Below are 109,516 nucleotides of genomic sequence, written 5' to 3' on the forward strand. Positions count from 1 at the left end.
GTGATCTTGAAGAAGTCAATGGGCTGGCAACGAGCTGACCTTTTGGTTGAGCCAAGCCTGCTTGTTTGCATTTTGAGGGAGGAAGGGGTGTTTTCTGCTGGTTTTTGTTATCGTGGCTATGCTTCCTTTTTAACACTGTCCCTGCCTGTCCTGCTGTGGCACTGCCTGAAGCATGGAGCCAGGGATACCTTGCACCCCTGAGAGGCATTGCTTAGTCTCAGGTGGGCTGCAGAAGAGCCTGAGATATCACCTTTGTGTTTCTTCCCCCTAACACTACCACTGTAGGCCTTTGTCTGTCCAAGCCCGAGGGATGGTTGGAAGACAGGTGAGGGTGCTGTGATCTGGACACGTCAGGCTGAGAGTACCGGGTGAGCTCTGCACCACGTGCACTGGAGGCAGGCATATGTTCCTGCCCAATAAACCACTCGTAGGAGTACAGACACCTCTAACCGCTGCTGAGACTCTCTGGCCTGTGAATTCCTGGTCCAGTTCGCATCGATGGTCTCTCCTGCGGGCCTTGGTACCTAATGGGTTGATTTGGGTTTGTTTGTTTTCAGTTCAAAAATCTGCAAAAATGTTCCTGTTGCAGCTGGATGGATCCCTCCTTCTCCAGAAACCACGCTCTGCTCTGCCAAACAGATTTCTTCTGTTGCTGTTTTGGGAGAATATGACTTAGTTTTAATGCTAGTCCTATCAATAACCCACAAGCTGTTGTACTGTGCTTGCTTTTACCTGGGGGAGGTTGCTGGCAGTTCTGTTTCCTCTCAGCTTTGTGTAGCAGTTTTAGTAACATAAATTAGTGTTAGAGCTGCTATTGGTATGCTCCTTTGCATTTTTTTTCTTTTAATAATGGCAGCAGACAGGAAGCAGTGATGAAATGGAACTAACTACTTGCTGACTTTGCCGTCTAGATTTTGGTGAGGTATTTTGGTCATGATGAACTGAGGGTTCCTCAAGGGCCTAAAACTGAAAATCACATCCATGAACTAACTTTTTTTTGGTTATTGTTATTCTTTCCAAGACAGGAAAAAGAAAACCTGATTAGTTTGCATAGATCTTTCTCTGCGGAGTGCATGAATGCCTATATGCATTAAAGATTTGTATTGAGCAAAAGCTGGCAGCATAAACAAATTTTCATTTGGTTCTGAAAATGGTGAGGTCTGTGGTCATTCTTATCTAGATCCAGTTGCTATGAGATCTTTGTTTCCCACGCTCATGAGTTGCCTCTTATTGATAAACAGTTTAATTACTTAACATTTGATCTCAGATAGCAAAGAGAGGTTTGATGCACCAACTTTGTCATTATGGCCCTGAATTTTGCTTACTTAGTTCCTTGGCAGACACTTTCCACCCTGTCTTGACATCTTTTGACATATGAACCCAGGGTTTTCCTGTCCTCTGAAGTGCTGTGCTTGTTAGCTTCAACCTACCATAACCTGACAGGACTGCCGAATTCATCATTAACAGTATGGCAATGCCCTCAGTCCATGCTATGTCTTAAATTTTTTTTCTTTAATTTTCCCAAATGCACTGACAGCCCAATGCTGGTGGTCCTTGTTTCACTGCTCCATACCTCACTCTCCCTGCTCTCCGTAGTGTCTCCAGCTACCGTCCTTGGAAAAAAAAAAAGAGTTTGAACCAAGGAATATCTGGAAGCAAGCAAAGGGGGAATCCAGATGTTGCTGATGGAGGTGAGTAGCACTTGGAAGCACTCAGTACACCTTGAGAAGACACTGGGCAGTGTGCTCAGATGCTGCTTCGTGGTCGAATACCTTGCAGGTGTTCATTTGCTGCCTTTCCTTGTCTCTGGCTTGACCAATGTCTTCTGTGACGTGACTCGTTGCAGTTCTGCTGCAGCACTGGAAGTGCCTACTACCCCTTAGTAAATGGGGAGCTCAGTCTCTCTTACAAAGGCCCAAATCCACAAACTATTTATGTACACAATTCCAGCTGATTTTTATCTCAGTTGCCTGAATATCTTTGCATATCTGGGCCTAAGTGTTTTGTCTGTGGTCATGCAGGAAGTCTATGGTAAGCAGAGAAGTGAAAACACATCCCAAGTTAAAGCTGTAATTACAGTGCCATCCTTCCCTTCGTTAGGATGTTTTTGGGGGCAGGAGAAGATCTCCACTTGCTTTGAAAATGGCAATATTTTGCTCTGTATTTTGATATTTGGCTTTAAAATAAAAACCTGTAACGCTGATGTAAATGATGCCTATTGATTATCCTCTCATAAAATGGAGAGCTCACTTAAGCTGGCATTGCCATGGCTGAAAGCCAACGCTGCAATTGATCATTTAATTAACCGGAAGAAAATTAAAGGAACTGTAATCTGCTGTGTCTCAGCTCTCTTGTTATCAGGCTGGCAAAGTGCTTATTTCTGCCTAGAGCAACGATCGGTTCCTTGACCCTGTGATTTAGAAACACTGGTTTACGCATTGCCCCTCACCTACCCACCTGGCTTTCTGCAAGGCAGGATGTGGTGCGACCTGAGCCCTCCTTCACCCCCTTGTGGACCCCAGACACTGCGGTACCTGAGCCTGAAAGAGAAATGGATGTTCTCTAAAAGTCATGTTTTAGAGGTCGGGACTAGAACGTGGGAGCTCTTGAGTTTATTTTAATACCAGCATTTCCTTAAAGGGATCATGGTATCGATTTTCATGTAGCTACTTCAAATAAATGAGAGGACAGTGTGTTTGAGACAGAAATGACTGGTCCTGAAGATATGGCTATCTCCTGAAGCTTTGCCTTCAACAAGCAACCTGAGCGGTCTGTGAACACAGAGAAAAGAAAAAAAAAAGAAAAAGAAAAAAGGAAAAAAAAAAAAAAAACAACCAGATGTAAGAAGCCATTGTTTTAATGATTGTGTTGCCATATCAAGCGAAGAGAGACAGCTGCCTCTAACTTGTCTTTGCATGCCTAAGTAATATATTAATTACCTCATTCCCCCATAAATGCCTACAGTCCTGCAAAAGGCATGTTATAACAGACGTAGTCATTAAAGCTTGCGCTGCATTTTTGATGTGTTGCGGGAAAACAAACAAACAAACAAAACCTCAAGTCCTTTGTGTTTCAGCTAGATCCAAGTTGGGGAAATGTGAAGTAGAAACACTTAACAAACTGTATCATTTGAAAGCGGGTTTTAATGCCAAAACAGGAAGAAAACAGAATTTGAAACGGTTCCCAATGTTTGATCGGGTAAAAGAGTTTGTTCCCCTTTGCATTTTAATTACAAGTGAAACCCATTCAATTTCATCTTTGCGTTTATTTCAGCCTTTTTTTGCTTTGTGTGAGAAACTTGTGGTCCAGGCTGCAACATAACAAAGGGCTCGGTAGGAGGGATGAAAAAGATCAAAAAGAGGAAAAAGAAACTTCTTTCAAAACGTCGCTGCTGATCATAAGGAGCTGCAGGAGTCAGATATCTGCATGAAATTGAAACCACTTCACCTTCTGAGATGCGTATTTTCCCTCTGCTCTGGGTTATAACTCACGCACGGACCCTCGCAGGGTTCGTGCTGCCTCTGCCGGCTGCTGCTCTGGCTTCCCCCGGGTGTTCTCAAGGCATTTCACTTGCGTTTGTAGTACCTTCAAAAGGGAAGCTGGGCAAAGAAGAAAGTAAAACTAGCCTGGTAGGTATGAGGTATTATGGGCTGATTGGCAGATTGGGAGTGTCTTGCTGGCTTCTGAGACGTAGGTTAGAAACACTTTGTTGGTCACAGGTAAAAACAGCCGGTGCCCTGCTTGTTTGTGTGATGACAGACGGTGCCGCGCTGGTCACTGTGGCCTCATGAGAAAGTTGTGCTCTGGGTGTGGGAGCAGAGGCGAGGAGGAGGAGGAGGAAGTGTCCCAGTGCCACACAGCAGGACAGACGGCCATGGAGACAGTGCCTGGGGTGTTCAAAGGGACACAGGACCGAGATGAGGAGCACCAAACCTGTGGTTTAGGCAGCTCTGCACCCCCCAAATGCAGAGTGGGGCAAAGCTGTGCCCAAATCCCTGTTCTGACTGATCCGGAGCAAGGATGTAAACCCAGCTCCTCCGCATCCCTGAGTGTCTCTGTAAGCAGGAGTTAAAGGACCAAGGGGAAACAGGTCTCCCCGTGCACTGCATGAGGAGCCAAACTCCATGCCTGGCACACCGTGAACTCCTCCGCTCTGTGTGTGGAGAAGGATTGCAGCAATGAGATCTGAAATCCTTTCTCTGAGTGATTTGTACAGCATCCTGCGGGAAGCCTGTAACCGAAGCATCCAGGGCTTCGACCACAAACCCTTCTTTTCTGTAAGGATAATTTCAAAATTCCATCCTGCTTTTTGTCCACATCAGGAAAACCACCATACAATTTGCAATATCTGCCCAGGAGTGGCCTGGGGTTGGCAGGATGTAGCCAACTGGTGAAACTGCATGGCGTAGCCTGCCGAGCGCATGCTTGCCTCATGCTTTCATCTGGTGAATTCCTTTCATGGGTAGAAAATCCTTCCCTCAAATCTAATTACACTGAATTGGACATAGTGCTTTTATTATGCTGCAGAATTTGTTAGCCACATTGGTGTACTTCTCTGTGCAGAAATCAAAGTCAGGAGAGTATTTCCAAATGTCTGAATGTGCACTGAGTCAAGCAGGCTTTATGAGGTGGTCATAGCTCAAAACAAATGTATTGTGCAAATGTGAACAGAAGAATAAATAAGATCCTGGCACAAGAAGGAGAGGAACTAAAGTTAGAAAAGACCAGTGGAAATAACAGATGCCAAGCAGAGACTCTGACTCCCCTTGTGTGCTCCCGTTTCAGACAATATTCTGAATAACAGCAGCATTAGCCTTTCACTATCAATGTTTTGATTTGAATTTAATTCAAATTTCACTTCACTTTTCTATTGTGAAAGGAGCTGGCGATCAGACATCTCAGATTCTTGCATTGTTAAGCACGGTGAGTCATAGTAACGAGCCTTAGATCGCTGATAGCGAGTGTGCAGAGGAGCCAAGAGGCTGCGCAGCCTTAGAGACCTTCTGGCACTTCCCTTTCAAGTAGATGCTCCCACAAGAGCTCTGTGGGCACGGCATGTTTTGTTGCCAAATATTGATAGATTGGTATGTTCCCTTCACTGTATCACGGTGCTTATTTATTGAATCGATGAACATTAATTCCCTAAATGTAATGAGCTGTGCTGCCAAGCAAAGGCCCAGGAAAGGCAGAGCTGCTGGTGGGTTGTCACAGTGGCACCCCATGCGATGTGCGTCACCGGCTCGAGTGACGTAAATGGAGGGAGCCTTTGTTGCTCTTTAACACCCCCCATCAGGAAGTCCATACTCAGAAAATCTAAGTGCTCTTTGGGAGAAAGATGCCTGAGAAAATTAAAGCCCTGGACTTCTTCCCACTGGAGTCAGCAGAAGTTTTGCCAGTCAATATTGATGAGAGCGTGATAGGGTCCCGAGAGTTAATGCATGCAGTGCCCATCGTGGTGATATTCGGCCCATCAGCAGATAGATCTAAAGCCACAGACGGGAGCATATCTCACATCTTTGCATTGATTTGTTCTGCTGCTGAATCCCTGCCACTGTCCTCACCGAGCCACCTGCTGACTCATCAGCTCGCCTTCTCTGCATTTGCCCTAATTAGTCATATGCAAACAGTCTTTTATTCAGGAAGTTCTTTTAACGTAAGTTGGAGTATGAACTTAGCACAGCAATAAAGATCAGGAAAAGTGAGTGTGCTATACACTAATAAGGCTCTGTTATCGGCCACTGGCAAAGCGGAAAAGAAAATGTATATGCAGAGTTTTAGTGACTCAAAAGTTTAATAAAGGGGAGGATGGTGGGGAGAATATTTGCTTAACGTCCCTCTAGAGATGCTGTAGCATGAAATGTTTAACTGCTGAACAAGTTTCCACTAACATCATCCTGAAACACAATTGGGTTTTGATGCAGTGTTCTTTATTATGGGCTTGGGGAAAGCATGTTTGGCATGAGAGAAATGTGTCTAGTAAGGAGACCACAACACTTATTCACAGCTCCTCAGCCAGTTCATGCTGGGAAGTCCGACATCTTTGAACAATTAAATTGAGCAATGTTAGTAATTTGTACACCGAGATTTTTCTGCCGTGTCTTCTGCTCAGAGACTGCTAACACATCTAGGGTTTTGGTGACTCAATTATTAAAAATGATCAGAACCTAGCATGAGAGCATTCAACGAGGAACTGTTTCGATGCACTGTACAGTATGTAAATTTGGATAATGGTAATAAAGGTGTACAAGTGAATCCTGAAACATCAATGCTTATGGGCACCAAAATTAATCATCATGCAAAGGAGTGACAGCTAAAGGATTGAAAATAAGAGACTGCTGGGTGGGATCAGGTGAGTTCTGTAGCGTTAGAGCTAGGCAACCCCTGGTCTGGATCACATCGGTGCTACTTGGTCTTTAAAAGGAGCACAATCACCTTTGTGTGAGCACTGAGACCGCAGTTGAAGTGCAAAGCAGGCTTTCACTGCTGTGTGGCAGCTCATCAGGAACCACTTCACCCTCACACCCACATTAGAGAAGCTGAAACAGTTGCTCAGAGTTGCACCAGCCTCCTCTCAGGCATGGGAAGTACCTCTGGTAGAAACACTTCACTACCAAAACTCCCCTGGCGTGTCCCAGTGGCAGGGGCTCTGGTGGAGAAGGTGGCACTGAACTGTTTGACATTTCTGCCCCTGCCAGTGCATCCCCCTGTTTCACCAGGGGAACTCCTCGGTGGCTGTTACGGTGACTCTGAGACTGTATTAAAACAGTGCATGGCTGCTGTGCAGGAGTGCTTTGACTGGCTGTACCTCATTTGGAAAGATGAGGTGTCTGTGAGCTGCTGTTTGGCTTCTTGGTACTTATGCAAGACCCGAGTTTGAGTCTTGTTCTGATTATTTCTCTTCTTGAGGCACCAGTGAGCACAGAACAATAAATATAGCAGTAGTCCACAGCCACACTGCCATGGGCTATCGTGTTGTCACATCTCATAAGCTAAGTAAAGCCGGGCTTTGTCAGTATGCGGATGAGAAACCTTAAAGGAATAAAAGGAGTCGATAGCACCTGTGTCTCTTCTGCGTCTCAGACCGGTGCAGGGAGAGGCATCTTGTTTCATAGAGACGCTTCCTGTGATTTCTATTAAATGTCACGGTCACTGCTTTTTCTTCAAAAGAAATTAAAAACAAGCCATGTCTGTATGCAAAAATGACTGCTCATCACATGGAAGCTCAGAGACCACTGCAGAAATGTTAGGAAGATGCAGTATTGTAACGACATCGTTTTGCCCTGCAGGTGTTTCCTACAACATGCCATGGGCATACAGCAGGGCAAGGATGTTACATATGCCTGTCAGAGCTTCTTTTTAAAAGGTATCATTACCGCAGAACTGAGAAGTGAGAAGTGTCATATGGAGACTGAGCAGTGTCATATAGCTCAGCTCCGTATGATCACTTATAGTTCCTGCTGGAGGAAACCAACAAGATCATACAACACCCGGTGTTGGAAGAGACCCACACACGGATCATTGGGTCCAACTGCTAGCTCCGCGCAGGATCACGCAAAATTAATACCGTGTGTCTGAGAGCGGTGTCCAAGTGCTTCTTGAGCTGTGACAGGCTCGGTGCCGTGCCCACTGCCCTGGGCAGCCTGTCCCAGTGCCCGACCACCTCTGGGTGCAGACCCTTTCCCTCATACCCAGCCTGACCCGCCCCTGTCCCAGCTCCATGCCGTCCCCTCGGGTCCTGTCGCTGTCCCCAGAGAGCAGAGCTCAGCGCCTGCCCCTCCGCTCCCCTGTGAGGCAGCTGCAGGCCGCCATGAGGCCTCCCCTCAGCCCCCTCGGAGTCTCCCTGCAGCCCCTTCATCCCCTTCCCACCTCCCACGGAACCGACAACACCCATGACAGAACCCTCGGACCCGGAGGCGACCGCGGTGCCCTCAGCCCCCAGCCCTCAGGACCCCCGGGGTCAGCCTGGAGCCGGCTGTGGGGGTACCGTGGGCTGCCCCCCGCCCCCCCGGGCACCCTTGGGCGCCCCCCGGCGGGCACGGAGCGGGGACACGGACACGCGTGGGCGGGTGTGGGGGGCAGGCAGCACCCCCACGACCACCCGGCGGCCCGCTTTGGGGGTTTTTGGGGTAAAAATGGGGTGTTTTATTCAGCGGTAAAGGCTTGCTTCGGCTGTGATCCATTGTTAGTGTCTCTCCCTTCTGGCCCGCCTGGCTCTCTTTAATTGCCGTGGCTTTTTAAGCTCGTTTATGACTTCGGGGAAAAGGAGCTAAGAATTGACGAGAGGCTTAAAAACATTTAATTTGAAGAAGCGACGCACGCTGTGGGGGGGACGGGGGACATTTTGGCTCCCACTGGCCGTGCGGGGGCAGAGCCGCGGCCGCGCTGGGTGGGCGGCGGGGCGCATCGTCGCGCCATATCGTGAGATGTCGCGACATGTCGCGTGTCGTGCCGCCTCCCGCCCCGCACACGGCCCTCCACGTGAAGCGCCGGCCCCCCTCCTCCTCCCAGCTGTTTGCTCAGCTGACCCCGGCGGCCGAGGGGCCGGGCTCCGCCGCCGCTCCTCACTGGCGCAGCGCAGGGCCCGGGCCGGCCGAGCCCGCCTCTGCCTCCTCCTCCATCTCCTCCTCCATCTCCTCCTCCTCCTCCTCCTCCGCCGCCTCGCACAGCCCCGGCCGGCCCCTCGCCGCCTCCAGCCTCGGTCCCCGTGCCCGGCTCCTCCCGCACCTCCCCTTCCCGGCGCAGGCCCCGGCGCCTGCCCCGATGCTCTGAGCTCCGAGCGGCCCCAGCGCCGGCCCCTTCCCGGCCGCGCCGCCATCTCCTCGCCCCTCAGCGGCCATTGGAGCCGCCCCGGAGCCAGGCGGCAGCAGCAGCAGCAGCAGCAGCCAGACCGCCGCCATGGACAGCCCCGGCGGCGTCAGCGACAAGAAAAGGTACCGAGGGGAGAGGCTTGGGCTCACCCTCCTCATCCTCAGCGCCCTTCCTCCCTTCCCATAGCCGAGGCCCGCGCTCCCAGCCCGGCTCCCCGCAGCGCGCTGGGCTCTTTCATCCTCCCTCCTCCTCCTCCTCCTCCTCCTGCTCCACGTCGCCATTTTGTCGGCGGGGGGAGCCCGGCTCCCCGCTGCCCGGGGGGCTGCAGCCCCCTCAGTGGGGCTGCTTGGGGAGAGCCTCGGAGTTAAAAAAACCAAAAAGGGGGAGAGTTAGGGATGGGGTGGGGAAAGGGGAAACGTGTGCGGCCGGCCCGGCACCGGGGGGGGGTCTGCTCGGGGTCCCAAATGGTCGCGGTTGTGTGGGGAAGGGGAGGGGGGGGGGGGTTGGGGGTGGTCGCCGAGGTTTTGGTTCGCCGGGTTTGGTTGGGAAAGGGAGGATTTTAGGTTATAGCTCGAGGAAAGCAAATCGAGGGGAGAGGAGGAGGAGGAGGAGGGCTGCCGAACAATGTGAGTTGAGAAGTATGAATAATTCACCGCGGATTGCTCGCTCAAATTAGAAGGGGAGGGGGGGGGGATAAAAGCCTTGAAAGCTTTTGTTAGGCAGCGAAGTTGTGGAGTTGGAGCATTTCGGTCAGCGGCTTTTTTTTTTTTTTTTTTTTCGATGGGATGCTCCCCCCAGCGTGCTTTGTGGAGGGATTAAAATTGCTGTAATTGGCATCCGCAGAAAACAGCGTTTGTATCGGTACCGGGACCTTTGATTTATTTATCTATCTATCTATCTATCTATTTATTTATTTATTTACTTTTATCTCTGCTTTTGTATCAGGAGGGCACCCCAGCAGGCTGCATGAAGCCCTGGAAGGGAGAGGCCGGGGGGCTTTGGGTGGTGAGGGTGGCGCAGGGGGGTTGCAGGAGCTTTCGGTCTAATGAAATATCTCCACTTCTGTAACCTTCCGTGTTGTTTTATTTTTATTTTTATTTCCCTTCTCGAAGCTACTAACTACTGAGAAGCCACAGAGAAAATGTTGCAACAGAAATTATTGTTCCGTCCTGTGCTCTGCTGGCCTAATTTGGTGGCAAGGCTGCCTGGGAAGAGGCTTTGAGACTTTTTTTTCCCCTTCTGTTGCTGTTTGCTTTGTCCTCGAGCATTTGTTATTTTTTACTTACCATTCTGTCCTGCTTGGGTACTTTTTTTTGCAATTTCCTTGTCCTGGATATAATCTGCTTTCTTCTGAATGGAGGAATCAGTATGCATAGCTTATCCTGCCCTTCCTAAAGGAGAGCTTAAGAAAGAGCATTTGTTGCCTTCTGCTTCCTGTAGACCGAGATCAAGGTTGGGAATGTTTCTTATAAAGTAGTGAGGAATATTGAGGTTACCTCTGTTGTAGGGTATGTTTCAAATTAAAACATAAAGCTGTGTCTGTGGTACGCTCATCCTGGGGCTGCGAGTCTGCAGTTGAGCAAAGATGGCTAAGCAAAAAAGGAAGGATGTGAGCTCACCAGAGAACTTATTGAAAATCCCAAGCATTGCTCAAGAACCGGGGGTTGTTTGAGAAGACTTTAGGTTTGCCAGTGTCCCTGATCAGAATACCTGTAGGGGAAATACCTTCCTGTCTGTCCTTCGATGATAAAACTTTGGCTGACTGTAGGTGCAGTGCGCCTCGCTTTCACCATGTGTTGGGCTCGTTTCGCTCCTCATCCCTCTGTGTGCGTGTGTTTGGGTAGCGTTTGGCTCTCGAGAGTTAAAGTGAAGCTTGTTGTTCGCTAATTATGTACTGTGGGATGTAGAAATTATGAAATTTGACCCAGTGTGTCCCTCATTCTTACATAAGTGAAATCTCCTCATCGTAGTAACTGTAAGCGCAGATTCACTTACGGGTTTCTTGAGCCCATTCTGTTAGGCAGTCCCGAACTTCGGGAGATCTCATTTGATTTCTTACGGAATCCTGACCCCCTGTATGTACGGGTAACGCTGTTATGTATTGCCAGCTCTGTGGGTTTTAGCTGTTCTTCAGTAGCTGCGTCATTTTTGTGTGCTCCTGATCTTTTTTTTACATATGTTGCAAGGACTCAGTTTGTTTCTGTGTATAGAGTGAATAAAAGAGCATTGTTGAAAGCTTTGCTTGCTTATTAACTCCAATTTTATTCAAATTTAAGACTTGTGTAAGTCTGACTTTCTTTTCAATTTTCTTTTAACTAACTCTAGTGTACAGATCGCTCGTGCCATGAGAAGTTTTTCTCAGTTCTGTGGTATTACACTTTGCTTTTAGGAGAGCGAATCTTGCAACACTTTAAGTAAATGTACCATTTAGGGTTACTGGTTACTTTGGTAAGGGCCTGAGCTGGTAAATAGATATATTTGAAAAATGAATCTTGGATTGTTTAAAATCCTTACTTGTAGCATAAATAAATATATACTTAATGGTATGAGTGCTAAATAAAAATGACAAGCAGAGAGTTTATAAAAAGTATCTTCTTGAGTGCCCAGTCTGGGACTTTTGAAGGTATAAAGCACGATGATTTAACATCCCGACTCGAGCCTCTTGCAGAAAAACTTCAGCTTTTCAGTTTCTCATAGTTGGGACTTGAACTGTATCGTCTGGTATCTGAGAGGGGGATCTGAAAGACCGGGGTTTTTCTGTTCCAGCTCCAGGATCTGGCCGAGAGGCCCTGGTCCTGTGCCACTTCCTATGAAAGGGGCAATGACTGCCGCTGGCTTTCTTAAACCTATGTGAGGTTTTTAGGATTGTGCGCTGCTTTCTGCCTGTTAATTTCTTTCAGTGCCGGTGGTACTGAGCCACTGCTAACAGGGTTGAAAGCTAATACAAAACCCTTTTGTATATACTATAACTGTACCTTTCTGTGTTGTACGAAGAGGAGAAACCTTTCTAAATGTTGTGCAGAATCTCCTTGCAGGTACGGGGAGGGCAGAGTGGTTTATGGCTTACATAGAAGTGGTTGTTTTTACTGCTTTCTGGATCTTTCTGGGTTGTTTGGCTTGCCTTAGGACTTAAATGGTATTGCCCGAGCTGTCTGCTCTTTGTCATTTCCTCAAACACAAAATGGTTTTGAAGTGTCTTCAGTAAAAGTGATCGGAATCTACTTCTCAGTGCCCGCTAAAGATGAGGGCAGCAGCACGTTGCTGGAGCTCTGCCTCGTGGTTATCGAGGCACAGAAAACCAGGCAGGAATAGCTGGGGAGGGTTTGCCAACTGCAGATATGCTTTCCTTAAAATTTTGAGCTCTCAGTACTTTGGTCTGCTTGTATCAGTGGAGGTTTGAGAACCTGGTAGCACGTTCATGGAAGCAGCAGCAGATTTCTGGGTTTTGCTGAGTGATACTTGCTCTGTCTGGGGGGCTTGGAACAGCCGCAAGTGGTCCATGTGGAAAGGCTTGCTATAGGTGTGTTGGGGGGCTGGGATGATAAAAGGCTTTTATTTTATGTAGTTTAAAGCCTTTTTTGGAAGCTACCTTCTGCATAAATGCTATTTGTTTCTCAGGAGGCTTACCCTGGCATGTTTTCGGCCGCAGGGAGGGCAGATGTAGCTGTGCACTGGTCATGGCACCCGAAGCCTGGCAATTAGCGAGCTATCGATTTAAAGGCAGAGGTGTCAAGTTGATAATCCACCTTATTTCCTCTTCTAATTGCGATCCCTTTTTCAGGTAGGCTTCTCTTTCCCGAGGAATGGCCATTGAGGGCTTCTTTAGGGCCACGTTAGGGTTCTGTAAGCCTTGCGAAGCGGGGTGGACGTGCGGTGCCGTGCCGATCCTGCTACCGAGAGTAAGACTGGGCAGCAATGCAACAGGCAGCGTTTACTTCCTCCTCTGCATGTTGTGAGCACAGCTTGTAGACCTTTGTTCCTCCGTATCCTTGAATTGTATGCCTGGAGTTCATAAAGTTGTTTCCAGGACTCTGATTGCTGATGGCGAAGTGGAAAAGGAACAAAATCAGCTCCTACCAGCGCCAGCGAATGTCAGCAGTGTTGTGGTGTGAGCACGAGCTGTTCTGAGGCTCCTACGATCGTGCCTGTTTTTCGGTGTGCTGATCTGAAAGCCTTGGAGACTCTCCTTGAGCTGATCTAACAAAACGGATTAAATTCTCGTGCGTTTGTTCTGCACGGTAACAAAATTACACTAATGTGTGTTAGAGGGCTGGATTTCAGCTAGGTTCTCATGAGACTTTCCAGAGTTCAGGGCGATGGTGTATCACAGGAACCACTGGGTTTGTGTATTCACTTTTGTGTACTGCAGGGGGAAAAAATCAGCAGTAGTGTCTCCCCTTAGCCGTGAAGAGCTTGGTGTTATGATATGCCAACAACACAATTCTCAGGCATTGTGAAGTGAACCCGGGTGGGAGGTACCGCCTGGTTCAGCAGTGGCAAGGGGACTACCCAGATTTTCCTGGTGATACCACTCTTTCAAGGAGATGCAAATACAGATCAGATTACCGTGTGTGTTCTTCAAAAACAAAGCAACTTCAAAACAAAAACACATCTTGCGAGAACCTTAGCAAGGTGTAGTAACCTGTTTCCCACCTCTTGTGTTGCTAGCTGATGTCCAAAAGGAAGGAACGTTCCAGATTGCGAGTCATCAGCCCAAATGCTGCTTTTATCTCACCATAGGCAGGTGTTTACATGCCTCAAAAAATCCTAGGCAATGCATGGAAAGAACGGAGGCCTTACTCATCTTTTCATGTCATAACAGCCCTTTCTCTTTTGGATTTGAGAAAGTTTGAGCGCTTTGGAGCCTCTCTCAAGAACCCTCTTCTGTATCAGGGCAGGCAGAAGAGCGTGCAGGAGAATTTGTTTTCCACTGAGTATTGCTCCAAAACGGGAGATGCTTGGGGCGTTTATGACATTGGGAACTACAGAAATGGCCCAGGAGAAAAGAGGAGCCTTTGTGTTTTAATTAATGACAGAAAATTCAGGAAAGATACAGATTTCCAAACTAGAGTTGGATGTGAAGGCTGTTAAGTTTTTCCTCGACTGAGATGTTATTTATCTTAAAATAAAACTCTATGAAAATTAAGCTCTGAAATTTAGAAACATGAAGTCAAGTGAATACATGCCAGCATACATGTATGTTTAAATACAGTTTACGTTGGTGACGAATGCTTTAGGCTGCTTTGATGTGGAGCCATAGCCTCAGTTGATGTAAATTAGCACGGGTTCATTGAAGCTGTGCCTGTTCGTACCAGCCTGGGGATTTGATCCAAGATATCAGAACTGATATCTCCAAGTGCATCGATGAGTTTCGTCACATGCAGAATTCGTCATTGCTTTCTGTTGCAGCCTGGTGATACGGTGACTTGTACAAAAATGTGGTGTTTTAAAATGTTGAGGTATTTCTAGCAGGCTATTTCACATGGTGTCTGCGGACGGTGGAGAACTGGTGCTTCAAGTAGATCCATTTGTAGTTCCTTTAAGATATCTAATACATAATAAACGCCATGTGCATTATAGACTCTAGAGAAACTTCAATTCTGTTTAATTTGGGGTGGTATGAATGCATACTTGTTAAGCATTCAGAGGAAAAATGTTACAAGAGATCCTATAACTCGACACGTTAAAATAGAGCCTGAATTTCAAGTGAAGAATTGAGGAAACTGAATCATCGCGTTTGTGTGAAGAAATTTCTGCTATTATATTTACAGCAGCGGAAGGTTTTACCAAACAACTTATTAAATATCCCAAGTACCTTACTAAGTATCCCTTTCAACTCCTTTTGTAATAACCCTGGATGTGTTACCCGAAAAAGCTGCCCCGTGTTGTTTACCAGAACGCGTCGTGATCCCCTCGGTCCTAACTGATAGCGCCCATCTGGTTTTGGTTTGTGGAGGTTATGTTTCAAGAAGGAAAAGAACACCGAGGCCAGGAACCTTGTTTTTGTGGAATTATTTCACGCTGCTCACAACTGCGAGTAATTAATGAACTGCTAGGCCAGGAGGGAGTTCAGAAGCCTGCCTCCTCGTATTTTCCCCATGCTTACACCTGCTGGAAGAGGTGGGAATGTATTCCTTGGAACAGAAGACTTGAAGCAATCATGTCACGTACAAAGGCTGCAAATGGGACTCTCTAAATGGAAGTGATTCAGCTGATAAGAGGAGTATTTGGTGCTCAGTCCTTCAGAAGAGGCTTTTTTTCGTGCAAACCATTGAATCTCCTGGCTGTGGAACTGACACTGCTGCAGGCTCTTTATCCTGGCTATTGATGTAAGCATTTTTCTTGACTGCTCACTGGATCTGTTTGTTCTTTATTCATACAGAGAAATAGAACTTTATATTGCTTATTTCTATTTTTTTTTATTTTGTTCTTAAAACCTTTGACCATGAAATACCCTGCTAGGCGAAAGCAGTTGAGGAATGCAAGGTGAAGAGATGAGGTGAAGAACCTGCGTTGAAGCACTGAGGAAAAACCTTCAGTCTCTGCTCTGGAAAACTCGAGTCTCCAACTGTGTGAGGATAGACTAGGTCCTAACTAAAACAGTGTTAGCTGCGAGGTCAAGTGAAGAACTCATCTTAGGGATATGTTTTTCATCTTTTTTGTGAGCCTGGCTGAAGCAAGAGCTACTAACAGCAGGAGTGTTGGAGGGGGGAGAGCACTTGAAGGTTAGTTCTGTCCGTGTCCAGGCATCATCTTCATGTAGTTTTTTAGTAATAACCATGATTTAACTACCATGCACCCTTCCCCCCGAAGGGTAGAGTACAGCTATTTAAAAGAAAAAAAGCCAAATAACATGGTTGAAAAAAAAAGTCTGGATTTTCTTACAAACAGCCTTTGTATGTCCTATGATTATTTTTACACAGTAAATTACTATGCACAGTGAAAATGTCTGGGGGTTACACTGTATAGTAAGACACAGCAGAATCGCTTCACCACGTTCTTAATTAGAAATACTAAATTTGGAAGCTTTTACCTTCTTATGTTTTCTAAGCAGGGAGAAGGAGGGTTTCCAGGTCAGCACGAGGCCAAGTACAGTTGATAGATAATCTTGGAAGTGTGGCCTTGCACTAGCTTTAGGAGTGCTAGGCTGCTGCTGGCTCTTTTATGCCATCATTTACCTGTTTGTAAGACGTCTGTTTATACAGACCTCATGGTCCTGGTAGTAAAACCTCTCACTGTATTTTGTTCACCGTGTAGCTCTCAAGGAGAGCCAGCCCCTGCTATCACTCCGCAGGTAGGGATGGGTTTCAAAGCACTGCTCATTCAGAAGCTAACTCAGTTTGAACTGTCTGCTTGCTCTTAATTTGTTAGGTTTCTTTGCAGTTAAGAGGTTTTTAGTGGTGTTCAAATTATGTTACATGCCCTTAAATAACCACAGCAATGTAAAGAAAGCAGCTTAAATTGCTTTGTCAGAAGAAAATGTACAAAGGAATGAAGCTTAACCAATAGTTTACATACAGAAGTGTTGTTTCTGTGCCTTAATGTTACTCTAGTTTTTACCGTTAAATTTCTTTTAAAATCTTAGAAATCCTTTAAATACAGTAGCTAATTTTCTGTGTTATGTTACTGGGCTTTTAAGTTCATTAATTCATAACGAGCAAGACTTTCATCTAGAAGATCACATGCTCGCAACTGCGCAGGAGATCAGGGTGTTGGTTATTCTACACAGATTACAAAATAAGGAAAACTGATAAATTGGCCATAATGGCAAAAGCAGTGATACTTAAAATCACATCAAAGCTAGAAGAGATGAAGCCGCAGCCTGGAGTTCATCGTGAGCTGGAAGCTGAGAGCTCGTGCTAATTGCGCGGTGCAGCTGGAGGAGGAAGGAAGGAGCACCCTTCCACACCAACCTGCAAAGAAAAACCTGTGGAAAATGTGCATGGAAGTTCACTGCAGGTCCTGGAGAGCCCGTCCCTCGATGATTCCTTCACCTGGAAGTTCTGATTGCGTTATATGTTGGAGAGCGGCATCTGAAATGCCTTTCCCTGCTCTCAGGAGGCCGGGTGCCAGCAGCAGGCAGTCCTGTGAGGTGGCATATAGGATGAAGGTCCTCTGGCCCTCCTCTTCCTCGCCCCACTGCCTGGCTCTTCTGTTTTTTAAGACAAGCAGGCTTATTCCATGTGTGTGCTGGGCAGAAGGTGGGCAGGGGGTTGTTTTTGTGTTGTTTTAAAAAACACTTCATCATGCACTTGCCGTATGCTTAAAAAAGCGGATTTGAGTGGTGCCCTCTGTTTACATCATAAACCTGGTTTTCTTACGAAGGCCACTTTATGGAAGTTGAATTGTGCTGCGCTAGTTTGCGGTAAGCGCTGGGCTCGGCTGGGTCCTCTTTCTGTGGAAGAAGAATTCGGTAAGCGCTGTGACCAGCAGCCCTGAACGAATCTAACCACAGTGACATCAAACCAGAGCATGTTCAGCGCAGCCTGAAGAGCAGAGCCCTGCTCTAGTGTGTTTTTGGGCAGCCCGTGCCTTTCCAGCAAGCCCATGTCCGTGTGTGTACTGCTGCGTGGTGGCAGGTGAGAGCTGTCGGTGTGAGGTTTTGGTTACAGCAGTGCAGCGATGCCCACGTGGAGGTACCTGCAGACCAGGAGCTGTGCCCCTGTCCCACACAGCGGTGCTGGCAGAAGCTCCCTTTTAGGCTGATGTCCATTTCCTTCGAACTGCAGGAGAAAATTCAACCTGAAGGGCTAAACGCAAGGCCACTTACACGTCTCCTTTCTGAGTTCAAATACCCTCAATTGACATACAGCGTTAATGTATGATTTTATTGCAATAGCTGCATCTTGTCTTCTTTATTGCTTAAAGAAGAAAAACCAAAGCTGTGTTGTAGAAGATGTGGTCGTCCAAGCCTGCTGTTGCTGGCACTACTTTGACCGTCTCGGGAGAGTTGCTTCTGACCTGGGAGCACTGCGTATGAAATCTTGTGTTGGCAAACGAAGGAGATCAGAACTGAAAGCCACTTAAAGATCCATAACGAGAAGTTACAGCGTTTGAGACGCGTTATTCATTTGGATTGTATTCTTTCCACATGGTACACTTCTGTGAAACTGTTTAAATGCAGTATACAAACTCACTCAATTGTGGAAAACAATTCTGAGAAGGGGACTGTGAATCACTAACACGAGATGTTTGTAACTTTTTTTTTAAAGAATGTTCTCAGGCCTGAGTCAGGAAAGATGAGGCCGGATTAATTCCCGTGTGCACAATAGCTGTTTTACATGGGAATTGAAAACACCTACAAAGGAGTAATCTGAGTAGAGGAAGGGTAAGGTAGTATGAACAAGTGTGCAGCTAGAAAGGAGAGAAAATAAATAGCAGTACAGCAACATACAGAAGAAAGTAAAACAATGTAATGCTGTGTACACGATGCAGAGTTGTCCTTGACGCTGGGTGATGATTTAAGAAACTAGAACGAGGCAAAGTTCATATGCCACAGCTATAAAAATTGGTCAGTGTGCAGGTCTTAAATCTCATTAGCAATTTTTAATTTCAATGTATTGGTTACTAATGGCATTTTCCAGGGTTCTTCTTGGTCTCTGTTAGTGGTGTTAAGTAAGGAGGAATGGGGCAGCTTTCAGTGTGGCCGTGGATTGGTTTTATACTTGAGGAGAGGAAAACAGGGTTATTTTAAGAAGACTGTGGAGCTGCTTGTAGAAACGTGCCGTGGTGGGGTCTTGGGGATGATTCGGTGAACAATGAATTGTTTAAGAAAGATGCTGTGGCCCCAGTAGCCCATGTGGCTGCAATTACAGGCATTGCATGTCGAGTACGGGGGCTGCCTTGACATCTGCAACCGGTGCACGTGTGGCTGCTGCTGGTGGGCTCTGCCTGAAGGCTGCTGGGCTGGCTCTTGCTTGCTGTGAAAGGCTGCTGTAAGACGTCTGTTTATATTCACCGTTGTTTTAAAGCCCTTCTCGTGTGGGGCAGGAGTGGGAGCCTGGGTAATACCCTTCAGCTGAGCCCTTAGTTTAGCTGCAGTGAATCTTGGTGGTGAAATAGGGCTTTGCTTCGGGTGTCTGACTTGGGTAGCTTTGGGAACTCAGCTGTTTGTTCAGCCATTACATGCGAACATCTCTCACATGTAAGCTGTGCTGAGTATTGGTCTTAATATTGTCAGCAGAGCCCTGTTTTCGGTGAGCTGCAGCGTGTGTCCTGCGTTAGATTGATTTCTGCTTCTGTATTCTGGTGGTGGGAACACAAAATGGAAACGAATGTCTGGCACTGAAATCGGGCAGGAAACATACCTGAAAACGCATGCAATTTCCTGCCTAGAGTGGGCATTTCTGATATTTTCATTGCATGTATAATCTGCTCTTCAATGGAGATCTTTCTTCCGAATCCTTAGGTGGCTTTCTTTTATGCGAAACAGATAGCAGGAGGTTGAAATCGTTCTGAAGTTGCTTTTCTTTTAAATGGGACTTGGATTCCCGTTCCCCTTACAGGGTACGCCTGCTGTGGAGACCGTGATTTTTAAGCATAGGCACTTCTGAAATGGCTCTTCAGTTATGTGACTTATTTAATCTTAGTGCTAGTTCACATCTTAGTGTCTAAAGGCCCCTTCCTTGAGCTCCCTTTTTATGCTTGCTGACGGAGCTCACTTCAGAGATGTGTTTTCTGTATGGGAATTCAACGTCCTTTAATTGACTACAGAGAAATTTGTGGGCAGCTGCACACACCGTGCTTTCTCATTTACTTTGTGCAACTCGAAGCAACAAAGCTCAGATTAGTTACAACAGTAAAGGGATTTTTTTGCTTTTCTTTTTTGTATCTGGTGCCATCCCAGGTTGAGGTAACTCTGACTTCACTTGGTAATTAAACCTCATTTGTGAAAGACCTTTTCCCCATTAATTTGATCCAGTAAAGAAACGCTCTTTGAAGCTGGAGATTAATCTTCCTATTTAAATTGCTGGGTTTTACTCCGATTAGTTACAGCTTAGTTTTCAACAACAGCTAAAAATAGCAAGCTGTTGTGCTGTACAGTTTAACCATCTATCTATAGTAGTAGCCTTTCTCGTAAGGAAATATATAGCAAGGGGGAGACCAGAGCCTGCCTCGTGGACACCAGCTCTTGGTATTAACATTTTGGCTTTGCTGGGACACCAGCACTTGGTGCAAACACTTCGGCTTCACATGAGTTTTGCCCATTGTAACACCGGGCAGAGCTCCAGCAGGCAGCACCCAGTTCTCTTGCTCTGGGATTAATTTTTAACGGCGGTGCTATGAGCTTGATTTGAGCGGTATTTCAGCCGGTAATTAATAATTCAGTGGCCACGAGAAGTTGTGTGCTAAAGTATGCCAAAACCAAACAAAATCTAGAAAGTGGCTGAAATATTTTCAAGAACATGGAGCGTTCACAAAGAAAATACAATCTTAGCTCTTCCTCTTACAACTTGTGAGGTGAGCAGCTATTTCCATTTTTCTTTTTTTTCATTTTTTTACATGACAGTGCTGCCTGCAGTTTAAAGGGAAGCCATAGCAAGGTGCTGGCAGCCAGGCAGATGGAAGTGAATTACTTCAAGTAATTCTCCCTTGTCTTTCTGTAGCAGAGCAAATTTTTCACATGTGAAGGGATCTGGAATGAGTAGCTAACAAGGGTTAAAGCAGAAGGATAAAGGTGAAGCTGTCAAAGGCAGCATAATTACTTGTTTTACCTGTGTCAGAAGTGAGCTCTGTGGTCCGGGAAAAGGACAAAGAATTGGGAAGGGTTTTTCGCCTCCGCCCTTAGTTTTCTTCCAAGAGAAAAGGTACTTGAGGCCTGACTTCAGTAAGAAATACTTAATCAGGTTAAATTACTGAAATCTTTTTTCAGTATTGTACATTCAGTATTCAATTTGTTTCAGCCTGACCATTTCAGGCTGCTAGTAGTGACATTCAGACTACACCTGCACGTTGGGAACCTCAAACTTCTCAGACCCAGATACCAGTTCTGGAGCAGGAATATCTGCCTTCAGGTTGAGACTGAATGGACAGAAATCTGCAATAAGAGAGATCATCAGTTATTTTGTGCTACCTGTTTGGGGAACGCAAGCTATACTCACAGAAACTGATTGATTTACTGTGTATCAGGATTTTTTTAAACTAATATAACCATAAATTAGTTATCCAAAGGCCTCCATTACTATTATTTTGATATATTGTTTCTCATGATAAAGAAGTGCTGGTTTTGTGACCTTGCAACCTGATTCTGCCACAAAGGAGGTAACAATCACACCCTTACCTATTATGAAATATACCTTACCTATTATAAAATGTAGGATTCAGAAAACAAAGCTTTTAATGCTTTCTGCTGTTGGCAGTGCCGAAGGGGTAGAAGACAGGCATGGTGTATCCCATCCGTGCCTTACAGTTTCCCAAAGTTGGCAAAAATTAAGGTAGTCACAGAAGAAATCCTGATGGCTCACTTTGTCTCTAAAACAACCCTTTAAACTTCTTTATTTCAAGGCATTCGTGCTTCCCAGGTCGGTCTTATGTACACCAGTAGTGTGGTCACTTGGGTGCTCGTGCACAAACGAAGCAGGTTTTTTGGCTGTTGCGAGCAGCACATTATTTATGCATGTGTTTAACTGCTTACACTGAACCTGGTCGTTATTGCCCGGGTATTATCAGCCAGTGAATCACTTTCCTCTGTCATCTGTGGTACCTCTCGCAGGACGATGTGCTAATTAAAAAGATTTTTTTGCACAAACTTAGCAGTGAGAAATTGGCAATGCTACTGCTTGCCTTTTAAGTCTATTGAAATTAAAAAAAAAAAATGTATTTCCTAAACTGTTGGTAGCAAATATAACACAGTATAACAAAGGCTTATCTTCCGTCATCTTCAGCTAGTGACGCTTGGTCTCTTTATGGTAACATTCATGTGCTTTGAATTATAAAAGCAGTGTTTGTGGGCATGTTATTTATCTTACAACTTGCATTCAAGTAGATAGGAAAAAGGGGATCCTACAGATCAGTACAGCTGCGTTTTGCATCCTGGTTGTATGTAAGCAGAAGATGGGATGCCTTTGAAAGACACACACATACATATGTGTGTATATATTAAAAAAGAAAGATGCAAAACCATATGGTACTACTTTCCATAGGCCATTTAAAAGTAAAAGCACATTTCAGTGCAGTTATTTTCCACTGATGTGGGCACCTGGAAAAGGGAGGGTTACTGGGATCATGGCTGAGGAGCACAGCTGTGTCTGTGCCTGCTCTTGGCGAGCTGTCACTGACTTGATGTGAGCTGAAGAGGCAGTGCAAGGGGCTGTGCTGGAGGAAGAAGTGGGAAGGGGACTTTTTTGAAGCACTTGCAAAGCAGGACACCTCACACCGTATGGGTAGGCTTGCTTATCTGACCTGTTTGGCAGGCTCCGTAGGGATGAATGACAGCTTTAGCATGTGAGGGATGGGGTGGAAAGAGGAAGAGCGTGGAGAGTAGAAATGATATTACTGGAGCATTAGACTAGAAACTTAAACTGTAGTATTTTGGATGAATTTTAGGTGTTAAGAACCAGGAAGTAGAAAGTTTGGAGGCTGGAGAGGCAGCAGTCAAGGTGTGAGACAAGGACTGCGAGAACTGTAGAGTTTGTAGATGTCTTTGTGAAGAACTGTTTTTTTTCTGCTGGAAGACTTTGTGGTTTTGAATCTAATTCTGTCAGAACCCGATTGCTGCAGAGCTGTATATACAGAATTACATTTAAATATATAAATTGAGGTTTTAAATAATCCAACTTCAATAACTGGTTAATTGGCTCCTGGGCAGCTTAGGCAGCTTCAAATTGAACTTAAGAGAATTTCGTAGTTTTCATATTAACCCCAAACTTTGTTTATACAGGATTAGTTCTGAACGCAGGAAAGAAAAATCAAGAGATGCAGCTCGATGCCGAAGAAGCAAGGAGTCGGAAGTCTTCTACGAACTTGCTCATCAGCTGCCTCTTCCGCACACGGTGAGCGCCCACCTTGACAAGGCCTCCATCATGAGGTTGACCATCAGCTACTTGCGCATGAGGAAGCTGCTGGATGCTGGTAAGCAGATCAATTGTCAGCAGGATCTGGAAAAGGGACTGGAGATATGTTGAGGAATGAGACTTTCAATTTTCAACTGCTAAAATGTTTCAGCAGTTGAAAAACAATTAATAGTTGCATCCTTTATATGGGAAGATAGAAGACCTTTCAGCAAAAAGACGGCCCAAGAAAATATGGCCAGTGTTTAATTTAATCAACTTTGTTTCTCTCTGTTCTGACCCTTCTCCCAGAGTTAGATTCTTTCATTTAACTTTTTTTTTTTTTTTTTTTTTTTAACCCTAGGGAATTAAGGCTTTACTAAACTGTAGAAGGTTGGTGTAGGGCTGACGTAGCTAACTGTATGTGTTTCTCTTTAGTGTAAATTGGAAGAAATTCTTATGATTCGAATTCTACTGAAGGTGAAGTTAACCCAGGGTACATCTGCCACAGATGCTGTACTAGTAACTTGTACTCATCTACACCTACCTATACCATACAGAGGAGTAGCTTTGTTTGTCTCGTAGGAAGCCCCTGAGAAAATTTTGTAAGGTCTCTTTGAGGCAAATGGTAGTATTTTTGCCAACTAGACTTTCCTTAAATTGGGAGGCTTATTGGTGTTTGTATCAAAGCACAGATGTTAAATGTCACTCTGATTTTCTCTGACTCATGGTAGACCTTGAATTTAATTTATCACTTACTTAAGTAAATTATGCTACTTCTGAGCAGCCCTGCAAGATTGGCTCCTTGCAGACTGGTGCCAGAAGTCATTCCTGATAGTAAGCAAAGAATGATTGATGCTTACTTTTAATATAAATGTGTGGGTCCTTATAGGTGAGCTGGAGACAGAAGCCAAAATGGAGAAGGAACTGAACTGTTTCTACCTGAAAGCTCTTGATGGATTTGTCATGGTTCTCTCTGAAGATGGGGACATGATTTACATGTCTGAAAATGTGAACAAGTGTATGGGACTCACTCAGGTGAAATATTGACATTTCCTAAGACTGCTCCAAATCTGTAAAAGTTGTTACACTTTTGTATGTATGAAGTTAGACACCTGTATACCTCTTACTTTTGCAGTTTGAGTTGACGGGGCACAGTGTATTTGATTTCACTCATCCATGTGACCATGAAGAGCTGAGAGAAATGCTTACGCACAGAAATGGTGAGAATGAAAAAACAATCTATTTAATTTACTTATGGATAGCTCCTGTTGGCATTAGTACAGTTGGATATCTGCCAGGTAAAGGAATTGAGAGAACAAACTAGTATGCTTTGCTGCCTAGATCTCAAAGTAAGTCATTTTCAGACATAATAAAAACAGAAATAGCCAGAATGTTTTGGAGATATTCTAATTTAGGACACATAAGACTTTATTCGTACACTTTTAATGTTAAAAAAATAATTAAAAAGATGAACAGAATTACTGAGGGTTGAAAGAATTAGCATGCCTACAGGAATTAAATAAATGTAGAGGTAGGTTGAGTGAGAATGATCGTAAGTGATTGCTATAGAAGTGTATGGAGAAGTAAAGTTGTTATGTTTGTCTTGGTCTCAGCTTGCCTTTGCAGGACAGCTTAAAAGCAAATGGCTTCTTCCAGAAATCTGTGGTGTTACATTTAGTACACAGAAATGATCGTATATTTAGGACGCAGAAAAACTAATTGGGTAGTGGTCCTAGGGATATCGGATACTCTTTGCTTTGTTAAGAATAAAAAAGAACACTTGGAAAGCCCCAAAAAGCGACTGTTAATTCTGGGCTTCGGTGTTTATGCTTCACTGCACCTTTTAACTGGTGCATGAAATTGGTATCTTTTCACAGATTTCAGACTTTTCCTTCCTCCATGGAAGGGAATAGAACACCATATTCACATATGCTGTACGCTTTGGGATTTAACAAATGCCCATCAATTACTGCCTTTAAGTCTTCTAAAGGTTTGTTAATGACTCTAAAGACTTGGCAACATGCATGTCTCCAAACAAATCTGCTTTACTCAGTTGTTATAAATCTAAAATTGGACCTCTCTAATTCCTGTTCCATCAAACAAGAGGGTTATATAGACTCTGAATCTAGGTAGTCATAAATTACCATGTCATTAGGACTGACCTCTGCTTTCTTGTATAGCTGTAATTGTATTTAATTCAGTGGAAGCGACCAGATACAGTATCATTGTGGTAAGGGCCCTGACTTTGACTTTGTAAGCATTTTCTAAAATTCTCTGTCCCTAATACTGAAGTGTTTTTTTAAGGTTAAATTAGACATTTCCCTCTTTCTTCTCCCCTCTTGGAATACACTGATGTATTTGGAGGGGGAAAAAGTCACAAAAGCAGTGTAAAAGCTGGTCTAGTTGCAAAAGCATGTTCTTAAAAACGTAGTGTGAGTGAGTTTCATGCAAACCAACTCTCGCATGTCTAAATTGACCAGACTGGCATACGATGTCTGGAAAACATTATTACTAAATCTGTTTCGCAAATGAAGTTGGCAGACAGAAGTCTAAATTAGAGTAATAATAGTACATTTTTATATTTATTATTATTCCCAGGTTGCAGCTACTGCACCTCTTACATCAGTGGAATTATTGCGATTTGAGTATTAAACACTTCTCTTTGGGATTGTGCAGGTGCAAATGAAAACAGCTGCCATTGGCAGAAACTGAACTGCCTTCTGATTTTAGAAGGTTGTTTTTTTACTTTCAAAGCTGGTGACTTTAAAAATAACATCAGACTTGAGAAAGTTGCTCCCTCTTTTACAGCTGCTGCTTAAAGCAGAGCCTTAAGCATCAGGACTTCATCCCAAAACATTGCATGATTTTCAATTATGAACATCTAGATTGGTTTAGCTCTTTTAAAAACATAATGAAATAAGGCTGTTTCTCTGAACTCTGCATTATTATTACTTTTCCTCCTTTATTGAGGGTTATGATGTGGCAAAGAGTAGGCTTGTCCCCATTAGTCTTTGCGTCTGCTGGAAGTGATAGACAAAGCAGCGTAGTGGCTTTACTGTTTTCTGATGGATTTTATCAAGCTGGTAGTGCAAACCACACCACGAAGAATTTCATCGCAACTGCTGCCTGTGGAGGATGGGCAAACTATTATAGAAGCTTGTATCAGAAGTAAGCTTGCGTGTTCTGAACTTCCACACTGCCACGATTTGGGCCTCAATGTTTAGTAGCCCTCTGCAAGCTCACTGTTTTCCACTGCTCTTTTTCCTAGGTGCTTTGTTGCCTTTGTCCATGCACAGCGAGCTGCTTGCAGCTCTCCTGATAGCATCAGTTTGTGTTTTCTGTGCCCAAAATAGGCTTTGCGTTTTTGAGTAGCCTAGCTAGTAATTGACTTTGAAAGGTTCTCCTCTCTAAAGGCAAAACCTTAATATAGAGCCTGCTGCTAGCGAGTAAGACTGAAAAACGAGTACCACGGATATTAATTTGTATCAGGTTGTCTTGACTTCTTTCAAGAATGCTAATAAGTGTGTTTAAAAACTTGGTCCCTGCTTACTCTAAGAGTATAAATCCCTGTGGAAACACTCGGATGCATTTAAACATTAATTAACACTTAATTCTGAATTTAAAAAAAAAAATTAAAATACTGCAGTCCTGAAGAGGAATGGGCCCAAAACATATGTGGACCTCCCTGCAGTGAATTACTGATCTGTTTTAATTCAAAGCAACTTAAAGTACTTCTCATTCTGTATATGCTTCTCTCGTCCCCTATTGCAACTTCAAAATATATTAAATTCTCAGTCTCTCCCTGCCTTTTTCCTGAAATCTGGGAGTGTGGAGTTGGCTACAAATACAACACTGATCTTAAAACAGTGAAAGTTCATTTTTTTTGCCTACCTCACAGCAAAACTCATTCTGAAAAGCTTTATTAATCAAAAGTGCTTCTAGTTTTATTAGCTGGTTTTTTTCCACAGTTCTATAACACGGGTTTTTGAGTGGTGGGTTTTTTGGTTTATTTTTTTGAATACAGTCAGAAGATGCTCCAAGAGTTTAAGAACTAGTTTACTATTTACTTTTGCTAGGTCCTGTGAAAAAGGGCAAAGAACAAAACACGGAGCGCAGCTTTTTTCTCAGAATGAAGTGCACACTGACCAGCAGGGGAAGAACAGTGAATATAAAGTCTGCTACGTGGAAGGTAATGAATACAAAGGAATACTTGCATAGGTTGGCAGCTTCCTTTTCAGATGTCATAACTTGCATAACTTGCTGTATTTCAACATTTTCCCTTCACGTAACTTGAGCTGGAGTTTCAGTAAGTACTTAACTAATTTAATGATTGTGCTTCAATATGCTGAATTTTAATGCTGAGTGCATCGGGATGCAACTGAAACAATGTTTTTAAAATTTGTTTTTCAAAAGCCTTTAAATTAATTCTCCACTTTAAATTAGAGGTTGTTCACTTATTAGAAATTACAATTACTAAACGTTTGTGTAAAGCCTCCTCTGAGAAAATATACTTGACACCACTTGCACTGATACCTGATTCCTTTTGATTCGGTATTGTAAGTACGACATCGAGGTCTCTGAGAAGGACTTGTATGTTGTTCTTTCTGAAGTTGCTGGCTATCCCTTTTGTAGTAATCAGAATAAAAAGAGCCCAGTCTGGTAACTCTGAAATGAATGCATTTTCTCCTGTGGAAAAAATGTAACCTTTTACTGTATGAAGTGGCATTACAGCTCAAAATATTCTTTTTAATTTGCTCTTGATCAAACAATTTGTTTCTTGTTCCTCTTTGCTGCTGTATGTAAACAATTTTACTTCAATTTTTTAAAAAAAAAAAAAAAAAAAAAAAAAAGAAATGGGGGGAGGACAGAAAATGCAAAGCTGCTCATCTTTTGAAGAACACACTTGATTTCTCCTTTTAACATCTAAAATGGAGGCTGCTCCTATTACCATAGCTTTCAAGTTGGCTTAGTAGGATGCCTTTTGCTGAGGTAATTGCTTACCAGTGTAATTAATGTAACTTTAAAAGAAGAACAACTGACAGAAAAGCAGAAACTTCTAGCATTGCTTCTGCAAACACCAGAGAGGAAGGAGTTGGCAGCCAGCGAACTGACTGCAGCCTGCGCAGCGTGAGGAAGAGAGCTGGCTGTACTTTAACAATCAGATGGAAAGGACTGCTGGGTTCCTGCTGTTGATAGCACAGCGTAGAGAGGTGGGGAGGGGAGAACTCCCTCAGGGGGTGCTGATGGAAGTGCAGTCTGTGTGGTCTGAGAGAAAACAACCTGGTCTCTTCTGAAATGTAACTGTCCCACAGGTCCTGCACTGCACCGGGCACATCCGCGTGTACGACACGTGCAGTAATCAAACTCACTGTGGCTACAAGAAGCCTCCCATGACGTGCTTGGTGTTGATATGTGAACCTATTCCTCACCCATCCAACATTGAGGTCCCGCTGGACAGTAAAACGTTCCTCAGTCGTCACAGTCTCGATATGAAGTTTTCCTATTGTGATGAAAGGTAAACTACATTTTGTGCTTAACAGCTGTGCTCATTTGAAGGATTTGCAGGGGTTGTATGTGTGGTGGCTAATGTAGGACTTAGGGAGTGAGACTATGTAAAAGCATAACTTGATTCTTCTGCAAAATGGAGTTGTTGCTGGGATGCTTTGGGTTTTACTAACCGATCAGGATGTTTTATGTAAAAGCTAAATTCTTAAATTTAAGCAAAATGTAGGGTTATTACTTGAGAATAATACCACTGCCTGTTCACACTGGCCTTCAGTAATGTGGTAACAATTAAATTTAAATGAAAAAATCGTTCTGGACACTGAAAAAGATGGGGAAGGATTTTAAGATCCTTGAAGATGACTGAAAAGAGTACATGTATAATATTTGTCAAGCACATTTCCTTGCAACACCTTCTTCCCCACCCTTTCCTCAGGAGATCAGCATCTGCTGGCTCCAGTCAAGAAAAAAAAGCTCTGTACTTCTAATGCAATAACATCTGCAAAAATAACATTTTCTGTTAGAAATCACAGATGTAGTCTAATAAATACTGCTCTTACTATTATCTGGAAAATTCAGCTTGACAAATTTGAAAAGCAGAAGTGAAAGAAATCATTGGCCTAAGGTTTTCTCAGTTGGGTATTACCTGTTACTGCTTGCTAAGACTTTCCTTTTATTTATACCAGAAATTAATTTCTTAATTAGTTGCTGCAGTTAGATGCAAGGTATGTTAGTGCACATTGTTTTCTGACCTCTGCAATACCTTCACCTTGGTTGGATTTGTGGTATCACATAGAAGGGTACTTATTTGGTCACATTGTGTGTGTAAAATAGGGCAAAGAAAAGGGCCAAAGAAATCCTTTCTTCTAGGTAGCACTGCCCTCTAGGGGCTGAAGAAAATACTGTTTCCTTTGTAGACAGTGGGAAGAACAAATTGGATTCCTAATTTGTCTTAGCAGCATGGTTAAAACTGTTAAAGCATATCTTTATAATTTTATTATGTTCTCACATTTGTGTGAGCTGTATATTCTTATCCATAAGTCGCTTGTCTACCTTTAAGCAAAAAAACAAGGACTAGGAAGCAGGAATATACATAATCCTGTCTATCATGGGACATGATTAATACATATTCAGTGAGAAGTAAAATCCTATGCCTGCTGAAGCTTCTCTTTTAAATAAGCATTAAAAAATAGCACTTCAAAAGGAACTCACACTAAACCACCATTGCTGCTAATGTATATGGGAGAGATTCTTAAGAACTCCGTGTATCTGCAAGCATCCATGTGCTCTAGTATTTTCACTGCTCAGTGTCTGCTTCTACTTAGCAACCTCTCCCTTGTCTTAAAGAATTACAGAGCTGATGGGATATGAACCAGAGGAACTCCTGGGTCGTTCCATCTATGAGTACTACCATGCGCTGGATTCTGATCATCTGACCAAAACGCACCATGACAGTAAGTGGGGAAGATGCAGCACCAGGGGAAAACAAGAGAATAACAAGGGTTTTCTTTTAACTGCAGACAGGAATCTGCAGAGAATACTTATCTTGAAAACTGACTTTCTTTTCCTGCCTGTGGTTAAAGCTGATGTCCTTTCTTTTTTCAGTGTTCACAAAAGGGCAGGTGACAACAGGGCAGTACAGAATGCTTGCTAAACAAGGTGGCTATGTCTGGGTTGAAACTCAAGCAACTGTTATATACAACACTAAGAATTCCCAGCCACAGTGCATAGTATGTGTAAACTATGTGTTGAGGTAAGTTGAGTGGATATTGCCATTTTTGACACGATTTCTTTGAAGGCTCAGATTCTGATGGCCCTGCATCTTTTTTTCCCCCTGTTATGATGTTGCTATGTTGTTTTCTTGCCAATTAGATTTTTACTTAAAATACTGCTAGTCAAAGGATTAGCAGTTGTATTTAAAAACAAATACAAAAGCCACTTCTTTGATCTAGTGATGTCATTTGGAAGACCTCTGCAGGCAAATGAGTATAGGACCAACCTCTTCTGGGTTTTACTATGATGGAAACGTCTGAGAATTTCTGTGCATTCTGTATGTTTATTTAATCTTTGTACACAGTCTGGAGCGATTTATTTTACTAATCATTCTTGCTGATGTAGTCAGAGCAGCAATAATCGTATCTCAATCCTATTTATCTTCCTCGGGATTCTTTTAACTGAAAGCTTCAAGTTAAAGCAGACTTGTTAACTATTTTTCTGCACCTGTAGAGTAGTCCTAAGTTTTTCAAAAATTTAGTGAATGTACTAGTGTCAGTCTGTCACCATATGGTACATTTGTTTAAAACAAAGTTTTTTGTTTTTTTTATGTAAATCTGCAATTTTCTGTTTTTTATTTTTTTTTTGATGCTTTCTGAAAAGTATGTCTATTTACTTATTACCTTTTTATGGCACCAGAATTAGTATTTGCTTTGTCTGTTACATTTGAGGAAATATTTTCGTTAGCTTTTAATCACTTGCAACTTACAAACCATTAAGGCTGAATTTTAGCTGTGCATTAGTTGTTTTTTTAATAATCATCTTCCTTTCTGTCTGGCAGTGGAATTGTTCAGAAGGACTTGATTTTTTCCCTTGGACAAACTGAGTGTATGCTGAAACCAGTGGAGTCTCCAGATATGAAAATGACCAAAATATTCAACAAAGATGACCTGGATGATACCAACAACCTTTTTGAAAAACTTAAACAGGAACCAGATGCTTTAACTGTGCTGGCTCCAGCTGCTGGAGACACAATTATCTCTCTAGATTTCAGCAGTAATGGTGGGTGTGTGTTTAAATTGGAGAGCATGCTAATTAGTAAAGCTAGTGTTTTACAGTGAACTTCAGAAAATAAGCTCTGAGTATCACTGCCTAGTGATATTTCAGCCACTATTGAAATTTAATGAGGTCCGTAGACACGCTCAGTATTGTTACTTAGGTTGATGGTCTCTTTTAATTTTTATAGAGTCTGATGAACAACAATGTGATGAAGTTCCTTTGTATAACGATGTAATGCTCCCCTCATCCAGTGAGAAATTGCAGAATATAAATATGGCAATGTCCCCACTACCTGCCTCTGAAACTACAAAGCCACTTCGTAGCAATGCTGATCCTGCACTCAATAGAGAAGTTGTATCAAAGCTGGAGCCAAACACAGAGACACTCGAACTTTCTTTTACCATGCCTCAGGTGCAAGAGCAGCCAACCAGCCCTTCTGATGCAAGTACCAGCCAAAGTTCACCTGAGGTTAGTTACGTAATTTGGATATGCTGTCATTAAAATGTATGTGCTGTGTTGGGGCTTGTAGAGCAAATCTAGTTAAAGATGCAGCCAAGGCATGAATTTAAAAATTATTTCTAGGTTGTGACTTAGTTAAGCTCTGAGGAAATGGATAAATTTTCATAGGCAGAATTATATCTTCATGGAAGCAAGTCTTGCAAATGCATGCAGTAGTACGTGTCACAGAAAGAAGAAAAGCTTGGGATTGGTCTTTCTAGAAAAGGATGAGTCAGAGTTGACTCCTGTAAACAGCAAATTACTTGCCATAATTTACTTGCAAAGGGTACTTCTGTGCTTCCCAAATGGGGTGAATTTAAATGTATACAGATAAATGTAAATGTCTTCCTTTCCCATTTTAGTTTTTGTGCAACCACAGGTTGGAATTAAGTCTTACATTTGTACACTTTTAAGACCACCTGTAAATACAACATAAAACAAGGTAATGACAGAAATTTAAAACTGCATTCAAAATGTTTTCACAGCCCAGTAGTCCCAATGACTATTGCTTTGATGTGGATAATGATATGGCTAATGAGTTCAAACTGGAATTAGTGGAGAAACTCTTTGCGATAGATACAGAAGCAAAAAATCCATTCTCTACTCAGGTAATGTATATTAACTTGAAATCTGCATCATCTTAACGCTTATTCTCAATGTTCTTCTTGCTTTCTTAGAATGCTTTCAGAGACCTCATTCTTCTTTTATGGAACATGTTACTAAAATAAGCTAAATAATTATTCTAAGGATTTGGTAAAAAGAAGAGCCTTAAAGGAGCCATGAATTCAGAGCTGAGATGTTCTGACCTATGCGTAAGTTTTACGTCTTGTTTTCCAGGAAACTGATTTAGACTTGGAGATGTTGGCTCCTTACATCCCGATGGATGATGACTTCCAGCTACGCTCCTTTGATCAGCTATCTCCACTGGAAAGCAGTTCTTCCAGCTCCCAAAACACAGCCACTATTACCATATTTCAGCAGACTCAGACACCATCAACTACTGCTGATGAAATAAAACCAGTGGCAGAACGTGTGGATGATGTGAAGACGCTAATTGTTCCTTCATCTCCTGTCCACATAATCAATGACACGAGTAGTGCCCCAGCGTCACCTTACGGTGGGAACAGGAGTCGAACTGCATCTCCAATCAGAACAGGAAAAGGAACATTGGATCAGACGGAAAAACCTTGTCCAGGAACACCCAGTTTGCTAACAGTCACTCTGAATAAAAGGTATTTTAAAAGCCAAGCTCACTTTCAAGGAATTTAAGAAATTAGATACAAAGTGCTTTTAAATACTGCAACTGGCATACATTGTATTCAGTGTTCTGCTTCAAAGTAGATACTGATATGTTGAAATCCAGACACTTCATACTATATTTTTGATATGCTGATCTTCCCTAAAGTTAATTTCTCAGCAGCTTTTTTGCAGTAGCTTTTACATCTCATGTAATAGGCAGCTACTGTATGCCAACTGCATTAATAAGTTTATTTTGCTTTTTTATCTGACATGCAACCATTTAAAAAGAATGCAGTAGGCAATTTAGAGGTAGTTATACCCGCACAGTATTTCTGATATTTTTTGTCCACTTCGTTAAGAGGTAAGAGTCATCTATGGTCTCTGTGCTACACGTATTACTTTTAAAATTAGCTATAATTCATAATGACAGACGAAGGTATACGTAGCACATTTTTATGATAGAAAATTCTACAAAATCAGAATGTCAGACCTTTGATACACAGAAGCTTTATCTGTACATAGAAATACTCACTTTCCTCACCCTTCCCTCCCTCCTTCCTGTAGAAAATGAATTGCTGAACTTTTATGCTTTGTTTTTTTTTCCTACAGACTAAATTTTTTTTTGCTAAAACTCATTCTGAGCTTCACAGCAAGATTAAATGCTAACATTTTCTATGCTCATAGACAATAATTGTTGAAATGAGTCAGTTACAAAAGAAAACTAGTATAGTTCATAAATTCAGTTTTGTCATATTGTATATAAGTGTCCACAAAAAAAGAATGGCTTGAGGATAGTAGAAACGTCTTAACAGCCTGAATCAATTTTTCTTAGATCTACTGCAATGGATGAAGAACTAAATCCAAAGATGCTAGCTTTGCATAATGCTCAGAGAAAACGAAAAATGGAACATGATGGTTCACTTTTTCAGGCAGTTGGAATTGTGAGTTTTGTTTTACCATTTTAAAATATTCACTTTTAACCTTGCAATTTCTGAATCGAGGCTTCAGTGCAGACTCCTGAGTTTAGCTGTTGGTATGCAATGGACTCTTGGGATCAGAGATGATTGTTTGGGCATGAAATTCCCTCGCATATGCAGATACTGGTTTTTAGTTCTCTTACTGTCAGTCATTTCAAAAATGCCCTCTGTACCCAAGCACGTTTCTTGATTAGGTAGGAGATGCTCATTTGTGAACATACATGCAAGGAGGCATGCTTCATCTGTAGAATATGCACAAATGTAAGGCAAAATTGTCGTTTATTGTCATTTGTTCCTGGTTTCAAACTCAGTTTTTATATTTGTGAGTTCTGGACAGTGTTCTTACACTTCTTCCTATCATTTCTCCATTGAGACTGAGGTTGCTTTCTTTTCTTAATTTGGTCGGATAACAGCAGTCAGATAACAATACCATCTGATCTATAAGGGAATAGATAGAATTCTTACAATCTGGCAAACTTACATTACTACCACTTCCATTTCATGCGCTGTCTCTCTAGTTTTAGTATGTGATAGCAAGTACCTCATCATAGGCTAAGTAACTCAAAAATAAACTTTTTAGATTTTCTTAGACTTCTGTCACTTAACTTGGGCTATTAAGCTTGTTGCCTTCTGTAAGGGTATTTTGTCTCTGAGATCTTTGACACCTACTGTCATTTCTTAGTATTTTGAAACCTTGGGCTTTGCCACGTACTGCATCTCTCCTCTTGCTTTCATTGCAAATTCCCACTTCTCTCAAGTTTTTAAGTGGTTAGTTCTTAGTTCCTCTACTGCCTTGTAGCCTTTGAGATTCTTTCTTCCTCTGGTGATCCATCTCCTAGATGTCGTCATCCATCACATCTTACAGCGCAGGGTTGTTTTTCCTCTGAATTATGAACTATTCCTGAGTTAGCATTCTGGTTTGGGAATGCAACAAGTCACTGTGTGTTGCCTTACCATTGGCCTCTTCTGTGAGAGCTGAGAAAGCATTCATACATCCATTTTTTTTCTATGAGCCTAGCAGACTTCATTAAAAAGCAAACAACATATTGATGCCATTGTCCTTATTTGTTAAATGCTTTGCAATTTTCATGCATGTTGTTCTGTTGCTGCCAGTAGCTCTTTAAGAATTCACAGCTCTGCTAAAAATTTTATTGCTTTTCATTGCCGCCTTCTCACGCAGTGGTGCTATGGCTGTGATATAGCATTGCTGATAAATATAAAATAGCAGAACACAAGCAGTTTTATATTAACTCCTGTAATGGACATACACTGTTATGTTTAGTGCCTTTTTAATGCTTATAGGTTCAAATTTCATTCTCTGTAAACCCTTTTTTTTTTTCCTGTGTGTGACAAAACTTGTATTTTGAAGGGTTTCTGCACAGTCAGAAGCTGATTTTTTTCCATGTAGCTGGGTCTTACTGACATTACTACAATCAAGTACTTCTGTCATCTGGCTTCTTTCTCCAAAATGGATTTGAGTTTATGAACTAGTCCTTACACATGCATAGTACAAAAATTAGATTAAATCCAGAACTGGGATTGTGCAAAAACTTGCCGTGACTTCCAAGAATGAAAATAAGCAAAGACAGTACCACTTTAGTTTGGTTTTAGAAAGCAGGAGAATTAGACAAAGGCAAAATGTGTTATAATGAGATTATAAATGATGATCCAAATTTCCAAAGGGGAAAAATGTGAGTTATACGTCTTGATACGGAAGGCCGTATTGCATTCATAGTTTAAAAAAAATAAAATAAAAATTTAAACCAGGAACAATGTAGGTGACCTACCTTACTATGAAATGCAGCTTCTGAGTTGTTTAACTTCTATTATACAACTGTCTTTTTGACTTGCATGTGTTTTATAACCTGAAATCATGTCCTTTACTATTTTAAGTGTTCAGGGTAATGGCAGCATTCTGAAATACTTTTTCTTCTTTTGCAAGTCACTACTACTAACAAGACACAGCTTTGCTGATTCAGCCACTGTTGCTAGCAAACTTGTTACTAAAATGGGGCTTCTCCTTCCATCCCATCTTCTGTTTCAGTGGTGGCTTTTTCTTCCTTGCACTAATTATATGGAGCTCTTAAAAAAAAACTTTCTATCTCCCAAACCTGGTATGCTGCTGCCAAAAGACTTATGTCAAGGTGCTGTATCTGCAACAGAAAGGCTTGGGACTGCATTGCCCTCAAAACTTGGATCAGATGGGTTGGTGGCAATAACTGGAGTGCAAGCAGAACTTATACCTTAAATTTAGATAAAATCAACCAACCACGGTTCCTGAATCTCCTGTCCACGCTGTTAATTCCAGTGCAGAAAACCATTAGCGACTTCAGTGAAAACCTGATGCTTACTCACCCAAGAGCAGTGGTAATTAAATGGGTGTGGGTGTGTGTACATGTCCACGCTAACAGCAAGCATGGTAGCTGCTGATAACCAGGATTTTGTAATTGTTTTGTGTAAGGGAGGAGACCTTAAAATCTGATCCTGTTTTCTTTTAAATAAAAATCTGATTCTGTTTTCTTCTAAATAATCTTCAAGGCCAGTGTACTTGGAAACACATTCTCCCTAAATTCTGAATGAAGTCCCCTTTAAATTGTAATAATGCCTGCATTGGTAATTAGTGGCAGAAACTGCTGGTTTGGAAAAGGGATGTGGAAGGCGAGAAGGATGCAGCATTCAATAAAGAAGTTTTGTTTTACTTCTTTCTAGGGGTCTTTATTCCAGCAGACAGGTGACCGTGGAGGAAATGCATCGCTTGCTTGGAAACGTGTAAAGGCATGTAAAACAACTGGTCATAATGGAGTGGAGCAAAAGACAATCATTCTATTATCAACTGGTTAGTATCTTTTTTTAAATATGTAGAGGATGGGAGGGCTGCGTGGAAGAGAACCGAGTGACAAAAACATAACCAACTTGTCTCGTTTGTGAACAGTTTTGGAGGAAAGTGAATAAAGTGCACTTTTTTCCTTCCCCTTCCTCTGTAGACATAGCAAGTAAACTTCTAGGGCAGTCGATGGATGAAAGTGGACTACCCCAACTCACAAGTTATGATTGTGAAGTAAATGCTCCCATACAAGGCAACAGAAACCTGCTACAGGGGGAAGAACTGCTCAGAGCTCTGGATCAAGTTAACTGAGCTTTCACAATACTTGTTCCTTTTTTGGACACTGGTGAATCATCACCTAAAGCAGTCTATTTATATTTTCTATATCTGATTTTAGAAGCCTGGCTACAGTACTGCACTAATTCAGTTAGTTCAGTTTTGATCCCCTTTCTACTTATTTTGACAGTCTTTTTAATACGTTCTTTATGTAACAGTAACTCAAACTATAGTGCATTTTTATAATTCTTTGGTACATACACTCTTAAGTCCATTACATTTAAAACACACTTGCAATAGCAGCTTAGAAATATGCACCTGATTTTAAAAAATATTTATTTTTGGCTGGGGAGTTGGTCACCAAAATTTATCATTAGTAAAATGTCAACACAGGAACAACTGGCAATACTTCCATCCTGCTCTTCATAGGTAGCTGGAAGACTTGTGCTCTCTTACTGTTTATGTTCAAGTGAGTTTTTTTTTATTTTAATAATTTTTATAAGAAACAACAATGCTTTGCAGCAGTGCATTGTAGCCACAATCGCACAATATATTTTCTTAAAAAATACCAGCAGTTCCTCATGCAATATATTCTGCGTTTATAAAAACTAGTTTTTAAGAAGAATCTTTTGTTTGCCTATGAAATCATGTTTAAACCTGGATTACGTCATTATTTTAGTCATGTTGTAATATAAATTGTTCTTAAATGCTGTCTTATGCTTTTGACTTAAATGAGTGTGGTTAGTCAAAGGGAAAGGTTTTTATCTGGGAAGGGCTAGCAGCATTTTATTTGGGTACATTCTCAATTTAGAGAGAGTTTGATGTTCTTAAAGTAGTCACTTTGCCAGCTTAAAAAAAAATAAATCCCTGCCTGTAGTTGTTGAAGTTAATGCTAATATTGTGTATGATCTTAAATCTAAATGTTCAGCTTACCCTGTGTGGTATAGGTGATATTTCAAGCAGATTGTAAAACATCTTGCATTGTTAGCAGAGTTTTATCTAGTACATCATTGAGTTGCTCAATATTTTGATGTTTTGGTTTCACGCACCTTGTTGCTATTAACATCCATATGTTTTCATGTAGATTTCAATAACTTGAATATATTTAGAAGCCTTTTTATTTAGAAATATATAGTTGTCACAGACATCTTATTTTCCTATATGTACTGTACAAAACCTTCATTCACTCATTCTTTTGCTCTTCGTGGTTGGATCTAACACTAACTGTATTGTTTTCTTACATCAATAAACTATATGTGGACCAGGCCCCCTTGGGGAGTGTGTTATCTGAGAAAGATGAGATAATTTATATTTTTGTTAGTGGTTATCGTTCATCCGTGTTCCCTTTTTAACTTAGAGTTCATTGGAAATCACTGCTTCCTTGCTTTGATCGTAACATCTCCGACTTAATTATTTGAGCCTATTCAGTACTAAAGTCTCCTAGACAGTGTTGTACTACTGCCGGCCAAAGACGTAAAATTTTGTAATGTTATCACACCAGTTAGCAAACTTGAAAGTGCAAAGACAGCACGTGCGTTATTTCAGAGCGGAAAGATTCTTCCTCGCAAACAGCTTAAAGGCTTGTCTCTGGAAGCATTATCAAGGTAACACTGGAAAGCAGGAAATGTAAAATTCACAAGAGTGACCGATTAAAGATAACTTGTTTTAAATTGCAAAACTGCACAATGGAAAATGAAGCTGGTACTCCACGATAAAGGTTGTTCTAGTTTCTTGTGCTGTTGACTCAGTAACTTTGACTAGGTGACTTCTTTTGCTGTCATAAAACATGATACTACTGATACAACCTTGTAATGTGTAAATAGGGTCAATATATTCTGTACATTCATACCTACGTAACTATTTTAAGCAGCGTATCTCAGTGTAAGAAATCAAATGTGGAGTGTCACAAAATGTGTTTTTATTTTGGAAACTGGTTTCACTGAACTTGTCTAGAGTATTTTGAAATCGATATAACTGTGCATAAGCTTAACCTGTCTTTTAAAATTACTGTTACAGTTTCACTGAAGCAAAAGCACTTTTCAAACTGACACAGCTGTGCTAATGAAACTACATGGAGACTGCTAGCTACTGACTTAGAGAAAGGTAAAGCACTGGTAGCAGAATGTGGTTGCATACTTAGTTTCAGCAGAAGTTCCATAGAGAAAGGAAAGCACGAAGGTACACTAAGCTAGAGCTCAAGATCTGTGTAGAGAACAATTTGAATATATACGCACCTAATATTTCAGTATTAAAGATTTGTAATAAAGCTTTGGTATGCGAAGCTTACAAAGCTCTTTGGATAAAAGCAGTAGAATACTGCGTGTGTGCTGTGTGAAGCCTTGAAGACAGCACGTTTTCCCCTAGCATTGCTTTCTCTAGTAGCAGAAGTTGTAATAGCCAAGTTAAGCAGCAGCTGGCAGGGGCTACCCATATCCTTAGCTCTGCATAGACTGACAGGAGCTGAGATAGGGAGGAGAGTCTTGTAGACAAGAGAAGTACAAGTGGGTTGTGCTTTTCTTACTTCCCTGTCCTGGGAGGCTATCCTTTTTCATCTCCCACTAGAAATGTTCTGTTGTCCTCTTTGAAGTAGTTCTGTTACTTACTCCTTATCTTGGAGTCCCTCTTTAATGTACGAAAAGAGGGTAGTGAGTTACGAGAGAAAAATCCATATTACAAGGAGAAGGAAAATTTACGTGACCTGCATGATCTGTGGTTATGAGCCAGCAGGAATCATTTCTGTTCTTAATGACAACAGCCAGGGATTTAAATGAGCATCACCTTGTCTAAGAATCTTCCCCACTCACATACGTTTCCTATTATACGTACTACTGAGGCATAGCATTTTGTTTACAGTGCTTGTAAAAGTGAGTGAAATAAATAATCCTTGGAGGAATTGTAGTACCCATAGTGGTTTGCACTTCGGAGGATTAAAAAGAAAAAGCCTCAACCTGAAAACTAGCTTGTAAAGTTACACATAAATGTAACAAGTGTTCCCCTCCTTTGCCTAACTCTCCCATTCACTATTAGAGCATCCCCTGTAGAAGCTCTAGCTTCCAGGATATGGCTAAATTAATTTTATGACTAAGAATGATGTGCTGTAGTTACTGAGAACAATTATTCAGCTCATAGAAATGCTGAAGAAAGCATGGAAGAGTAACAGTAACTGCTCTGGCCTAGTCTCAGCTTTGCTATAAAAACTGCTGCAAGTTTACAGAAGCAGGAAGTAGGCTTTTTAGCTGCTTTAATTTTTTTTTTCCTTAGCATCAGGCTATATAGCCTTAGATTCTACCCCTTCTTTGGAGGAAGAATACACTTCTTTCTAGAGGTTTTCTTAGCAATTTTGAGTAAGTTCCGTGTTGACTTGCTACTTAGAGCACTTGTTCTTCACCAGTAATAACGAAGAAACTGCAGCTGGATGTAGTATTTGCTTTTGCATATGAAACATGCTCAATTATCTTTTCCCCATAAGCTGAGCATAACGAAGCTAGCTTTCAGTAGGTAGTGACTGCAGCAGTAGTCACACTATGTCTTCCTCATGGCATATCAATTATTTTTTGCATATGGATTCCAACTGATGTTTTATCAAGGATGCTGATGGGTTTGTTAAAAGATAAAGGCCTTTTTTTTGGCCAGAATTTATGGTGATGACATTCAGTCCTTTACCTGAAAGTAGTCGCAATTAACCACAGCTGTAGCTCCAAAGAAGCCACTATTACAGCTGAGCTGCTAGACAGCAGATGTTACACTCCATAAGGGTAGCCTGGAGTCCAAAGTGCACACTTAACCACACCTTCCACCCATGTAGTAAGATAGCTTGGACTGTATATTGATCTTGGAAAACAAAATTAAAGCAATTTACTATGTTACTTTGATCAGTTTCCATTCCTGTGTACGCACAAACTCCCTCAGAGTAATTATGAATTACTTTTAAGTCCCAGCCTGAGGCCAGAAAGAACAATTAAAACTTCACATGCTTGCAATGAAATAAAGCTATAGGAATCAAATAGCTGATTATTACAGGTTAAACCAGTGCATATTTAATGGCATTTTTAATTATTTAAATTGTTTTTTAAACAGCTAAACAGATACTAGTGGAACAGCCCACATCACGTATCTGCTGTCAGGCTTTGTCCCTTGTCACAGCGCTGAATGACTCATTTCCTTTGATGACCCTGGGAGCCAGGAGCACCCCAGTGCTGTGCAGCAGGCACTAGAGGCTATGCCTGGGGTCAGTCGTTTATTCCCCATCCCCTTTGATTAGCTGCTACTGAACACCGCACACATCTCACCCAGATGGCACTGCACTCATGCAGATTACTCAAACTGCAACTACCCGGCATGAAAACAAACATTTCACCGGCCAGGAGTACTATGTAGAAAGGCCAGTATTTTCATAGGAACTCATGAGTTGGGTATCCAGCTTTCATTAAAAGTACCATTAGCGATCAGACACTCGACTCCCTGGAAAGCTCCAGTCTGGGGAACTGTGATTTTGATCCAAATTCAAAAAATGCATTGTCGTTTTTCCTTCTGCTTCCCTGTTTACCTTGAGCAAGGCTTGCCAAGTTACCAAAAGGTTAAAGAGTTTGCTACTGGATTTATACAGTATGGTAGATTTTGTGAATAATTGCAGTATTCTCTCATGAAAAAGTGGTATATTTTAATGAGATTCTTTTCTGGAACCAAGTACAACCTATTGCAATTGATATTTCTCTTGAAACATTTTGACATACTTGTGATTGTATTTCTTTTTGATTGTGTAACAGTATAAAATTCAATAAAAGAGAGGGTTTGTTTCTAACTTGTGACGTCTGTGATTTCTGTACATCAGTTATTCCTGTTCTAAAAGATGGAGATGGCAAACACAATAAGAAGAATTAAACACTGTGCAGCACAACTAGACCTCTGTGCACGTTTGGAGGTGTGACCCACCTGCTACTGAAGTCAACAAACTTTGACACTAAGCATACATGTGGTCTGTTGTCCAATGGCATTTATAAATGGTCACAGTGGTTATCCCACCTGAATTACATAGACTAAATCCATGAACAGAAGAGGTTAGGCATACAATTCAACAAGTCGGACACCAGGGATTGCATAGGCTCTCACGGGGGAAGCTACAGAGAAGATGCAGAGCCAGAGGGATGGAAATTTTAAAGGAAACCTCTGGGTAAACAAATCAAGAACACCCTTAGTAACAAAAGAAAAATTAAATTCAAAAGGATTTTTCCAGTTGATTTTTCAGTTGCTCTCACCACATGCAAATAAATTTGACAACATCTTGCGACTCTTACTGTCTCATTAAATGAATGCCATTTCCTATTGCACAAATTCAAAACCTATTGCCCCATTTTTGCTTTGCTGGGAAGAAGCGTGCATGCGTTCTGCTTTCAGAGCTGCTGTCACAGTAGAGTATGATCCCGTTACTTATTAGAAGTGATGGGTTTGCACACATGGAAGCTGGAATGCACTGTTTAATAAAACATATCCATGATTCATTTTCATGAAAATCCATGAAAACATGATTTTCACGTTTTCAATTTGCTTATATGATCTAAATCACATAAGGCATTCAAAAGTGAGTGAGTTCTCTTGTACTGCGTGCAACTGCAGAAACCCGTTATTTCTAGCCATATCTATGCAGGATGAATGGCTTCTTAACTTGCTGCTTATAAGCTAGGAATTAATAGGACAAACAGGACTTCAGCCCTTCATTTAGGAGTTAAATAAGAACATGAGGAGGATACAGTAACCTACAGCCTGCCTTCCAAGGAACAATTAAAATGTACTCAGCACCTGAAGGAGCGCTGAATGAAAACACTGACTAGAGAGTTAAGAAAACGAAGTGGACGATTAATTAACCTAAAAAATTAACACTGTATTTCATTGCAAATGGCACAGAAAAGGAGTTCTGCAAGAATTTGTTGCCTTTTTTCTCCACCGCATTTTCTTTACACCGTTAGCCGAATTTTCTGCAAGACGTATCACGCATTAACACACACGCAACAGCCTTGTCCTCACCATGTCTTACATCCTCTTAGGGAATCAAAGTGTCACGATTTGCAGCCCCACCTGCCTTAGAATAAAGAAAAACAACCCACCTAGCGCTTCTTGATACAGCATCTCTGAGAAATCGCAACGCTCGCTGCACTTTTAATTTCAATCCTCTGAAAACACACTCGAGCTTTACACACCGTCACTGCAATGCCAAGCTCTGTTCCCTTTAAACGAAGTTCCTCCTGAAACTGATGAGGAGCCGGGCTTGGCCCCGAAGGAACGAAGTCACCCCATGATGCGTCAATAAGACGAAAAATGTTTTTTTCAGAAGACAAACAACCAAAACCCCACCAGGTGTAGCTCCCCCCCGGCAGCTGCTGAAACGTGCCCAGACCGCATGCAACAGCTCTGCTAAAGCCTCCCTGCCCCTCTTCAATGAAAGCAGCTATCTGCGACGCTTAACAACAGCTTTTTGGAGCCTTTCTGTGAATATAATTCATACAGAAAGATATATTTGTACCTCAAAAGCTGTGAAGGTTATAAGAGCGGTTGACAGTGCCTAACCCCAAAGAGCAGCCTCGGGATGGGTTAGCTGCTGCTAACGGCGAACCGGTTTGGGGAACGCCGCAGCGGCAGACCAAAACTTATCATTAATTTCCTAATTAACCATTAAGAAAGCAACCCGTGAATCCACCCCCTGTCCACAACGAGGAACTCCCGCAGGTGTACGCAGCCCCCCGGCTGAGGCGCACCGCTCACTCCCTTCCCAATCCCCCTTTTTTCCCCCCACCGGCTCTCCCCAGCCCCCCAGCACCCCTCGGGACCCCCTTTTCCCTCAACCCATCCCCGGCAGGGTGGCCCCGGGGGGCTCCCCCCTCACCACCCACCTGGGCTCCGGCGGGGCACGGGGGGCTCCCTCGGCTGCCTCAGCGGCTGAGGGGCGGGAGAGCCGCCACCGCCGGCACCCGCTCGCTGAAGCCGCGCCCAGGCACCCTACGTGCGGCTCGGCAGCCGCCCAGCCCCGCCGCCTACGTGTGGCCGTGCATGCCGGGCACGGCTCGGTTCAGCCCCGGCTCCCTTCAACCCCCCCCCCTTACCCGGTAGCAGAGCCCCGGCAGCGGGGAAAAGCGCATGAGCGACCGCCCTGAGGGGGCCGCCTGAGCGTGCGCGAAATGGCGGCGGTGGCTGAGGCGGGCTCGGTGCCCGGGCTGCAGGCGGATTGCGAGGAGCTGCTCGGAGCCTTCCAGGAGGCCGACACTGTCCGCTTCGAGCGTTTCGCTGAGCTGTGGAGGGAGCGCCGCTTCCACACCATCTTTCAGTGAGTGGGAGATGGAGGGAGCCGACCCTCCATGCCCCCTGTCCTGCAGTCCCCCCGCCGCCGGGCTCCCCCCCGGGTGCTGAAGGGGGAACCGCGGTTCCCTCAGGGAGGGCTCCCGGGGGGGGTTGGCAGGTAAAGGGCAACGAAAAAAGGATTAATCGGTCATTTCATCGAGTACTAGGCCGGTTTGTTTTGTGTACTAATTGCACACGGAGTTTGAACGCTGATGGTTGGAACGATAGTAATAGTACAGTAGTAGGATCTTGGTGCGCTCCTTAAGAAATGATATTAAAAAACACGACCATGGGGTATCGCGTTTTTCACTGCATATCTCACTACAAGGTGTCAGTATGTGAGGCCTCTCAACACTTCACAGAACTTGAGCCCTGTGGTAATGTGTTTTCAAATCCGTGGTGCTTGCTTCTGCCTTACTGACTTTGTAAAGCCTGCGCCGTTATAGTTACTTGCTTTTAACATGCTTCCTTTTTGTTTACTTTAGTGGTAGAATAAGAGCTCTGGAGAGGAATAAGCTCACGAAGAAGACGTTAGAACTGGCACAGCAGTACTTCTTGCCACCGTATGCTTTCCAGATCAGAGTTGGTGCTCTGTACCTGCTGTATGGGCTCTACAATACGCAGCTATGCCAGCCAAAACAGAAGGTAATTGTTCTTGGGTTTCCTTCTCAGGAGGGACTAGACATAAGATGTTTCGTGTACCTTTGTCTGCTTTGTCATCAGAAATGGGTGGGGTATTCCCTTTCACTTTCTTAATGTAAAAATATTTAGAATTTAAAAGGTCTTTTTGGAAAAGGTAACCTTTCAGACACTGTTGGGTTTGAGAACTTACATGGTCGTGACTACAATAGTGTTTATGCCTTTTAAATCATGGCCGTGTTCATAGAAATCTTGTTTGCAAGACTGAAGGAATGAACGAGGCTAGTTTTCAAAATGGGACCTGAGAATGTACTCATCAAATGCAGAGACAACTCCATTGCAGCCCCAGTCCTTCCTTAGAATTTCAAGAGAATGAAGGCAGGTGAAATTATTTCCAGTTTCTGTTAACTAGAAGTGGAATACGTAAAGATGTTGAAAGTTTGAATGCCTGAATGACGTGCCTGCTTGCTGCTTTTAGGGGAGGAGATCAGTATATAAAGGAGTTGGAAAATCAGTGTAAGAAGTGGTTTATTCAGGAACTGTCATGTATGTTGTATGCATTATTAACATTTGAGTCCAAATTTTTTACATAGGAAACAAACCTAAACGTCCCGCAATGATGCCATTACCTCTCATATCTCAACTTCAGAGAAGTCACTGCCTTTTACAGAGATGAATTTAGGCAAATTTAAAACAGCTGCTATATAGCAAATGTTAGAGAGTCCAGGAATCATCAAGGAAGGTACCTCAGGTAGAACAAACTTTAAGAGGACAGTGTAGATGGGAGAGGAGGAAAAGCAAGAAATGAAAGAGAGACTTAAATGAATGTTTGATTGGCAACAGATCATGGCACAAGTATTGTTTCCTAATTACCTGGTGAATCGGAGCCTTCTAGGAGTTCATTTTGTTTCAGACACCTCAATATGAAGAATTAACTTTCTCAGATATTGTAGAGGACTCATGTCACTATCATAGCCAGCAACTGCAGTAAGAATATTTAACACAACAGTACAAGAAGCTTATCTGCAAAATTTGTGATAGTAGTAACGTGTTATAGTAGGATCCTTTCTGTAGTTCTGTGATCGCGTGACATGCTGCATCCAGACATCCAATTATTGTGTGTGCAATGTGGTCATAGCAGTCAGCTGAATTTGTGTTTGTTCTTTGAAATACGCATGTCAGTATAATAATATACCATGGATTTGTTGCAGATCAGAATTGCACTAAAGGATTGGCCTGAAATCCTGAAATTTCAACAAGAGCTGATAGATTCCCAGCATTATGATGCGGCATACATCTTTAGGACACTGCGACTTGCCAGAGCATTCCATTTCACAGCAATGCCAAAGCTAGTGAGTTATTACATTATTGGCTTACAATTTTTAATAAAATATCCTCACTTTCAATGGCTAGCACTTCAACAGCACTAATTTATTTAGTTTAGCTGTCGTGCTGGGTTGAGATGTACTATGTCTTACTTTGTATAACTAGGTATGTGATATAAAGCTTAGAGAATGTTTGAATGTAGTGTGCATCTCGCTTGAAAATATTTTTTTTCCAGCATCAAATATTCTCATTACATTTGAGATGTCTCATAATTTGTGGAAACAGTGAACTCTTGAGTTTGGTTGCTAGGTTAAATTCTTGATTAGGGAATAATTTTCAGAAAGTGCTGAGCACTTGACAATGAAGCTGCACGCTATTGTTGATGAGTTAATCCTATGCCTTTCAGCATCTCTTGATTGTTGGATATGCAGTAAGATTTTTCAAGAGGAGGTTTAAGTTGACTGTTTAAGTTACAAAGCATTGTCTTCTGTTACAGCTAAACTACAGAACTAAGAAGAAGATTCAGGAAAATGAATTTAAAGAAGAATTTAAAGACCCAAGCAACAGAGTTAGCAGCCTCATCACTAATGATGTGTTAGAGGTACAGTAACTTTGAACAATAACTTAACGACCGTTTGTGTTTTTCTGAAGAGTTGTAACTTCTTTAATTAGCCCAAGATTGTCCTTTATGAGTCATCTTATGGAATGCAGAAAAAGGTAGTAGTCTGTGCTAACAATTTTTCTGGACATTTTGGAAGAACTGTGGTATCTGCTGGTACCATATGGTACCTGTACCATACTCTCCAATGTTTTGTGGCTTTGTCTCGGTGAGATGTAAAAGAGGAAGGGAAAAAATAGTCAACCATCACTTAGGCAAAGGAAAATGGAAAATGATGGGTTGTGGGAAGCAGGTTTGTTCTGATATGTCTGCAAGTTTTAGCTGGAAGCTGGGTACTTGTAAAAGAAAATGAATGATCTGCAAGATTATAGTGTTCTCAGACCTTCATTTCTCCTTTTAAAACATGGTTTCATTTAATAGGTAACAATTTTTTTGTAAATAAATAATTCAAGCAGGGTATAGCTTACATTGTTTGTTATGACTCAGTAGCATATCTTTGCTTACATAATTTTTCCAGTTGCTGCTAGCAAATATGTATCATCAGTAAGGTTGACTACAGCGCTACAAAATTCAGTAATCTGTGAAATGACAGTGTGAGTAGACTGTAAATTGCTTCCTCCAGAGAGAAAATAGACTACCATATCAGGCTGAAATCTCAGTGGTACAAAGGATCAACTCTTGCAGATACTTTTTTTCTGAGTTTAAATAATAAGTACTCATTCTTTGTAGTTGGTGGACTAATGGGAAAGTGCTAGGCGACGTTATTGCTAGGCGCCCTGAAACTGAACTGATATAAACAATATAACACCTCTCTGCTGCAGTGGTCTCCTTAGAATAGTTCATATAACCTTAATTTTGTTCAGTGAGCATTAGTATCACTCTACTGCTGTTATCTTCTTTTTCCTGAAAATCATCTCTTTTCTTGTTTTAGGAGCTGATGAATATCCATGAACACTACCAGAAAATGAAGTGTGTCATATCAGCTGACAAATCCCAGCCAGACAAGGCCCTGAGCTTGATAAAGGATGAATTTGTAGTTACTCTTAAAGATATAACTTTGGAACATCAGGAATGGCAGCAAAAAAGAATGGTAGGTAGTACCGACTGTTATGCTGTGGCAATTTAACAGATTATGTGAACATGTAAGAACTGGCTTAGTGTCATTACCTGTAAACATACTCTGTAAATCTTACACATAAGCAGAGGAACTGGAACACTGAAGACACGGAATAAGTAAAACCCTAGGCAGAGTTATGGTGTAGTGGGAAGGACAATGGCTTTTATTGCCTCTGTGATAATAATAAATGATTGCTTAAAGGTAAGCCCTTAAGGAAGAAGTGGTTTGTGGATAGTATTAGAATGACTATATGAAATCGCTCTGTAACAGTCTGGGGTCAAGGAAGGGCTGTAGTGTAATGTTGGTGGGAAGAAATCAACATATGTGGTTACTTAATTGTTATGTTATTATTACATATTTGTTATGTTTTTCAAAATTCTTGAATTTTTTAACTGCTTTGTGAACAATAGACGTTTAAAAATACTCTTTTTTGTATTTTTTTCAGAAGTTATTCCTAAATGCTAAAGAAGCTGATGAAGTGCTAAACAAAAAGGAAGAAGGAACTTCACTAGAATCAGAAGTAAGAAGAATGAATTTGTTTGCTGTGTTTTTTGCACAGGCAAAATCTGTTAGTTTGTTAACTTCAAATCACAGTGGTCTGAAGTGGTGTTTGTCAGGACTCATGTCAAAGTAAATTCCAGGAATAGCTAGTGTGATTGGGATTTGTTTTTTAAATTGCGTTGTCTTCTGTTAAGCTTTGCGCATATGCTGCTGTGGTAGTTCCTGGACACTTGCAATAAAAAACTATGGCTCTTTCAGCTAAGTACAGAAAAGAGCTGTTTTCTTGGCCAAACTCCTCTGTGATTCCTCCTAGAGTTTCAGCTAAATGCAATGTCCACTTTTAATGCTTGTGTTGTACTTACCTGCTTGTTGCAACATTGAATTTGAGTAACATGTGAAGTTCAAAGTTTTATTTTCTCTTACTGGGCTATGTAACTGAAGGCAACCAAAATTATGCTCTTCATTCCTAATGGAGTTTGAATTTTTTAACTAAGAAATAATTTGTTACCATTTATTGTAGAATTAGAACTATAGTGAAATATTGCTCAAATCTAATTGAATATTTTGTTTTAATATTGCTGTAATATGGAAACTTTTTCTGACTGATCTTTTTGTTTCTTTGCAGGGTTCTGAAAGAGCAAGTGCATTGGCTAGAATCAAATACAAGTCTTATTCTGCAGTTGTTGAGGTAGATATAAAACTTGATGATAGGGATGTATTTGGTTTTAAATAGTAGTTTTAAATACCAGTTCAATGTAAGCGATTTGTCAGAAAGGAAGGAGTTAAAATTGCACTCTGTAATTCAACTTTTGTATGTTCTGGTTTCCAAACTAACACAGTGGGAAAACCTAAAGCCCTCACTATTGTTAGATTTAGGGAAGCAATGCAATATGGTCTGTGCCTGAGGGATTTTCATTTCTGGGATATCTTTTAATGTCTGTACTCTGCTTTTTAATAGATGGAATTTTATGTAAATGGAATTTAAAAATACTTGTGATTTTAATTGTTCAAATTCCACAAGGCTTAGGTATTTGAAGCTGTGAAGATGGTTATGAAAATGGAATTTGGGGTTTTAAAGTCACTTGGCAAACTTTTGAAACGTTTCAATAAGTACTACTTCGAAAACATTGCTGAATTGCCTTTTTATGGCAGACGTATATAAACATTACATAATTCCTTGTTTATTTAAATCATTTATTGGAGAGTGCATTATTAAATGAAAAAGAGCTCTGGAATCTACAATGAACAATCCAGACTTGTGGATATGCAGTGGTACTGTTCTCTAGGCACCTAAGAAAAATATGATAGTAAATAAGCTTTATGATGTAGCAGTTTTTGGAAATGTTCCCTTTGCTTACATGCAGTGGTGTGCAGTATAGTGTAGGTTGATGACAACAGAGAGTGGTATGAGCATAAACGAATGTTTCTTTACCTGAATTTTAAACAGTGGTCTTGTTAAATCACAGAATCAGTTCTAATGTTGTCATGTTAAACTGAAAAACAGTAACTAGTGGGAGTCTTCCCTTCCTCCCTTCCTTTTTCCTCTGTTACGTGAGGAAGTTGGTGCTTCGGTCTGTGCTGAATTGTTAAGTACTGATGATTTGCAGCAACATGTGGTTGTAGCCCTTTAACTTTTGTTTTTATCATTTATGCATATACTTACGTTCTAGGCCTCCAAATCCAGAAGACATCGTCAAGTAAAATTAGAATCTTCTGAATCAGGGTCAGATTATAGGAAATCTCCAAGCCGAAGTAGAAAAAACAGTAGGAGACCACAGCCAGCACTGAGAAGAGGTTCTTTGGAATTCAAAGGTATTTTTCTGGAGAGGCTGCAGAAATTTATCAATTACTTTGCTAGCTAAGGCAGCTGGGTTAAATTTTTACTGTTTACTGGAGGTAAAAAGAATTAAGGAAAGGTTTGTGATACCTCTGTCATAATTGAACCGTTCTGTCTGTTTTACACAGTCTACTCAGGTAGGAAGACATGACTGCATGCTGTTTATAGTTAAACTAAAGCGCCATAAATAGTTCTGGGAATTTTTACTGATCTTTGACATGTATGAACTCTTCAGTGAGTGATTTATTTTACTGTCATAGCATTTATGTCCTTTGAATTTGTGCTTTTTTTTTTTTTCACTTTCTTTCCACATACTTGCGCATCCCTGCTTATGCATCTCTTTTCTTTCTTCCTTTTTTTTTTGGTCTTCCAAGAGTTGATTTTGATCTTTGTTTCCTAGTTCTGAAGACATGGCAAATAGCTTTTGTCTTCTGAAGGAAGTCAGCTTTGTGATGTCTTTCTTTTAAACTGATAAAAGTTGCTCAGCCACTTGAGTCAATCACTTGACTTACTATTAAAAGTTATATAAATTTGAGCAACAAAGTAGTTCTGCATAGACTTTACTTTGAAGGCAGTGATTTCATTTCGAAGTTCTAAAGTCTGTTTTCTGATGTACTTTTAGCTTCTGCTAGGAAAGAGCTTCTGAGAAAATTCAGCCCTCTTCAGAGGTGGGCACTGAGCAATTTTTCTTCAGAACAGTAGGCAACGTATTGGAGAGGGAATAAGGACAGGATTTTTGAATAATCTCTGAACTGAGTTGGTGATTAGTATGCTCCAAGCTTGTATTGTTAGTTACTTTTTACTGAGGATTTCTCTAGTGAGCCATATGAAGATGCTTTGAAACGTCGGTGTTTCTTCAGTCTTTGACTGGGAAGTTGAGATAGCAGCAAGAGAAGAGTCTTTTAACTGAGGTACCTGAGGTGCAGAAACACACACACAAAAAACTGACTTTTTTTCCTAAAAATATATCTGCAGGTGAGATGCAAGCAGAAAAGGAAGCTGTTACTCAGCACATCGGGATGCCTGTAATCACAGAAGAAGATAACTCAGGTGAAGAAGGTATGATGATTGAAATTCTAACAAGCTGGAGACTTGTTTTAATAGCTTTCTACTGTGAGGTATTTTTACTGAAACAAAACCTGATATTTTGGACCATGTTTTGCTTCCTTGCAAAAGCTAGGTTAGTTTTCAACCTGTATATTGTTGCATGAAAATTGAAGCTTTGCTCTGAGGGTTTGTTGTAAGCACACGCGATGGCAAAATCCTGTGAATAGTGGGTTTTGTACGTCGAATTCATTATAGCGTGCTCAGTGTTAAAATTAGTCCAGTTAAAAGATGGCTTACTCTCCTGTAATATAAATCTCCCTTGAAGAGTACTCATGTATAAGAGGTGATTTTGGGTTATACCCCAACTTATTAAAGATACCTGTAGTAGTAGCTCCGGGAACTTCTGTAACCTGCACTGGAAGATTGAGCAGCCCTTGCTGCCTTCACTGTCATGGAAGTGAGGGACGTAGAAGTTTCCCCTCTAGCCTTAGTTTCAGCTGGGCGATGCTTTGAGGCTTTAGTTCCAGTATACATACGTGGTAACAGCTTCCTCCGCTATATTGGAAGCATTGGGGTAAGAATCTGGGGACTGAGGTAGAAGGATGGATGACGTTGCTGTCACTTGTGTCGCTGAAAAGAAAGTAAATTTTATTTGGAAGCATTGGTAAACCAGGCTTCTCAAAGCTGATGGTGGAGTTGCTGTACAGAAGCATCAAATGCATTTAGTGTATGTTGATATGTTAATCTCAAACTGCTCTGTGTCTGTCCTCATTATCACTTGAGGGGAACATAAGTGCCATGGAACAGACACTGTCCAGAGGAAACCACATCATCTTTTCTTTGAGATACCTCATTTAGTAGGGCTCTTGGAAGAGTTTAGGGTTCTGCTTTGGGGCCACATCTCAAATACAGGCAGCCTCTCAGGGAGAGGAGCTAACCTCTTAGATACTAAGTTAACTTACTATCAAAAACTGTGTGAAACAGAAAGATATTTTCATATAAAAGAGAGTAGTAAGTATCAAAATATGTTCATAGTGAGGTAGCACATTTATATTCTCTTCTCTTAAAGAACATATTTGGTACTGAGGTGACTTACATCTTCTGATCACCTTAGCTGTAGACAATTTGAAGTCATTCAACTTTTAGATCTTCAGGTTGAAGAAGGCACAGTGGTGCGTTTAATATTGTACTTGATTTTATTTACTCCTTCAAGTTGTTAATGTCCAAATGTTTTGACTTTAAACCAGGAGTTCTCCAGGTAGCTTTGCCAGTAAACTTGAAGTGCTAAAACAATAAGCAATTTTGTGCTTAATTTTTGAGTATTGTGTGTGTCAAATTCACAATGAAATGTTACGAGTTCACGAGGAACTGAAAGCTGTCAAGGTTGAATTAGTTTAAAAGTACAGTACTTTGTTAATCAGTGGAGTTGTATTTAATATTTTGAATGATATCATATGCCATAGAAACTAGAAGGACTTTTTTTCATATTTAAAGCCATGCAGAGAGGAATTAGGAGGAGATTTCAAGAGCTCATCTAATTCATTTCCTTTTTCTGTGCAGAATTAATTCTACTTTAGTCATTCCCATGAGAGAAGATAGTTTGAAAAGCTTGTCAGAAAAATCTTTTTATTTCCTTTCAGAATTATCTCTTACCAAGAGGAGAAGAAGACGTTAGAGGATCCACTTGGAGAAGCACTAATGAGAATTTTAATGACAAGTTGTAAATGTCAGATGTAGCACAAAGTGCTTGTTTGGATGCCTTTGGACATACAGTAGGAAATGGCTGGGACCAGAGCTACAGGTGACACTGGGATATTGGTAGTGACTGCTATACCTTAGCAGTCTCATGGTATAGCACCCGGTGAGTGATGCCTGTGGGAGATGAAGTTGCCACATGCTGTTTGAGAAGGGAAGAGCGAGAAGATGGTTGTTTCTTGCATTCACTTTGTACAATGTGAGTAATTACTCGGAACTCATGTTGACTTGCAACAATTTTTTTAGCTGAGGCTGTTGGAAGAACAGCTCATGAAAAACTTTCCCATATGAGAGATGTTTGGAATCTTTTGTCTGTGAACATAATAAGCTTACTGACTGTTTAAAATTAGTACAATAAATCATTTTTCACAGTTTATTTGCTACATTTTATACTGTGCAACTTTAGCAATATTTATCACTGATCCCACAGGTGTTGGAATTGAACTTGGTGGTAAGTCTTTTATTGTACTAAGTCTCCAGCAGACCTGGTATTATTACATATTTGAATGAAGAAATAGAACGTGCATTTATTAATTTTGCAGATGTCACTGAGCTGTACAAGGGCATGACTAGAACTCAGAATGATCTTTATAAATTGGAATGCTGATGTGGAAGAAATAGGTTTGGAAATAGGTGTGGAAATAAACTTGAAGCTTGGTATTAAGGACAGGTATGGAACAGAGAAACGATTGCTAGGCAACAGTACTGCAGAAAAAGCAGAAAGACTGAGAATCATAAGCTGTACGTGTGTATTTTCTGTAAACAACAAGCACTAGAATTTGTCATCATTCATCCCTGTGAGGCTATGGCCTTAAATACCCCCCTATGACAATGACAATTCAAGAATGTGGATAATTATTCTCCTTGGTATTTTTCTCCAGTTGAACAGAGCTGAAAAAAATACGACCTGTCAAGAAAGGCAAATGGAATTTGGGTGTCCTTTTCTACAATAAGAAGTACAAAATAGAAATATGAAAGATTTTCAACGTAAAAGGAGCCTAAGCTGAATGAATTAATTCAGCAGGTTTCTCAAAGGCCAAAGGAATTGAAGTGCCTTTATCTAGAAGAAGCTGTGAAGTGTAAATATAAAGGGTCTGAATATAAAAGAGGCATGTATTAAATGCATTAGTTGGTAAGGAGGAATGGGCCTAAGTGATGAACAGGATGGATACTGGAAAAACTACTAATTAAGTACTAGTATTACACTGGAAACTTTGTTTATGGCCAAAGAGGAAATACTTTTTAATAAAGCCAAGAATGTATTGTATAATTAAGTGAACAATTGAATATTCAACCAAACAGCTAAAAACTTTATGGTTTAATCCAAAAGTCATTATTAGTCCAGATGTGGTCATTACAGAAAAAGAGTACTTCTATACAGGAAAAACAAAATCTCCATAGAAGTAATTTACAGTTAAATTTATCATACAAACAGTGTCTATTCCTTTTTCCTGACGTGACACGCCCGCTTCCATTGATCTTCTGGTGCTGAGTTTGTTAGGTTTAGTCTGTTGATAAAATGTACCACAGATGTGTTTTTGTTTAAAAAAAAAAAAAAAAAAAGACTCATCTGTAGTTATAAACGTGGGCAGGTATCGTACCTGTTAATTTGGAATGATGTGGTTTTATCTGGATTTTCTGACGTGAATGAAGGCTGTGCTTTTCTGTTACCAGCACAAACTTATTCTGCCCCTAATTTTTAATGAGCAAATACAAGAGATGTAAAGAAACTTCTTAAGGAAAACAACTAGACCTTTTTTGGTCAATATTGTCTGCTCATTATAATGCTGTTAGGATCCTGTGGGCAATGCTGCCTTTGTCTATTTTGTCAGCTCCAGCTGATGCTCTGGCTGTGCATATGGAGGCTGACCAAGAAGCCTCCGGTATCCTGACATTGCAGGACAACAGTATAGGTGTAATAGAGGAACAATTTGAAAATGAGATGCAGCAAAGTACAGAACTTGAATCTCTTGGGAAATCCCAGGACCATTAAAAAAGATGCAGAACTCTTCCTAGCAGATACTGGGCTTATGGCTTCAAATTCACCACTTAATAGTTTTTTCACTTGAGAGGTTGTTTAAGGATGAACTTTGCAGCACCAGTTCCCTTCTGTTGTTCCTAGGCTCTAAGGTTAAACTAGGTCTTCCAGCCATGGGATTTTAAGTTCTTGAAGGAAAGCTTGAAGGTGTTTCTCTATTTCCCTCTGACTTGCAGGTTTCTTTCTCAAGGAGACTAAACAATAAACACGTGTACAAGAACTTACTTTTCACTTTCTTGACATGCTCCTTTCAGTTAAATTATTATTATTCTGTCAAGCATATATTTCTCATGCTTCCCTAAAGTGGCAGTTTTTTTTTATAATGTGACCATCTTTTTTGCCTCATTTTGTATCTTTGAACCATCCCAAGAACTGGGTAGGAGCATTTTTCAGTTTTTGACATGAGTTCTCCTGTTCTGAAAACGATTTGCAGATCAACATCTGATGCATGCAAAGGCTTGAATACGCACAAAGACGGGTGCACTCAACTAGCAGTTATTTTAATATTATAATTATGAAAACAAGTGTGCTCTTTAATTTGTTTATAAAATAACATAGATGTAAAAAGAAAGTTATGTTTAAGGATAAACTTGACTGATGACTATATGCAGTGGTAATTTTTCTAAAGAGTAATCTTTAGAATTTTGAGGCAACTGTAAACAACATTTCATAATGCTGGTGTGATCTCTTAAATATATAAATTCCCTTGCTGCAGTCTGGTGAGCAATCACAGGCTATTAAAAACAAGAGAAGGAATTCCTAAGATGCTTCAGTAAAGCAAGGTGTCGTCATTTAAAAACAACAAAAACAGTAAAACTAGATTTCCAAGAATATTGTTTTCTAATATCCAACTTCTCTCCCGCTTATAGCCTCAGCTAATACAGTAGTGAAAGACTTCAAGATAACTTCATCTCTGTAACTCCAGTCTAACTTCCAGCTGGCCTGCTAGATAAGGGTGAAGCAGCATGACAGTATGTATCTAGATGCTATTGTGGCTTTTCTAAATAAATTAGAGAAATACGGTTTGGCTGAAACTTCTCTAAGATGGATATACAAATGGCTAAAGAATAACATTCATACAATAGTAATCACCTTGTGTTTAGCAAAGCTGAAGGATCTTCTAAGTGGACGTTTGAATGTGTGGTATGCCATGTTTACAAGTATAACGTGGACGATGAAAAGCAGGATGTACTTTAAAACACTTAGAGGTGACATCAGTTTAGAAACAGCTTAAGTGGAGGACATTTTCCAATACAATTTTTAGTCTATTAATGGGAGAAATCAACAAGGTGTAAACAAGTAAAGGTAAATGCGAAAGGCTGCACTTGGAAGGACAAATTAAATGCAAATACCAGGTAGGGAATGCTTGACTAAGTAGCTGTTCTCGGTCTGGAGGGTTTTGCAACTCTCAAACTGAAGGTGGATCAGCAGTGTGGTGCTAATGTGAAAAATTCCACGTGTTACGGATGGCAGTGGTGGTATGTTTGTCTGCAATTTGGGGAGTACATTAGACACCTCTAGAAGAATCTTAAAAAAAATAAAAAAATAAAAAAAAAATGGGGGGCAACAAAGAGAAAACAAGCCCTGGGAGAGTTTAGTGTGGAAAAGAAGAGGTTTGAGAGTGAATGTAACAGTATTCATAACTACGTAATGTGTTTATGCAAGTGGTGATTAATTGTTCTCCGTGTTCACTGAGGTAGAGCTATACAACTCACAGCAATATGAAGTTGTTAAAATAATGAGAGATTTGTGCAGTGAAGAAGCTAGCTTGGCCTTGTAGCAAAGTGAGTCACTTTTACTGTAGGAGTTCAAAACACTATTGAAAAAATAGTAGTGATGGTTGTCAGAGGTAGACCTGATGGAGAACCTTTGGAGAACTAGAGCATACCTTCAGGTTTCATCTAGTCGTGTACTTTAATATTTTAAATAATGTGACCCTGTGCAGATGGTTTATATTATCACACATTCATAGAAATAAAGTTCTTCAACTGTCACAGCTATTTTATCCCTCACTTTCTGGAATGTTTCATTCTAAAGTTCGTATAATTTCTGGAATCATCCACTCACATTGTATGAAGCTTGCCGCATGGAGCTGGAGTGAGGTCCTGGTTTTCTCACCCCGTGTTCAGCCGTGTCCTCAAATATGGGCCCCAGACTAAGCCTGGTAAGTGAATACTTGTGTCCTTCAGCTGTATGTGAGCCTACCTGTGGACAGGGGACACAGGACTGTGCCAAGCTGCTGAGCAATGTGCTGAAGCTCCATCATACTCAGCGCTTAAGGGCTTGGGTCAGCCTTTTCTCTGGTACGCGGTAGGTAGACTGCATTAGAAACAGATGTAAAGGAAAATTCTCTTGCAAAAGCTTGAATTTCATGTAACGGGCCCCAACCTGGTTCCTCTTCAGTCACAGAAATACAAACTTGGATATGGAGAATGGTGGATATAAGGGCAGGTTGTCAGCTGTTGGGGTTATTGGGCTTAATTTCTTTAGAAAAGTTTTGTACACGCAATGACATGTGAGGCATCATGAGCTCAGATACAAGCTAACCCACAGCCTGCTGCGTGTCTCTGGATCAGTTTCTGACAGGGGCTGGGTGCTGTGATAGGGATGGTGGAGATGGTGCTTTATTGGTGCTTTATTGCAACACCTTAGGCACCCGCATGTGGAAAGAGGCTTTGGGACCGATGCCCCATCTCTGAAGAGACCTGCAGAGCGGGTGTAGCCTCATCCCCCGCTATACACCCCACAAACACTCCCCTTCCCCTCACGGAGCCCGGCTCCTCACCGGTCCCCCCCCTCACACCCCTTATTTCTCTCTCCCTCCCCTCATGGCGGCCGCGGCCCGGGGGCTCCCCCCGCGGCGGGGAGGCGCCGTGCGGGTCACCGCGTCCCCTCCCTGCTATAGCGGCGGCTGCCGGGCTCCGCCATCGGGCCGAGCCGAGCCCAGCCGGGCTGTGCCGGGCCGTGCCGCCATGGCGATGGACGGTGAGTGCGGGAGGAAGGTGCCCGAGGGGCGCTGGCCCTCGCCGGGGCTTCCCTCACGGCGTTTGGTGGTCGTGGGGGGACGAGGAGCGGGGGGGGGAGCTCGGCACCTGCCGGCTGGGGGTGGGGAGGGGGGGGCTCTGGCTGCAGCAGTGGTTTTGAGGAAAAATCGCTTTCTGTTGTCTGATCCTAAGCTGTAAGCCTGGGCTGCAGGGAGGGCAGAAATTCCTGGTGGTGTGCCAGGCCACAGCATCGGGGGGGTGAAACCTGGCTGGGTGCTGCTGAGGTCCTGGGGAGCCCCCGGTGTGCTGCAGAAGCACGGACATGGGTTGTGCTGGAGATGGCTGGGCTGGTTTTCCTGTGTTTTTTTTTACCAGAATATTTGGGGACTAAATAATCATAGAAGCCTTTAAAGGGTGTCAGGATGGCGTAAAATGGTCCATCGTCTCCCCGTCTCATCCTAGGCTTGAGTTTTTATAAAGGTGGGACTTAATGGGGAGCCTGATTTCTCTCCTCCCTTTGTCGTTCAGCCGTGCTCACTTCTTTGCTGTTCCTCCTTGTCTTTCAAGAGTGTCCCTAAGGAGGGGTGACCTCGGGCAAGGCCCAGGCTGACACGATGTGGACGTCATTCTGTGCTTCAACACGGCCTGTGGAGAACGCTGCCGGTCAACGTGAGTAGACTGAGCTAGATCAGCAAGCACGGCGTGGAGCAGTTACTTGTGAGGCTGTAAATTAGCCCCTCGTAAGCCCAACAAGTGCCAGGAGTGGGATTCGCCATGCAATGTGATCAGTACACGGATCAGTGCAGTGTTGAAGTCTTGTTACACTGGCTGTAGGTATATGAAGGTAGCCTGGAGATGTTTACATTGCCCTTTGGTTCAGCTGCTGAAGCTTTGGTGTGGATCTTCGTGTCCCAGTCTGCTTTTAGCTGAGCTTTGCATTAAGTTGGAAGTGTTTGTGCTCCGTTGGGTGCTGTTCCATGTAGTTCCTGCCGTGTGGTGTTCTCCTGGGGCTGCCTCTGCCTTTCACTAGCACTGTGACGAGAGACCAAGCTGATAAACCCTGCTAAACTCATCTTGCTTGGTCAGGAGCAACCAGAGTATCTCATACTGCCTACTGTTTTGTGCTTGTTTTGGGTGCCAGGCAGAAGTTCCTTTTTTCCTCACCACTCTGTATCTCACCCTTAGTCGTCTTCTCCTTTAGAGGTGAGATACTTGCTCCAGGCACCAGTGTACTGCTTTCAAAGCTACCCATGTGCTTTGCATACACAAGGTTCCTCAGTGGTTTGCAATATCTAATCTTGGTAAGCACATCCAACAGTTAATTCCTGACCTAGTTAACAATTATTCAATATAGCAATTGGGAAATAATACCTGAAGGAACAAAGACCTGAGGGGTGCCCAATATTAGAATGAAAGAGGTTGTGTTCCTTGGGCTTGGTAAGATGGTGTCCTTGTATTAAATTTCATTCATATATAAACTGTGATTTTTATTCAAGTGGGCAAACTTGGATTGTTCTGTTCAGCTTTCCGTCTAACAGGTGCCTTAGCAGTTGTCAGCTCTGCCAGTACTTGCATGGAGCAGTGATACCAAGGGCAGAACAGAGGGTTTGTGTTGATCAGGGAACTTTGGGAGGCCCAGGGCCATCCTGTAGCCCAGGTGCTACCAAATTCTGTCCTTAGGTCAGAGCTGTTTCTCAGGGAAAGGGATAATAGCCAGAGCGTCTCTCTGTGGTCCTGGGCTGGCAGAAGAGGTGGCGGTGATGACTTGAGGTGATCACAGATGCGTGTTAGAACAGTCTGCTCTGGTTTTTATCATTAAATAATTCATTGTTCCTGATGGCTGAAGGATCAGAAGTGAGGCAAGTTTGGTCTCCAGTAGCTTTGGCTTCTGCCCAATTTGAAATGCATACAGCTTGGATGCAGTTCAGATCAGTGCTAGAGAAAATACTGTGCATCATTTGAATGCACTTCTAATGGTAACAAATGTGGTGTCCTCACAGCAGTAAGCGTGTTCCAGACATTTTAAATGAAAAATCTCCCAAGGGGATATATCGAAAAGATGAGTTAAATGGAGACAGAAGTGACTATTCAGAGTAGACTTTAAATACTAGAGAATAAATTAGCTTTAATTTGAAAGTCCACTTTATTGTAGGTGAGTTCTCTTTTTCCTGACTTAGGAACCTGTGATGCATAGAGAAACCATCAGTGTTATGGGGATGGGCACGTTTTCTGCTGCTGGGTCTGTGGCATCAGGGCTTAACCACGTTTTGCATTAGCAGCCCTGTTTGTTGCACAGATGAGTGTGCTGGCTGTGTTCCACCCAAAGGCAGCTTCACGCTGCTAAAGGGCTGTTGGTCATTTGAACAAGATTTTAATTAAACAATCTGCGCCTGTGTATTTGCGTTACTTCACGCTCACGGGTTTCACAGTGCAGCAATGCATCATTAATATTTATTAGTGCAGTAATAAGATCCCAGGCAGGGTACCTGAGTCCTGAATGAATTATTCCCCCTTAACGAAGATGCTAGGAAGGGGACGTGGGTCTGGTATAGCAATCTAGAGGAGGGTGCACTCATTTCCTTGGCTAAGATCCTTGTTAAAAAGCTTAAAAAATACAGGCAAGGCTGTTGGGTGCTTCTTTAAAAAAAATAAGCAAATAAATTGTCAACAACAGTTCAGAGCCTTATTGATTAGCTTGTGTTGTCTGGATGGATGGCATGAAGATGTGGGTCTTGAGGTTTTTATGGTGGTGTTAGGAATTAACATGCCTGAAAGCACTGGCTGAGAGGGCCTTGGCTCCTGGGTCCTGAGCTGCTCAGCGAGGAAGGAGCCTGGAGGAGCTCTGCCAGCAAGCCCTGGTGGGCTGCGTCCCTCCCCTCATGATGGCAGCAACTTCACTGCCACCGTGAGCTGCTTGCCCTAGGAAATGCCTGCACAGAGCCAACCCCTGCACCTGTATGCCTGACAGCTGCCTGTGAGATTGCATGCAACCGTGGAAGGCTTTGCTGAGCACTGCCACGCTGGTGTGTATGAAAAACCTCCCATTTGAAAGTAATCAGGGCTGTTTAGATGCCTTGATTTCTTTGTTACCTCTCTTGTTTCATTTTGACACAAGGCTGCTTAAATTCCTGCTAATAATAGACCTGCACCGCATCTGGTTGTGCTGAAGCAAGTCTCGGAAAACGCCTGCTTTGTGTGAAATATTGATTGCAGTTGTGTGTTCTTTGCTGAATACTTGAAACACAGTTAATTTTATAAAGAGCCTCTGTTTGTGCTTACGCGCTGTCCCCAGGAGACAACTTTGAAAGAGAAGTACATATTCAGGCTGGAAAATGGCTTGCAAAATAAATGGGAGAACATTTTAAATCTTCTGTTTCCTTCCTGTTTTGATGAGTGTGGAAGTGGAGGGTGTTCTCCAAGGGAGCTGCCTCTGACGAGGTTTTTTTTGGGGCATTGTTATTCAGGAAGACAGGCAACTCTGACTGCTCGAGGAGAAGATGGGGACCTGGGATGCAGTTTTAGGGGTGCAGGCAATGTTCCTTCTCCGATAAAAGAAGAGCTAAAGGACCACTGGGCTTGTGGGCCCTGAAGCCAGGCTCTTAAAAAATATTTTTAGAGGTTTGAAGACACAAGTGAGGTACCAAACCAAGCGTTCTCAGGCATGTAGGGCACCTTAAATCACAGCTGGCCCCGGAGCCTTGCTGGTAATGGCCGTAGCCCTAATTTAGTATGCTTAGGTCATGGTGAAATGGGTCCCTTTTGGGGCAGGCAGGCCATTAAGGAGGAAGCCCTGCAATGTGGTGGTGAATCTGCGGATGCGCTGGGGCCTCGTGCTGGAAGTGCTGCGGCAGCAGGAGAGCTGTTAGCTGTGCACAGGGCTGGGAAATGGAGATCTGCGGCTTGTCTTCGCCCTAAGTAATGATGCCAGCGCTTCCTCGGGGACCCATCTGCAGCAGCCCGTAACGTTTATGGCGTGTTCCTTTCTTGAAGTGTTCTTCTGGTCCCCCTGCACATGGCAGACAAGCGCGTGCCATCTGGCCTGGCTAAGCCACGGCGCTGCTCAGCTGCAGAGCCGCCTCTCCTCTCAACAGGAGCAGTCATGATTACCAGGGGAGGTTATCCGAAAACATCGGGCAGGATTATTTCCACAAGCAGCCTCTTCATGCCTCGGAGAGGCTGATATTGTGGTCAGTGGGGTTAAGTATAAGTTAAGGAGACCTCGTGTTCCCTGCCCATTTGTACCATCTCGTGCGCTGAGCAGGTTTGATCAATTATTCAGCAAGGGCTTCGGTCCAGTCTGTCCAGGGGCTGGGAAGACACCGACTCCACAAACTGGGTCTGTGAGCTGCTCATTGGGCACACAGGCTCTGTACTGACTGTTCTTGGGGGAGTTTTAGGAAATGAATTCCCGCTCGGGGAGGGTACAGCTATCGGCTGTTCATCTGATAAGTCTGTGCTCAACTTACTGCTGTGGCTGTAAACAAATCCAATCAGACACGTCTTAATCAGTCAGAGAGATTATGTTAGCTGTGCTATCCAGAAGGAGCTTCCTGGATATCTTCCTATTCTAGTTTTTCTTTATTTTATTTTAGGTTTTCGTGTTGATGGGTTAAAAGAATGGATAAACAGGTGGCTAAGATTGCCAACAGCAGTGTGACCAGTTTCAGGAGTTGGTTAAGCGATAGGTTGAAAGAGTGGTGGTTGGAGCAGCCTTCTGAACAGGTATGATGGGGACAAGGTGATGTTCATGAGGTCCTGAGGAGAGCAGCTTATGGAAGCCAAAGGGGAAAACTTGGAAAGGAATTAAAAAAGTATGTAGGGACTGCAAAGAGCAATCCTGTGACGGTCCCTGGTGAAACTTCCCTGTGAGAGGGGAGCAGGGGGCCCGAGCTGCACTGGAGAACATGGAATAGGGCTGGTTTATTTAGTTTCTAATAGTACCCCTTAATCAACACTTGCATGTATAGAAAAATTTGCTTTTGAAAGAAGAATCTTTTGAATTCTCTGCGAATTTTGAGAATCTTTGACTGTTCTGACCACTCCTTTTCACAAGTGGTGTCTCAGCCCCGTGCAGAAGGCACGGCTGGGATTTGTGTCTGGGCTTCAGTCCTTGTTCTGCTTCTGAATTCCTGAGGTATCACTGAGCTAGGCAGTGTTATTGTGCCTCTCTGGGTCAAATGTGCACAACACTGGGACCTCCAAGGAGTGGGGTTCAGCCATAATTAGCCTTCATTGGCTTTAATAGGGTCGGAAAGCACCTGGGACCTTGCAAGATAGTGCAAAACTTCTGCAGTTGGCTGACGTGTTCAGTTGGCTAATTATTAAATAATAATAGAATTTTATGGATACTGGAACTTCTTAATTCAGTCAAATTTTGGAGACTCTTAAACACTTCTTGTGAAAATGCGGAAAATCAGAACATGGTTTACATCTCACAAGTGTCAAGAGAGCGTACTCAGGTAACGTGTTGTATACAAAAGTATTTAAAAAAAATCCACCAAACCTCTCCCATCACCTGCTCCTGGGGACCAAGCGCTTATGCAGTTGAAACAAAAGTGTCTGGTGCCTGAACCCAGTAATTTTCCTACAGATCTACTCAGCCCTTTGTGGTATCTCACTGTGACCGAAAGAAAAGAGCTTTCTGAAAGGGTTCATTACTCCTTGGTGTGGCACTTGCTCTTTCCCTAACCATTAGCTCTTCAACGGGATTCTGCAGGTAGAGGGCATCGGCACCCTGCTAATTCCTGGTGGCATTGCTGTTAATTGGATCAGAAGAGAAGCATTTGAGCCACTTCCAAAAGGTGATTTTCAGGATCTTGGGTCTGCAGCAAACAATTGCAATAGGTTTTTCTCTTTTCCAGTATTTAATTTTGCTCAGAGAGACGAGGAAGTGAGCCCTGCAGCAAAGCCTGAAGCTCAGCCGTGGCCGACTGAGGCAAGAAGCCCTGCTAGGAAACACAGAGCTGGGAGCAGGCTCTCCCTTTCAGCAACATTCGCCTGATCTGCTTGCTGCAGGCTGCTCCAGTAGACTGTGCAGGTAAAACTGCTGCAGGGAATTAATTAATTAATGGTAATTAACTAACCAGCACGCAGCCACGGCTCAGACGCGTACATGCCTCGGGTATTAGTGTGCTGGGCATGCACGGATCTGCTGGCACGTGGAGGGGGGCAGTGTCCTGTCACGCTGCTGCTGCTGGAGGAGGTTGCAGCAAACAAAGGGATGCTGCAGCCTTTGCTCTGTGATTTCAGGTGGGATTGCAGTTCCTGATGCAAAGACCTCCGGAGCTTTGCAGGGTCTGTGTTGTGCTGAGATACAGAGACCCTTCATTTTTAATGGGCTGTTTAAGAATCAAAAGCGTGGTTAAGATATCGTAGCCTGCAGTGCCTGTGCTGGCTTCCTTACCACCCGTGTCTCAAAGACATCAGGTGTTTTGCTGTTCTGCAGTGAGTTGTCCCTGAAGCTGTGGTTGGTGTTGTGTTCATCTCTCCTGGGAGTTAGCACTGAGCAGCACGCAGTCTCTCCTAGCTCTTCGCATAAACTGATGCTTGTGTGTGAGGTGTTGAGATGAAATGTGCTTTGCAGGGCAGCAGGAATTCAGGCAGAGATGTTTCTGGCCTGATGAGTGAGGGGGAGAGAGTTTTATTTTCACAATGGGTTAAGAAGCTATTGGCAGCTGAGAGCCAAGACAGTCGTTAGTAGGAGACTGGTCATGCCCAAGAAACACAAGTACTAATAAAGTGCAGATAGTGAGTTCCCCTTTGGGTAATGCACTAGAACCTGGTTTCTGAAGGTCTGAGGTAATGAACTGGAGAAAAGTGTTGGAAGAAGAGTGTGAGGGAGAGAGGACAGACGCTGAGCTGAACAGAGACCTATGGAGAAAAAAGAGAGTTGCCTCTGCCAGCAAAGGTCTTTAGTGAAAGCAGGGTGAGTGTCCTGCCTGCAGGCTGGGCCCTGGCACCTTTTGGTCTGGATGAAATGAAAGATTTTCTTGCAGCTGGAGTAAAACCAAGCGTGGTTTTCCATGCTATCCTTACATGTGTCTTCAAACTAAGTAATTGTTGTTTAATGTTGTAGTAAATAACTGACATGATTCCATTGGCCCAGCTTGTGAGAATTATTTCACAGGACTCAGTCACACCACTTGCCATCCCAAGGATAGGGTGAGCCTTCAAATCAGTGGGATTCTCTTCACAAACCATCCTGGGAAAGTTGAAAAATGCCCACACAGCAGCAAAACCACTGCTCGCACTGATGTGGGAGGTGGGAGTGCAGGACTTGTTTGGGGTAGGTGCGTTTTAATGACCAGCATTAGTTGGAATATTTTTGGCACATATCAGAACTGTGTAGTGTCTGGATCTCGGGAGTTTCAAGTGGGTTTCTGGCAAAATGTAGTGGTTTTCCTATATTGTGGGTAGTTTACTTTTTTATTCTTTTTGTAACTGGACAAAAGCAACCTAAAACTATCAGACAGTGGCAGAGGGGGCTGAAACGGTCTGTTCAGGGTGGATGTTTCTGCCTCTTTTTTGTTTCCTAGTGAATCTTTGGAACCAACATTTGCTACCAAGAACTTTTGTTGAGATTTTTTAAGAAGCTTTGCTCTTTGAAGCCCATTTTGCATAACTGTGCTATGGTTACACTTTGTGCTTAAAAACTTTGAGTCAACCCTGAAGAACGATGCAGTCACCACTACAATCACACACACCATGTTTAACGTGCGGGAGGTTTTTGTCTTCTTTCTTGTTTCGCAGCCGTTTAAAATCTCTGAGTTTCTTTTTGGGAAGCAGGTGAACAGAAAGAAGGGATTTATTTTTTCATTGCCACTAAAACTAGGAAGTTAATTGTTATAACAGCTGAGTTATAACACCTCACCACCTCCCACCCACCTCACCACCACCTGTTAGTGCTCAATGAAGACTGATATCTTAGTTGGTGAGGTTGTGATAATTGCATTCAAACAGCCCTTTGACCAAGCATACAGGCTCCATGAAGGTAGGTGTAGTTCCAAGTTACTTTTCTTTAGAAGTTCAGTGCCTGGACCCTGCAGTTGTATTCAGCATTCCCCATGTGCACAGCCCTGCTGGGACACGAGGCCAGGTGGTTCTGTCACTGCACGCCAAGGTAAGTGCTTGATAAGGTTTCACTGAAGCCCTATTAGGTGAGCTGCATAAAATGTTGACAGCGTATTGCAGTGGTGCTTTGTGGGTTTTGTGTTCGTTTTTCTCCTCTGTGATTTCAAATACTTGATCTGTTACCCCCTCGCACACCCTTGGAGTTTATATGGTTGGATGTTTGTCACAGGCTTCTTATGTGAAGTACATTTCATGATGCTGAAGTCAGAAGACAGCCTGGAAGCAAGTTAAGATATATTCATGTTGCCAAAACTTACGCTGCCTGCTGGGTTCTTTAAGGCAGCCCCTCGTGAGGGGTTCCACAGCCTGTCTGTGCTGCTGTGTGTCAAGGGTGCTCACCCTGACTGTCTCCAACATTTTCGTGCAGTAGAGAACGAGATGGATGTGCACCTAATGTCATGGAGAGCTGCAGCACTTCTACAGCACTTCGTGGGTGGGAGAAGACTGGCTTCTTTGGGATCCCGCTCCTCAGTTACAGACCCTCAGCTATTTGCATCTGATGATGCTCTCGTGTTAGCCCCAGTTCTGGGGAACACTCACCTTTTTGACTACCCAGGAGCTTTATGACTGTCCGTGTGACCTAGTTTGAAATGCTAAAAGAGTTGTAATTTAATAAAGACAAGAACAAAGTGATTTAAGTTGAAGGAGTCCTCAAGCTGTTGGTTTTACTGGCTGTGCTGATACAACTCAGCACACCCCAGCTTGATGTTGCTAATTAATTTAGTCTTTATCAGTGGCGCTTGCTGTAGTACGTGCTGCAGTGCTATGGAGACAGATGTGCTGTTTCCTGTAGCTGCTGTGTTTTCACTGAAAATTGGTGTAGGTATGTCCAGATGATATGGTTTAGGTTCTCTGAGGAGTTGAGATGAGCCGTGTTGAGCCCTGTGCTCAACAGCAATGGCCCAGGGCTCCCAAGCCTGTAACCTGACATTAAAAAGCAGCAGTTTCAAGTCTCAAACAGAGCACATGTTCTGACCGACTCTTCAGTCTTTGCTCAGCATATGTCTGATTTTTGGTTATTTCTTCTGCAAGCATGAGAGCTAGAAACAAAAATATATATCAAATCTGAGTCACTCTTTTGTAATGACATCGTTCCATTGTTCTTACATCTGTAGATTTAAGAAAAACACCGAGTAACTTCCATTTGATAGCAATTCTGATAACAGAGCTGCAGGGTACCCTTTTTCTGGGGCAAAGGAGTGGATTAAAGGTTTCCAAATAGGCAGTTTGATAAGTGAGGAGTGATTCTTTTATACACAGTTGTTTTCAGCGTTCCTGAGCAAGAAGCGTGAAGGACAAATGGTCGTGTATTTGGCTGGCTGAAGGCACAAGGACAGACCTCCAGAATTGCTGTTCCTCGTTTGCTTTCCTGATGCCTTCTTGCCTCTTCCTGTTTCAGTTCTTTACTCTCTCTGAATTTCTCCTGTCTCCTGCCTGGCAGAGGGACGCAGTCAGAGCTTCTGCTGTCACCTCGGTTTGTGTTTTGTTCTTTCTGGGGAAAGGGGAGCTGTGTGGAGCTGGCCCCTCGGGAGAGGGAAGGAACACTTGCTCATATGGTGTTGCTCAGCAGCCTGTGCCTGCCTGGAGTCACTGAGCACCATTTGTGAATGTCCCTTGCGGAAAGGAGGAGGTGAGTCAGGCAGCCTGGGATTTGTGGAGTTTATTGGAGTATGAAATCTGTAACTAGATGGCTCTGGAATGGGGTCAGTGGGAAGTTATGAGTTGTGCTGGGCATGATCACTCACGGGCTGGGGACATGGAAGGAATATTTCTCTTCTAGACACTGCAGTGAGGTGCAGGATGAGCTCCTGGCAGACCGTTAACACAACAGTCACAGGGATCCTGTTGTCAGCCACATGGGAAAACCTACAGCCAGCGGCCTGAGGGTGAATTGCTTGAAGGCAGTCAATATGTAATACTGGGAAGAAGCCTCCCTCTCTGAAACTGAAAAGAGGAGCCTTCGTGCTCCTTCCAGGCAACCAGGGGCAGCAGCTGAGGGCTGTCCTGTCTTGCAGCCATTGCCACAAATCTGCAGGAGGAAGGTGCTGCTTGCTTGATCTTATGCATTGCTTTGCCTCTCGGGTGAGAGAGCAGCTCGTTGGGAAACACAGGCAGATGTTTGCGTTGTGGGTTACAGACAGGATTAAGTGTGAGGGCGTTGTGCTGACTGGGTTAATGCTGTCGCAGTTTCTGGGAGCATGTGGGTGCCTGGAGAATTGTAACGCAGCAAATGTCAGCTCCCCTGGGGCTAGCTGCCACCTGACTGACAATTCTTGAGCACTGCAGTTTGAAATTTGTCACCTAAAAAAAGAACTTGTGTGGGACTTCTGTCACTGATTTCCTGCAAGACTCAACCCTTTTCTAAGACCTTTAACTTTGGGATTCTGTTGACATTCAATTCTAGTGCGTAGCAATTCATTCACCAAATCTTTCTGTGCTGCACTCTAACCTTTGTGTCTCCCTGTGACATATGCTGTAGAGCTTCAGCAAACCGGGTGGCAATAGGTTGCGTGATGCATAGCAGGGTGAGCAGTGTAAGGCCAAAACCACACGGTTAGTATCATGTTTGTGCTGGGATAATGGCAAAGTAGCAGCTGTCTTGCCTTGTCTTTTTCTTTTTTTCTTTTTGAAACCCACTCCACTTGTTTTATAATTACTTGGGCTCATCATGAAGGTAAAAATAGCTTCTCTATTTAAAGAGAACAGATGGTTTTTCTAATGTTTTTTTCTTTAACGTTGAATGAATTGTGGTTGAGTCAGAAACTGCCAGCACAGAAACGTATGTTTTCATTAGAGAAATACTTGATTAGGTTAATTGAGTGTGATTCAATGTGATGTACATTTGGCCAACTTAAAAGCTTTCCAACTTTAGTCTTGGATGGAGATAACAGCATCTCCATGTTTGCAGCAGTGCTCAGTACCTCCTAAAAACATTGCCCAAGGAGTAATGAAACATTGAAGGGACACTACTAAATTAGCAGAGGGAATATACATTTTTTATAACAAAACAAAACCCCAAAAACAAAGAGACAAAACCCAAAACATTTTTAAGAAAGATGCAAATGGGGAATGTGTGCTTATGGCGTGTCCAGGCGTAAAGCTTGCGCTACTCTAATTTAGGCTAATTTAGCATACGCCAACTTTTGAGCAAGGCGTGTGGCTTCCCAAAGACCAGACACCTCTACATCATTGCTGAGGGTCCATTTCCACGGCTGCACAAGACTTCAGATCATCTCCAGGCTGTTTAAGAGGGGCCTCTGGGGTTCTGGTTTTGTCTCTCACAGCGTTTTTGTCAGTCTTTCCCAACCCACCTGCTCCTGTGCTCTTTGCTCCTGCTCCCTTTCTCCCATCTGGTTCATGTTCCTGCAGCAAGGGCAGTGGGGATTTGTGCCTGTAGTTGTTAGGATATGCTATCAGCAGAAGGTACTTGATAAAGATTTGCTATGATATGTTTAAAGTATGTTTTGTCCTCCCCTTGCCAGTTTATAAAAGGGAAAAAAATGATGGTGGTTAGATACATACAGAGGGATATGTATAGTAGGGAGCTGTGGTGAGGAATCTTTGATTTACAAATTTGAGGAAAAGGAACTGAAACTCTTAAAAACAAAACAAAGCACTAGTGGGAGCAGTATCCTTCTTTCTGTAGCCCTGCACCGAGTTTGAATGCAGCAGATCTGAGTGCAGCAATTGCCTGTCTTGGAAGGATCCAGTTAGATTCTGCCTTGTGATACGATTTATTGGAATACGTGTGGCTTTTGGGAAGGGAGCAAGTAATAAAACCACAATATTTGCTTTCACCTTTGTTAGCATCTTATTTTATTAATAGGACATAAAGATACTGATATTGAAAGTCCCTCCTATAATGCTATGCCTTATTTTATAGGTATGCCCTTCTGCATAGAGGCAGGGGGAGAGGTGTTGTCCAAGTAGCACTAAGAATGAGTTGAACTCTCAACTTATTAGCCCCGCTTTATATCCACTTGCCTCTGTGATATCTGTAGAGCCATTTTTGAATCTCTGCATCTAGATGCTGGAATGAGAAAGTGATGGAGACTCTAGAGGGCACTGCAGCATCCTTGTAATACAAGTAGCTTTGTTTTCTTTTTTTTTTTTTTCTCTCCATAATTTTACGCCTTAGGATGATTGCTTAAACTAGTTAAAAGTAATTGGGAGTTTATTTCAGAGAAAGCTTTGACTAGTGATAATTTTTGTACCAAGATGACTTGTCCCTCTTTTTAGAAGAATGATGTGAGCATTAGACGAACTATTGATTTTGTTTTAAATTTTTAATCACTTGTAGGACATTTGGGTATGATTTAAGCAACCAAACCAACCGACATAAATTCAGCATTCCTGTGCATCTTGCAGACTCCACAAATGAGCTATTTGCTTCCACGTTGCTTTCCTCCTCCTGCAGGGCAGCCTAATGCAGTGTATCCTTCGGCTGGAGGTGCTGCCGTCTGCGTTCCTTGTGTACAGGTAAATCAATAAATCATCGTGTCAGCAGAGCACAGCTTGAAACCACATTTCCCTGTACTGGAAGGTTTCAAATTAATTTCAGATGGGAGCTCAAATGTGCCGTGCACACATCTCAGATAACGCTACAAGGCTGCGTTGGGAGCGATAGGGTGTTGATTCAGTATGGCAAGCTGCTCTGAAGGAAATGGAGCCACAACCTCGAGGCTGCTCAAGCTGTCAGAAGGGGTCAGTAGCTGCTTTCTACTCAATAAAGAGTTTGTGTGTGCAGCTGGCTGATTATCTACTGGGCATTTGCTGTGGGTTTTGGCTTTGTGGGAGAGTTCACATCCCCAGCTGGTGACCTTCTGTGTCTCTGCAAAGTGGAGCAGAGCCCAGGTCTCACGGCACACGGGGGCTGCAGAGCCTGTCGTCCTCCAGGCGTCTGCTCACGGTGAGTTAAAGCACAGGAGTCACACTCGGATGCCTCCAGCTCTTTTCAGAACACGTGCACGCAATTATCTGGAAGGATGTTCTGGAGGGCACGCTTGGCATCCGCGACCCTCTTCCCCTGATATCTAATAATAGGTGCGTGCAGCAGCACCTGCTGTTTTACAGCCGTCAGCAAGGGTCAGTGCTTTGTGCTCGCTGTCCTTCTGGAGGTGCCTCTCCCTCAGGGGAGGCACCGCACGCTCGTGCAGCACCTGCACGCTGCTCACACAGATGCACAGACCGGGGACGTGCAGAGTCAGGGCATCGTTGCCATTGCAGGCACGTTCGGTGATGGCACTGAAGAGCCCGTGCTGAAATCCAACAGGCAGGGGCTCGAGCTGAGAGCATGCTACCAGCATCACTCTGAGAGTCAGGGGATGACAGATTTCTGTTAACTTCCACCGTAGCAATGCTTCTTCCAAATTGAAATTGACTCCTTTGCACAGCAGGGAAAGGAGGATCTTCCTAAATAGTTACTCTGGGTGTGTGCAAAAGTCTCTGAGTGGACTCAGCATTAAACAACTGACTTCTTTGCCATGTGTTGCTTCTGTTTAGGGGCTCTTTCTTCCATTAATGGCATGAAATGCAGCTACTGACTTCTGTATGTTATACAAAATACAAAGTGCACGTCTCTAGCACGGTGTTTTTAATACTTGATGCTCTTGAAACACGAATTTGTTTGTTTTCTAAGTAGAGCGCCCCTTGTCAGTCTGTGGAAATTACAAGCGATGACAGGACAAGGAGAGCAGGGGATATCAGAGATGTGACTTTACTGAGCTGAAAAATAAGATACAACATGATCTCATTTCAACCTGAGTAAAGGAAAATTGCTTATACATTTATACATACTTAAAGAATTAAAAAAACAGCCAAACAACAACAAAAAGCAGTAATACGTTCCCTCTCAGTTCTATCTGGTTTATCTTTTATTTTATTCAGTTTTGCATTAAAAAACAAAGTCAGGAGCATCCTGCCTGAGCTGCTGTAGGGATAACGCTGTAGCTGGGAAGGATGCGTCCTGCAGGGCAGGCTGGCTGCCTGCGGGCTGGTGAGTGAGCTGCACGGTGACACCTGGGATGTGCAGAGAGCAACATGAAGCTGCCTTTGCTCATGCTTCTGTGGCAAAGCCTGGTATGGGACCTGCCCGAGGGGGTTTCCATTAGGTTTCCAGTTCCAGGTCTGCCACAGCCAGGGGCAGGTATTGCAGCCCAGCAGCTGTGCATCAGCCTGATCGATTCCCCCTTAGGAACTACAGAGCATTTTGGGGGGCTGGCAGTGGCCTCGGTTTGTTTAACTGGCCAGATGAATTGAGACTGCCTGCTGGAGACTGCCCTGCTCTTCGAACACCCAAAACAAATTGTCCTCAAGCACGTCGCCTGTCAGTAAGAGACTTTTTGAATCCGGCTGACTGCTGGGTGACGCGTTGCGTAGGTATTGCATAGAAATCACGGCTAATTTATGTTTGCACCAATTAATTTCCCTCTGTGTTTCCTAATTAGCGAAGGTGTGACTTCAAAGTGGGTTAACAGAATGATGATAAATCTCCGTGTATGCACTCTGTGTGAATGAAGTTTGTTATTTCTCTCTGGTTTAAAACCGAGCCGCGTGCGCTGTCTGACTTGAAGTGCCTGAAATCAGCTTAATTGTACGGTGTTGTTATTTAAGGCTGCTTTGACTTTTCGAAGAGGAGAGATTGCAAAAGGGCTTGATGCTGGTGAGCTGATAAGCTGCAAGTTCTCGTCTTTAGCATTTCTTTTGAGGGCACATCTCTGTCAGCCCCGTTAAAGTGTGGGACCTCTTTCCTGCTCCCCCTTCTGCCCTCGGTATCTGCTTGGCATTCTCAGGCCGTTCCTTTGGCTGCCTGCTGCTCCAGGTGTTCAGAAGCTTATGAATAACAGAGGAAAAAAAAAATCAATGTTTTTTCCCAGCAATTTGAGAGTCAAAGTGAGAGTGTCAGTTTTTAAACACAGTAGGGCTTTTTAGTGCTCTTTTCCCCCAGGTGATTTGATCGCCCATTAATGGGGGCAGATCCGCCACTAGGCAGTGAACTTGGCTGAGTTCTGCCTGTTTTGACAACAAAAGATGGAAAAAAAAACAAAAACAAAATAAACACAAAAAGCCCCTCTAATCACCCAAAAATGTAGAAGGAGATTCAGTGTAAGCAGTTTGGCTGAGAATATATGAATCTGCTGTGCTGTGCCAGGAACCTGTGTCTACCAGATACACAAAAAATGAATTATCCTCCCAATGACAGGTACTTCTGCCTCTCTCAGCTGGGTCAGCGGGGATCTTGGAGAATTAAACAGGATGAGTCTGGGCCTTAAAGCTTACGCTGGTGTTACTGCTGTTGTAATTCTTGCTCTTGAATGATGACCATTGGGTTTTTAATACTCTCTGTCTTTACATGCTCTTATTAAAGGTGCGTTCATGGCTTGCAGGGCTGGAGTTGATGCAATCATGGCAGCTCCCTAACTTCCCTGGAATGAGTCTGCCGCACTAGATGATCTGAGGAAGGCTTTGAAATGAAGTGCAGTTCTCTTTAGCTAGTAGGGAAGATGTCCTCACCTGCTGGGGCTGCAGGCAAGGTGGCCACGTTGGATAAAATCCAGACAGGCACCTGAAATGAAATGGCTGCGTGGATGAGCAGTGCTGGGAAGGTGTGAGAAAGCAAGCATCGAGTTGTGTGGTGGGCAGGGCACATCCTATGGCTGCCAGTAGCACGGCAGGAAAACTCCTCTTCATTGCTGAGCTGGTGGCATGGGAGAAGCTGGGGCTGGAGAGGCTGCACCTCCTGGGGGTCTGTTCCAGTGGGACCTTTCCAGGGAGCACAGAGTCAGTGTTTTCACAGAATTTCTAGGTTAGAAGAGACCTCAAGATCATCGAGTCCAACCTAACGCTAACAGTCCCCACTAAACCATATCCCTAAGCTCTACATCTAAACGTCTTTTGAAGACTTCCAGGGATGGTGACTCCACCACTTCCCTGGGCAGCCTGTTTCAGTGTCTAACAACCCTTTCGGTAAAGAAGTTCTTCCTAATTTTTAGTTTTGCTAGGAAGGAGGGAATTGCTGCTGCTAGAAGGAGAAAATGCAAGACAGGGACTGGTGGGTGAGTCATGACCATAAAATGCTCAGAGACTTGACAAATCTGTAGCAGCTTGGCCAAGATAAAAGGGCAGGTGCCTGGCTCGTCTCATGAACCTCTCTCACCAGTAGCATGGCGTGGGGGAGCCATCCCAGCACGTGCTGTGCTCTTGTGCCCCGTGTCCTGATTGCATCCAGAAGGGGTGCAGCATTATTCGGGGGCAGGATTCTCCCAGCTTCCATGATTTGCAGCGGGGGCGCTCCTCGAGGCAGAGATGGGTGTTTTTGGAGCTTCCTCAGGTCCCCGTGCCTCGCTCCCCCGAGCTGCACAGATGCAAAGTGCAGGAGGCAAGGTCACGCCGCCTTCCTGTAAGCGGCAGCCCTGTGCAAAGTGGAATGGATAATTCCGTGATGTCAATGACCAACAGCAAACGGCTTGCAGGGTGTAATTGGTTTTTCTATAGTGTCAAGAGCTTTTATGTGTTCAGCATAAATATCTTTGCATTGATTGGGAGAAGGAGATAAAAATCGATGAATTACAATGCAGAAGTGCTCAGAACATGACATTAAAATGACTCTGGAAGACTTAGCTCATAGGAGACATAGTAAATACTCGAGAGGTACAGGAAATGAAGAGACTCTTCCCAAGTCCTGGAGTCAAGCAATAAATTTAATAGAGTCTGCCTTTCCCTACCTAATGGATTTTAATACTGACATCCCGTTTGTAGAATTACTTTCATTTTTGTTGTTTGGATGTGGTTATTTCTTACTGTTTTTTATTATTTTGTTGTTGTTTGTTTGGAGGTTTAGGACCTGAGGCTAAACACAAACTTTATTGTTTTGGGAGGAAACTCTCCAGCTTGAACAAATGGGAGCCAAATCCTGTTTTGACTGGCTTTGTGTGCATGTTGGGAAGGGGGTGTCTTGACCCATGGGCTCTGAGGAGCACAAGTAATCATAGAAAATAATGGTGGGAAGGACCACGGGTCCATTCCCTTGCCCCGTGTATAGGTGAGCTGTGTCTAAATCTCTCCTGACAAGTTTTCTTGTATCATATTTAATAAACACAGAGATCAGTTCCCTTTCTTCACACAGTAATTTTGTTTTCTCCCTCCTCTAATCCTCTCTTTCCAGCCTAGATGGTCCCCCTTTCTTTGCCCTCTCCTTGTGTGTCATGTTTTTGATGATCTTTTTTTATGTATTCGTTTAATGGCCATTTAATTGTCCCTTTCTTCACCCCCAGTGTACTCCTGGACACAAGACGCGGTACCACAGAAGGGAGCAGTACTGGGAAGGGAGGACACTTGCTTCTCGTGCCTCATGCAGGGTCAGTCCATACTGCCAGAAGAAAAGTGTGGGGCTGGTGTCTCATGGCTGTAAGCTCACCACAGTTGTCGAGGTCTCTTTGCAGGTGAAAGGGCTTGATCCCAGAGAAGCTTACAGGCTTTTCTGTGTCTATCCTGCAAGCTAATCGTTGGCAAGGTTAATTAGGCTGTGTGTTTCTGCCGTCAGTTGTCTGTCTCTACTACTTGTGCAAACCAGCCTGAAACTAGCTGAAGTCTCTGCTGCATCATGTAATGAAATGCAGCGTGTGAGGCAGACAGACAGTAAGGCAGCCTTTATGTTCTTCTGCAGAGTTTGTCCTGTGTCAGGCCAGGGGAGCGCTGCCACAGCTGAAGGCTTTCGCTGAGAAGAGCCTCTGATTCCCAATTCTGCCCCAAGAGTTTACAGAAGAGCATCCCAAACTTTTTGCAAGATCTTGGGGCTCTTTTTTTTTTTCCTTCTTCCCTGCGATCTTCTTACTTCAACCTTATTTTCATATGAGTTTGATTCGTCCAGGGCTGCAGAATGAGAGACTGGAGAATGAGCGTGGAGCAATGGTTTGGTCTGCAAGTATTTATATATATATATTTATATTAATATATATTTATATTAATCAGGAAAATGCTAACTGCCTTTCCTTGCTGACAGTGACTTCTATGAGTAGCTGTTCCTTGTAGAGGATGAATGCTCTGAGCTTCTTGCAACCCCGTGTCTGAGAATCTCAACTTGAGTTTGGGTTTTAAACTAGAATTAAAAATGACAACGCAGGGATGGAGGATCCCAGATTGGACTGCTACAGGAGCAGGAGTCCATGTGCTGATGAGTGCAAGTGGTCTGCTCAGCTGAAAGTCAGAGGCTGTGTGCTAGCATTTATGTGAGGGGTGCAAACGGGATGTCTCTTGGTCCCAGAGCACTGTGCTGGCGTTGTGCATCAGTAGGAGCAAATGGCAGTATAAGGCTTGATTCTGTTCTTCAAATACCTGCAGGTAACGAGGGCAGGAAATGACCTGAAGGGAATTGCCTTCAAGAATTTCCATTGTGACCGCACGCCGCTACCTGCAGACACAAGGCAAAGCATGAAATAGATCCAATGTCTCCATCTGTCTTCCTCAAATCTATACTGGGGAAGAAAAAACCGTTCTCTCCAGACTTTGTCTCACCGCTGCACAGGTCAGGTTTGACTTTGGCTGCTTGCTTTAATTGCTGTTCAATGAAAAAGCTATAAAAAGCCTGTGGAATAACCACTACATCAGTAATACATATAGAAAAACAAAAAAAGTGTGTATGTTCCCCAAATGGCCCGAGAACAGTTGAGGATGTGATCTTGTGAGTTCTTTCAACCTTTTTTTCCTCCAAAAGCTCTGAGGAAGTTCCTGAAAGAGCATCAGCTCTGGTGTCTCAGCATCTCCCCAGCCCCAGGCTGCCTTTGGATGCAGCCCAGCTCCTCTGCCAGGCAGCCTGGGGTGGGAGGCGCTGCCTGTCCGCATCCAGCACTGCCAGGAAGCTGCTGCCCGAGGGGCAGGCCAGGAACACTTTTACTGCTAAGTTTTTACAGAGCGAGTGGAAGCTACTGCTGAACTGAGGACAGAAACACGCTGTGAGCTGAAATAATTAGCGCTGCTTTGATTGCAGAAATAGGCACTGCTTTGTGTGTGCAACGAGTATCACGGAGTTTAAAGGAAGAGAGGGAAAGGTGTTAATGATCCCTCCTCATTAACCTAATCCTTCTGGTTGGTGTTTTAGGGATCAGGTCCTGTTTTCTCTCCCTGCGGCATGATTTACGTTTTACCCCTTCCCCGTTGTGCCTGCAAACTCTTCTGGGCTCTGGTCCTTTTACTGAGCGGCTGCTGCAGCATCCGAGTGCTGGTTGACATCTGGAAAGTGCAAGTAATAATATAATATAATGCATATAATGCATATAATATATAATGCAAGTCTCGTGTTAGCAGATCTGGGGTTATCCAGGTGTACAGGGACGCTGTCCTAGAGCTCCAGACCCGCTTCTCTCACCTGTCGGCGAGGAGGGAGGCTGCCCTCTCCAAAGGGAACCATGGCTTTTTGGCTACGTGTTTCTCCCCAAGGGCTGCGTGCTGTTGAGGGAGTACCCTGGTTTCTGGGTTACTGGTGGGAAAGTCCTGCTGACGAGATGGCTGCATGGGCCGTGTTGACTTGCTTGTACCTGCAAAGCCATGAGAGGTGCAGGAGTGCCTTTTGCTTGGTTGTTTGGAAGAGAGCAGTGCTGAACAAAGAGCTCCCGATGCCTTTTGTTAAGTGATTAAACGTGTCTTTTTTCCTCCTTTGCGCTCCTCTTCTTCCTCTGCCTTTCCCACTGCCCCAGTTTGTGGTCTGATGAGCGGTGATGCTGGCTTGGGCAGCAAACTTGAAAGGGCGCGGATTCGACATCACTGAGCCCGCCTCAAGGCTTGGCTGGAGGAAATGGGGTTGGCAGAAGCAGAAGGTTTCTCCAGCACGCCTGCTGAGAGGCGGCTTGCGTTGGCCCAGGGTGCTGGAAACCATCTTCCAGCCTGGGCACGGCTCCATCTCCATCCAATCTGTGCAGCACGAGTCCTGCTAAAGAGCAGGGTCTGTCTCGTGGCAGGTAAATACCGTCTGCAAGTCGGTGGCACGGCCTGGCTGCGTGAGGTGTCTGCAGAGAGAGGAAACGCAGGGCCCACACCTTGACAGATAAAGGAGGGTGTGTGGGTGCCATTTCCTCATCCTTAAGCTGCTGCAGGGTCTGATCTCGCTGTGGTTTCAGCCTCTCCAACAGCCCTCCTCCTAACGGGACCTACGGGAAGAACTTTTGCTCCATAATAAACTTTCAGGGGAGATCAGGTCTGAGATCAGCATGGGATTTTTCTGGTTTAATTTGTATTTTCTCAGCAAATCCAGAGTTTTTCAGATTTGGTACTTCTGTAAATACCAACGAAATTTCTGCTTTGAACACTGATAACAGCGTGTTCTTGATAATCTGCTGTTTTATAGCCCACCCTCCTGGTTTATGTGCCCTCCTCTTCTCAGAACTTAAGCCCTGGATTTTTTCACTGCTGCAATACTTCATTTTTTTATTTATTTCTGAATACCCAGCAGCTGCTTAGTTTCAGACTTCTAGACTCCTGTCTCCTTGGCGGTACCTAGGTTTGGTATCTTTTAGCCACCGTTGCCTAAGATGCTTTGCAGGCAGAAACTCACGGAAAACAGACACTTGGGAATATTGGGCACCTTGTGTCTGAAGGTGGATGACCAGGAATTAAAGTGCTTAAAATCCTAGAGAACTATTGGAAAATGCTTCCTCCCTCCCCTAACTTTGTAGGCTGGGGTAGTTCTGCCTCGGAAGGTAGTCGTGGAGATGGTGAATTAATTTTCCTGCTCGTCAGTGGTTATCTCCTGTCCTCCCGCAATTCCGAATGACAGCCCACCTCATTAAAACCCGGCGCGTGTGTGCTTGATATTAAACAAATTGGATAGCCTTGAGATTGCTTATTTCTTCCAGGGATACGAGGATGAACTGAAGCAAGGCAGTCTGCAGCCCGGCGCGTTTCAGCTGAAGGCTGCTAATGACGCATCCCAGAAACACAGAGCAGCAGCAAGTCCTCTGGTACCTCGCTGATATTTTTCCTGCAGTAGCACGAGCGCAGTTACAGCTCGGAAGGGTGGGAGCTGAAAGACTGGAGGAGATGAAGGAATTTGAAGAGGAAAAGAGGATTTCACGAGGCGAAGTCAGGGGGCGTCTGTGGGTTGGTGGGGGAACAAGCAGCTAGAAAGAGTTGGCACTGCCAGCTGCTGTAGGAATGTACAGGGATTCGGAAAGACTCAGGTAAAACACTTGCAAGTGCGTTTGCTTTGCAGGAAGAGGAGAGCAATGGGTGTGCAGATTGGGAAGAAAGCAGAAGAGCAGAGCTAGGCAGGAGTGAGAGAAAGCAGAGCATTAACAAGGTAAAAGTGGGGAAGAAAGATGAATCCAAAGCAGTTCTTGGGGACAGATATAAACTACAGGGCACCTGATGTAACATTCAGTCTTGCTAGCGACCACCAGGGAGGGGAAATTGCTGCTGCCTGCCATTCCAGCCTGCCCTTCCTCTCTCCCCCCCTTTTATCTTTTGATTTATAGCAATACGAATTGTCCTTCCTAAGAGCAGATCATGAGACTCAGCTGAGGGATTAAAGCCGAGCCGCTGACCTCCAAGCGCATCGTAATGCCTGTGAATCATTGCCTCATCCCCCGTACTGGCAGGCTGATGGATTCCTAACGAGGTTGGTGGTGGCATCTCCGTGTTGCTGCCTGAGCTGTGCCTTTTGTGCTTAAACTCTGACTTGGAGAAACAAGTTCATTCCAGGCTCTTTGTGTTTCTCTCCTCCTCCTTTTCTCAGCTTTTACTTCTTTAAATGTAGACTTCTTTTGACAGATCATCGCCATGGTAACTAACAGGCCCGGGCTGCCTACAGAAATTGTAGTAATAAAGTGGTTGGTTTTTACACATGATGAAAAGATGATGAAGCACAATGATAGGTGATAAAGACACAGGTAATTGCTCTAGAATAATATTGCTGCCAAGAAGATGACTGAACTCCCACACAGAAGATGAACAGATGGTGTATTTATTGAAATTCATAGGCTGCGAGCAGAAAAAAAAAATGTAATTGATGGCTGTGTAGGTTTTGTTTCAGTTTACTATATGGTGAACTGAGCCAGGGGAGCGGCGTGCCAGCAGATGGAGCCCTTATGCAAAGCCACCGCAGCTCTCTGGAGAGCTCACTTTGCTCCTTGGATCAGGATTGCAATCAGAGCCCCAAAAGCAGCAGAACTGCTAATTGCTCCGATGCGTTCTGCTGCTTTAGATCTGTCACGTAGCCCCGTTTTATTTTAGAAAGGGTGTAACACTTCTGTAAGAACAGTCGTGGCAAGTGGTACTAGCATGCTGGGGATGTCGAAGGAGAAAGTAGAAAAGCGAATACTTGTGAAACTTGTGCTCAGCACCACTTTCCCAGGCCAAATGCACGCTTGTGTCAGGAAGCAGCAGCTGTAGCTTATTTGGTAGCCTGGTTGCTGAAGGCTTTCTACTGGGCTGCTTTGCAGTAGCCAAGGGAAGGCAAAGGCAGAATATTTTCCTCCAGTTCATCATTCTGCCTCTTCAATATGAGATAAAACTGGTCAGTCTGATGTCGAGGATCTTGTCCAAGTGTTGTCTGCGCACACTGTGTGGTGCTGTGGGTTTGGTTTGAATGGATCTGTTGCTTCTGTGTTGTGTGGTGCAAGGTCCTGAGCATGCAGGGCTGTGGCATCCCCCACCACGGGGCTTGCTGCCCTCAATTTCCCAAAAAAGATCGCTTCAGTGCTGGCCAGAGGACAGAAATATCTGCAGGAATCATTGCCTGAAAGGTGTTTCTCTGAGAGGTGTGACAGGCTGCTGCCTTCCTGAGCTGCCCGCCGCAGCCCTGACCCCCTTGCTGGCTCCCCAGAGCAGTGATTTATTGGTGATAATGTTTGGGTGCTGTTAGCACATCCTCTGGCTCTCTTCCTCTGCAGCCTGGTGCTGCTTTATTGATCGCAGGACTCATTTTCTCATCAAGTTGGGCAAGGAAACCACTTCCCACCTGGGTTTGCGTCCAGCTGCACCTACTCGCGTATTGACTGCGTTTTGTAGGGCTCGCGTGCGAGGGGCTGGGAGACGGAGTGTAAATAAAAGAAGGAACAGGTGCTTTGTCTGACAAGGGTGGTGTCAATGAGAATGAAAATAAATGGGGTATGGAAGAGCCTCTCTCTGCAGGGCACTTCGCTCAGGGGGAAGAAACTGTAAATTGTGGGATCATCTCTTGGCAGTATTTGTGTCAAACTCTTCCTGCCTTTTATCTTCTTCCTCTGGATTGGCAGGGCCCCCACATCTTCTGTGGCACCTGAAAAATCTGATTTGTATGCAAATTGCTGCTGTTTAGGTTAAAACTAACTTGCTGTCACTCTTTTTTTCAAACTTTGTTCCCTTTTCCTCCAGAAAAGGAGGGGGGGGAAGAAAAAGTTCCTTAAGTGGTACACCTTCTCCATACAAGATTAAACAGAATGGCGCTGGCAGGAGGAAGATGTGCTTTTCTGAGACCTGTCAGCCAGCCAGCAAGTGGAGCATTAAGTTAAAGAGACGCCGGAGAGATGTGCTATATTAATAAAAGAGAGGAGAGGAAAGGGAAGGAGGAACACGAATCCGAGCAGCGAAAGGAGCCCGGCTTACCAGCTCTATTTGAGCAGTTACTCGAGCGCACGAAGCGTGGTTGGAGTTGCATTAACCCAGCTTGGTGACTGTCACCGTGTGGCGATGAGTTCCTGAAGAGCCTCGGGATTTATTCTCAGCGCCAGCCGTGGGCGTTGGTATCTCCAGGCACCCCAGAGCTGCCGCAGACCTCGCTGTGGGGAGCTGCAGGGTACGAGGCACCCAGGTGGGCTGGGGAACATGGTGCAGAGCAACAGGACCTTCAGAGGATGAGCTCTGTGTGAAGGAGAGGACGGACACATCATCCTGACCCCAGTGGTGTCAGCTGCTTGGTGGCCTGGTGCTGGCATCGTCTCCCCGGCAGGCTGGCTTTGCCTGCTGCCCTGCTGCTGCTGGCCTCTCCCCCCCCCAAGCTCTTCCCGTCGCCACTAATTGAGTGTTTCAGGCAAAGCTGGTCAAAACATTTTATTCAAAACTTATTTTCTTGGCAGCCGAGCTTGGCAGCATCTCAGGAAAAGGTGCATAAAAAGATACTGTCATTTTGCTGGAAGAAATTGGGGAATACATTTTCATTTTCCCAGTTAGAAGTTGTGCCGTTTTGTCAGCCAGCTTGGGGGGACCTTTTCTATTGCTTTTTCCCTTCCTGCTTCCTCCCCTCCCCATTTTTCCTTCCACCCTTGCTCTCCCACCCCATCTCTTTTTTTCCTTTTTCCCCTACTTGGCTGTATAAAAATTGCCAGGAAGGTCGAGGGAATGTTAACGGATGCGAAGGTTTCCTCTCCAAGCTGAGTGTTTTTCATTCAAAAAAATAAATAGATGATCTTCTATCTCTTTTCCCCAAAAAGTAACGCTTATTCTTGTTTTCTGCCTCACGTGAGGAGCTCTCAGCATCCCTGGGGTGTCCCTCATTACACACACAGGCACTGATTACACCTGGGGCTGGGAGGGGATGCTGTGTGGCCACGCTGTAGCCCTCGGGCAGGTGGCGTTGATCCCTGTGGCAGAGGAGAGAATGTTTTTAAAAAGTTTAAAAAAAAAAAAAAAAGGCAAACTGTGGTGTGTTGCAAGAAGGGTGGCTGTGCTCTCTCAAGGCAGAGAGCCCTGACTCTGCCTGGTAGCAGGTACCTGGGGAGCAGGTTAAGGGAGGTTAAAAAACAGATTTGGGTGATGCATTCCCAGCTTCTGGCAGCCAGCACCTTAACCCAGGGCTTTCAGTCCCACATTTGTGGTTGGTATCCCCCGATGAACCCATGCTCTGTTTATCCGTTTGCTTTTTGAACCCATTTGTGCTTCCCTGCAGCAGGGAGTTCCTATTTTCTTACCTCTTTATTTGCCTCTTTGCTCAACACTGATCTTATTTCCAAAGAACTGTTTGGAGAGTCGCCAACATCCCCTTTTCTGAGCAAAAACAGTTGAATTAGGTCCTCCAGCTTCTCTGCAAGTAGCACCGATGCAAAATTCAGCTCTCTTGTGCTAGGCCTATCACTGTGATTGTTTCTTGTGCACCTTCGTCATCTTTGACCCCGCCAGCTCTCTGGAAGGTGTCCTATTTCTGCAACACTTGAAAAAGAATTGTAATTAAATTTTTATGCCGTTAGGAAGTTGCTTACCACAGTTGTTTCTTGGTCTGCCCTCTTATGATCCTACATTTAACTTGCCAGAAGTTCATGGTCTTTTTTTTTTTTTTTTCCTTCCTCCTTTGAACACGACGCTCAGATTTTGAAGGATTTTTTTTCCCCTTTCTTCTTTACCGCCAGAAGCCATCTCAATCTGCTGTGTAACCCCAAACAACAAATTGATTTTCTTCTTGTCCTTTCAGAGTGCTTTGAATTGATGGTACAGGTAAGCCTGATGCTTTTCTCTAGTACCTCTACACGCTCTCCTGAAAGCGTCCCCACCTTTTCAGCGACGAGGATTTTCATATAGTTCCCCTTTTTCAGATTGGGTTGGATTTCTGTGGGCTTTTTCTCTTTGCAGGGCTGCTGAAGAATCGCCATCCTTGTGTGTCTGAGGGCTGGCTGCTTACAGGCTTTTCACTACTTATTTGTGACGTGTAAGCAGGCAGCCTTTTCATCACCCTGTCAAGATATTTCCCTGTCCGTGTGGGATAACTGTGGTTTCAGATCACTTCTGCTTTCTGTCCGCACACCCAACCTCCTTTAGCCCAGTGGACAGCGTCACGGTCCGTTTGGTTTTACTAATCGTAATCTCTGCTTTTTTTTTTTTTAATCACATCACACCACTTCCCCACTGGCCTTGCTTGCTGATGCCTCGCTGCTCCACAATCTGGGGATTTGCAGTTTCACAACGGCTTTTGTCAGCCTTGAAGACCAGGAGCTGCTGGCACCCTGGATTTCGGAGCCAACCACGCGTGGGACTGGGCTGTGACAGCATAAGCCGCCCTTTCTTTCCACACCTCTTATCTGCAAGTTATTTGTTGGTTTCCATATAAATGCTTTTCCAAGTATTAGGGAGGTGGAATATCGTGGCTGAAATCCACTTGGAAGCCAACTGCCACTTACACCACTGTGTAAGCCTGGAGTTAGCCATGAGTACTGTGCACATTCCCCAAAGCAAGAAGTGGAGCTGGGAGAAGTCTGGGACAGAGGCGTGGAAGTCCTGGTACTGGGCAGGACTGGTTGACAGACTCATAAAGCAGGAAAAGAGGTTGAATTTGGGGGATTTGAGGTCTGCAGACCTGCAGCGGAGGAAATGGGCAGTTCACAGCCTCACAAAACCTGGGGGGCATCAAAGGGAGCAGGAGCAGGCTCAGGAGGAGCAGAAGGAGGTGGCAGCGGGTAGGCAGCCTGCAGAGATCTGCGCCGAAGGGTGCAAAAGGTTTCTGTGGATTCAATGAGAAGCTGGAGAAGACAAACCATGTCAGACTCGGAAATGATCGTGGCTGGAGGTGGGAAGGTTACTCAGGAGACGAGGGCACACGTGGGTGTCCTGCTCGTGCTCTTTCCTACAGCATCCACCGAGGGCAGCGGATGGAGAGCAGGCTGCTGCTCCTCGCAGGGAAGGAGGGCTGCTGCTATGTTCTCATCCTGTGCTGGAGCTTTTGCAGTAGGTTTTGATTTACATCTCTGATCTCCACCAGACCTTCACCTAATTGAGTAGATTGACCCTGGCTCTTACACAGCAGGCAATTAATCAAAGATTGACTAATCAGCTCTCTCAATGGCTGGCACCTTGCAGGAAGGCTGAGAATCGCTTGCCTGCTACCTCCACAAACCTGTTTTATGCTCCAGGATTTATAGCCAGCTAATTCTATTGAATTCTGTGGATTTACTGTAAACTTTAATTATTTAATTATTGTAAGCTCTGAAATGTAGTGAAGGTTACTTCACTATGCTAACTTACGTGGGTATAAAAACTAACTTCTGTAGACTCTTTAAGGGATCACACTCAGCAGTTTTACCTCTTCCTAAGAGTAAATACCCCAAACCTGAGTACCTGAGCACTAGAGTCTAAAATTACTCTTTAACGTTTAAAGGTAGCTTTACTCAAAGGTCTTAATTTTCATCTAGATGCTTGCCTAAGTTGAAGTTTGGCACTGCTGAAATCTAGAGCTCGACTCCTAAGCTAAGGTTCTTATTTACTAAGCTTTGGTAGTTAATAATCACACTTTTATTTTTTAATTTTTTTTTCAACATATTAGGAGTTTTAGATTGAAGATGCACCATGAAATAAGGTAAAAATTAAAGAAAACAGAATTAAGTCTAAAAACACTTAGCCTTCCCCCCCCCCCCCCCCCCCCAGGCAGACTGATTTATGCTGGTGCAGCCTGTGCCAGGGCTGAAGCAAAGGGCAGCGAAGGGATCTGCTTGGCAGCTGTGGCACCATCCCGAGGGGCCCCATGGTGTTGTCTGGAGGGGAGCAAGCCACTTGACATCCTTGTCATGAATGATGAGAGGGATGATTTTGTTTTTTTCCATCCAGGTCTATGTATGAGCTCCCAGCTGGTCCTCTGTGCCCTATTCTGACTTTTTTTTTTTTTTTTTTTTTCCTGCAGAAAGGGGTAAGTTGGTGCTGAGCTTTGCTGTGATGTTCCTGAAAATCACGTGTTCCCTTCCTGGTAACAAATGTTGAAATCCCAGATTTACCAGAGTAAATACAATTAATTAAATAAACTAAATTGTTGTGGGCAATTGCGAAGGGGTTCTCTTAATGTAACACTACTTTCCTCTGACCAACCCATTAAGTTTCTCTTAATGACTTTTGTGTCCTTCCTGTTATTTCTATGTCCTAAACCAGCCCACTTGTCACTGAAAATACATTCTTTTTTTTTTTTTTGGCCTTCCAGTCAAATCCTGGGCTGGGCTACCCTGGCAGCTGTGTAATTACTGGTAGGGGAGTGCCCCCTGCACTGTTAGCCTGCTGACTGTCTTTTCACTCATTTTCTTTTCGTTGCTGGTAGGTAACCATATGACATTCACGTGCAGTTACATCTGGAGGCACGGCTGATCTGTTTACAGTGTGGGATTCCCCTGTATGTGCTGGGGCCTGGGTATTTCCTCCTGGCTTTCGAGTTTCTCAAAAGCTGAGACTTTGGAGGACCACACACAGCCATTGCAGAAGGGTTTGTTTCTTCCCTGCTCTGCATTCAGAAATTTTTGTTTCGGAGCAGGGCTGAGTTGGCCGCATGGCCCTGGTGTCCTCCCTTCTCCTGTGTGCCATGGTGCACTCCCAGCAGGTCCCTGGCTGCCATTCACATAAGCTGAACATGGGCAGATGACAGACCTTGTGCGTGTCAGGTACTGTGAAGGTTCTGTGATAACATTCCTGGTGCTTCGGGCTCCTTACTGGCTGCCTGCGTTTGCTTACGCATCTCTGAATGGTTTTAGTGTGCATCGCGAGCAGCTGGTTCCTTTCCTCCAGCCTGATATTGCTGCTTATCAGTGTCACCGGGATTAGATTGCAGTGTTTGTACATGGCAAGTGTTTGAATTAGTTAAAGCCACTCTGCATGCATCTTCCTCTTCTTCAGCAGCGTTCTCAGTCAGTGCACGTGTTACTGTTTGCTTTTTTCCCCCATCCTGAGCTGGTTGGTCCTGTCTCTTCCAGTCCTGCCAAGATTGCTGATAGGGCAGCTATCTTCCTCTCTGCCTCTCGTATCCCTTCCCTTGGTAGGCTGCTTGGTGTTGCCTCTGTTCTGGGTCTCTTTGCCTCCCCTGCCCTGCTGCCTTGCTTTGGTAGGAGCCCACGTGCTGCTTGGTGTTTGTGTTCTTGTTTTGGTTCCCTCTCTGCACAGCACGTTTGTCTGCAGCTCTCTGCGGGCACTTTTGGAGATTTACCTCTTCTCTTTTCCATTCACTTGCTTGCAAACAGGATTCGTGTAACCCCCAAGCTCTCTAATTAGTCTGCTCTTTCCAAGGTGTGTTGTGGGCTCAGCTGCAAGGTGAAAAACACTGATCATCTGCTTCTTAATTTCTGATGGAAAAACTGCCATTTTTCTGGGGAATTCCAGCCTCCATTCATCTTATCCATAGTTGTCAGGCTTTGGGTTGTATTTCTAGCACCACTGTCTTTCAATGTTTATCCTTCTTCTCATGCTCAGATGTTATTAAATAAACCACCCACCTCTAATTAGAAAAAGAAAGTCTTTACCATTGATTTTCAGGTCTCTAAATAGATTTGATCTTTCTTCCATCCGCACGTACACAACAGACTTCCTTTGGAAATCCACCTCTTGTGGAGTTCTGGACGGCCTGGCTGCTGGCTTTGTTTTTAGGGGTGGATTTGCCCACCAGCTTCTTTGCTGGGTGTCCTGCTGGACTGAGCGCTGCTTTCCTTCTTCCCACCTTCACTGGCACAGTAAAAAATGTGCAAGGAAGAGCAGAACCCCTTGGTTCTGCCCCCAAAATTCTGCAAATACCCATGAGCTGGACTGCTCAGATTCCCTTCAAAACCCATTGAAGTAGTGGGAGGGATTTTAGTGGAATAAGTGACCCCCCCCAGTCCAAGCTCGGGGCAGAAGTCAGGCTTGGATCTGAGAACAGTGTGAAGTGTACAGGTACTCGGGATTGTAGTGAGCCTGGCCATCAAAGAGTACATGCTGGAACAGCCACAGGGAAACTGTTTCATCAAATTACTGCTGACTTAATAATCTAAACAGACAATTTCTTTGCGTACTTCTGCAAACCAGGTCAGGTTTCTCTTCTGCAGGTTCATGAGACACGTTGATTTTGTTGATATTTCCGTGTATAGGTGAAACGAATCTTTTTGTTTGTGGTTAATGACTTAGGATCGCATTTCAGGTAGTTTTCAAGTGTGGTTTCAGGTAAACAAGGCCGTTTGTAGCAATTTGCTGGGGAAAAAAAGTGGAGTCCAGGCATGTCTGTAATCTGTACGCTGGGTCTGCCACAACAGCTCCTGCTCCCGAGTTGGGAACTTTGTCATCTACACCTGCTAGCGAGCAGCAGGTGAACATGGCTTGGGCAGAAATGTGTTGTGTAAATATTTCTGAGTTCACACTCATCTAGCACAGGCACCTTCCTTGCGGTGTAGACAGCTCCCGTGCTCTGCTAGCCCAGGGGAGGGAGGTACCAGGCAGACAGCGGGCTCTGAGACGTGCCTGGGGTTCTTCAATCCCATACGCACACCTCGCTAAGAGAGCTGAGAAGTGCACTGACCTGCTGCCCTTTTCATAAGGGTTTCCATTCTGGGGGCTTGCTGACTCCCCATCTCTTGACACGCACTCAGAGGCCTGGCTGTTTTACACAATTCTCCCTTTTTGTCTCATATTTCTTTCGAATAAAGCTTGGGGGAAGCGGGGGGAAGCGTAGTTTTATTTTGAGCATAAGAACCAGGAAGCCCGTTTGTTTTTTCAAACTTTACACTAAACTTTTTTACACTAAACCTTCCTCAAAGTGACCGTGCGAGCTGCTGCTGCTTGCGTGCAGGTAATACTGTGATCCTGCTTCCTCTGCACACGAATGGATTTGTTCAGGTGAGTTTACCTCTGGCAAATGCTATGTTCAGTGACTCTTGGTCACAACAGGACTAAAACGACGGTGCTGTGCTATGTTAAGCATGGGTAGAGACTCTGGGGAACTCTTTAAAAGCAAGTTGTGGGCACTTAAAGTAGGTTGAAAAGGACAGGCATTAGTGATGAGTTGTATTCAGAAATCATGGCAGCATCAAAACATCCTGGGAGGAGAGCATCAGCACGGGCTGAAACACAGCCAGCGGCACGTGGGGAGGTTTGGGGATGGGGCTGCAGCAGGGTTGTGGCTTCAAGAAGGTCTCCTGACACCTCTGTGGGACCCCACAGCTTCCTCCTCCTCCCAGCTTTTACAAATCCCTCTCTGGCACCTTCTCCCTGGCGAGGGGATGCTTGGCCTTGGAAACAGCAGTATAAAGGTTCGTGTGAGACGCATTGTCCGGGCCTTTAAAATAACAGCTTGACATTTAGCGGGGTATAAAAGGAATATTTTTGCAGTTTAGCTGGTGGCTGACAAATAATAATAAAAACTGTGTCTGTTTGAAAGGGTGCTTGAATTCCTGCCAGCTCTGCCACAGCTCTTCTAGCAACAGTTTGGGGAGGGGGGGGAAAGTGGTAGAAAAAAGAAAAGTGTCAAGTAGACAAGGATAGGAGCTTTATTCTCCTAGTGTTATTGTAGCAATGTTCCTGTAGTACTTTTTTCATTGCAACATAACAAATGATAATATTCAAGAATAAAGTTTAGAGTGAGAGGTTAATGCCAGAGAGCAAAGAAAGCAGCTGAGTGCATGCGAGTTGGGAGACTTAAATTGTCTCCCATTTTCCTTCAGAAATATGACAGTCCTGATGAATTCTGGAGAAAATTAAATAAAAGTGGATCGATATGTTTATTACTGCAGGAAAAAAAAAGCTAAGGGCCAAAGTGAAAGTTGCAGGTATCACCCAGCCCGGGGAACCAGACAGTGCATCGCCTGCCCAGTGCATGGGACACCCAGGGTGGCAAGGCTCAGGTACGTCAAGGGGCTTGGCATCTGCTCAGAGAGGATTTTTTTTTTCTCTCCTTCTTCAGCTCTTTCTAAGTAGCTTTTATTTTGAAGCTCCCAGGCTGGACTATTCTTCAGGGATCTGCCAGGCAGCAACTTTTAAAAACAATTTCATCAGAGTGCCTTTTTTTTGGGAGGGGTGGGGGTGAGTGAAAAATTGCCTGAGGGACCAGTTTGCTTTAGAGAGGCAAGACATTGCTGATAGCTGATTAGAGCCAACTTAAAAATTGCTACAGGCAGCAGGGCCAGAAGCTGGTTTTGGTGATAAGAGGCCAGGTCTGCAAGCTCCTGGGGGTGTACTCCCTTCCTTCCCCACGTTTTTTGTCTGCCTTCCCTGTGAACCCTCCTGCTTTGAGCATTGGGAGTAGCTGTTTCAGCTGATGTGATTTTATTCTACAGCTTTGCCATGCTGTTTGCAAGGAGGACGGGATATTACGGAAACCAGAAACAAAATTTTGCAGTAATTAATAAGTTGCCGGGAAGATCTTCAGCTTCTCTGCATGGAGAAGAGGCAGTGGGGATGGATTTGACCTGAACGATGGGGAAAGCTAACCCTTCTACTGGGGATCAGATCTACATCCCGAATCCATGTTCAAAGCAGCAGTTGTGTGGATAGCGAGAACTGAATGTGATCTCACAGCAAGCATCACAGAGCTTTCCTTAAAATATGCATTAAGGTCTAAAACCAAAAACCAAGCAAATCACAAGGTGAAGGCCATTCTGTTTTTTTTTTTCGTTTTTTTTTTTTTTTTTTTTTCCTTCAGTGAGGCAATAATTTATAAGAGTCAGCCTCCAAGATGAAATCCCCACTAGTCACAGGTGTGTAGTAGGTATGTGACCTGCTTTGCATTAGGTTCAGCGCTGTGCTGCACACACAGCAATGCAGTCTCTCACTTTTTGCTCTAAGAACAGCTTTTACCTGTGGATACCCACACCCCATCAGCAGGGGCAGAGCTGCTGGTGCTGCTTTGCTCTTCCAGCTTCCTTGGGCAGAGCCGGCTGGGGAGCAAGGACTGGATGAGGCCTGGCAAAGGCAAGGGGTGGGCTGTGCCATGGAGATAAAACACTTTATTTTCAACTGAATGCCAGCTCTGATCCTCACTTTGCTTTTCCCAGCAAATCTGTGGGATTCCAGGATGGAAAGGCTACATTTCTAAAGTGGATCCAAAATATTTATGGCCACAGCGTGAATTTAAGCAGCACAATAAATTATATCTCTGTACGGGAGGGAACAATTACTTGCAATTTTGTGATAAGCGAGAGGCGATTTGCTCTGTTTTAGGCAAATTTGTTAGCAAGATAATTGTCCAAATAAAGACTTAGCACTCAGAAGTTGCAGAGTGGCCAGGAAAGCTACAGGTAAGGTGGTAGTTTCTAAACAAAGCCCATCAAAGTGGCTTAGGCTGCTTTATCTCGTTTCTCTGGCTAACATTCCTTTGGTGGCTGTCACGTGTTTGCCAACCAGCAGCCTTCCTTGTTCCTTGGGACTTTAAGTCAACAAGTCCACACAGAGAAAGAGCAAGAGCACCACTCCTGTTCCTGAAACTTGGGGCTCTGCAGCTTTGCCCAGCGTGTGCATACACCACAGGTCCTAAGGATTTAGCAACCTGCCCCGGGAAGGAAGCTGTGAAACGTATTATTTGTGAGAAGAGTGTTTCTGGGGGATTTTGTTGCTGGTTTGACTTGTTTTGCTGCTTTATGTAACAACAATTAGGTAAGTCTAGTATTTTCAGTGATTTGTGGCTATTTCTCGGTGGGAGGATAACTTTCCTATTTTGTTACGTCTGTGACAATTATGGTTTTAAAAGCAAATCTAGTGTTAGCAGCACTCGTTACTGTGGATTTGCATGCTTTTTTGGTTTTCTTGAAGTGGTAATACAAAGATCTTGGAAATTGCAAATAATGAAATAGGAGTTAAGTCTTTTCATCCGTTTTCTGCTTTGACATTGTGCTGTTTCCTGCTGTCACTTCAGGTTTTGCTGGAGAGCAGTGCTAAGACCATAATTACAGCCCCAGAATGAGTAACACAAGTGCAGAGAACTTGCATTCCTGTTAAGCAGAGGGTGCACCTCATCCCTGTGCAGGGGAAGGCATGGATCCTCGTAGGTACTTGTGACTGAGGTAGGTTAGGAAAAGGGCCTAAGTGTAGCTTGGTGCTTGTGGGAGAAAATAGCTGAAGAGATCCAAATAAAATAGCGAGCAGGCTCCATAGCTTGACTGAATGTGTCTGAACACATCTAAGGAGTGATGTGCTTCATTCTTGTGGTCCTCTGTGTCCAGTGTTTTGTAGAACTTGTGCAGGGGTTCACATGGGCTGGACTGGAGCACTGGAACTGCAAAACCCCTTGAAATACGGAGAGTCTCTTTTAGTCTGTCTTCATCATGTTTGTTTTATCTGACAGTCACCTTTATCTGCCACCCACCTTCTCACTCTTCCTGTGGCTCTCCATCCTGGCCTTGAGACTGGTCCAACATCACTGATTTTGCTTGAAAGAAACTTTGAACAGATGCTTTGAAACTTGTTACTGCCTCTGAGGCAGAGCAGTAGTCACCTTCATCTGGACGGGGCCATTCTCGCAGCTTTCACAGCGCTGGGGTCCTGCTCTGTGAGTTGGTTTTTCAAAGGAATTACGGAGGATGTCTGGCATCATCAACATTTGTTTTTTCTGAGATCAGTCTTGGTCCCCATTAGGTCAGTAAGAAGCCTGCTTTTGATTTCCATGGCTGTCTGCCATGGCAGGGACAGATATTTTGGGCAGAAGTCCCAGGGTCCATCTCTGATTCAGTTTGGCTGAGTGAGATTAATCTGGTCCAAGGAGTGCCTGGAATGGACAGAACGCATGGTACAGGGAAGAATAAGGGGGGAAGGCATGTGTAGGGACCCAGCATTTCTGACTGTTAAAACCAGCTCTGGTTCATGCTTCCTTATGCCTGTGGGACCTGATTTCCTCTCCCTTGTCACGGAGCCCTTGGTTAGCGGAATGATGACTTCAGTTCATGCCCTTCTCCTTGCAGCCCTAGTAACAAGTTAATTGGTTTGTTACGCTAAAGTGTGTAGAGAAAATTTCACAGTGACGTTGTGAAAGGTGGCAGTACTCGCTAAGCTCTTCACTCTATTAAATACACGAATCTGGAAACCACTGGCATTTTTCCCCGAGCATTTGTGTTAATGGCTTTTGTTATTGTTAGGACATATTTTCTCAGGGCGTAGGTCACTTGGTCGATACTAGAGGCCTAGAAATCCTCCATAATATGATCTTTCTTGGAAACCACACCCTGCTTTATGAGCAGCCTTCTTCTGCTTCAGGGATTCCTCTTAAATACCAACAATTCATCCATCCCATTCCTCAGCAGCTAGCCCAGGACCCAGCGAGCTGTGCAGAGGCAGCCTCTCCTGGGAAGACAGCCTCCATACTGGGCCAAAAACATACCTAAATATACCCACAAAACCCAGTCTATGGCCCGTGGCTTTCAGGTTCAGAGAGCGGTGGGTTAATGTCTTCTGTGGTACGATACAGAATGGCCCAGCAGGGGAAGGAGAGCCTGAATGCTGGGGGTGGCCGCGCTGTTCAAAGCCCCAATTTCCTTCAGTAATTGTGTGGAAAGGTCACGGTCAGCACCGTGCTAGGTGATGGAGGGCTGCAGGCTGTTAGATGGTAACTGGGGGCTTTTCACTGACACGAACCTCTTCCCCGCCAAGTACACTTTCTTTCTGAGGCACAGTTTCTTCTGTGAGAAATTTCCCTCCCGTCTGCCATTTTGGCCTCTTTTCATGGCCCTCGGTTTGCCTAAATGCCAGGCTAATCGGCTGCCTTTGTGGCTGGCCTTAAATGCGTGGGGCAGGAGCGTTTGGTGGAATGGCAGAGAGAAAGGCCTTGTTTTTAGTTTTATAAAAATCAATTACTGGTTGTGCTTTCAAGGCAAAATTAGCCACTGAAGCTGCCCCTTTAGCATTTCCAATTAGGAGTTTTGTAATAAAGCAGCTGTTTGGCACTGTGGTTTGACAGCACTGCCCGGGCTAGGAAGGTCAGGAGCCGGCGGTACGTGGCTGTCCCAATTTTTCTCTCAGGTCAGCAGGTTGCCACGGCTGCTGTTGCCTGGATGTGTTTAATGGGGGCTGAAAAAGGGACGAGGTGGATTGAGAAGGTCACACTTGTAACAGGTGGCACCAGGCTTGTTCCCAATCCTCAAAAATGGCGTTTCTTTCAAGAGGGGGCTGAGGCGTGGAGAAAGCATGGACATTGTCAGGTCCTTTTCAGGGTCCAGGTAGTCTCTTCGCTGCCTGCCCCTCTCCTCAGCCTCCCAGGAGGCTCTCCAGGTGTACACAGAGATACCCAGCACGTCGTGGCCTCCTACCACCCCTTCATCCCCTTCCATAGCTGTCAGGAGGTGTTCGCGGCCTACCAGGAGCCAAAAAACAACGGGGCAAAGAGGAGCCAGGGTGCCCTGCTTCCCGTGGGCACATGGCCTGCGCTCCGCAGATGGGGAAAAGGTCTAAGTATTAGGAGATTTGGTTTGATTAGCTGAAATCTCCTGTTGGCAGCACATTTCCAGTCCCTGGAGCAATGGAGATCAGACAGGTTGCCAAGGCAACGCGCAGCCTTCAGCGAGAGGTTTACTGCTGCATCGTCCTTGGTCAATTGATGGAGAGGGGTTTATTTAGGTCTTTGGAAAAAAAAAAAAAGCTGCTGTCCGGCCTTTTGCTGTGGTGAGTCATTCTGCCTTGGGTCACATCGGTGGAACTAAGAACAAGGTTTTGTGGATGAGAAAAACAAGTACATGACAGCATAAAGATCCCAATTAGATTCCTCTTTGAAGAGGTAAGAGCACTTCAGTTCTGAGTGGAGACAACTTATTCTTTTTCTCCCCAAATAACAGAGAAGCATTAGCTGAGATCCTCCTTTCTCCTCCCTCTGCTCCCTGTTCCTCTCTCTCCCAAATGTAAAATATTCTTTTCATTTGCAAGAGGACTCTCCGCTTATTGATGAATTCTTGACCAGGATCCTTCCAGTTTGACTTCCCATCAGTGCTTTGCTTGCTGTTCTCCATTCCCTCCGCTGTTGCAGAAGCCTTGATTAATCGAGCTCGTATAGGTTTTCATTTCATTACATTATTTCTCATTTTGCAGGACCTGGGAGCTGAAGTGCTCGGCATGCTACCACTGTGAACACCGCTGCGATGGTGCAGCTGAGGTGTGCGTGGGGAGCTGGCGTGCTCAATGTCACTCTGGTCTGTTGCTGGTTCATTGATCTGGACTCAAAGTCAGGGAGAGCACTGGGTCACAGGTATCTTCCTGATTTTGATGAGATACAAAGGTTGGGCCAGTGCTGTGCAGAGCTTTCTCTGAAGTTTTGGGAGGGACCTGATGCAATGTCAAGGAGGGGAATGCCATCATGTTAAGTGCAAGCCCTTGATGTGCTAGATTAATCAAGGTCCTTTTAAAGTAATTCTGGAGTTGATAGGAAGGATATGCTACAGCGTTAACAGGACCACTGGTGAGTTGAAGGTGGTATGTGGGAAACACCACAAAACATGCTCACTGTGTGGTCTAACACAGGGATACAGGCTGGCATTCTGTGGATGTGCCAGTGCTCTGGTTCTCTTGTGTCCATGCCCCTCAGCTGGTGTCATGTAGCATGGGGAGTAGAGAAGGAATCAAAAAATAAACCTAAACGCTGCTTGCTGAGAGACAAATCCTGACCTTCTCTGTCATAAAGCCAAGGCATGGCCTTTGGAGACTACAATTTGTGTATGAAAGGGAGAAATTAAAAAGGGTAGAGAGGAGCCTTTAAAAGTCTACATTGGCGTCCTTATTTATTTACCCTTTTTTGAGAGGATGGCAGTTGATAGATGTGTCACTGTGATGATGCATGGTTATCTTCTTTCCCTGTCTCAAAATACTGCATTAGTGATACCATGGCAACAAAGAAGTTGTCTTTAAAGGAAAAGGAAAAAGGAAAAAAAGGAAGCGTGACTTAAGCATTCAAGAAAGGTGGCAGACTGACAGCCCGAGCCTTCCCTTTCTACCAGGAAGGCAGTGGTGGTGTCAGCTATGACAAAATGTATCCGATTATGAACTCTGTGTTGTACTGTGACTGAAATCAAGCCTGGGACACCATCAAAGACAAACCTACCACAGTAAGTCAGTTGGGAATGTCTGAGAAAACATACTCTTGTCAAACAGTTCAATTTGGTTAAAATGTATGATTTTTCTATTAAAACAACAACCAAACAAACAAAAAACACACAACCATCTTGAAAAACCTTTCCTAAATGCAAGTCGTGTCCTTGCTCAGGATGGAATTCCTGTCTGAGCAAAGCATGGTGACAGCAGGAGAAAGCAGCTGTCCCTTGCCACGGCAGTAGGTTTTCTGGTGGCAAGAGTCAAAGGACACGTGGAAGCTGCCTGTTGAAGTCTCTGCCCTGCTTGGTACCCACTTGCATTTGAATCCAGGTCTCATCTCTAACGTGAGAGCCCTGGGCAGCAGGAGGTTGGCTTTTAGGGACTAGTTTCTTTCTCCTACTTGATCCAGTCCAAATTGTGTATGTAGTTATCAGTACAGTCTTTTTGCTGCTTTTCTACATTTTAGGTGTTTTCTACATTTTAGGTGAAAGCTTTGATTACCAGCTTAGTCCTCTCACTGCGTTGTCTGATGGAAGTTTTCACAATAGGAAATAGTTGGAGCATACAAACAGAATTTGAGATTAGGGTGAGCATTGAGATAGCCGTGAAATGACAGAATGAATATCTGGGTGTCGGGGTTTTCTCGTGTCAGGTGGAAGACTCACCTACAGACTCAGTCTGTTACCATTTTCTGAAGATCGTGGTTTTGCTGAAGTGCTGATCAGGAGATCACAGAAGTACCCAGGGACTAGGAAAATGATTTTCTGCCTGGTTCTAATTTTTCTTTGATGGTCTGGGGAAGGACTGAGACAAACCATTGTGAAGGCTGCTGTTTTCACTCTGTTTATCTCAGTTGTTGCCCCAGTTTTGAGAACAATATTTTTTCTTAATAGTAAGTTTTCATTTGGGGAAAAAATGTCAGGGAAAAGGTGGCTGTAGCATTTTAGTGGAGCAGATTGTGGAGGAAAAAAAGAGCATAAGTCTGCTTCTCCATGGGGGTAGGGAGCGTGACCACTGTGAGCAGTGGCACAGGCAGAAGGATTCAGGCTGCCCTACCCAGCCTGAAATGCTCCTGAGCATTGGATTTATAGAAACCTAAATGAGAGGTGGGATTATCTGGATATTGCAGATACCTTCATCTCTGATTCTTTAGCACAGTAGGATGTTTTCTCGCTAATGGTTTATGCCCTGTGTTCCCACAGCCACAGGTCTGGGGAAGGACACGTACATATGGGAAGCTGGTCAGAAGGGTGGTTTGGGGTCTGGCAGGGAGCAGCTGTGGGACAGGAGGTACTGGTACCTGGCTAGGGCCACGAGGGTCCTCGTGCTGTCCCTCTTCAACCTCTTCAGCCCTGACGTGTGGAGGACCAACTTGAATTCTGTGAATGGCGATTCAAGTGCTGTGCTGCTCACATTTTCAGTCTCCACAGCCCTGTTAACTTCAATGAATTTTAAAACCCGTGCTTAACTGGGGCCTTGTCTAACGTTATTAATAAGATAAACAATTAGTCTCTGGATCATCCTTTGGAAGCCTAGACTGCTACTTGAGTCACCTCCGTTCGACAACGTGAGTGCTCCCCTGCCCATTATGACACACTTCTGTCTCCTTTTCTCATCTGTACCTGCTCTGTGTGCTTCCACCCGGAGAAGTGGGTGAGAGCCAGGACTCTCTGAGCTGCAGAACATCAGGCGTCATCGTATGCAAACACAGTGTACCTGCTGTTGCCTTGACCTAGTACTCCGGAGTTGTTTGAAACGCGTCCAGCAAAACGAATACTTCATATTTTCTAATGGGAAAATGCCTTTTGGTGAAGGCAGAATATTTTACAGAGCTGTTTGCTCGCTCGCAAACATTGTCAGGGACATTGCTCAAAACAAAGGTGGTGTTTCTGCTGCAGGGAAAGCCACAGAGCAGTGTACGCAAGCTATAGAGCAGCCTTTGTGAGGTAGGAGACCTGGTCTCAGACAAAGCCTGCTTGATCTTGGCTCTCCCAGTTGCTGGCTTATGGCTCTCCCGGGTGAGCTGCTGGATGTTCTGGAGTTTTTACCTCCAAGTTTTTATGTTCTGGTCATTTAGCAGCAGCAGATACACAGTAAAGCCCAGGCTGTATCCCGAGAACGTGAGTCTGGGTCTGTCCTTCTTGAACATCAGTAAGCAGGTTGAAAAAAAATTAAGGTGTACCAGTGCTGGCTCTCCTGCTGGCCCCAAACCTGGCTGCACAGCGAGCCCTGCTCAGCTGCAAGGGTAGAGGGTGCTCCCCTCTGATTGTGAGGCTGGGATGTTGTACAGGGAAAAGAAAAATCTGAGTATATGGAAGAATTTGTTTCAGGCCTTTTATTTCTTAGCTCTCATTTATTGCTACTGCCTCTGTGCGCCAGTTGTGCCTGATGTGCCTTCCCTTGAATGTAGCATTTCTGGGAGGTGTTGGGCTTCACCTGAGCACCTGAGTCTCTAAGAAGAATTGGATTTAGGGGAAGAGATGCCAGTCCTGTGGCTTTCAGGTGATTTGAGGTGTCTGAGGAGATGCCCAGAGGCAAGCAGCTATCCATGTGGTGTCACCGGTAGAAAGCTGCTGTAGGTATTCTGTTTGTGAGCCACAGCCTCGGGGTGAAAACTGGGGTATTTCTAAATGCTAAGTGCCTGTGTAGATCAACAGGACTCTTTTTTATTGCTCTTTTGGGCTTAACTTCCACCACTTTTTGTAGAAAATCAGTGCTGAGGCTCCCATTCCGTGGAGTGGCTGCATCAGCGTTTCCCTGCCTTGCAGAGTTGCTGGGGGCGTAAGCACATTGAAGCCTGCAAGGTGTTTGGATGCTGCGGTTGTGTGGCTTGTAGAAAAAAGGGAAAGGAAGTTGCTGCACTGTCTCTGAGACCTTTGAAATTGTGTGCCTATGTCGTAGGACTTATGGGCTGCTTAAATCTTTAGAGGTGACCTGCAAACGCATCAGCAACAGCTGCGAGCGGGCCTGTTCTTCCACCTTTCGATCAATTAAATTTCGCAGCCGAATTTAATAGAAGCACAGTCAGGTCAAAAGTTTCTTTCAGTCTTTCGTAGTCCTTATATAAAAGGACCGGAGAGCTTCCACGGCTGTGAATCGGTACATTAAAAATAAAGCGTGTGAAAGTTGAGCCTCGGCGCAGGGCAAGTCCTCCTGCCTTGGGTGGGAATTTCACCCTCCTGCCACGGTGCTGCACGTCGCCTGCTCGCGGGCCTGACAATGTATTTGTGGATCACCTTGAGGAGAAGAGGAGGAGTTGCACAACCGTTCCCTCGCAGCGCCGCTAGGAAGGGTCGGGCTTTGTCTCCTTTGAAATAGATATCAGGGGAGAGCTGCAATCCTGTGAAAACACACATTTATTTCTGAAGTGTTTGTGTATTGTGTGCGTGGTGCACATGAATAGAATTGCCACCTGTCCAAGGCTGATAACGACGATCCGGGGAGCAGTGGTCATGCGCTCCTTGTTCCAGCACTTTGCTATATGAGGAAGCTGCTCCTACAACTCTGCCTCGGTCGGAATTTATGAAATGCTGCGTGCAGTCAGTTGCTTTGTCCTTCGTGGCACTTTCTGAGCTTGCATAGATACAGGTTCATTACAGGTTTTGCTGTTATGCAAACAGTGTTATCTGTGGCTCATGAAAACCCTTCAGCTTTTTTTTTTTTCATGCTCCCTCAGGAAGATCCCACTAGCTATCTGTTCTCCTCCCTCTAGGAGTCCACATACGGTGCTGTTTTCCTTTATAGCCCTGACCTCAGCTTAAGGGTGGGCAAAGTGACTCCTGAGATCCTGCTAGCCACGTGCGTTGGTCAATGAACAAAGGAAGTGACTGAAAACCTTCCTGGTGTTCTCGTTGTCCCCAACAAGAAACTTGTCCTTGCAGTGGGGCTGCTGTCACCATTTCACCCCAGGTAACTCTCCTACAGTAGCTGCTGATGGTTGCCAAGCGTGAGGCTGATTCCAGATGGACTCCTGCGCTCTGCTGCGCTGTGACACTGCTGATAGGGATGGGGACACGGAGGTATGCAAGTAGGTGGAAACTTTCTAATACACCATCATAGTAATAATAATACCGTGCGCTTCTTGTGCCTTGCAGCTTGCGCTAGAACTTCTGCCCACACATCAGCCTACTTGGTTCACAATGCAGTGTGCATGCTAGACAATTAGTGGTTGATAATGAAAAATGTCATGGGAACCAGCAGGAAAATCATAGCTTACTCCAAATATATAATGAAATGTAATTAGCATAGACAGTAAAACAGACAATTTATTTTTTTTTTTCGTAATTAAAAAGTACCAGTAAACATTCCTTTTGCAGGAGGCTTGGTAACAAATGGAATTAAAGAGCTATTGTCTGCAATACCATTTTATGCAAAAAGTTAACCCTTGCAAAGCAAATTGTATTAAGGGTTTGTTAATTGCAGACTCTCCAAGTGAATCTGTTACGGCAATCGCATTCATTCACCTGGTTTGTTTTGAGGTGCCCAGAAAGCTAGCTGAAGTGCTGTGAAACCTGCTGCAAGGCAAATACCCAGCGAGATTCCATGAAGGTAATGGTGTGGCCAATACTCCCCAACTGCTCTTCCAGACAGGTTGTGCCTTCACTCATCTGGTAGCATGGAGGCAGCTTTGAGGGAAGTTCAGGAGCAGAAGCAGCATTGTGGTGCCTTGTGCTTCCTTGTATCCTCTGCCCGATGTCTCCTGTTCACCTCTCTTCTTTGATTTCCTCTTCCCTTGCCTGGGGCCCTTCACGCTGCACCTCGTGTTTGTTCTGCAGCAGCATACACAAAGGTGTGCAGTTTGCATGCCCTCAGCCTGCCAGCTGTGTTAACACCATTTCTTGGCTTGCACTCCCACCTGGGGCTGCAGAACATGGGGACTCACTGTGGCATTTCACAAAGGCATCTACAGCATTAATTGCTTGGCTTAAAAATGGGTAAATGACTGGGAGAAAGTCCTGGCTGAATGGGCTGTTCATGTCCCAAAGAACACGGTGGCCACCTCCTTCCTGGTCTTAGGTGCACAGCGTGAACCAAGAACTGAGTGCCAGCTGCTCCTTCTCTGCTTGCCCTTGGGCACAGTGCATTACCCAGTGCTATAAGGCTGGATGTTTAACTTGGGCAAGAAGCTCTGACACACTCCAGTGATACTTTAACATAAGTAACGTGTAGTTCTAAGCAAGCCAGTACAGCTCTACCCCAAATCAGTCCTGAAATGATTTCCCAGGCTTAGCCTGGAGCTCCGTGGCTGCAGAGAAAGCCCTTCTGCTGAGGGCTGAGAGCAGAGCTGGGCCCTGTGCTCAGGGCCATATGCAGGTGCAGCTCATTTTCTCCCTGATGACAGAGGAGCCGAGCACCAGCGTGGCTCCTGTCCCAGAGGAATACGTGCCTCCAGCAGGAGCCAGGTGCAGAGACGTAACGTTTCTGCCCACGTATGCGAGACAGTGCTCAGGTGCAAACTCGCAGCCCTCCCTCAGAGATGCTGTGGCACAAACCACTAGTGCCTGGCACGGATAACGTGGGGGAGAGAAGAGGAAACTTCTGCCTAAAGCTGTGGGACAGGAGGCACGAGCTCCTGTGCCTCGTGCTGCAGAAGTCCCAGCCACCTCCTCGCAGCCATGCAGACCCTCCTTGGGTGGGTGCTGTGCAGGAGTGATCCATGCAGGGGGTACCATGTCCTGCCGGAGCTGTGGTGGTCCTTTGGGGTTTTGCAAGGTGCTGTGCAGCTCTGTTGGAGAAAGGGGCTGGACAACTGGTGTTCAAAGCGGTTGGTGGCTTGCTCAAGAAAAGGAAGAGTCAGCAATGGGACCCAGCTGGGCTGTCATATATATCCTGGGTTTATGGCTACTTTGATTTATACTCAGCTCCTTTGATTCAGACTTGGCTCCTGCAGCCACTTCACGGTGACTTCAGCAGCTGAAAATAGCTGCTGGGTGCATCGCTCAGCTGCGCCCAGCACTCAGGGACTGCAAGTTTCAGCCCCAGCTGCAGACCTGCTGCCTTCGTGGGCCCTGCTCAGTGCTGGGCTGGCATGAGGGGGTGTAGATATGTCTGTCCACCAGAGAAGTGACTGTGCCCATGTGGAAGAGAGCAAGGCAAATGCAGGTTTGATGGTGTTGTCATTTGAGCTGGCACAATTCAGCGCACATTCACGTTCCCTCCTCGTGCTGCAGTGAGCGAGGTCGGAGCCAGCTCTGGGGTTTGTGTAACCCCTGTTAGGCTGGGCTCAGCCCTCAGCGCTCCTCTGCTTTTATGTGGGCTGCTGCTATGCGTCTGTGAGTTTTGTTTCCAGTTAAGGCACGTTGCCTGGTTGTAATTCATTTTTTTAAAATCCCCAAGATCGTAGTCCTAGAGTGCGCGCTCAGGGCTGTAGCTGGAGATGGTTCAGCTCTTCCAGCCCCAGCCTTTTGCTGAGTCAAGTCTTGCAAACTCCCAGTGGGTTGTTTCGCAGGCAGGGCTGGCTCTGTTTACATCCTTTCCAACTGCTCATCTCAGCTATGAGCTGTAGCTTTACAAGCACAGGCATCCCTGGTGTGCCACTGATGCTGCTGATGTTTCATTTTTATGGGATCTTTGACTTGAATTGGACAACTGAACCTCACCTCTTCTTGGTGAAGTAATTACCAGAATAACAAGCCAATTTATTTACTTTTTTTTTTTTTTTTTTTTTTCTCCACGGCACTTACAGTTTTTGATGTGTGTGCCCTTGCCGTCCACACTGGATGATCTATGCGGTGTTTGTCCCTTGTTTTGGCATTTTGATATGTGTGAGAGAGGTGAAATGGCTTTAAAAGCTTTTCGCTGGCGCCTGCGGTTTTTTGCAGACCTGGTGGCACAGTGGAATGTGATGAATTGAAAGAAGACTGTTTCTCCACAATGTAACGTGGGGATGTTGATGTATAGCACCGGGTCGTCAGCTAGTGCAAGTCCCCAAAACTGATACCGGGGGAGCTAAACCGAATTGCCTCAGCGGGAGCCTGGGAACGCTGTGCCTCCGTAATATACCTCCTTCAGGGTAAAGTAACAGGTTAATGAGGCTCACAGGCTAGACATTAACCTGTTTCTTAGTAAATGTAGTGAAGTTAATGAGTGCCATTCCAGCATTGTCTGCTGGTTTTAGAGAAAATATACAAATTCCAAAGGAGGCGTTGGGCCTTCTCCCCCGGAGCTAATCCTCCCCACAGCGCTTAATGCAGGCCCAGGAATGGTTTGTGGCCTACAGCACTTCCTTGGCCAGGTCCTTAGGGCCAGTATAGATTGAGAGTCCCCCCTTTGAAGCCAGTGGACTTCTGCACTAATAGAAAATTTGTTGAAACCAGTAAGTCTCCCGTGATGGAGTTCACCAAGTGAAAGATAGGAAGACCCTGATCAGAGTGGGGTTTGGTGTGTAACATAACCCTATTGTTGATGTCCTCAGAAATCTGGCCCAATGTGGGTGTTGTAACCATCTAACACAAGTCCAAATTCTGCTGAAATTTATTGTTATTTCTTCTTGGGATGAGAACAGGAGGCAGAGCTATGGATGCAGGTGTGGTTAAACCCATCCTTCTCTGGGCAATTTCTCCCAGTTGTGCTGATATTTTCTTTCTGAATTTTTCTTCCTAGTTACTCCTGAGGCCGCTGGGTTTTTGTCTGTAGTTGGAGACTTCGTTATCCTCCTTGCCGTCCTCTTCCTCTTCATCAACAAGAAGCTCTGCTTTGAAAAGAGAGGTGGACTCTCATGCCTTGAACAAGGGAGAAGAAAACACTACAAAGAAAAGTCTAGAGTTCACGAGGGCCTTGGTAAGTATCACAATATTATACCGCCTTTGATGTACAGAATCTTCTCGAGGCTTTGATTGCGGAGAGGATAGAGATAGAGCCATTTGCTGTGTCTCGGGTTATTTGTGTGGAAAACAGCAGGGTTTGGGGTAGACTATAGTAACCTCCAAAACTTGATCAAATGGATATGCAATTGCTACCAGGCTCCTATTATCTTAGCTGTCTGGAGTACTCTCTTGAGAAATGGAGGGCTGCACTGGGGAAAAAACACTCCCTGCTCTCTGTCTGTTATGGGAGTGTTCTGTTAATCCAGTGAAGAACAAAATGTGAACAATTCTAAGTAACGACACTGCCTTTCTGCTCCTGAAGGATGCGCCTGTCCTGGTTTTCCTGCAGTAGCTATTACATGCTTTTTCATGCATTTGTTCTTGTCTGGAAACATTATGTCTTGGGTAAACACGTGAGTCCTGGAGTCAAAATAACTGTAAGAGTGCCCATCAGGGAACCTTACTCTGTTGCAAAAATAACATTTTAATGTTTCTTGGCTGTCAGAAAGGCATCTATTCTGGTAATGGTGGTAAGTGAGAATTTCATAATTTCATCAGACATTTATTTGTAAATTTGCATGTCCTAAGCATACAGTCATTGAAACAATTAGCCAGCAAGTGGCCTCAGAAGTCTCACAATTAAAAGGTTGTCTTCTTAGAGGTTCAGTCATAAAGGTAATTGTAGAAAGGCACAATCGCACAGCCTGAAGCCTCTGGAGCTTTTTTGATGTACTTTATGCCTTGTACATTGAGTTCAGCATGGCTTTTGCAAGGGACTTGGTCTCTGATTATACTTTAAGAGTCCAGGACTTTTGAGCAAGCAAAGGCTCGGATGTTGTGTGTGATAGGAAGTCAGTAGGACTCTGGTTCTTTCTAAATGTATTAAGTGAGCCAGGGTCAGGCTGATGGCACTCACAAGTTACAAAAGCAAATGGTGCTTCCAAGTCTCCCCTGCTAAAATTTTTTGACTTTGACATTTCTAAGCAAAGACTGTGTTGTGTTTTTTTTTTTTCCTTTTTTTTGAACCATTTCCTTCATCAAGATTATATTTAAGTCTTTCTTCCCTTCTCTTCCCCTCCCATCAAGTAGTGTAAAAATGTGGCTTTTATTTCAGTTTTTAAGATGACACATCTCACAGGAATGTGTAGGCGTTGACATTCTATGGAGCTGTCACAGGCTATCATGTAAACATGTATTTGCAATGCCTTTTAAAATGTGAATTATTAATAAACAGGGTGGCTTGCTTTTTTTGTTTTGTTCCTTCCGAATTTTGAAGGACAAAAAATTGCTTCCCAGCTGACACACTCGATGGCAATTTTCATTTCAGACTAAATCTTATGTGTCTGAGTAATAAACCTTTGAAAACATGGGTTTATAATGGAAACACTAATTCAACTTTAACTACAGCTGTGCCGTACAAGCAAAATACCACACACATTAATGAGGTGCTAAATCTGATTCGGTGGAGGAATGTGTTGTAATCATTAATTACAATAGAAACTTAAAGTTGGAGCCTCTTTTTTTTTTCTGTTCCTACAAAGTCAGCCTGGTGAGCTGGAGCTAAGAGCTATTTAAAAATATCAGGTCTCTATATTTAGTTTAAATTTTACCATAGCGTTTTGATACTTGCAAGGCCAATATGGAATATACGTGTAGGAAATGCTAATGTTTTTAAAGGACAGCAGCATGAGAGGATAGATTAAACCCAGGGCTGACATAACATGTCATATGGCAAACGCAGAAACCTGGAACCTGAGCTTGGGCTGGGAAGCCAGGAAAGCCAGTTTCTGGCACAGCAATTGCCTGGTGAGGGAGCTCTCCCAAGAGGAGTGTTGACAAGCAAGAGTTGGTTTCAGTCCTACTTTGCTGGGTAGAAAGGATCAGGATGGAAGTGTTTGTGACATGTAATTTAATGGGTAGCACTCACTCTTCCTGTTCTCAGCTTGTTTCTTCTGGCGAGCTGTGTTTATTGCAAGGAGATCCTGACTCTACAGGCTCTGCTGTTCTTTAACATGTAAGCTGGTAACGATTGTTCTTCCCAGTTCTAACCTCTCAGACTAGGGAAATCCTTTCACTTCTCCCCATCTGGAATCAGGAGTGGTTAGAACGTATTGGTCTGCTGTGACTGTCAGCATTATAACAGATCTAAATAGGCCAGAAGGCATTTTGTGTTTGGCATGACCATAATTTCTGCAGTAGGATAAACCAAAATTTACAACAGCATATGTAAACAAAGGCTGTAGCCTCTGGATGTTTCTGGGTTTGATGCATGTTTTTCTCTTGTCCTTGGGTCTAGCTGAGTTTTAACTTACCTACCAGTAAAAAAAAGAGAGTTGGTATTGAAACATAAGCAATTCTGCCTGCTTTGCACTTTGCAGGTGCATGAGCTGACATTCAGAAAATGTAGTGTGAAGTGTCAGAGTCTGTTTTGTTTTGTTTTTGCTTTTCTATAAAGAGCCTGACCTCAAAATGGGGTGTCAGAATGAAAGAGATGTTTCCATCATCGTGGCTTTATGATACATCTGGCTGGTTTGTTGCTAATTTAATTGTAATTGCATACTTTGTGTCCTTATGAAAGGAACAAGAGAAGGGAAAAACCTTTGTAAAAATGATGATTTAATTGAAAACCTTTTAGAAGACTCCAGGACAAAGGCTCTTAATTGCTGGGACACAATGGATAACTTTTCTGGTACTTGAGGCTTTTGTGGCTGCTACTCCTGACTCCTTCTCTGACCTTAGCGATGAGCCCATCTCTTGCACAAGGATGCTCTGCCCCTGATGGCCTCTCCCTCAGCTGCCAGAATCCATTTGCTGCTGGAGCTCTTCTGGACATAATCACCCTGTATTTTGGACAGGCTTGGCACTGCAACAGAGAGCTTAGAGCAGGCTGCAAAGCTGGACAGAGAATTTGGTAAAGGCTTAAGCGAGAGAAGGGTAGCACAGAGCTGAAGTCACATTTATTAAGCTTGCTTGGCTATGCCTAAGCATTTGGATGGTGGCCTGAACAAGGAGGGAGGACCATCCCTTGATCAGAGGCCTGACGTGTCAGTGGGTTCTTGTGTGAGACCTCTTTTGGGGCTGTGATGGTTCAGTGTCCCATTTCATAGTGTGGATTTCATGGCTAAGAGGTGGTGATGGTGTTCTTACGGATGGTGTTTGCTGTGTTGCTGAGCCCTTTGCTTCAAAAGTTCACGTGTGAAGTGAAGTTCCTCACAGAAACATGAAACAATGCTGGGCAAACCCTATGTAAAGGGCTGTATTGAACCACGTGCTTCAGTGCCATGACTCAAAAAAGAAAAGGGCCAACTTTGTTCTGTACCATGATCTTCATGTAATGATGTGACCAGAGACCAGGAAAGCAATTGTGATTTTCTGACTGTGCTCTATACAAAAATATTCCAGTTGCACCTTGCCTTGTACACTTGCCACAGTGTTAAGCCTGTACTCCTGATAACGTGAAATCTGCCTAAACATCATGGGATTTGAAGAAACGTTTCTCCATTTTTCCTTCTGTCTCATCAGCCTTGAGAGCGCTTTCAGTTCATGTTCTCAAGCTGTTCTGCACAGCCCCTGCTCCAGCCTCCGGGGCTAGAAACATACTTTAAATAAATAAATGGAGATGCAGTTCTTATATAAACCACTCGTCTTCAGTAGCTGAGGCTTTAAGGAACTGACACCTGTAAAAGTCAGGAGCAGGAAGGGCAGCAGCACTGCCTGTTGGCCCTGCTTTTTCGGCATGGCCTGGGCCCAGCCTGGAGCTGAGAACATCATGTGCAGCTTGTGAGGCCTTGGTATGTTAGAGGCTCAGCTTGATGGTTAAAAACAAGTAACGTGGGTACGGCGTGATGGTACCACTCTGGTATGCACAGTAGGCCTTCTTCTTCCAGTGGTAAGTGGTGGAAGACAAAAATGTGCTTTTCCAAAATGAGTAAACCTGTGGCTGGTCTTTGTAACCCTGACGCTGAGGGTCCAGGAGCTCTGTGCAGACTGAAGATGTCACCTTGTCGAGGCACGTGGATCCTCCAGGCTCCCTGAGCAGCCAGGGGCAGGAGGGAGAGGAGCTCTCAAAAGGGAAATTTCTCAGTGCCGAAATGAAGCTGCTCTTCTAAATTGCTTTCTCTCTCAGTCGTCTGGATAGAGGCTCTTAAGAAGAGTGCATGGGGAAGTGTGAATGTGGCCACTGATGCCTGCCTAGATAGCAGAAAGCCTGGCCTGCAGCAAGGCTGAATTAAGGGTAGAGTAGCTGTGGGAGCAGTTACTGAGTCAGTAGGGACAGCTGTCTGCTTGGATCTGTGCCTCTGAATCCTTTTAAATCATCTGAAACCAGACCCAGTTCTCCCAGCGACCCCTCAGCCTCCCAGTATGACCAGCAGGACCGGCGCTTGGCTTCGCAGAAGCGACAGGAGATGGCAGGTATGGACTCAGCCATCAGTTTATGCAAAATGGTAATGAGGAGCGGGTTGTCACCCACTTCTTTTGGCAGCCAGGGCTGCGGTTCCCAAACTGTGCGCTGCCTGTGGTGGTCCACACCATCAGTGCAGCAATTTCCATAGGCTGTGCTACCGTGGGGCAAACGTGGGGGAAGGAGGAGTAACAGCAACCGGGTGACTCCTCAAAATGTTTCTGAAATAACGTAATTGTGTTAAGCAGCTAGACAGGCTCTCCCACTGCTGATTTCCATGCAAGTAATTGCTCTGATTGACCCCGGCTTGTTCAGTTCCTGCAGGCTGGGTAGCAAGAGTGCGGGCGGAGTGGGGACTCGGGCTGCTGGGTCTGCTCTACGAGAACAGCTTGACAGCACAGGTGGGTGGGCTCGAGTGGCGGTGTAAGCTGGTGTTTCTCCAGCCTTTTGAACTTGTGATTTCCTTTTGGATCTTCTGTCTTCATGCAAGCCGACGAATGACAGCAGCTCAATTACAGAATGTGCTGTAATTTCTGACTGCAGGTTTCTACTTTCATTCCCCTAATCCAGTAATTACAGACATTTTGCACTCCTTTACATTGAAAGAACACGGTTGCCACTACTAACACCAATTTTCTAATACCCCAACAATCTGTGGCTTCCTTTATGCCCTTTTTGTAACACTTGGTTTGAGAAATAAAAATAATGGAATTTATGCATTGTTGGTTTGTTGTACTACTGCTTAGCACAGAACTGTTTGTTGGGTTTGTTTTGTGTGTGCCTGTGGTGACAAGTAGTTATTTAACTTCAAGGGACCTGATTTTGACTTGGAGGACACGACTCGCTTCAGTAGAATAACCCTGGGGTTACACCAGTGCTGAGACAGAATCTGGCTCCGAGGCCAAGTATTATGGGCGAGGAAGGTGTTTCCATCCTTGCCTCCTGAAAATCCACACAGGATTGATATTACAATTTTGCTGACAGCCCTGTGCACGCAGTTACAGGTTCCCTGTTTTGCGAGCACTGCTCTTAATGCAACAGACACACCTCTGACTTCAGGACATTTCACAGGTCACCACAGGAAATCCACTGGCAGTGTCTCAGACACATTGCTGGTGGAGCTTCTGGCGTTAGTATCTGGATGCTGGACTTCAGGGAGCACTTTTGTCTGAATTTGTCACCATTCCTCTCTATTGTGGAGAGATCTGGGTTTTTGAAAAAGGCTCCGTGGTTTTCAGCAATTAATGTCACATTTGCATAATAGCATTTCTCTGTTATCCCTTTCTTCTTCTACCTACCTGCTGGAACCGTGAGGATCCGTAATTAGTTGTTGCCATTATTTTTAACAAGAGGAGAGCTTGCGACAAAAGGTTTGGGAAGAAAGATGGAAACACCGTGGGGTGAAAAATACTGACCAGAACCACTTCTGCCATTTG

General features: G+C 44.1%; 2 protein-coding genes across 4 annotated transcripts; both read left to right on the forward strand.

Annotated features, from left to right (window-relative positions):
- The first annotated feature begins 8,657 nt into the window (after positions 1–8,657).
- HIF1A (hypoxia inducible factor 1 subunit alpha) lies at positions 8,658–41,688 on the forward strand. Of its 2 annotated transcripts, XM_082762157.1 has the most exons (15): positions 8,658–8,930; positions 22,688–22,878; positions 23,689–23,834; positions 23,935–24,019; positions 26,876–26,988; positions 28,112–28,314; positions 29,649–29,755; positions 29,907–30,054; positions 30,856–31,076; positions 31,261–31,541; positions 32,057–32,179; positions 32,409–32,803; positions 33,643–33,751; positions 36,497–36,623; positions 36,772–41,688. In XM_082762157.1, exons 1-15 carry the CDS (start codon positions 8,896–8,898, stop codon positions 36,921–36,923), a joined length of 2,436 nt encoding a protein of 811 aa, XP_082618283.1. In that variant the 5' UTR covers positions 8,658–8,895; the 3' UTR covers positions 36,924–41,688. The 2 variants fall into 2 exon arrangements, 1 of the variants encoding a protein (XP_082618283.1); XR_014317638.1 differs by lacking the exon at positions 33,643–33,751 and having other exon boundaries at positions 36,772–36,911.
- Positions 41,689–43,962: 2,274 nt separating this feature from the next.
- On the forward strand, positions 43,963–53,421 carry SNAPC1 (small nuclear RNA activating complex polypeptide 1). 2 transcript variants are annotated; one of them, XM_082762202.1, is made up of 10 exons: positions 43,963–44,202; positions 44,702–44,861; positions 46,067–46,207; positions 46,678–46,782; positions 47,732–47,890; positions 48,363–48,437; positions 49,044–49,106; positions 50,089–50,230; positions 51,231–51,314; positions 52,943–53,421. In XM_082762202.1, exons 1-10 carry the CDS (start codon positions 44,057–44,059, stop codon positions 52,975–52,977), a joined length of 1,110 nt encoding a protein of 369 aa, XP_082618328.1. In that variant the 5' UTR covers positions 43,963–44,056; the 3' UTR covers positions 52,978–53,421. The 2 variants fall into 2 exon arrangements, with proteins under 2 accessions (XP_082618328.1, XP_082618329.1); XM_082762203.1 differs by lacking the exon at positions 43,963–44,202 and adding an exon at positions 44,231–44,334.
- The last annotated feature ends 56,095 nt before the right edge of the window (positions 53,422–109,516 follow it).

This window comes from Aythya marila, assembly GCF_965140915.1.
Source record: "Aythya marila genome assembly, chromosome: 5".
Lineage (NCBI taxonomy): Eukaryota > Metazoa > Chordata > Aves > Anseriformes > Anatidae > Aythya > Aythya marila.

Coding starts and splice junctions, on each gene's coding strand:
- HIF1A (XM_082762157.1), top strand. CDS start 8,896: ATGGACAGCCCCGGCGGCGTCAGCGACAAGAAAAG. Junction 24,020..26,875: donor AATGCTTACGCACAGAAATG/GTGAGAATGAAA, acceptor TACTTTTGCTAG/GTCCTGTGAAAAAGGGCAAA. Junction 33,752..36,496: donor TTTTTCAGGCAGTTGGAATT/GTGAGTTTTGTT, acceptor ACTTCTTTCTAG/GGGTCTTTATTCCAGCAGAC.
- SNAPC1 (XM_082762202.1), top strand. CDS start 44,057: ATGGCGGCGGTGGCTGAGGCGGGCTCGGTGCCCGGGCTGCAGGCGGAT. Junction 44,862..46,066: donor TATGCCAGCCAAAACAGAAG/GTAATTGTTCTT, acceptor GATTTGTTGCAG/ATCAGAATTGCACTAAAGGA. Junction 51,315..52,942: donor AGATAACTCAGGTGAAGAAG/GTATGATGATTG, acceptor ATTTCCTTTCAG/AATTATCTCTTACCAAGAGG.